At 43.8% G+C, this 111252-nt stretch overlaps 3 protein-coding genes and 1 pseudogene across 8 annotated transcripts in view; 1 reads left to right on the forward strand and 3 right to left on the reverse strand.

The window, feature by feature from the left end:
* The window catches only part of LOC143435925 (bromodomain-containing protein 4-like), a 28046-nt pseudogene extending 25417 nt beyond the window's left edge, over nucleotides 1-2629 (reverse strand). Inside the window, exon 1 of the transcript XR_013106231.1 lies at nucleotides 2487-2629. The product of XR_013106231.1 is annotated as a bromodomain-containing protein 4-like (transcript). The remainder of the gene's footprint in view (nucleotides 1-2486) is intronic.
* Nucleotides 2630-40175: 37546 nt separating this feature from the next.
* Nucleotides 40176-57510, forward strand: LOC143435924 (uncharacterized). The gene is made up of 4 exons (XM_076919642.1): nucleotides 40176-40843; nucleotides 49408-49441; nucleotides 53577-53653; nucleotides 57421-57510. Exon 1 carries the CDS (start codon nucleotides 40437-40439, stop codon nucleotides 40821-40823), a length of 387 nt encoding a protein of 128 aa, XP_076775757.1. The 5' UTR covers nucleotides 40176-40436; the 3' UTR covers nucleotides 40824-40843; nucleotides 49408-49441; nucleotides 53577-53653; nucleotides 57421-57510.
* A 2647-nt stretch (nucleotides 57511-60157) lies between these two features.
* Akap8 (A-kinase anchoring protein 8) lies at nucleotides 60158-77357 on the reverse strand. 2 transcript variants are annotated; one of them, XM_076919643.1, is made up of 14 exons: nucleotides 77209-77357; nucleotides 75330-75368; nucleotides 74306-74338; nucleotides 73548-73827; nucleotides 72679-73162; nucleotides 72144-72273; nucleotides 71904-71950; nucleotides 70468-70501; nucleotides 68602-68689; nucleotides 67209-67350; nucleotides 66838-66931; nucleotides 65451-65581; nucleotides 62743-62838; nucleotides 60158-62006 (listed from the first exon to the last, which is right to left on the reverse strand). In XM_076919643.1, exons 1-14 carry the CDS (start codon nucleotides 77225-77227, stop codon nucleotides 61545-61547), a joined length of 2079 nt encoding a protein of 692 aa, XP_076775758.1. In that variant the 5' UTR covers nucleotides 77228-77357; the 3' UTR covers nucleotides 60158-61544. The 2 variants fall into 2 exon arrangements, with proteins under 2 accessions (XP_076775758.1, XP_076775759.1); XM_076919644.1 differs by lacking the exons at nucleotides 73548-73827; nucleotides 74306-74338 and having other exon boundaries at nucleotides 77209-77342.
* Nucleotides 77358-77568: 211 nt separating this feature from the next.
* On the reverse strand, nucleotides 77569-108589 carry Akap8l (A-kinase anchoring protein 8 like). Of its 4 annotated transcripts, XM_076919646.1 has the most exons (15): nucleotides 108469-108589; nucleotides 105041-105115; nucleotides 98440-98472; nucleotides 98113-98170; nucleotides 97927-98010; nucleotides 96161-96614; nucleotides 95983-96079; nucleotides 95817-95887; nucleotides 95424-95487; nucleotides 94445-94553; nucleotides 92865-93006; nucleotides 92673-92778; nucleotides 92356-92486; nucleotides 78040-78135; nucleotides 77569-77930 (listed from the first exon to the last, which is right to left on the reverse strand). In XM_076919646.1, the coding sequence occupies exons 1-15, from the start codon at nucleotides 108479-108481 to the stop codon at nucleotides 77637-77639; spliced, it is 1827 nt and encodes a 608-aa protein (XP_076775761.1). In that variant the 5' UTR covers nucleotides 108482-108589; the 3' UTR covers nucleotides 77569-77636. The 4 variants fall into 4 exon arrangements, with proteins under 4 accessions (XP_076775761.1, XP_076775762.1, XP_076775760.1 ...); XM_076919647.1 differs by lacking the exon at nucleotides 97927-98010; XM_076919645.1 differs by having other exon boundaries at nucleotides 97927-98170.
* Nucleotides 108590-111252: the final 2663 nt, after the last annotated feature.

The following is a 111252-nucleotide window of genomic DNA, read 5'->3' on the forward strand; positions in this document are numbered from 1 at the left end:
AATTGCCCATTATAACCACTGCCAAGAAGTTTTTAGTAGGTTGAGAGCAGCCACATTTTGCTACAGATCAGGTTCCATTAGTCCCCACAAGCCCAGTGACTCCTCAATTCTGCCCTGTCTCTTCAGACTTACATCTTTCTTGATATTACAACACATAGGCAGCAAAATGCCAGAGAGGTAAGGAACAGTTATGAATGTTGGTTAGCTAGTTAACGTAATTGGCCCTAGAGCCTAGAAAAACTCTTCACTTCTAGGGTTGATGATACTTTATGTTCTACATTATAGACTTGACCTATTATTAGCTTAATTAACCCTCACAGCAACCTCATAGGTCAGACAGTGGCATCATCATCTTCACCATGATACCCATTACAACACAAAAGTCAACTAGTGGTCACGTGGAGTAGCACATACTTGGTGTGCTCTGATCCAGAGTAGCTTCATCAAGCACAGGAGCAATGACCATTAGCTTCTTCTGCCTTGGCTGACAGCACAGTAATACTTCATATCCCTCAACAGGCCTGCTCTCAGTACAGATGTAACCAAGTATCACATGGCTCATGAGCTAGGGCTCCAGCCAGATTTCTAGTAGTGCTATCTCCAAATATTTTCATTCCCAATAAATCAGAACTGAGACACTTTGTGGTAATTGGCCATCTGTTTACAAGGAGACTTGGACATCATTATAGGCAAAATCTGAAGCACAATTCCCGGTTGAAGCTTGGTATGTGAGAAGAGACCTGAACAAACATAGCTTAAACTTGTTTCCTTCTGGCCAATGTGGCTAGCCCCAGGCCCATAAGGAAAAATATATTCAAATTTACATATATCCTTAAGACATGGAAGTCAGGGAGAGGGGGAAAAAAAGACACAGAATAACACCTCTCTATAAGTACAAGGATTTGAATAAAGCAGTTGAAGTAGTGACACAGTCTACTCAAGAACAAAAAGAAAGAGGTAAGGGACACTGATAATTGGAAAAATAAATTCAGAAAAATGAAAACAAAGACTTTATAGGTAAATGAACGGAACTGCAAAAGATCATGCTGAGTGGGGTAACCCAGATCCAGAAAGACAAACGTCTTATCTTCTGTCTCACTGGAGGATAAGGGACCATTACCAGGGTAACGGTTTGAGGAAACAGAGTGGTGAGTAACAAGGTATAAGTGATCTGATCTGGGTTGTGTGTGTGTGGTAGGGAGGGTAACTTAGGGAGGCTGGGTGGAGAAAAATACAGAAGAGTATGACAACAGTAAGAATGTCTGAAAAAGTCATAAGAATCACACTACTAACTTACTCAGTTTTTTAAAAACCTATTAATAATATACATAAATGAAATGTTCTCATCCCTCCTAGAGACAAAGACCATCTAACAAAGACTCCAACATCATGCAACTTTTTAGTTGTTCAGGAGGCTCCCAAACATGCATGCATGTTATTGCTATGCCTTGGTTATTGCTATTGGTTGCTTTAGAGGTGGATGGTAAATCCCTATTTCTGAAGACATCAAGCACTTCAGATACAGGGTCCAGAGGCCTCTGAACTGGAACTGACTTGAATGCCTCCTTACTGAGAACTAGCTTTTCACAGTACCAGAAGGCACCATGCAAGCTTCCAAAGGAGGGAAGCAATCAACAGTCCTATCCAGCTAGGATTCTATGAAACACATCAATGACTGGCAGGCACAGCACACATATCTTCGTAGTTCAACAGGAGGAAAATTATGCTTGGCATTAGAAAACTAGCCAACTACCCAGGGCTACATGAAGTCATAGATTTGGGAGAAGCTGACTAAAACAGCCTAATCCCTAACTACATTCTAAACATTTTTTAACCCTACAGATGAGTGCAGTCCTCACTCCTCGTCAAGGAAACTTTTCTATGCAACACAGACCACTTCAAAAAAAAAAAAATAACACGCAACTGAAATGCAGACTTACGGAGCCCACTCCAACTGGATATATCTACAAAACACCCCTGCACTTAAAGCTCATGGAACATTGTGGAAGAGGTGGCAAAAAGCTTCTCAGAGCTAGAGGACCAGGGGGCTTTCTGGTAATGTCAGAAACAATACCTATAAAGTCTCACCAACATGACAACCTAAACATGAGCTGAACAAGAACAAAAGACATGCTAACAGGGATGGGGAGAGGAGGACATGAAGCCTCAATCCTACACAAAGTAACTACAGGCAACTAAGAAATGCTTAGAGTGGAAGAAATCCAATACCAAAATGGTCAACCCTGACAACATAAAAGTGACTTTATACATATTAAGTAGAGTATATATAAATATATATTAAACATATGCATCTAAACAATCAACTCTTAAAAGGTCATTATTGTAAAAGAGAGCAAGGAGAGGCCCATGGGAGGAACTAGAGAAAGAAAGGCAAAGGAGAAATGATGTAATCACATTACAATATCAAAAAGAAAAGAAAAAATTAAACATATAATTTCTCAGTAAAATCAAATTGCAGCTCTTACCCTGTCCTAGGAACATCTCTGCTGAAATACTGGTTATACAACAAGAGTATGAGAAGGCCCATTCCTCTCCTGGTCCTAGAGCAGTGGCTACTTCACATTCATGACGACAGCACTGTTTAACTGTGCAATCTGTGTCAGTGGGGAAGCACAAATGGGATTACTTTTCCATCTGACTGGCTCTTGCAGCTGGTGAGAACAGTGCTTATAATATGAGCCAGACTGCACTGCCTGGAGCCAGGCCAGTGGCTGTGATCCAAGGCAGCTCTTAGAAGCCTTAAGCCTTTACTGCTCAGTTTGTACATAACCTGCCCCCTCCCACACACACGATAAGTTCTCGGCCCCATTACCTCAGACTCTGCAGTACTGCAGGCTCTGTATCTTCCCTAGAACTAGATGAGTGAAGGTGGAGATAAATAAGCCAGCCTTCTTTCTAAGGGAATGTGAGATATATTCAAGTTCTGTTTCCCCCCACTGGAGGGAACATGGGCCAACAGAGATCTTGCAGCCAGGAAGAGCAGAAGCCAGCTGGGTCTGGCTACAACTTCATCAACTAGAGTTCCAGTGCTTTTCCTTCAGAAAGCAACAGGCAGGCCAGCTACACTGGGAGTATGAGAAAGCTAAACTGTTTCCCTCTTCTCTGTAAAGGATGCCAGCAAGCTAGAGGAACAAGCAAGTGTGCAAATAAAAAAGATGTTCAGGTTACATCATGACTGCTAAATCTGGGTAAAGGATTCATAAATTTAAAATGTTTAAGTAACATACAGTGAAAATCAAATCAAACCAAATACTAGTATGGACACGATCAGGACTGCTGGGGTAACTTTTCCTGTAAAAGACCACAAATAATCTCTCAAAATAATTCATTCTTCTGTTGTTACCACTATGTGAAAGCAACCAGGTAAGCCCAGCCACAATGGAATAGAACTCCAATTATCCTGAGGGCCAGTTTGGAGGCCATGTTCCACAGATTTCTAGACTTTCTGAATAGAAGGGGAAAGGAAAATATTGTGTATTTAAAATTCGATTTTTTTTTTTTAAAGACAGGGTTTCTCTGTGTAGCCCTAGCTATCCTGGAATTCACTCAGTTGACCAGGCTGTCCTTGAATTCAGAGATCCACCAGCCTCTCTCCTGAGGGCTTACTATGTAGACTTGGCTAACCTCAAACTCAGAGATAGGCTTGCCTCTGCCTTATAAGTGCTGTGAGTAAAGGCAGTGTGAAGCTGAATTTTAGAACATGCTATATGGGTTGACTTCTAGGCTCTTAAAAAAATATTTTGTGTATATAAATGTTTTTGTCTGCTTCTAGGTATGTGTATCACATGTGCCTTCAAAACCCCAAAGAGGACATCAGATCCTCTGAACTAGAACTATGACTGAATCACAACCTGGGTGCTGGGAAGTCCTGTACCTTCACAGATGCTTTTGAAGTCAATGAAGCTCCTAAGTATACAGGTCAAGGGGATTTTTGGCTTCCATACATCACTTACCTAAAGAAGCTACCCAGTCAAGCATCGTCATGTACTATCAGGGAATCCTCAGCCAATGCTCAATTTTTACTGTGCAGACAATCTTTTTTTTTTTTTTCTTTTTGAGACAGGATCTGTGTAGCCCTGGCTGTCCTGGAACTCACTCTATAGACCAGGCTGGCCTCGAATCGGAAATCTGCCTGCCTCTGCCTCCCAAGTGCCGGGTTTAAAGACGTTCGCCACCACTGCCGGCCTGTGCAGACAATCTGACCAAGTCAGTTGGAGGAGGGTGTTTAGACTTAAACTGATGCCTTCTCGGTAACTTCCGGCATGAGTAGGGGTTGAAATAAACCCTATATCATTTAAATGACAGTTAAAAGCAGAAAACAACAAACAAAACAAACAAACAAACAAACAAAAAAAATCACTTGACTAAGAGATATGACTTTGTGAGAAATAATGTTACTACTTGACACTACCTACCGTCCACAAAGTAACCTACAAAAATCAAGTACCCCAATTTAACACTAGTAAGAGAGAGGATGGGAGTGGTGCAGGAAAAAAAATAAAGTTAAGGTAAACCATATCTCCTTCCCTCTTGGGGCTTTCCTAATCATCCTCCTTCCTCTTGTCTCTGTGAGAGGGCAATGATAACCAGCCCCTCCCTGGTGCATTTAGGTATCCAGAGGAACCTCAGGAGCACCTTGGTTGGTCTCTTAGAGTCTGTAATGAAGCCTTAGTGTACTCCACTACAGACTGTTTGTCTTCTGGGTCTAATTAAGAATTAAGAGTTAGGCTAGGGACATAGCTCAGGTGGCAGAGTCACACCATCTGGACATGGTAGCACATGCCTCTCTCTACCTATAACCTCAAGACAGTAGTGGGTAGAATCAAGAATATCAAAGTTCAAAGTCATCACACAATTTAAAGACTACTTAGGATACACTAACTACTACTCTAAAACCCCAAACAAAACAAAACACTAAGAGGAAACTAACATTCATTGATAGGGAGCTTTCAGACCAAAGCAAACCAAAATCTAGATACAGAGATACATGTACCACACCCCAGATGAATCCTCCATGGAACTTCTTGTTGCTTCTGTGCTGAACACTTGGGAGTGGGGGGGGGGGGAGAGCAAAGAATGGAAATAAATGTTCATAAAGGGCTAAGAAAGTGAAGGGAAACTGACTGGAACTAAATCTAACAAAGCTAGAAGAACATAAGCTAGGAGACTGGAGCACCACTTTTACCTGGGACTCGACAGAGGGCAACCTCACAAGGTAACACAGGAATAAGAGTCAAGAAAAGCTTCCTGAGGCAGTAGGTAAAAGTTAAGTAGTCACATTTTCAATCACAAAAAGGATATACAATAGTCAATAGTAAAAATTTGTGCTAGCCAGGCCTAAAGACATGCCTTTAATCCCTGTACTCTAGAGGCAGAGGCAGGAGAATCTCTGTGTGTTCCAGGCCAGTGAGGTTATACAGTTAATGAAAAAAATAATTAATTTTAAAAATTTGTACTAGATAAGCTCAATTCTCTCCAAAAAGCAGCACTGACTTATAACAAAATTTTAGATGTGTCTTCAACTAAACCTGTTATCAAGCTACACACAAAAATAGAGTCTGCTCCCTTGGAGTTCACTAGTTGCCATAGAAATGGCATCAAAATGCATTAGACTTTCAGGTGAAGAAAGATACTATGGGTGCTGAAAAAGGAAAACCTTTTTAAATCCAGTATACACTTACACCCTTTAAATGATAAAAAGTGGTGCAAGAACAACCCAAAACATCCCCCAAATCACTGCCGTAGGCCTGAGAGAGGACTTTGCATCATTTAACACAGAACACCAACCCATGGAAGAGTCTAGGCAAAGTGGACTGCCCTCTCCTCCAGGGCCAGGCCACCATATTCTGTGCCTCCAGGTTCTAGTTCTATCTAGAGAGCCTGAATTCACAGAACCCACACATCTCCTTCCCTCTCCAATACAACCCTTTTCATGTTTCTCTTGTTCCTTTTTTATTTTAAGACTTGTTTTTTGAAATGTAATACCCAACACCCCACACACAGTTCCCCCCTGGAGTAGGCTTATTTTCTTTACTGGGTATTGTTATGAGATACATCTAATAAAGACTTGATTTCAAGTCAAAGACCAATGTGAGGCTTTAAAAAGTGTTCTTGGGCCAGGTGATGGTGGTGTGTGCACCTTTAATCCCAGCACTCAAGAGGCGACTTCTGAGTTTGAGGGTTTTACTCCCAGTACCCACAAAAGAAGAGAGGGACTCTGGAGTTACAGAGGTAAAAGAGTGTGTGCCGACTCTAGCAGAACCTGGACACAATGAGTATCTCAAAGCCCTGTCCTGTCATCCACTGCTTACAGCTACCTGCTCACACACAAGTATTTATAAGGATTGCTTCTGAGTTTTGATTGCCTCTCTCTTACCCACCCACCCCCCCCCCCAAGGTTGTTTCACGGGTAAAGAACAGACTGCAAATTAACTCTTGTTAAGGCTGGTCACGAAGCTACAGTCAGCCTGAGGATGACTTCAGTCACCTCATTCTGTCATTTGAAATGTCTATTACTGGATTTTTCACTTACCCACTCAACAAATAATTTAAATTACATATTTTGTTGCTTTACAAGGCTTTGAAGATCTGATTCTAAAAATCAGATTTTTCGTCCTCATGGCCTCAGACAGACAGACCATTAGGAATAAAGTAGAGCTTAAGAGGAAAAGGAGAAGGAGCAAAGAAATGAGAGAGCCAGATGAGGTGAAATGGGACTTTCAGAGGCGAGGCTTCGTGGTTCCTATTCTCATTCCCTCCATAGAATACAATAAATGGAAATGACACAACACAGTCCACCAAAGGGAAGAAGCTTCCACCACTAGAACATCCCATTCATGTGCTAAAGGCTCATTTAAACCTCTAAAGCTAAAGAAAAAGTAGTCAATCTATTACTTTGCATAAGATAATTCATTAAGCCAAACCTACACTACCACTTTGGTGGTTGGTTGTACATGCTTTGCTATTTTACCTACTGATTTCTATGCAAAGAATGAAGTGTGACCCTGAATCCCAACCTCTCAAGCAGGTTACAGTTACTAAACCCAGAGGCTTATACTGCTACATTTTTAGATATATGCAATTCCTTCTGGGGGAGAGGAGTATCCTAAACACTTCAATTAAGCACTGCTGAGAGGTACTAAACTACCAGTCAGAATTTTTATCCACCAGCATGTTCTATCTTTAATTAGAAAGCTAGCTAGCCAAAAACCGGAACTTATCTCATTAATATGTTCTATCTTTAATTAGGAAGGCAAGACAAGGGGCTGGTGAGATGGCTCAGTGGTTAAGAGCACTGACTGCTCTTCCAGAGGTCATGAGTTCAAATCCCAGCAACCACATGGTGGCTCACAACCATCCATAATGAGATCTGATGCCCTTATATGGGTGTCTGAAGACAGCTATAGTGTACTTACATAAAATAAAAAAAAAAAAAAAAAGGAAGGCAAGACAAAAAAGAAAGAAAGAAAGAAAGAAGCCACTATGCATAAATTAATCTCACCCAGTTTACTCTCATGTTTTCACCCCAAAGCTTGATCTTTTTTTTTGGAGCCAATAACAAGCCCAGGCACACACTGAACAGTAGAGACTAATCCTCAGCCAACAACAAAAGGAAGAAATTCACCTCCAAATCATTCTCAACCTCAAGGGATGGGAGGTTACAGATTAGAGCAGTAAAATGAGGTGGGGAGGCTAATAGAGGAAAAAGAATATTCACATCTTTTGGAAATTTTTTTATAAGAATTCAGGTGCTATCACTTTCCTCCATCTCAACAGAGGCCATGGTATTCATCAACTGTCATGCTACTTGGGGTAGGGTCTAATTCTACGCAGATGGAATTGTAAGGAAACCATTCCTTAAAATCTGGCAGTTAAACTGGGCAGTGGTGGCACACGCCTTCAATCACAGCACTTGGGAGGCAGAGGCAGGTGGATTTCTGAGTTTGAGGCCAGCCTGGTCTACAGAGTGAGTTCTCAGACAGCCAGGGCTACACAGAGAAACCCTGTCTTGAAAAACGAAAAGCAAAAAAAAAAAAAAGAAACAGAAAAGGAAAGAAAAGAAAAAAAGACCTGGCAGTTATTCTCAGAGCCATTTTAATTACTTTATTTTATGTATATTGATCTTTTGTCTGTGTATGTGTCTGGTGAGGGTACTGGATCTCCTGGAACTGGAATTACAGTTTTGAGCTGTCTGTCACGTGGGGTGTCCTCTGGAAGAGCAGTCCGTGATCTTAACCAATGAACTATCTCTCCAGCCGCACTGAAAGTCATTTCCAAGTTGAGTTTCAGCTAGAACCTACTAAAGATTTCTAAACTATAGACATCCTGTCCCACAAAGATTAAAGAAGGTGAAGGCCAGTGTTTCTCAACCTTGATAATGCTGCAGCCTTTTAATACAGTCTCTCATGTTGTAATGACCCCCAATTATTTTGTTGCTGGTTCATAACTGTAATTTTACTACTTTTATGAATCGTGTGAAAATTTCTGATAGATATGAGACCCCTTTGAAAAGGTCATTCTCTCCCTACCACAGTCTAAACCCACAGGTCTCACAAACCAAACAGATCAAGATAGGATAAAAATTCAGCTAGATCACCTAGGCAGAACTCAAGGAAACAACATCTAGAAACAAAATCAAGAGTTTCAAGGCTGGAGAGATGGCTCAGCTGTTAAGAGCACTGACTGCTCTCCCAGAGGTCCTGAGTTCAATTAACAGCAACCACATGGTGGCTCACAACCATCTGTTATGGAGATCTGATTCCCTCTTCTGGTGTGTCTGAAGACAACAACAGTGTACTCACATGAAATAAATAAATAAATCTTAAAAAACAAACAAACAAAAAAAGATTTATATAAAAAAAAAACCCAAGAGTTTCATTTCACAACCAATTGGGGCTCAGATGAGTTATCTATACTCTGAAAGATCTCTTTCTTGCTGGAAATGGTGAACTAAGAAAGCAGTTGTTATTTAAACTATTTTGTGTACTACAGAGAAAATAGGTTGTTCACGGAAGACACTATGAGCAAATAAAACAAAACATTTCTCCAGATATGAATGAATGCATTGCATGCCACAATTTCAGGAAGACAACTCTGCTCATGGCTATGAACCCCTTCAAACAGCCTTGAAATGGTGGATCTGACCAAGACCATATTGCTGCATGAACACCTAAAAACCTGAGATCAATAGCTGTCCATAGCTAATGCCAGCAATTCAAGGAGGCTACTGGCAGCACTGCCCAAAGTAATGACGAATGCAACCAAAAAGGCAAGTTGTTTATAGTGATTGTGTCTGCAGTCCCTAATACTTGGGAACCTACCCTTCTCCTGCTCCTTGGGAAGTCTCTAAGATCATTCTGGACCTGACCCCACCACCCCCCCCCCAAAAAAAAAAAAAAACAACCTTTATCTCAAAACAAAGTTTAGGTACCCATGGAAGAGCAAGCAAGCCCTATAAAGCAGACCCGAGGCTGGGCAGTGGTGGCGCACACCTTTAATCCCAGCACTTGGGGGGTGAGGAGCAGAGGTAGGTAGATCTATATGAGTTCAAGGCCAGCCTAGTCTACAGAGCAAGTTCCAGGACAGCCAAGGCTACACAGAGATACCCTGTCTCAAAAAAACAAAAAAACAGGCCTGAAAAAACACAGTTCAACACCAGAGTGGGTGTAATTCCTAAATCAGGAATTCCTGATCAATTATATTTCACAAGACTGCCCAAAATAAGAAGCCACAAGAAGGTGGTATTTGGTAAAAAATACTACAATGGAACAAAGAAGGCACACTTATCTCAGTTCCCAGAACACCTGAGTATAAACACAACCAATAATAGTGGAGAACAATCAAAGATATGGTAATTATAAGCAACAAATCAATACCAGCTATGCTGTTTCACAAAACAAAAATTCAGCCAAAACTAACTGACAGGACAGTACAAAGCCTATAATCCTTGATAGATACAGTCACTGACCAATTCAGAACACCACACATCTTCCATAGAAGCACTAAGGAGACAGAGGCAGGCAGGCAGGTCTGGGCCAGCCTGGGCTATATACACTGAGAGCATATGACACAGTAGGGCTACATACATTTACACTGCTATGCCGTCATCATTCATTCAGATCCTTCTTCAATACTTGCCCATCATCTAACACAAAGTCTGCTCACAGAATATTAACTCCTCTCTCCTGTCCCTGGAAACCACTGCTCTGTTTTTTGTCTATATGATTGCACAAATGTCTTCTCTGGGTGGAAAAACATCATTATTTGTCTACTTGTACATGGATGTTTCCATTTGGTATAATATTAGTGCTCAGGATCCATCATGTTACAACATGTGACAGTTTTCCTTTTATGCCTGAAGGATACTTCACTGTATGAGGATAACTACATTTTGCACATTTCTTCACCTTTCCTAAAGATGGACAGTTACAGTTTTCTACTGTTTTATTCTGTTAACAGGCTCTCACTGTGAAGCCCAAGCTAGCTAACTTTTGAACCTCCAGGACTGTTGTGAATAGTACTATCATAGTAGTAAAGGTACATCCACTTTTACTCAATGTAAAAAAAAATTAATTCACTCATTGAAAACTTTCCATATCAAATGGCCAATAGAAATAGCTTCAACATTGAAAACAGTGAGAATTTGATTTCACAGATCTCATCAGCCAAAGCAGTCAACTGGACCATAAGAAATCAAACCAAGCTACTAACTATCATTATCTCTACCTTTCAAAGTATCAAAGTGATGCTCAACAGGAGAAATCTAGCAGCAGGTATTAAAAAAAAAAAAAAAAAAAAAAAAAAAAGTCAAGCAAATCAGTTCCTGACAGAGCATAGGAGCAGAAAGCAGCAGTGTGCAGAACTACAGAGTCAGCAACATCTGGGACACCTCTGTAGCTTTTGATGCTTGGGCTCCTCTCTACAGATTCCAAAAGGGGTCCCTAAGTAAGTACCAAGCCTTATTTCGAAATCTTCGCTGATGACTCTAACCTTCAAGCCATAGTCTGAATCACTGCACAATCAAAAACAATGAAGAAACAGAGCCATGCCAGACACACTGAAAATCTGTTGAGTATTTACAATGTAATTTGGCACCAATGTCCTCATAACCTAAAACTAAACATAAGTGGATATGACTAAGTATATAATGTTCTTTTTCCTCACATTTCTGAAGCTGTAATAAAGACTTGGATAGACAGTTCATTGGAAAAAGAAAGGATCAAGTCTCTAGACTGGAGAACTAAAGCTATCTTTTGCTTCTTTGTAGGTTCTTCTTTCTTCCAACCATTTTCTTCAACCTAACACTACGATGAGAGAGAAAAAAGGATAGATCCCCGAATGATGTCAGGGGTTGTTGGAAAGGGGGCCACTGCCAAATATCTAATTTTGTTTTCTTCTTTGCATGTAACTACTTAGGCAAATCTTGACCAATAATGACCAACCAACAACAAATCAGCCACCACGTCTCTTGGGGGCCCTAGCATTTATATACCCTCTGAAAAGTCCAAAATTCCAAAAGTCACACAACCGCAGAAACGATCTGCAGCTGGCAAAATCACATCCCTACTAAAGCAGGTGACAAATCATAGTCAACTAATGTGGACAATCTGAAGCAGCCCCATATCCCATACCTAGGATTAAAACAAAAACATACTCTTACAATTTTTCTGTTTTTATTTTTTAATTCCAGAACTCTCACTCACTACGGAGAACCCAATGTGATTCAGTGGACACACACTGGTGAGCTGATTTTCTTAGACCCACTGCTGTGTCTGTCCATGGGAATGAGAAGAGAGGAAGACTTCTTCACTATAGTTTTGACCAAAACTGGAACATAGCTATCTTGTTGGCTAGAAAACAAGGAGAATTGAAGAGGGGGCAGAATGACAGAAAGAACTGGCCTGGAAATCTAGTGATAATCACCCCACCCCCTCTCTTTCTACTTTTCAGAAGCCTTCTCAATATATCAGAGACAACTAACAACCTAGAGCAGGTTTGTGTTTTCAAGGGCAGATTGAGCCAATTTTTGAGGTTTCTCTACCAGGTTCCCAGGGGAAAACACTATAAATGGTGACTGGATGCCAGGACTAATTCAAAAACAAAAACAAAACCACTGATTGCCTCAGAGCCCAGGGTTCTAGGTATCGGCTGGCATCCAAGCTCCTTGGTAGGCTGAGGCACTGTGGGACTGTGGGATCCTCAGCACAGGTGAAGTGGCATGGCAGTCAAGGACAGAGAAAAGTGAACGAGCAGGTTCCATGCCAGAAAGGCCATTCAGAAAACAAACTAGCATATCTAACTCCAAAAATATTCAACATCATACTTTTACTTCTGTTGTTCATATTTCTTACTCTAGTAATAATTAGAAGTTCCAAGAAAGGCTTGGGCAACAGTCAAGGAACAAATCATACAGTTAAATCATACTGTCATGGCAGGCATGGTGGTACACACCTTTAATTCCAGAATTCGGGAAGCAGACACATGAGTGCCTGGTCTACAAAACCAGTTCTAAGACAGCTAGGGCTACATAGAGAAAAAACCTGTCTAGGAAAAAAAAATCATACGTGTCAACCTCAGAGAACCAACTTGCTAAAAAAAAAGCTGTACAACATTCTACTGCAGTATAGGGGTACCAGCTAAGTTCAGTGTCTGCAGACCATATGCCTAACACCTAAGACCATATGCCTAATATCCAGTATATTGTAGGACCCAGGGATCTTCCAAAATGTTCTGAAGTATATATAGACTATTGTATGGCAGTCACAAATGTCCTCTAACTTGTATTGAAGTCCTAACTAATCTAATAACAAAAGAAACAAGAGAGAGACATAATTGAGAGGGAATAACTGAAAACCTTTCTTTGCAGATGCTATGATTACCTCCCCTAGAAAATACCAAAGAATCAACAGAAAGTTCTACAGTAGAAGCAAGGATGCAGATATAAAAACATGAAATTTGCTGGGTGGTGGTGGCACACGCCTTTAATCCCAGCACTTGGGAGGCAGAGGCAGGCAGATTTCTGAGTTCCAGGCCAGCCTGGTCTTCAGAGTGAGTTCTAGGACAGCCAGGACTACACAGAGAAACCCTGTCTCGAAAAACAAAACAAAACAAAAAACAAAACAAAAAAACAAAAAACAGAAAGAAAGAAAGAAAGAAAGAAAGAAAGAAAGAAAGAAAGAAAGAAAGAAGTTAGTTTAACTGCTTTCTTATATACCACAACAAACTAAACTTTGAAATTGCAAGCAGTATCGTGGTAAGTGAGGGCTGGCAGGTCGGAAGGTCCCAATGTATTTGAAGCTTAAATTAATCACAAAATTATAACATACATGTTGGAATAGGATATCCAGAGACAAGCCAACGTGTTTTTAAGAAAGCAAAAACAGTGGGCTGGAGACGTGGCTCAGCAGTTAAGAACACTGCTCTTCCAAAGGTTCTGAGTTCAATTCCCAGCAACCACATGGTGGCTCACAACCATCTGTAATAGGATCTGATGCCCTCTTCTGGTGTGTCTGAGGACAGCACTAGTGTACTCATACATTAGATGGATAAATAAATAAATATTTTAAAAAAGAGAAAGCAATAACAGCATGCACAGTTAATGCAAGTGAAGCCCTAAGAGAAACAAAGCAGGGGCGTGTAAAAGCACCTAATGTACAATCTCCCTTACCTCCAACTCAGTTTCTAGAGCACCTTCCATCTGACCATGAGTTTAGTAGGGCATAACATTTTCTCTAATTCTGAAAAGCTAATGACAAGAGATAGCTCCATTCTAAGAGCCACCTGTTTCTCTGGTTGACTAGTGAATAACCGTATTTTTACCTGTGTACTCTTGACAGAGACTGCCCTTCACAAAATTCTTCTAAACCAGCAAGACCTTCCTATAGACCAGGACCTTTTGTGGTCCTGAACATACTCACTCTGTAGACCAGGCTGTCCTGAAACTCAGAAATCTGCCTGCCTCTGCCTCCCAAGTGCTGGGATTAAAGGCGGGCACCACCACTGCCTGGCCTTAAAAAAATTTATATGTGTGCTTTGTTTTCGAGCATGAACAGACATATGTATCTGATGCCTATGGAGGGGTCCAAAGAGGACATCAGATCCCCTGGAATTAGAGTCACTGGTGGTTGTGAGGTAACATTTGAGTGCTCAGAACTGAACGCACATCCTTTGCGTACTCCTAACCATTCAGCCACCTCCTCAGACCCATTAACCTTAATATAAGAATTAAACAAATAAACATTGTTAAACTATCCAGTATAGTTACATAAAACTGTTATCACAAAGTTTTCTTCTTTCCCTCTCTCATATACATATATATGTAATTCTGCAATTGTGAAATGTCCAAGAGCCCTCAACTTACATTTTTACCATTTTGATAAGAAAACAGCATGGTATGGTCTCCTAGTTTGGTCTCCTTTATTACAACCTCAAATGCCAAGAAGAAAGTAGAGAGATGGTTAAGTGGAGAAAAGCTCTAGCTGAGTGAAGAAGCACAGGACTGAATTTCATCCTTTCTTTCAGATGGTGAGGGAAAGAAAATATATAACTATGAACTTAAACAGTTTCTCTAACAACTTAACTAAACCAACGTCATAGTATACACCCTATTACTAGGAAATCAGCTCCACAGGAAAAATGACAATCATTTATCCATTGAAAATAACCCCAACAGCCACCTGAGGCCCAAAGAAAGGAAATAGCCCAGAGGTGGTAGCCAGTTATCTTTAATCCCAGAGTTTGGGAGGCAGAGGTAGGTGGATATCTATGAGTTCAAGACCAGCCTGGTCAACATACTGAGTTCCAGGACAGTCAGGCACGCACGTGTGTGTGTGTGTGTGTGTGTGTGTGTGTGTGTGTGTGTGTGTGTACACACATGAGAAACCGTCTCAAAAAACCACATCACACTCCCCAAAAAACTCAACACACACACACAAATAGAGATGGGGTTGGTAATGTAGCTGTGATCTCAGCACTAGTGATATGGAGGCAGGAAAATAAGGAATTAGTTGAGGCTAAACTGGGCTGCATAAGATAATGTGTTCTCGTGTTCGTGTTCTCTCTCTCTCTCTCTCTCTCTCTCTCTCTCTCTCTCTCACACACACACACACACACACACACACACACACACACACACACACACACACCCCAAAAGCCAACAAACAGCAAGCAAGCAAATATAACATGAAGAGATCACCATGTAACACAGATGGGCTCAAGATGGCTCAGAGGTTAAGAACACTGGCAGTTCTTCCAGAAGAAGCATCTACATGACAGCTCATATCTCTAACTGCTGTTTAACAGGATCCAGCATTCTCTTACCTCTGCAGGCACCAGGTTCACACACACATACATGAGGTACAAAGACATATACATGGACGCAAAATATTCCTACTTAAGAAAAAAAAAATAGGGCTGGGCGGTGGTGGCGCACACCTTTAATCCCAGCACTTGGGAGGCAGAGGCAGGCGGATTTCTGAGTTCGAGGCCAGCCTGGTCTACAAAGTTCCAGGACAGCCAGGGCTACACAGAGAAACCCTGTCTCGAAAAAAAAACCAAAAAAAGAAAGAAAAAAGAAAGAAAAAAAAAATAGGTCTTTATAAAAAAAATTGTTCCAGTATTCTGTTTGTACTTTCTGTTGAGTCCTTTCCCAGTTACAGAAATGCCATGGTACTTGCAGAAATGAACACCTGAGGAACAAACACATTTGATATGCTGACTTGTTAGCCTTAATGTCAGATACCCACTTCATACAGATAGGTATGGCCCTCCCATTTTAGGCAGGAGAGACCCCTTCTGAACAAGTATTATTTGTGGCTAATCATTTGTCTTTAGAAAGCCCTATATCGTTCTATTAGTAAGATGATCACTATACAATGAACATATACAGCAGCATCCTCTCCACATTTTAAAAAGAATTTTCTAATTCAGCCTAATACTCACTAAAGTTCTAGTACTTCTTCTAATCTTTTATTTTATGAGTGTTCTGCCTGCATGTATATATGAGTACCATGTGTGTGCCTGGTAACAATGAAGATCAAAAGAGGGGTCAGTCAGACCCTTGGGCCATTAGTCACAGATGGTTACAATCTTGCAAGTGCTGGGAACCAAACCTGGGTCCTGTGCAAAAGCAGCAAGCATCCTTAACCACTTTAGCCTAACTTCTGCCACTTCTATAAAAAGTCAACAATCTTTTCATTTTAATTTTATTTTTACTTTATGTGGGTGAGTGACTTGCTATGTCTATGCATCACCTTATGCCTGGTGCCTGTGTAGGTCAGAAGAGAGCATTGGTCTCCTGAAACTGGAATAATAGAAAGTTTTAAGCTGCCATGTACATTCTGGAAATTAAACATGGATCATGAGAAACGAATGCTCTCATCACCTGAGCCATTTCAACTCTCAAGTTCTGCCATATCTACAAAAGTCACCCAATTCATTTTTGGTGCTAAAGGTCCTTAGTCAGAATAGTAATCAAGTGCAGTTTCTTGACAAGAACTCAGGATGAAAGGGCATATGGGCAAGACCTTGGGTATCCAATGTCAGCTACTACTCCCACCTGGAGCTCATTCATACAATTACAATTTATTTTATAATTCTCCAACCTCAGGCAAAACTGTCCAATAAGAACTCATGTTGAGAGATGAATGGAACAGTGACTTATTTCCATGGGTTTTGGGTATCAGCATGAGTAGATTCTGGGACATAATGTGCATGCTTCCTCCTTCCCATGTAAGAGCTGGAGTAGTCTATCCCCATCACTCAGGGGAGCATAAAATAGCATTGTAGTGTTCGCCTACAGAAAGTGGCCACCTGCTTCTGTATCGTCCTCACCTAAGTATGTACGTTCTAGAGAGATGACTCAGCACTTAAGAGTACTCAATAGTGTGGTGCCCGTCTTTAATCTCAGCACGCATAGGCAAAGGCAGGAGAATCTCTGAGTTTGAGGACAGCCAGGGCTACACAGAGAAACTCTATGAGGGTGGGGTGGGCGGGGGTGCTGGTGCATGCTGTTCTTTCAGAGGAACCAAGTTTGGTTCCCAGTACCAACATCAGGTAGCTTACAACTGGCCAACTTCACAGTCAGGGGACCTGGTCTCTTCTGGTTGCCAAGGGCACTGTATTCACACTGTATACTCATATCCACACATAGAGGCATAATTTAAGAAATAAATCTTTAAAAAAAAAAGTAAAAATGTAACTGAAAATATTGGTGTTCTGGTAAAAACTCTTGCAAAGTGGTGCCTCTAGGTTCAATGAACTACTTGGAAGATTATTTTTAAAACCCATGTGTCGGAGCTGAAGAGATGTCTCTGGTTAGGAGAACTGGCTGCTTTTCCAGATAACCTGTACTTGAGTCTCAGCACACACATGGTGCTCAACTGTTTATAATTCTAGTCTCAGGGTATCTGAACTCTCTTCTGACCTCCTAAGATTCTGCATAATCACTGTGTAGACATACATGCAGATAAAACACCTATATACATGAAAATAAAATTTAAAGTGGGGAATTCTGGGAATGGCAGCATGCACCTTTAATCCTAGCACTGACACAGAGCAGGCATATTTTTTCTGAGTTCCAGGCCAGCATGGTCTCTATTGTGAGTCCCAGAACAACTGGGGTTACATACATAACAGAGAGAATCTGTCTCAAAAAAAAAAAAAAAAAAAAAAAGTTAGAGGTGGAGAGATGGCTCAGTAGTGAAGAGTACTGGTTGTTCTTCCAGAGGACCTGAGTTCAATTCCTAGCATTCATGTCACACAGCTCCAGTTCCTGGGGATCCAAAGACCGCTTCTGGCTTCCACTGGCATCAGGCATACATAAAACACATACAAACATGAAGGCAAAACCTTCATACACAGAAAAATAGAAATAAATTAGTATTTTAGAAAATGTGTGGGACTAGCAATTGAGCTCAGTGGATAGAGAACTTGTCTAACACAAACATAACCTCACTTTCCTACACATATACACCCTGGGTGTGACAAAATTTCAGTACATAGGCCCAGATCATCTTCTACTACATACTAAGATTGAGGCCAGCCTAGAATACCTAAGACCCTGTCTCAAACACACACCCAAATGTGGGAAAGAGCAGTTAATCACCTGTAGACTAAAAGATGCACACATGAGGACTGAAGAGATGGTTACAGAGGATCTGAGCTCAGTTACCAATACTGATATGGTGGCTCCAACAGGCTATATGACATCTCAAAGGGTCCAGGGCCCATTTCTGATTTAAGGGTACCAGCCATTTACATATATACATGTGTAGGAACAAGAATGCCTGTGCTTAGCATTCATATACATAAATATTTTTAAAAGATGCACATTCAGAAACTGAAATTTTTCAAGCTTACAACTTATATAATGTATCACATGTTCAATCACAGAGACTAAAAGAACGTCAATAAAAACCATCCTCCAAACTAGACTTGTTTACTCAGCCCAGGCTAGAATTTTCTCTAAAACAAAGGTGAAAGATGGCTTGAGAAAGCAGAATTAACACGAGAATACAAAAAGCATCCAGCCAACCCACAACACACAAGTATCTTTGCTAGAGATTTAATGAACACTTTTAAAATTGGGTCAAGGTCTTTCATTAAGTATTCAAACCTTCTCCCCATTTTAACTGGTTGATAAGGCCTGTGATTGGGCAGTGGAGGGCAAGGTGGGGCTGGAGGTTTGAAAGTGGGGGCAGGTAGAAAGGAGAAGAGAACGAGAGGGGAAGGAGGGCCAGGACCACGTGGCCTGGAGAAACAGCAAACAATAAAGGGTCTTATAGCTGGGGAATAAGTTAGTATAGTGTTAAGATCTGCCCAATCAATATATATAGCTTATAATTGTAATAACTGGATCATGTGGTTTTTTTTTTAATATGGGCTTATTGGGGTTGAAAATTCCAACAACACTTGCATCTTCAGGAATAGGAAAATTATGAAAATTCCTAGGCAGAGGCAGAGGAAGAGGCCCCTACAGAACATCTTCATGGTCAGAGGAAAAAGCAGCACTAAAAAGGACAAATCTGTCTCTGGGACTACATACAACTGTCATGACAATAAAGTGAAAAAGCTAATGAAAAGCCTGCTTGGCATATAGCACCTATTTCTATATGTCCAAGGTAAGCCATAGTAGTATTTAGATTCAAAACTGTATCCATGCCAGGTGGTGGTGGCGGCCCATGCCTTTAATCCCAGCACTGAGGAGAAACATGGTGATCTCAGTTCTAGGCCAGTCTGATCTACAGAGTGAGTTCTAGGACAGCCAGAGCTCTTACAGAGAGAAACCCTATCTCTGGAGGAAGGGAGTAAGTGGGCTAACAACTGTACCCACCCACACATAGGTAAAACTGTCACCTTTAACTATGGTGTGAACAAATAGCTGCTTTCCCATTACAATAGGCCAGTCTCACTTAACTACGCTCCAAGTGGATGTTTCCAGTTTTCCAAGTATTGTCATTAGAGTGAAGAAAGGGATCAATAAGCATCTGATGGCTAATTATTATACTCCCTGTGAAAGACACAGGACAAAGCCCCTGATCAACATGCAAAAAGGCCAGGCATAGTGGCAGGTACCTATAGTTCACTATTCAGAGGGCTGAACAGACTTATCATTTTCTGGCCAACCTGGGCAATGTAACAGGACTCTGTCCCCCAAAACAATCTATCAAACACTACCTGCACAAGAGACCCCATTAGCAAGCCAGGCAGAGAGAATGTCTTATGCCCTCATTCTGAAATCTGACTACTTAAGAGTACAACGTAAAAAGAAATTATCAACTGGCCAGGCAGTGATGGTGCATTCCTTTAATACCAACACTGGGGAGACAGAGGCAGGTGGATCACTATGACCTCAAGGCCAGTCTAGTCTACAAATCAAATTCCAAGGCAGCCAGGGCTGTTATACAGAGAAACCGTGTCTTGAACCCCCCCCCCCCAGGGTTGGGGGGGAATCCCCTACCTTCCTCCAGAGAAACACTTAAAGCTGTTCTCACTGCCTACATCTTTAAACCTACCACATAATTCCAAACCATTCTCTCTCTTCACAAATCATTCAGAGAAGACATGTGGCACAAATGCCAAAAGCCAGCAGATCTCCTGCTGTCTGTTTGCCCACAGGAACACATAGTGTGTTTGGGCACATGTGGTCCTCGACTGTCTCTAAACAATTTTTGCACTAAAAGGTTCAGCTCAATGCTGCCTGGCTTACTGTCACAGTTATAAGTGGGGAATAAGTAGACCTTGAACACAGCTTTGTGACCCCAGCAGGGATACAGGAAACGGTAACCATATTCTCATTATTCTCATCACATATTCTCCCCACCACACGTGTGTGTGTGTGTGTGTGTGTGTGTGTGTGTGTGTGTGTGTGTGTGTGTGTTTTGCATGGTGGCTAGAGGACAACTTTCATGTGTTTCTTTGGGATCAACCCACCCTGTGTGGTTGGGCTTTTTTGACATGTTCTCTCACTAGCCTCGGGCTTGCCAAATGGGCTAAGCTGGCTGGCCAGCAAATTCCAGAGAATCCCAGAGAATCCATCTGTCACCACCTCCCCAATACTAAAACTACTTGTAAATGCCACCTCATCTATACTTTTTTTTTTTAATTTACATGGGTTCTCGGTTTCCACAATTGCAAATCAAGCACTTCAGTGATTTATCTCCCTAGCTTCCCGGAAGGCAGTGTTATGCTTTCACTTCTAGACTGCATAGCTATGACATAAACTATAAGACTGGGGATTTAAGCCCTTGTACCTGCAAGCCAACAGTGCTCAACAAGATTTACTGAGCAGAGTTGTGGTAACTGTTTATTGGCAAGCAATGCACTAGTAGCAATTTTCTCAGTTAAATGCCAACTTTCACTTGCTGAAAGAATGAAGAACCCACATGCTGTAAGAATGAAGCTGTGCCCAGACCAAAAAGCAATTACTGACAGCCCTAAGACTTAGCGCTCACAGTTGAATTCCAACCTCATGAGGATCTTGAACACAAAAAGAGTACAGGACCTTGGGTTTATAACCAAACAAGCTCATTAGCTGCTGCTGCTACAACAACAAGTTTATTTAGAATCTGCGTGACTTCTTTACCTATACCTCAAATTTGCACAAATTGAAAAAGGCAAAACTTAAAATTTTTGAAAAAGAACTTCAAGTATTCAATAAGACTATTTGGTAAGGGGATACATGTGCTGCATACCTGTAGAGGTCAGAGGACAACTTTGTGTGTGTCAATTCTCTCCTACTAAGTGGGTCCTAGAATCAAACTCAGAATCAGGCTTGATGGTAAAAGAACCTTTATAATTTGCCCTGTATAACTTTTTCAACAGAGAATATAGCTAGCATCAGAGCACTGCTCTTGCCAAACACAAAGAAGAAGTTAACAAATTCACATATATTAAAATTAAGATCCTCTGACAAGATACTCTAAGTGAGCCACAGAAGGGCCAAACTTTACCTACAAAGATGTAGTGATCAAGATCACTGTAATGAAAGTCACTAGGACATTTTACAGCCATTAAAATTAAATCTACTTATCTATTGATAGAGAAAATGTAAATAAACATTTTAAAGCTTGGCAAGTCAAACTGCTAACAACTGTTTTGAAAATACCTGCTGACCCATGCTGAGAAACTTGTACATCTTACTTGTAAAATGCTAATGACAATACTACTCTCTTAATGTGCCTGTTCTTTATCCTCAATAAAAACAATTCTGATGACACAAATGTTTACAAAATTTTTTTTACAAAAAAATATGCACAAAAAATAAAAGGAAAACCAGCAAAAGCACACAGAAAATAAAATATAAAGTTCAACATCTATCTTGACCACATCGTGCATTCAGGCATGCACACAAGGCCACCCTACATCAACTAATGGCATATGACAAGACTGAGATAGTATCCACAACCAACACAACTACTAGCTGGGGGTGATGATACAAACCACTAATTCTAGCATCCAGAAAACCATAGTAGGATAGTGAATTTGAGACTAGCCTGAGTTATATAGGAGTTCAAAGCCAGTCTTGACTACATTTTTGGACAACTGTGGGTTCCCTGGAAACTACTTAAACACCAGTACTTTAAACACAAACACACACACACACACACACACACACACACACACACACACACACCATGGTCCTATCCTTACATGTATACATCCAAAAAAAAAAAGAAGCACATTTATACAGAACACCTCATGTATGAAAATTAACAGCATTACTCAGACAGAAAAGTAAAACAATCCAAGCATCCATCAACTGATTAAAAGATAATCTTTATTATAATGATTATCAGAAGGGGGGCACTTCTGAGGGAATACATTGTACAATGTAGCCCTCAATCCCAAGGCTCGATAGTGGCTTTCTGAGGACTAAAATTTAGTTAGAACCCAAGAATCAATGAACATTGCAGATGCTTTTCCCTGTTACAACTGCCAAAGTGATAGAAACCTCAGACTTTAGAAACATCTTTAAAAAAAAATTAAAAATTGGGCTTCTCTGGCCACACTCAACACAAAGAAGTATTACCTTTATTTAGCGAGTTTTCTCAGAATGAGATCTGCTGAACCAAGATGTATCTCAAAACTATTCAGGTATATTCTTGCATGTTGTACAAAGCATGTCAGAGTGACAATACTGAAGTTCCAGATTAACTGATAGGATGAGACCTTAGGAAAGTGAAGTCTAATCCATTTAACCAGTTGACTTTTATTTTGTGAGTTGAGACCCAAGGCCTTAAGCATGCCAGGACAAACCCTATTCTACTGATCCCACTACCCAGCCCTTGACTTTGTTTTTTAGAAATGGTTTCACTATGAACCTTAGGCTAGCCTCAAATTTGAGATCCTCCTGCCTCAGCCTCAACTGTTGGGATTAAAGGATGCCATCATATCTGATGCTGGTTGCTGATTTTAAGTCTGTTGTGAAAGATACCTGACTGTAAACTATTTACTTGGCCCTTGAGTATACATTTACCTTAGCTACCCAATAGCATATCCCAACTGTAAGGCACTGTTAACGTGCAGGGAGGGTACAAGAATTGTAGCTATGAGTTGCCTTCTACAGTAAAGAGCCTGTGTTCAGAAAGTAGGCGGGTGGCAACGTGTGGAGGCATACATCTTTGATCCTAGCATTCAAGGAAAACAAACAAACAAACAAACAAACAAAACAGGTGGCTCAGTCTGTGAGTTTAAGGTCAACTGGCCCATATAGTGCGTTCCAGGCCAGCAAGTATTAGAGCTAGAGAGATGACTTAGCAGCTAAGAGCACTGGCTGCTCTTCCAGAAGACTCAGGTTCAATTCTCAGCACCCATGATGGGTCCCAACCATCTGCAACTCCAATTTCAGAGGACTCAAGCCCCTCTTCTGGCCTCTGAAGGTACCAGGCATACAAGTGATACAGAAGACATATACATGCAGACAAAACACACATACAAATAAAATAAACTTTTCTTTAAAAATAAAATCGCTGGGCGGTGGTGGCGCACGCCTTTAATCCCAGCACTTGGGAGGCAGAGGCAGGCGGATTTCTGAGTTTGAGGCCAGCCTGGTCTACAGAGTGAGTTCCAGGACAGCCAGGACTACACAGAGAAACCCTGTCTCGAAAAACAAAAAAATAAAATAAAATAAAATAAAATTAAAATAAAAATAAAATCAAAGTGTCCTAGGCACATGGTGGGACATTTTAATCAATGAGATATTATTAATCTATTACATGGATACATGGATAAGCTAGTTACAAAACAAAAAACCACTAATACTGTTCATATAATATTATGGCTTAAATTCATAGAAACAGTAAGTAAAAGTATAATTGGCATGATGTGGTAATAGGACATTCTAGAAGAGCCACCAGTATGACTCAGCAGGTAAAGGCATTTTGCTGCTAGGCCTGCTGACAATCCCAGGAACCCATATGGTAGAGAAGAAGCTATTCCCCTCAACGCTGTCCTCTTACCTTCCACAGGCACTGTGGTACTCACGCACGCAAATAAATAAAACAGAAAACAAAAGTAAAGATCTTCACACAATGATAAGCATATAACTTTCATGGTTCTATTCCTAGAAGCTGGTGATGAATTTTATGTATTTTTAATGACCCCCCTCTGCAAAAAAATAAAATAAAAATAAAAATAAAAATGGCTTTACTCTACACTCCTAAACTATAAGATTGGAGAAACCACCACTACCTCCATCAACCACTACTACCACCACCAGGCTAAGTTTAAAACAGACACTACACAAACCTTCAGGGCTAAAGACCTAAACAAAATAACTGTTCAAATAAACAAACTAGTAAAATTTTTGAGTACCATTACTTGGAAATAAACTATTGTTTCATAAACACATGCTCAAAGGCAGAACATATGGTAATATGTTCTTCATCTCACTAGCACATGAGCTCTGTGGGTAGCCATGCTTTGTCTGTATCTACTGCTCAGTTCTGACATCCGGCACCTGGATGGTTCCTGGTGCTTGGGACAGAAAAGTGTCCAATGAGCATACATTTAAACACCAGAAAACTGCCCCCAAGAGTGCACAGGGTTCAATTCTACAACTTGGGAGCCATCCTGCATGAACTATCAGGTCAATCTCCTCATCATGACTTCCATTAACTCCAAGGAGAACTTGTAGCAGCATTTCTTGGTAGCATAGTTCAATTTTAGTCCAGACTTGACCACTGTTCACATTCTCTCCATATACAAATCAATGTGCCAAAATGAGTAGCCCTGCTCAAAACACCACTCACAAAATGGGGTTCAGGGTGAGATGGGTGAGAACACTCTATTCTGAAAACTAAAGAAATACATAGCTAAGTACTAAATAACTTGAATGATAACAGAATAGATGGGGTGAGGGCAAAAAAGCCCTCCCAATGAAGCTCAATCTCCCACCAGTGTTCTCATCCCAATCTGGATGAGTCTGGCTTTCTCAAACTAGGTTCAGTTTTAACTTTAGAGGAAAGAAAAGAGATGCAACCACGCTCATTATTATTATCTGGCCTTCTCTCTCCCCAGAACCCTGGCATCTCTCACTAACTCTACAGGCAATATTGAATGATAACAGGTCTAGCTTAGATCTTAGATCTAAGGTCTAGCTTAGATACTGCATTAGCAGTATGCATCTCCTCCTGCCTTTGGGGCCATGTCCAAAAAAAAAAAAAAAAAAAAAAAGTCATGCCGGGCAGTGGTGGCGCACGCCTTTAATCCCAGCACTTGGGAGGCAGAGGCAGGCAGATTTCTGAGTTTCAGGACAGCCTGGTCTACAGAGTGAGTTCCAGGACAGCCAGGGCTACACAGAGAAATCCTGTCTCGAAAAACCAAAGTCACAAGACTATAAGCAAAGCCATTTTTTCTAAAGCCTGTCAAAGTAGTTCACAACAACAACACTGATTGAGTTTTCCAGACTATTTATTTCAAAGGCTCACTTATGCATAGGGTAGTATCTATCAGACTAGATAACCCACTGAATACTGGACAGAACTGTTCTAGAAACTTGGAGAGTTGCCAGATGTGGTGACACACACCTGTAATTTCAGCACTCCTAAATCAGAGGGGAAAAACAAACAAAAAAAAAAACAACAAAAAAAAAACAACAACAACAAAAAAAACAAAAACAAAAACAAAAACAAAACCACAGCAGGCCAAGGACAAGTTGGTCTATAGAGGAAGTTTCACACCAGCCAAGGATAAAATCTTCCCTATTTCACAATACAATAAACACAAAGTGAGAAAAGGCTGGAGAAATGAATGAATGATTTACTGAATAAGTGATCTGAATAAGTGCACTGTGGAGTCTACTGGCCTAGGAAGAATGGGGCATATGGCTTGAGGAAGTGAGACATCACAGAAATGAAGCGTGACAGTAGCCTGCCACAGAAACCAGGATCCACTAAGAAGGGAGCGTGACTTTGGAGGCAGAGAAATAACTATGTAATAATATTCTGATCGTGAGTTAGTTTAAAAGCAAGTTTTGCATGGAGCTTACTTAACCACTTCTACCATTTTCTCTGAACTAGGTTTGTTTCTTTGTTTGTTTGTTTGACATACTCTGGAGCCAAATTCTTACTAGAATAGATTACAGCTGTCATTTTTTACAGTCGGATAAGTTTTTTAAAGTAAAATGAGAAAAAGCAGGAGTGATGGTTCAGCAGGTAAGAGCACTTGTTCTTTGTAGAGGACCTAAAGTTGATTTCCAGCACCTACATAGGGCTCATAACCATCTGCATCTCTAATTCCAGGGGGTCTGATACTCTCACCTGGCTTTCATGGGCACAAGGTATATTCATGACACACAAAAGAGCCTCTCTAGCTCTGGCTGACAAGGAACTCACTATAAACTAGGAAGTAAAGCCAAATAAAGGATATCTGCTTCCCTCTACTTCCCAAGTGCTAGGAATAAAGGTCTGCACTGCCACACTTGACTACAAAATAAGGGGAAAAAAACAAAAACAAGAAAAAAGTACAATGAAAATTGCTCTATCTCCATACAGCATGCATATCTGCCTATCACAAGCAAAGTCCTGGACTCAATCTCCAACAGCAGCAAAGGGGGATGGAAACTGAGCTGGGGGTTGGGGAGTGGGCACTTAGCATCTAATCATTAAGAAACTATACTGGGGGACTGAAGAGCTGGCTCAGTGGCTAAGAGCACTGAATGCTCTGCCAGAGGTCCTGAGTTCAATTCCCAGCAACCACATGGTAGTTCACAACCATCTATAATGGGATCCGATGCCCTCTGCTGGTTTGTCTGAAGACAGCTACAGTGTACTGATAAAAGTCTAGACTGAGAGTGAGAGTGAGTCTAGAGTGAGAGTGAGAGAGAGAGAGAGAATATGAGAGAATATACTGCTTTTATGGGGGACAAAAGTTCAATTCACCACATCTGGCACCCCACTGCCACCTGTCCTGTATCTTCAGCTCCAGATGACAAGGCTCTAGTATCTCTGGGTACCTGCACTTACAAGCACATATTCCCATGTAGACACATATATGCACATAACTAAAAATAAAACTTCAAAAATTACCCTGTAGGACATACTTGCAAAAAATCAGCACATCTGTCTCTGTGTCTCTAAAGAGGCTAGAAATCCCCGAATATCTATCTGCTTCAGTTCTTCTCCTGGTCTTTTTCTCTTGAAATAGTCTCATGCAGTCAATGCTAGCCTTGAACTCATGATCTTCCAGCCTGTTTCCTGAATATTGGGATTACTGGCATACACTACTATCAGCTTCTACAATACAGACATGGAAAGCACCCTTGCTCACCCTCAAATTCTTGCTACATGTGCAGCATACAGCACAATAGCTAACTACCTACTAAAACCAGCATACGCATTGAATAGGGATCCTCAAAGAGGAAAGTTCCTTTGAATAATGTTGGAGGCAGGAAATCATCTACAAACTAAAACTTAGTTTGTACCACCAAAAGCAGTGTTAAAAGACTGCAGGCTCACCTTATTCTTAACCATCTAGTTCATACAAGTGATTTGACACGGCTCGGCAAGTGAACTAAAGCTCTATTCTTGCTCCAGTTTAATTGACTTATCCCTACTCCCAAAATTCCTTCATTTTACTGGCACATGCCTTTAATCCCAGCAGGAAGCAAAGAAAGGCAAATGTGAGTTTGAGGCCAGCCTCATCTACAAATCTAGATCCAAGACAACTAGGACTACACAAAGAAACCCTGTCCCAAAAAGCAAAAGTCCCCTTCATCTCTCTAATCGACCTACTAGACTATCAAAAGAAAACATGGACTATCAAGTCAAGGCAGCTGGTGCTCTAGTGGGAACCTGTCTCAAGATGAAGTTAAAGTATTCCGAGTCACTCTTCAGCATGTTGGCACTGCTTTTACTTGACCACACAAATGAAAGAATTAAAAAAAAAAAAAAAAAAAAAAATGTGCTGTACAAAGTTTCCCATCCCTCTTCTGACTGCCCATCCTACTGAAGGGTCCACTAAAGACCTTGTGTCTTTCCCCCTGATCACGATCTTTCTTCTTTTCCAAGATCCTTCCTGGAGTCCACTTTGTACAACATAGTATATTGTGTACTATCCAAACCAACTGAGCTCCGGTAAAAGCAAAGCTGCCTGGGGTGGATTCCCTCTTCCCACAAAGCAGAACAGCAGATTTCAGAGTGTGAGCTCTGGAGCTAGGTACTGCCAACTAACAGGCTCTATGACCTTCAAACCTACCTAAGTGACTGAGCTCTCCATGCATCATAGCCTTATCACAAAGTAGGGATGATACTATTAAATACTTAGTTCTTAAGATTATTTTCTGAGGACATGAATACACAACAATTTCCAAATACACTGTGAAAGCACAGGTTAGACAAATATTCACTAGAATGGAGTAACCAGCAGTGCTGTGCTCAAGCTAAGAGCCTGGGGAGGTGCCTGTGTGATGAAGGAGCAGCTCTCAAACTTACAAAGGGAAGACATTAGTGGCTAGAGCAAACAGACCAAAAGGCAGAAGTCCTATGAGATAACACCAAAGAGATACAAGCCACAAGCAATATGTGACATAATTCAAAAGGGCCCAAGGGAGAACACTGGTAATTCAAACTTCATTCCTGGGATTACAAGAAAAATAAATGTTAAGTTATAATCTTGAAATATATCAACTCCAAGATACTATTTCCAGGCAGCCAACTGTTGACTCAATGATTTCCCAATGTCAGAAAAGAAACAAATGAGTCACCAACAGGTTCAGACACACATCCTTCACTTAGATATTATGTATCATTTTATAAATGAAAGTACTTCAGAATCAAGTAATTTTATGAGGATTATAAATGAATGCACCCTACATAAGGATAGCACTTAAAAAAGAGTGTATGGGTGTTTTACCTACATGTGTCTGTGCACCATATGCATATGCCTCTGCCCAAGGAGGTCAGAAAAGGTAATCAGAGCCTCCGGAATTGGAGTTACAGACCATTTTTGAGTAGCCACCACTTGGCCACTCACAACGTGAGTAAGTGAAACAGGTCCTCTGGAAGAGCAATAGATGCTCTTAGCAACTGAGTCATCTCTCCAATCCCATGCACTCACTTCAAGAAAACAAAAACAAAACCCCTGTAGGTAATCTTATTTCCCTTTCAGAATAGAAAAGAAAACCTGCTTAAGCTAATAAAGTTCTGCCTTTACACTAAGTGGAGTCAAGCTAAGAGATGTGAGTAATTAAAAGCTAGCAATAGTAGATAAAGGTAGGAAAACAGCCACTCGTGTATATACGTAGTTTCAAAGTTTGGATATTAGGGAAGGGTGAAGGAATTTATTTATAATAGACACTATATATACTGTTCTTAGTAGTAATGAGTTCTTTTCCATTGTGACCCAATTCTGCCCCAATTACAGAAGTATGAATTATTTAAGTTTATGGCATTGTATTTCTTATTTCTTCCACTAGGCAATGATGTGGGGAAGGAGAGCAGAGTGATATCCCAAACCGTCTAGTACAGTGTGTCTATGTACCTCATGTGCTGTGCTTTCCCACAAAGTCTCCTTTTTAAGTTCAAGTATATGGCTTAACTCTGTAACTTAGAGCAGGAACTAAGCCACATAAGAGAACATAGGCATACATATCTTCTAAACCTACCTCTAACCAACACCACCAAATAAGTCAACAGATTTGCTAAGACCCTGGGTTACCTCCTACAACAAAGGTTCCATGACAATCCCAAGTCAGGACAGAGTTCTGGAAAAGATCTTTCCTCATCTATAGATTACATTACTCTACCCTGAAATTACCCATTCCCATTAAAGAACACAGGTAATAAAGTGAGGAAGGGAGCATGAGGCACACAGCAGCAGCGATGCAACACTGCGGACACAGAGGTAACTCTAGAAGCCCTCCCGTGGATGGTGAAAAGGACAACTACTAACTACTGAGTGCTCAGAATGATTTAGGGTCGAAAGTCTGTGGATCTCTACAAGAGGATGGATGTACAAGTCTCCAAACAGTATCTTAACATCAAAGAATCTATCACTGCAGAAGTAAATGCAATAAACTCATCCAGAAATGGGTCTCTCTCTGTCTTCAAAGACTATGTATGTGCAATTTTTTTTTTTTGAGCCAGAACATTCTTCGAATTCTAAAGAGCTCTCCAACCCTGCCTAGAGCTAAAAGCTTTAGCAAAAACTATGACTGGTCTAATTCTTGGCCAATGGTCTTTTAATTTTGACAAATGTTTCAACAGCAAGAACCATAGGCTAATTCGAGTGTAGCTTATTTTGATTAGGAAATCTGATACTAGAAGAATGGTAAGCAGAAGACTTTACAAAATCTTGGTTATAGAAAAGTTTAGCCAATCAAGAAACTACAGTTGCTTCTACAAGCATGGAAGACAAAGAATTAAAACATCTTTCAACACAATGTCATTACTGTATGTAAGTCTACTGAAACTTACTTATCTGGCTTCTCAACAAAAACTTCCTTCCGTAACAGTATAAGCCTCTCATCCTTGTTTCCTGGGGGTTATTTCCAGCCAAACTGAGAACCCTATATACAAGCAGCCCGAATCCTCTTGTCCGCTTTTTTTTCCTCTCCTAGAGCATAGTCCCCAGAGCAGCTACCTCTGTACCTGACATAAAGTAAGCACAAACCATGTCTTTTACTTCTGCTACTAACAAATTTTTCTCTGATTAAAAAAAAAAATTCTATTATCATCTTCACTTTAAATCTTTTTTGGTTGTTCTGGCTTGGGGGTAGAGGGTAGAGGGTAGAGGGTAGAGGGTAGAGGGTAGAGGGTAGAGGGTAGAGGGTAGAGGGTAGAGGGTGTGGAGTGGCAGGCAACTTGCTACTTAGCTGACATATGCAGGGATTACATGTTCATTACCATATCTAGCTTCACTTTTACACTTTTCAGAAGCAACTCAGTCTACATAGATTTCAACTACTTCTGCCTTGTGACCTATGTAAGAAAATAACCTTTCCTTTTGTTTAGACATGCAAAAACCTATGTTATTAGTACATTCTCCATCCAATTTAGGAGTCTGTTCAACAACTATCCAACCCAGTTTGTCTTACTCAGATAGCCTAAGGCACTGCTAAGCATTGCTACTTGGGATGCCAGCGGACAGAAACAGCTAAAGGTACCTAGGGTAAGGTAGTTTAAGCATTTCCCTTTGTACCTGACAAATGGACAACGATCCCACCCAGAGTCTTCTGCTATCAAAGAGGGTTCTCTACTGGAAGAAATTACTTCAGAATATCAGAATAGCAAAACAAGCTCTGAAGTCATCATTTGAACCTTTGGTCTCACACCAAATAGCATCTTTTTTTTTTATTTTTGCTTTTATGGAGAGTGCTTCATTATGTAGCTCAGGATGAACTTTATAATCCCCCTGCCTCAGCCTCTCTAGTATGGACATGGAAATATGGACATGCACTGCCAAATCTGGCTAATGAGTAACAAATTTTCTTTTGCTGCAACTAGTTATTTTCGTATGTTTTTATGATATTGGGGTCTGAAACGTGGGTCTCACCCATGTCTTATCAGTTTCCTACCACTGAACTGTAAATGTAAGCCCATTCCAAGTTACTTATATCCCAAAGAAACCTAACAAAAGACTTTCTTTTTCTTTCTGTTTGTTTGGTTTTGGTTTTTCAGGACAGGGTCTCTCTGTGTTTAGAGTCCTTGCTGCTGTCCTGGATTCACTTTATAGACGAAGCTAGCCTCGAACTCAAGAGATCTGTCTGCCTCTGCCTCCCAAGTACGCCACCACAACTGGCCAAGACTTTAACAGAAGTTACCTTAACAGAAGATATGACTGGATATAATGGCTCAGCAGTTAAAAGGAGGGTTTGATTCCCAGTCTGTAATTACAATACTCTCTTCTGAATTCCAAGGACTAGTGTACATATGTGGTACACTAACATGCCCAGGAGCACATATATACAAACAATATAACTATAACTATATATGTGTGTGTATGTGTGTATATATACACATATATGAATGATATGAGGAAAGTACTGAAAATAGAAGACAAGCAGCTTCCCACACAGCACAACCCAGCACATACAGAACACATAAATGACAGTCGATAATCCTTGTTTCCAAACACTCAGCAGGATCTTCACTACCTGCCTTCTCAACCCTTACCATACAGACGTCTACCAAGCACTAAGGACAAAGAACAGAAACTGCATTTCTCCTGCTACTAACAACATACTTACTCAAAGTCACACTTGATAAGTTTGAAAACAAAAACAACAACAACACTAAGCAGCAAAAACTCATCAAAAAATAAAAAACAAAAAAGCCGGTGGTGATACCACACACCTTTAATCTCAGCACTCTGGAAGAAGAAGCAGGTGGATATCAACTTGGAGGCCAATCTGGTTTACAGAGTGAGTTCCAGGCCAGCCAAGACTGCATAGAGAATCCTGTCTCGAAAAACAACACAGTCCCTGTCTAAAAAGAAGAGGGGAGAGGAGATAAAAAAGACATTTCCACAAATAAACTCAGGCAAAGGTTTTATGAACTAGCCTTGAAATGTAGGATATTCTTTGATGTATGTTAAACCCACTAATTCATTTTATGACCTACTGTTTGAAAAAAGATAAAGAATTACTGTTGGGTGAGGCGACTCAACATTTGTCTCTGCACTCAGAAAGCTATTGAAGCCTCAAACAAACAGCAACCTTCTTTCCCTCAATCTCCAGACTCTACAAACTAAACCTTTTACCCTATTTTATAAGCAAAAAAAAACTGAGTCCTGGGAGATCAGAGTAGCCCAAGGGCAGCTGCCTTGTTTGACCCCCCCCCCACACACACACACTCAAACTCACTGGTAGATATTCCATGTGGCTCTCATTTTAACCACGCAATAATGCTCAGCTCCCCTAAAATACACTCTTCCTCAAAGTGAATGCCAACTATTTCAGATATAGAGTCCTCAAATTTAAGTCCCCCTTTAACTAGTCCTTTTCCTGTTTTTTTTTTTTTTAAACACCTGTAGTCATATATGTCTTATTGCCTGAGGAAGGACAACTGGAGATATTAACCATACTCAAGGACACAGGAATTACTAATTAGTATTTCTGGAAATTGCATAATACCAAGCCCAACAATATCTCTCCCCTGGCACTATTTTCACAAGGTGCACAAGTCTCTTGATGTAACAGTGGCTAGAAACAAATAAGCAATTTCAACCTTGAATGGAAACCAAGAAAAGTAGAGTGGCCACTGCAAAGTAGAAAATACCTGGACAAATAGTCCCAGTCCTTTCCAAAACAGATAGCAGTACAGCATAGTAATACGGTAAGACGCACTCCCAAACTCAGCCACACATAAGAGTGCCACCCTTTTCCACATCAAGGCTTAAGAATATTGATCCTGCCGGGCGGTGGTGGTGTACATCTGTAATCCCAGCACTTGGGAGGCAGAGGCAGGTGGATTTCTGAGTTTGAAGCCAGCCTGGTCTCCAGAGTGAGTTCCAGGACAGCCAGGGCTACACAGAGAAACCCTGTCTCGGGAAAAAAAAAAAAAAAATATTGATCCTATTGTCTAAGTCAGAACTGTGGCTTACAGAGAGAATATAATTTGGACAGGCATAGATCTGACCCTGACAGCTATCTCTTTCTAGTATACAGTGTTACCCAATCAAGACCACTTCTCCCTGCACCATTTGTGCACCAGAGGGCTAACATTATTTTCTCTATTGAAGGGGGAAGGGGAAAACACCATTTAGATAGATAGTATGTACATCATTAACTCCAGCACTCAAGAGATGCAAACTAACTCAATTTCTCTTACTTGGGCAGCTGTTGTGTTTTTGTTTTTGTTTTGAGACACAGTCTCAACTATGTAGCCTTGATTAGCCTGTAGACCAAGAAGGCCTTTACCTAAAGAAATGTGTGTCTCTGCCACTTCATGGATTAAAGGTGTGCACCATTACCCAGCAATTTCTCTTAATTTGGGGTTAATGTTCAAATTATCTGACCTATTTTGTATTTAAAAAAAAAAAAAGAATTACACATTTCATTTTTGGAATTTCCTCAGGAACTGGATCTTGTGGTCAAGACACAGAATCCAAAAGCAAGACCCCAGCATAACATTCAGGAACTACATATACCTACTTAGCCCATCCAACTGCCAGCTTCATCCTACCAGTCCCTTCTTAGGGACCAGAATACTCCCAACAATATCTGGGATCCATACAATTTAAATGAGAGCCAAGATGCAGTGACGGTCTGGAGAAATGATGTGCCTGCTGTGCCTTCACTCCAGCAGCATTTTCTGGTTCTTTCACAAAGTTACATCACCAGGCCTGCTTCTGCTGGATGGATCATTTCCCTAAACTGCAACAAGTATCTCAAAACAGATACCTTTACAACTAGTACATTTCAATTAACCCCAATATCCTGCTCTTAATATCTCATTACTGGGTAAGATGGACAACTCCCACCTTTATATCATCTCCTACATTAGTGTCTAAAGAAATTTGCTAGGAGGGAGACATAACACCCTTGGAAAGCACCTGGTGGATAATGGTATCTATCATCTCATGACTTGCCTAGAGAACCAAGTCCTGCTCATCAAAGTTCTTATTCCTATCTATGGACATACCCCATGCCTGGTATCTTCTTCCCACCTTTATCCTACATAATGCAAGCAGACAGTAAATACCTTAAGAGGGTACTGGAAGGCTGGAGAGACAGTTCAGCAGTTAAGAGCACTGACTGCTCTTCCAGAGGTCCTCAGTTCAATTCCCAGTAACCACATGGTGGCTCACAACTATCTGTAATGGCATCTGATGCCCTCTTCTGTTATCTGAAGACACAGTGTACGCATTTAAAGTAAATAAATTTACCAGAAAGAAAGAAAGAAAGAAAGAAAGAAAGAAAGAAAGAAAGAAAAGAGGGCACTGGATTGGTGACAAGATCTGTGCCATGCAAGACACTTATTTTAATGCAAAATAGGCAGATACATGCTTCTTGAAGGGCAAGGACAAATGAGAAACTGAAAGTCTGGCAGTAGCACCAGAATCAAGATGACATGCTCCAAAGTCTTAGGAGTAGAACAGCAAAACTGAGCAGTGACTGAATGCCCAGAGGCTGCTCAAATTCCTAGAATCACCATTCTTAAAGCATTCTGATAGCAGGGGCTCTGATCTCAGGACTAGGAGATTGAACTGGGGGGAGGGGGTGAGGGGGGCTTACTTCAGGCGTGGGGGACCAAGTACCAAAAACATTTTCTCAACAGCCCTGAGAACACATCTAAGAAAAAACATTTTGTATTAACACAACTGTCATTTATGAAAAGAAAATGTTAAAACTTTACTTGTATTAATAAGACAGTGCTAAATTCAGACCAAAAAAATGGAAATATATGTAATCTTTCTAGAAAAGTAACTTACAGAAAAATTTCAAATACACATTTTTTGATCTAGTGGTCTTATTACTAGAGATGAAAGAGAAAATCTGAAAACCACATCCAAAAATAGAAATTACGGTAGACTTACATGGTACTTTAAGTACTTTTTGCAATGTTCACCTGTGTAGTAATTTGGTTAAACAAAAGAAAGTAGCCAGGCTTTGCTGGTGCACAGCAGTAATCCCAATAATTGGGAGGCAAAATCGGGGGCTGACTGACCATGGATTTCAAGAACATCTAAGGTTATTGAGGGCATTGATCTCAAAAACAAAAACTCAACCAGAGTAAGTGCTCAGCAGATCAGTGATCTTCAGACCAGACAAGAGACTGCCAGAACCTACATAAAGGAAAATGAAGAACCAAGTCTAAAAAGTTGTCTTCTGATTTCCACTTGTGTACCAACACTCACATATTCTCTCACAATTATAAACACAAATTTGAGTGAGGGATATAGGTCAGTGGCAGAGTACCTGTCTAGTATCTGCAAGGTTCTAGAAACCCACTCCCTTTTTTTTTTTTTTTTTTTTTTTTTTTTTTTGGCGGCGGCGGGGGGTGGGGGTGGGGGTGGGGTGGGTGTTCAAGACAGGGTTTCTCTCTGTAGCCCTGGCTGTCCTGGAACTCACTCTGGTATCAAACTCAGAAATCCTCCCGCCTCTGCCTCCCAGGTGCTGGGATTGAAGGCATGCACCACCACTGCCCAGCTTAGAAACCCACTGCTAATTGAAAGTCCAATTCAATTTTTTTATGAAAGTATAGAGAAAAACTGAAAAGAAATAAAGATAGAATTAAAAGATAATTTAGGAGGGGGAAGTGGCTTTAGTTTGTTGTTGTTGTTGTTGTTGTTTTGAAAACAGCATGTAGCCCCGACTGCCGATCTGCCTACATCTGCCTCCCAAGTACTAGGACTAAAGCCTTGAGTGCACTACCACTGCCCAGCAAAAGAACTTTCAACTTTAAAAACATCCAAACTTAACCTTCCAAATTCTTTAAATGACCACATATTACTATTGTTCAGATAAAATAAAATTTGACGTGTAGTAGTGCACACCTTTAATTATAACACTTACAAGACAGAGGCAAGCAGATCGATGTTAAAAGCCTAGCGGGGTCTACACAGTGAGACAAATGTGACAAAAAGTGAAATGAAGGATAAGTCAAAGCTGTAGCAGTAGTAGCCCAGGAGTTAATAAGCACCTGCCTAGCTTCCATAAAGCCCCGAGTTCCATATTCCCTTGGGCCTGTGGGAGTTGAAGAGAGGTATATCTACACTGTTCTAAACCTGACACTAGACACTCTTTCAACAATTTATTCAGAGTAAGACACATTTTGTAATTTACCCTAGGAGATGTACATACAGTTTTTATTAAGATTAGCATGCTGTTTAGACCGAGAAAAAAAAGTATCTTCAAAAATAAAAGCTGTCAGGCATGGTGGCAAACATCTTTAATCCCAGCATTCAGGAAGCAGAGGCAGGACTTCAAAGCTAGCCTGATCTACAAAGGGAGTCCAAAACAGCCAGGGCTACACAGAGAAACCTGTCTCAGAATGAATGAATGAATGAATGAATGAATGAATGAATGAATGAATAGCTGGGCAGTGGTGACACAGGCATTATCCCAGCTGAGGCAGGAAGAGTTCTGTGAGTTTGAGGCCAGCCTGGTCTTTGGAGTTATTCCAGGACAACCAGGCCTATACAGAGAAATCCTGTCTTGAAAATCCAAAACAGCAAAAACAAACAAACAAACAAAAAAACAAAACCAACAACACCACCTTACCTTTACAAGAAAAGCAAGAGGGCCTAGAGAAAGCCAGCTCAGCAGTTAAACACACTTGCTGAGAGGCTTAGGTTTGGTTCCCAGCACCCACACAGCCATCCTTATTTAACTCCAGGCCTGAATGCAGTACAGATACATACAAGTAAAACATGCATACACATAAAATAAGTTTTTTTTTAAAGTATACTCTGTATATACTTCACACACGCAGACACTCACATATGCCCAATTAAAATTTAAAAAAAATACAAAATTTAGGGCTGGAAGTGATGGTGCTCAACTTTAATCCTAGCACTCAAAAGCAGAGGCAGGCAGATCTGTGACTTGAGGCCACCCTGGTCTAAATGCAGAGTTCCAGGACAACCAGATCTACCTAGTCTGAAAAAAAAAAAAAAAAAAAAAAACTAAAAAAGGTAAATTTTGGCTACTTCTTCCAGACTTTCATCTATACACTTGTATCAAACTGATCTACAAGCATTTTCTTGGACTGTCAAATGTTCTTTTGTTTTGATATTATGGTAATAAGCACAAGAAAGGGAATGCAGTTGGTTTCTGCAGAGCTGGGAGCTCAACTCAGATGGTATGGTGCTTGCCTAACATGCGCCAAGCCTGGTATATATGACCCTCAGCCACTCTAGAAATTATTGTGGTGCACACTTCTAATTCCAACAGGACATTCATTCATTGTAAGCCACCACTGAAGGTCCTCTGCAAGAGCAGCTGAGCCATCTTTCCAAACTCTAAACATCAAAATGCTTTATAACCACACAAACCATGACAGTGGGTTGTCAGAAACAGACTGCCCAAAATGGCTTTTCTTTAAAAACAACTCCAAGCAGGACATTGTGGCTCCCAGCACTTGGGAGGCTGAGACAGGACTGCCAAGTTTGAGGACAGCCTGGAATCAACCTTGTCTCAAAACTGTCTCCAGTGCCTAGAGGAGGCGCGTCTGTAACTGCTGTTGTTGCTGAGGATCCTGGTTCTGGTCCCAGCATTCTCATGGCTACTCACAACCATCTGTAACTCTACTGCAGGGGAATCTGAGGCCCTCTTCTGGTCTCCAAGGGCAGAATGTATGTGGTGCACAAATATTAATAAAAATAATCTCCAATCTACAGAATTTCTAACTCTCAAGTCATTCAACAGCCTGAATTGTGTAACTTGAAAATACTGCCACCTTCTATATCTCCAAAAACGAAAGTATAATTTGGTACAAAGATCACAAAAACTGGCTCAAAAAGATTATCTTTTGGAAACAAAGTCTAAATTCCTTTAAACAATTCAATAATTTAGTGGAAATTGTAGTAAGCAGTCTAAGATTCTCCAGCCATCCTTCGATAATGCGCCCCCCCCCCCCCGTGAAGCCCAGCCCTCCAAACTAGATACACAGACATCCAGAACATCCAACCTGTCCCAGCCACCTCTGCATCCTAGCTTTCAACTGTAGGCAAAATCCCTTATCTTTAGCACTTTGCATGTCCAGAATGCTAGCAAGATAAAAGAGGTTTACTTCCAGTTAAGACCAACTAATACCACTTAAAAAGACATAGACTTGAGTCCTTAAATATTTTATCATCTACCAAAGATATGATGGACAACTTTCAACAATATATTTTCTAATAGATTCGGGGCTTTTCCTTCTGGACTTGATCAATTCAATTCAAAGTCCTTGACAGCGTTACCTTCTCCAACCTTTGAAGTTGAAGCTTTGGGGAGGAAGAGTTACTGATAAATGCCTTCCATGGAAAGATCCTTCCAAATTAAAGGGGGGGGGGGGGGAGATGTCCTTGTAAATTACTGCAAAGCCCATAAAACAAGAGTGCCAGCTAAAGACTTCTTGAAATTGAAAACACACTCACAATTCCTTTTAATTTCTTTTTAATTTCCGTGCATGACATTCTTTACAACTTCCAAGGTCTACCAGTTCCAGGACTAACAATTTAGGAAAGTTGACATATCCATTCATAAAAAATTTTCAACTTTTATTATAGCACTGAGGGCACATTGGCTTAGAAGTACACTGCGAGTTGGATTTTAGTAACCAAGAACTATTAATACCACCTTTGATGGTAAGTAAAGACAATTCAATTCTCAAGAGGGCTGCTGCAAAAGATCACTGACATCCAACATATACACACAGAGGAGATAATCTCACCAGATTTCGAAAAGCATATACAAGTAAACAAGCAGGCTAAAACACTTAAAAAAAAAAAAAAAAAAACTTGTCTTGAGTAACAGGGAGGTCAGCCACTCAGCAGAAGCACATGACTCATGCACCGGCCTGAGCAAAAGTATTCACACCGTCCACTACACTAACGTGGGATCTCCCATCTCCAACCCAACTCCAGCTCGCCCTTGGGGGCTTCTCGTTTAAGTGTTATTTCCGTGTTTGTGTGTATGGGGGGGGGTCGTTTTGCTGAATCACAACTCCCCAACATCCCCACCCAAAACCGACATACTCCTGCCAGTAAGAAGCCATTGCAAGGTAAGCCACCAAGCAGAGACCCATCAAAACAAAGCACCCAAGGAGTGGGCTTCCAGGTTGGGATTGGGTGGGTCGAGAGGGGCTCCTGGTCCTTCCTCACCTTCCTGTCCCCTGGGTCCCGCCTGGAGCAGGCGTGCGATGGAAGCCCTCTCTCTGTGGACAAAATCTTATATACCTCTTTCTTTGCAGAGCTCCGGGCCCGGGGACAGCCGGAAAGGTGAGACTATGTTAGCGGGAACTCGCTATCCCAGAACTGGCAGGAGTACCCAGCTGACGGAAGGAGAGCGCGCCGGGGCACCACGTACAGGAGCGGCCCGCCCCAAGGGGGAACCGCAACCAGAGAGACCAGCGGCACCCAAGGCCGGCATCCCGGGCCGGGACTTACACCGGCCGGGCGCGCACCGCAGATCCCGCGGCAGCCGCTTCCTCCTCCTCCTCCTCCTCCTCCTCACTTGACAAAATGGCGGCGGCAGGAAGTGCCGGGAGCTTGGCCCGCCCCCCGCCCGCCCCCGGCCGCCCGTCCCGCCGCCCAGCGCGCCCGCGCCCCCGGTCCCGTTCCCTGCCGCCGCCCGCGCTAAGGGGGACAGCGGCGGCCGCAACTGCCCCGGCACGAAGTCCGCGAGCCCACCCGGCAGCCACCACACCAACGGCGCGGGCGGCCGCGGCAGAGCGCGAGCAGCACTAGGCTCCGGGCCCACGAAAATGCGGCCTCCCCACCCCCGCGCCGCGCCGATGGCGTAGGTGGTGGCGCACCGGCCCCATTACGCAATGCAGGTTACGCGGGCCGTGCCGTGGGGCCCCGGCAGCCCGCCTCGCGGCCGCGAAGGACACCGGTCCTCACCTGAGACGCTAGGCCGCACGCCGCCGCACGCTATCCGGGACGCCTGCGCCAAGCCGGGGCCCGTCCGACGCGCCCGCTGCGCCGCTGCGCTCACAGGCCCCGCTCGCCCGCGGGCACCGCCGGCAGCCGCCGCCGCAGCCGCAGCCGCCGCCACTGCTTCGGTTCCTCGGCTGCGGGAGAGCAGAACAAACAGCCCTGCCGCCGCCGCCAGCGCACTGATGTCACCACGCACGCTGCGCGCGCGGCCCCGCGTCATCGCCGCCTCCCGGCGTGCGCGTCCTGCGGGTCCTCCCAAGTCCGGAGAGCTTCGTTAGAGCCGGAGGCAGTTGTAGAGGTGAGGGCTGGAGACTGGCTCCCCCGACCGGGGGCGGGGGCGGGGAGTGGGGAGCCCTTGAAACACAATCGAGGGTCTCTGCGGACTGAGGGATGAGGCTGTGTACCCCACAAACTGAGAGAAGATTAAGAGAAGAGGTCCCTCGAAAGAGGAGTCTTCAGAGCCACAAGAAAACAGCTTTTCGGAGGAATCCAACACGGAGACCCAGGAAAGGAGCCTTGCAGAGGAGTGGGGATCGTCACATGAAAAAAACGACAAAAAAAAAGATTTTAAGCCTAAAGCAGACATCCAAAAATTTAAGTGATCGGATGACACTCAGAAGATGGTGAAGAGAGACATCAAAGACAGGTGATAGAGGAACATTAAGGCCAGAGGCCTGTGGTTAGTAGTGCCGAAATGTGAACTGACAATTGCTGAAAATACAGACCTGTTTCACTATATTCCCTACATTCAACTTACGGAATCGGAATCAACTAAGTTGAAGATATTCCTTATATCATTGTATCACTATATCTGAGATAAGGGAATAAGCCAGCAGGGATTTTTTTTTTTTTCCAGAGCAGGATATTAAGAATTCTTGGCCTTCTTGCCTCAGCCTTCCAAGTAATGAGATTACATGTGATCATCACCACACCCAGTCCTTGGCTGGCCACTGTGGAAGGTCTGAAGATTGATCAGTACTGATCTCTAAGCCTAGGGCACTCTCCTTCTTGTCCTCCGGATTAACTTTAATTCTTGAAGACGTAAACTAGCTCCCAGCATACTCTGAACTAGGTATATGACCCCTTGAGAGGTTGCAAAACATCCCAGCCTGGAATGTTTCTCTGTATAACCCTGGCTGTCCTAAAACTGACTCTGTAGACCAGGCTGACCTTGAACTCAAAGATTATCTTTCTCTGCTTCTTGAGTACTCGGATTAAAGGTCTACACTACAACCACACAGCAAAAAAAAAAAAAAAAAAAAAAAAAAAAAAAAAAAAAAAAATAGAATTTTTAAGGTTCTCCTTACAAAAAAAAAAAATGTGTGTTTGTGTGTGTCTATTCCAGCACTAAGAAGGCTGATGGGAGAAAAAAAAAGTAGGCTGAGGCAGAAGACTCATAGATTGAAAGGCAGACCACCCCACATAGTGAAACTGTCAAAAAATCAAATGGTCAAACAGTCCAGTGAGATGGCTCCAGTGTATCCACTGGTACTTGCTGCCATTTCTGACCACCTGAGTTCAATCCCTGGGACTGGCCCTCTGACCTTGAAACATAAAGTCTTATTTAAAAAGCAGAACAAGAAAAAAACTGGTCTACAGAGTGAGTTTCAGGACAGCCAGGACTACACAGAGAAACCCTGTCTGGAAAAACCAAAAAAAAAAAAGAAAAGAAAGAAAGAAAGAACAAAAGTATTCCCTGCCATTTGCCATTTTGTTTTCCTCAAGATTAATCAAAGATAAATCATTGGTAAATTCTGAGCCAAGTAAAAATTAAGTTCTACTTTTGACTATGATGAGATGTGATTAATTACAAGAAGTAAAGAAATTGTAACATTTGTTACAACTTTGGGTTGCAGACATTGAAACATTCCAATATTGAAATCAAAAAATAGTCTGGCCTTTAATCCCAGCATTTGGGAGGCAAAAACATCCAGATCTTTGAGTTCGAGGGCATCCCAATCTACTTGGGAGTATCTGCCAGTCAGGGCTACTTATATATGAGACCTTTTTCTAAAGACTGGTGCTTTTGTTTGTATTTGTTTGGTTGTCTGGGTCTCACTATGTAGCCCTTACTGTCCTGGAACTCACTATGTAGACCAGCTGGCCTCAGAGATCCACCTGCCTCTACCTCCCCAGTTCTGGGGTAAAAGGGCCTCCCCCCCTACACACACACACAAGGCACAGGGCTAGGCTTAGTATGTTGTGGTTAAAAAAAACAAATTTGTATCACCTTTAAGCTGAACTGCCCCCACTCCCACTTCTCTTGTGTTACTAATTTAATTTACTAGTGTTACAGGCAACAAATGCTTTTGAAAATAATTTGGAGCTACCAGTTTGCAAGGTATAATAAAATCTGGCTTGCTGCCCTTCCTGCCCCCCCCCAGGGTAAATAAAATAGAATGCCACTGAGACATACAAAAATGGCAATTTATACCCTGGTGGGGGCGGTGCCTGCCTTTGATCCCAATACTCTGGAAGCAAAGGCAGACAGATCTTTATGTTCAAGGCCAGCCTGGTCTACAGAGAAAATAAATGCCAGGGCAGCCAGGGCTATGCAGAAAAACCCTGTCTGGAAAAAGAAAAAAAAAATTATAAAGTAAAGGAGTGTAGCAAGTCCTAGGATGAAATGCTATGCAGAAAGAAGTTTTTCATTTGTTTTGTTTTTTTTTTTTTTTTTTTTTTTTTGGAGACCAGGTTTCCCTGTATGGCCCTGGCTGTCTCTGTAGACCCCAGGCTAGGTTCCAACTCAGAGATCACCTGCCTCTGCCTTCAAGTTTCATTTTATTAGTCATACGTCATCTTAGAAATTCAATCCAGCCAGGAGACACTGTAGCTCTTGAGGCAGTATCTCAAAACTCCTTTGGCAAACAATGTCCCATTCCTTCTGTTTTCTGCAATATTACTAAACATAAATTTTTGGGCTTTCTTTTCTTCTTTTTTTTTTGGGGGGGGGGGGGGGCGCGACAGATTTACCAGTTAAGAGCACTGACTGCTCTTCCAGATGTCCTCAGTTCGATTCCCAGCAACCACATGGTGGCTCACAGCCATCTGTAATGGGATCCCGCTCCCTTTTTCTGGTGTGTCTGAAGACAGCTACAGTGTGCTCATATACATGAAATAGTGTTTTTTCTTTTGTAAGTATGTATATGTATGTGTACTGGAGTCCATGTATATAGGCTTCCAAAACCAGAAGACAACTAATAGGATGAGTCTGTTCCCTCACCCATGAGCTTATTGACTGAGCTATCTCAAACTCCTTATACTGTTGACTGAGCTATCTCAGACTCCTTATACTACTCACTTAATTCTGAAGTACTAGTGAATTGAACCCAAGGTCTTGAACAAGTCAGGCAAATGTTCTACCACTGAAATACACTCCCCAACCACACAATTTTTAAAGTTTTATTTATTTTTGGTTATTCATATACATGTATATTCATATACAATGTATACATATATACATTGGTTTGATGTATATCCCAGACTGCTCTCAATATACTAACAACAGTCCTGCCTCAGCCTCTGGAGTACTGGGATTACAGGTGTGCCATCATCTTTGTACCTTTTCCTGTTACTGTTGTGTTTACAATACTAAAGCCCACACCAGATCATTGAAAATATTAAATAACAGGCAGCAGTGGTATACACCTTTAATCCCAGCATTCAGGAAGATCTCTTGTAAGTTTCAGGCCAGCCTGGTCTACAGAGTGAGTTCCAGGACAGCCAAGGCTACACAGAGAAACCCTGTCTCGAAAAACAAAAAGCTTATGTAGGATAATTGACGGAGAATTTCAATCCTACTGACCTAGATGTACTTGTTACTCTTCTTTCACCTGTTTTAAATTTTACAATTAAACTTAGCCATCTCTAAAAACCAAAAAGATAATGTTAGGAATAAAACATGAAGTACATTAAGGCCCAGACTAGCCTTAAACTTGAACTATAGGTAAAGATGACCTTGAACGTCTTATCTTCCTGCCTGTCAGTTCTACTAGTTCTGTGATTAAAAGTGTGCCAACATGCCTGGTGATCTGCAGTGCCGGGCATCAAATAGAGGGCTTCATAAATACAAGGCAAGCATTCTGTGAACTAAGCCTGACACAAATAATTCTAATGACTGATTTTAAATATGGTACTCGTTTTTAATAAATATAATAAAACCAGATAGCTATGAGACAGCACGTAGGTGCTAGGAATCAAACCCAGGTCCTCTATACGAGGACCCAGTGCTCTTAACCACCGAACATTATATTTCAGCCCCTAACATTACTACATTGATATTTACTTTGTGTCCTATGCTATAGCTAAGGCTAGTAATCCCATGTACCAATCGAATGCTTAAAATGAAGCTGCCCTGAATTAAGAATTGTAAACATAAACTGCATACTTGTTTTAAAGCATTTTAGGTGATGGCTAGAGAGATGGCTTAGTAGTTAACAGCTCTCGTTGCTCTTGCAGAGGACCTGGAGTTCAGTTCCTAGCTCTTCTTACATTGTAGTTCATAATTATTAGTAAATAGCTCTGTTCCAGAGAATCCAATACATTCTGACTTCCATCAACTCCAGTCACACACATATGGTACACATATATACATATAGGCAAAACATAAATATTGATGATTTTTAAATTAATTTTAAAATTAATGTTTTAATTTCATGTGTAAAAATGTAACACGCTTACTTTTATATTGATTACATGTTGAGATAATTTTGATATATAATGGGCTATACAAAATGCAATATTTAAGGGACTGTGAGATTGCTCAGCTGGTCAAGGTACTTTCTACTGAGCTTGGTCTGATCTTTGACAGTATGAGACATGAACAATATGCACTCATCTCAGATAGGAACCAATGAGGAACCAAGATAATGCTGTTACCAAAGTCTAACTGGGTAAACCAATGAGTTTTATCAGGGTTACTTACAAGAGCAGAAACGACTCAGACAGGTGCCTCAACAAAACCCCACCCCAGCATGAGTGACAGCTCACAAAGAGCTAGAAAAAAGAGTTTGTATATGACTTGTAGGTAGATTAACAGGCCAGAGAGCAGAGTAGAATCACTGGTCTACTTTGGTCTGAGAATGTCTTTAGTAGTCCTCACTGCATCTCTTCAGTTTCAGGGACTTCCTGAAACCTTTTGGTTGTTGATTTCCTCATTGGGCCACTCTTTAAAATACCCTGATTTTTTTTTTTTCCTTAGATTTTGTTTTGTCCTGTTCTGTCAGAATAACTCTAGTTGTTCTGGAACTCACTATGTAGACCAGGCTGCCCTCCAACTCACAGAGATCTGCTTTCTTTTGCTTCCAAAATCCTGGGATTAAAAGTGTTAACTAGCCGGGCGATGGTGGCGCACACCTTTAATCCCAGCACTTGGGAGGCGGAGGCAGGTGGATTTCTGAGTTCGAGGCCAGCCTGGTCTACAGAGTGAGTTCCAGAACAGCCAGGGCTACACAGAGAAACCCTGTCTCGAAAATAAATAAATAAATAAAAGTGTTAACTACTATGGTGTCTTGGAGCATTTCCCTGAAGGCCAGAATGTATTTATTCTTGGGGAAATTGTAACATAACACCAGATTTAAATTCTAGGCATTTAACAAAGTAAACGGAGCAAAGAACTCCTGTAAGCTATACAGTAATGTCTGTACTTCATTTATACACTAAATAAATGTAAAAAATATTGTACTTAATTTTATGTCTTGTTTAATATGAGTACAATTGATCACATATTTCTTTTCCCAAGGACCTCACACATTACCGCTAAGCTTACCTTCACGCCCTTACATTTCTTTCCACTGAACAGGGCTAGTCTAGGTAAGAGAGAGGCAGAGAGACCTGTGTGTAAATATGCAGCTATGCTAGTTGATGATCTTTCTCAACTGCTCTCTACATTAAAACAAGCCCTTTACCCACCGAGACGTCCCTCCAGGCCTAGGCTGGTTTGTTTTTGTTTGAGGGGTGGCATGGTTGGGTTTGGGTTTTGGTTTTCCAGAGATGAGTTTCTCTGTGTAGCCTGGGCTGTTCCTGGAACTTACTCTGTAGACCAGACTGACTTTGAACTCAGAGATCTACCTGCCATTGTCTCCTGAATGAGTGTGATTAAAGGTGAAAGACACCACCTCCTATCCAGGCCTAGGGTTTTATTATTTGTCTTTGTATGTTGTGTGCATATGAATGCAGGTGCTCAAATAAGCTCCAAATGGGTCGCAGACCCCACCCACCCCTACCCCCGGAGCTGGAGTTAACAAGTGGTGGTGAGATCTGCTATAAGGGTTCTGGGACCTAAGTGCCGGTTCTCTGCAAGAGCAGTTTGGGAGTTAGCAGATGTGGGAATTGGGAATTGAACCCTGCCTTCTGGAAGAGTAGCAAGAGCTCTTAAATGCTGACCTATCTCTCCAGTGCCCCTCCTCCACCAACATAGCATTTTCAATTTTCCTTTTGTTGTTGTTGTTTTATATGCATTGTTGTTTTGCCTGCAAGTTTGTTTGTATGAGGGTGTCAGGCCTTGGAGCTACAGACAGGTGTGAGCTGGGAACTGGGTGCTGGGAATTGAACCCAGGTTCTCTGAAAGAGCAGTCAGTGTGCTCTTAACTGCTGAGCCAACTCTCCAGTCCCTTCAGTTTTCTTTTAAGCCGAGGTCTTTCTATATAACTGTCCTGGAACTTACTCTGTAGACCAAGGTGGCCTCAAATTCACAGAGATCTGCCTGCCTCTGCCTCCTGAGTGCTGGATAAAGGTATGCACCCTGAATTTCTGATCCTCCTGCTGTGCTAGAGTTATGGGCATGCTGGAGATGGAAGCCAACCAGAGCTTTGTTTTTGTTTGTTTTGTTTTTTTGGAATGAGTTTTCTTTGCGTAGCTCTGGCTGTCCTGGACTTGCTCTGTAGACCAGATTGGCCTGGAACTCAGATCCAGATCCGTCTGCCTCTACCTCCTAAATGCTGAGATTAAAAATGTGTGCCAACCATTGCCTACCTCCATCCAAAACTGTGCTCACTCAGATCATAGGCATGAGATGCTGGGGACGGAAGCCAGGGCTTTGTGCATGCTAGACAAACACTCTCCCAGTCATGGTCTTCATACATTTTCAAGTAGCTTCTTGCTTTTGAGCTGCAGTGGGAGGAATGGTTTGTTTGTTTGTTTGTTTGTTTGTTTGTTTTTACCTATAGCCCAGCTGGCCTCCAACAACCTGTGTAACTGAGGCTGATCTGAAACTAGTGATCTTCCTGTCTCTAATGGCCAAATGCTAAGATTACAGGTTTATGCTACCACACTGGCTTTCAAGTATTTGTCACACACCTTTAATCTCAGTATTTGAGAGACAGAGGCAGGGGGATCTCTGTGAGTTCAGGATTAGCATGGTCTACATAGTAAGCATCAGGACCACCGGAGATGTGTAGAGAGTTCCTGCCTCAACCTGCCTAACCTTCCAAACAACTCATACACATTTTCCTTTTCAATGATCAGACTGTAGGTCTAACTCAGCAATAGAGGACTTGGCTAGCATACACCAGGCCGCCCTGTGTTTGAGCGTGGAAACACAGGTACACACCTTTAATTCCAATATTTGGGAGGCGGAGGCAGGCAGATCTCTGTGCATTTGAGGCTAGCCTGGTCTTTAGAGTGAGTACCAGGTCAGCTATGTAGAAAGACCGTGACTCAGCAAAACAACAATAAACCATTCCTCCCACTGCAGCTCAAAAGCAAGAAGCTACTTGAAAATGTATGAAGACCATGACTGGGAGAGTGTTTGTCTAGCATGCACAAAGCCCTGGCTTCCGTCCCCAGCATCTCATGCCTATGATCTGAGTGAGCACAAAGCCCTGGCTGGAGTTGGGCCATGGTGACACAGAATCTTAATCCCAGTTCTTGGGAGGGAGGGAGGGAAAGAGAGAGAGAGAAAGAGAGAGAGAGAGAGAGAGAGAGAGAGAGAGAGAGAGAGAGAGAGAGGACATGTAACATTTGGTAATGATTTCTTGAAGTCAAGGATATATGCACACATACAATTTGAGCGCTTTTGAACAAAACAAAACAAAAAACCTAAATGTTTTTGTCTTGTATTGATTCTATGTCAGTTTTCAATTAGAACCTGTCCTCAGTGTTATTACACTAGAACTTTCACACACAGTTTAGAAAGCCATATCTCCTGATTCCTTAAAGACTGGTAGAGTGCCGGGGATGACAAAAAACAAGTCACCAAGATCATTTTAGGCTTGGTAGATAAATTACTTTCTTTTCTCTTTGCTGTGACTAAAAAAACAAATAAACAAACAAAAAACAACCTGGGAAGAACAAAATGAACTCATTTTGGCTCCCAGTTTGAGTTTCATAGCCTTTTCCTGGGAGATGTAAATAAACACCTCACCCCAGCCGGGTGGCGGTGGCGCACACCTTTAATCACAGCACTCGGGCGGCAGAGGCAGGCAGATTTCTGAGTTTGAGGCCAGCCTGGTCTACAGAGTGAGTTCCAGGACAGCCAGGGCTACACAGAGAAACCCTGTCTCGAAAAAACAAAACAAAAAACTAAAACAAACAAACAAAACCTCACCCCAGATAGGGGGCCAATGACAGAACAAGCTAATAATCTCACCAAAGTCCAGGTTAGCACACCACTGAGTTTGTTGGACTCACTTACAGAACTCGGCTGAGCCCAAAGAAGCTGTGTCATTGAAGTCTCTCCCCAGGAGGATGGTGGCTGTCCCATAGACAGAGTCCATTACTGAGCCTTCCACGTTCCATATAAAACTAGGGAGAATGACAGCTGAAGGTGTGTAGAAAGCAGTGTCAGGGGGATCGTGGTATAAAGTGATATAATATATATATATATATCCTATCATGACAGCTTCCTTCTCTCTTTTTCTCTAGCTCAAGTCCCTCTCCATTTGCAACCCCAAGCCAGGTAACTGAAAACCCACCTACCTCTATTCCTTCCAGTAGTTGGCTGTAGTCAGTTTAGTCAACCAATAGTTTTAAGTTAAGGAGTAAGGTTTGTGCAACAAAAGCTGGTTATGTGTGACAATTCTCTAGATGGCATCCCATCTTGACCTTGATACAGAGTTTAGCATTACAATGCATAACAACAGACCATGGGATGCCACGGGACTACAGTTATACAAGGTTGTAATCTACCCTATGGGTAATTGAACTCAAGACCTCTGGAAGAGCTGGGGAGCACACATCTTTAATCCCAGCACTCAACTGGCAAAGGCAAGCAGATCTCTGTGAGTTCAAGGCCAGCCTGGTCTACAGAGTGAGTTTCAGGACAGCCAGGGCTACACAAGAGAAACCCTGTCTCGAAAAACCAAAAAAAAAAAGAAAAGAGAAATGAAATCAAACCTGACCAAACTAAAAAAACCTTCTGGAAGAGCAGCCAGTGATCTTAATCTTAACTGCTGAACTATCTCTCCAGTCCATAAATAAAAAAAAGAAATGGTATTTTATTATATTTACTTATATATTACATTATGTATTTATATATTCTTACATATATATATATGTATATATATATACATACATACATATATATATATATATATATATGTATATATATGAGCTTCCAGAGGTCCTGAGTTCAATTCCCAGCAACCACATGGTGGCCCACAACCACCTGTAATGGGATCAGATGCCCTCTTCTGGTGTGTCTGAAGACAGCTACAATGCATATACACAAAATAAATATCAAAAAAAAGACAGGATATGGACCATGAGCATATGGCCAGAAGAAACAGCAAGTATTTGAGGTATACCTCTGGAGATGTAGCCAATCCAGCAGTTAGAAAAGTAGATTAGAGGTTACCCCCAATCAGTAATTGTCAAAGCCAAATAAAATAACCACAGTCTGAGTCTCATTCACTTTGTAAGACAGGAGAAGTTTAAACTGATTCAACTACATTTTCTCATATAATATATCCTGATTATAGTCCATGGAGTCCAGAAGAGGGTTTTGGATTTCTTGACACTGAAGTTAGTGCTGGGACATGGACCCCAGTCCTCTGCAAAAGCAGCAAGCGCTCTTAAACACTGAGCCCTTCTTCCAGCTTCAAGTTGTTTCCCCCTTCCCTTCTCCCTCTCACTCCAGCCCCTCTCACCCAGCTCCGATTTTTAAATGGTGCTGAGTACATGCATGTGCATACAGTGCCTGGCGCTGAGTACATGCATGTGCGTACAGTGCCTGGCACTGAGTACATGCATGTGTGTACGGTGCCTGGTACTGAGTACATGCATGTGCATACGGTGCCTGGCGCTGAGTACATGCATGTGAGTACGGTGCCTGGTGCTGAGTACATGCATGTGCATACAATGCTTGGCGCTGAGTACATGCATGTGCATACAGTGCCTGGCGCTGAGTACATGCATGTGCATTCGGTACCTGGCGCTGAGTACATGCATGTGCGTATGGTGCCTGGAGCTGAGTACATCATGCATGTGCATACAATGCTTGGCGCTGAGTACATGCATGTGCGTATGGTGCCTGGCGCTGAGTACATCATGCATGTGCATACAATGCTTGGCGCTGAGTACATGCATGTGAGTATGGTGCCTGGCGCTGAGTACATGCATGTGCGCATGGTGCCTGGCGCTGAGTACATGCATGTGCGTACAATGCTTGGCGCTGAGTACATGCATGTGCATACAATGCTTGGCCCTGAGTACATGCATGTGCGTTCGGTGCCTGGCACTGAGTACATGCATGTGTGTACGGTGCCTGGCGCTGAGTACATGCATGTGCGTACGGTGCTTGGCGCTGAGTACATGCATGTGCGTACAATGCTTGGCGCTGAGTACATGCATGTGCGTTCGGTGCCTGGCGCTGAGTACATGCATGTGCATACAATGCCTGGAGGCCAGCAGTGTGAGAACCGTCTGTGTCTGGAATTACAGGCAGTTGTAAGCCTCTTCACATGGATACTGGAAACTGAACTTGGTCCTCTTCATGAGCAGCAAGTGCTCTTAGCCCCTGAGCCTTTGATGATCCAGCCTCCAGCCCCTCCCTTTTTCTATGGAAGAACTTCAGTGCCCTGATCTTGAGGATCTTTTGCAAGTAGGCACAGCGGCTCTGATGACAACAGCACTGGCCACTGTCATAGGTCAGTGTTCTGTAATAATTTTGAGAAAACCAAGCCAAATGCTAGTGCTCATTACATTAAAAAAAACAAAACTTACCTATTATGTATTTGGGTGCTCTACCTGCAATGCCACCATGTGGGTGCTGGGAACTGAACTCAGGACCTCTGGAAGAGCAGCCAGTGCTCTCAACCACTGAGCCATCTCTCCAGCCCCCTGATCTTGCATTTTTCTTTCTTAGTCTACACCTGACTTGAAACTATGGGGATGGTGCTACTCAGCTCAGGGTGTTTTCCCTCTTCAACCAGACCTTTCTGGATGCAACTCACAGACATATCTAGAGACTGTTTCCACAGTTATAGTCCAGTGACAAGTCAACACTGCAGTGGGCTGTAAGATCTCTAAAATACTGCCAACCCTTACAACCAACTTTAGCATAAAGACAGCCTTACATAACACCTAGACAAATAAGTGTGACTCTGTTCTAATGAAGTTTTATAGACAGGTAAATTAGGATTCCAGGCCCAGTCATGGTGGCACTTAATAGGCAAAGGTGGGAAGATTTTTGTGAGTTTGGGTCCAGTCTAGTCTGTGTGGCAAGTTACAGGCCAGTCAGGGCTACAAAGTGAGATTCTGTCTCAAAAAAATAAAAGGAAATAAAATTGACGGACATAGTGGCACATACTTTGAATCCCAGCACTCAGAAAGCAAAGGCATGAAGGTTAATGTGAGTTTGAAGGCAGCCTGGTCTTTATATTGACAATTCTAGGACAGACAGTCAGAATTACATAGGAAAAAACTTGTCTTACCTCCCCAATAAAATAATAATAACTAATAAAATCATGAGTCAGGAAATAATTTTATTCTTTTTAGCTTGTTTTGTATGTGCATGTATGTACATGTTTGTGTGTGTGTAGACGTACTTGTGTTGGGATTTAGAGGTGCTCATGCCCATGTGTACATGTGGAGGACAGAGAACACTTGAGGGCCACTATGCCCAGCCTTTCATTCAGTTTCTGGGGATTGAGTTCAGAACCCCACGATTATAGAACAAGCAGTTTCCTGACTGAGCTATATCTCTCAGCCCCTCAACAGGGTTTGTTTGTTTGTTTGTTTATTTTGGGGTTTTTTGTCTTCTTTTGAGATAGGATCTCACTGTGTAGACCAAGCTGTCCTTGGGAGTCAGTTTTCCCATTCCACCACATAGGCTGGTCCTTGGGGATCAGACTCAGTCAGGCTTAGTTACAAGCTCCTTTACCCACTGAGCCATCTGACCTGAGACTTTTGAGGTTGTTGTTGTTGTTGTGAGCTCGTGCACGCTTGCATGTGTGCACGTGTGCTGTTTTGGTGGTGGTGCTAGAGAACAAATGACTGGAGCCTTGCACCAGTCTGGGCGAGCACTCCAGTATTCCTAGCGTTTCAGTGCTGGAGAGACATTTCATGGTCCACAGCATTTACTGTTCTTGCAGAGGACCTGAGTTCAGTTCTTAGCTCCCATGCCTGGTGGGTCTCAGCGACCTGAATCTTTAGATTCAGGCTATATCACCTGTAACTCTAGCTGCAGGGGATTCAACGCCTATTGCTTCTGAGCTTCTGAGACTTCCACTCACATGCACATTGCACCCCCCCCACACACATAATTAAGCATACTTTATTTTATTTTATTTTTTTGAGACTGAGTTTCTCTGTGCAATCTTGACTGTCCTGAAACTCACTCTGTAGACCAGGCAGGCCTTGAACATGCAGAGATCCTTGCTTCCTGAATGCTGGGATTAAATGTGTGTGCCACCACTACCTGGCCCTTAAAAATACATTTAGCAAATAGTTGTGTGAAAAATATTTTTGTGTAAAGGTATATCTTATATGTTAACACAAAACAGTTTTCACCCCAAACAGAGTGAGTCATAGTTGGTCCAGGAATAGATTCAGGTTGCCTCAAATGATGGTTATATGAATTTTTTTTTTTATAGTCACATGACAGAATAAAGTCGTCTGCCAGGCATGGAGGCATGTGTCTGGAATCCCAGCATTTGAGAGAAGAAGGCAGGTGAGTTTGAAGTCATTTTCTGGCCTATATAAAGAATAAAACAACAACAACAAAAAAGATTTACCTGTGGTGGGTAAAATAAATAAAATAAATAAATCTATTTAAAATGAAAATATTTGAGTCTGGGAAGATGGCTTAGCAGTTCAGAGCATTGACCTCTCTTCTAGAGGACCCTGGTTCAATTCCCAGCACCCAAATAGCAGCTCACAAACTGTAACTCCAGTTCCAGGGCATCTGACACCCTCACACAGACATACATGATATGCACACAGACATCCATGAAAAACACCAATGCATGCATATTAAATAACTAAGGTATTTTAAATAATATTTTTGGTCCTCAGCAAGCATGTCAGGTGGCTTATGACTGTTTGTACCTTCAATTCCAGAGTATCTGAGGCTTCTGGCCTCCACAGGCACCAGCATACATAAGGCACATAAATACACATACATAAAAGAGGGGCTGGAGAGATGGCTCAGTGGTTAAGAGCAGTGTCTGTTCTTCCGACTGTCCTGAGTTCTATTCCCAGCACCCACATGGTGGCTCACAACCATCTGTAACCATAATTTCATGGGATCCAGTGCCCTCTTCTGGTATGAAAATGTACATGCAGGCGTATGGTGTATACATGAATAAATAAATCTAAAAAAAAAAAAAAAAGAAAGAAAGAAAGAAAGAAAGAAAAGAACACTTTGGAAGAAGCCAGAGGGTCAAAGGACAAAGGGCCAGAAGACATTATCATACATGGCTATTTATCTATTGCAACCACTTTATTTAAAAGAAAAAGGGAAAAATAAAAAGCTAGCTTTACCCTGATGACATTGAGATTCTATGGCCCTGGAATTCCTATTGCCCAGCTTGCTGGGACACTTAAGGTTTGAACAAAGTTCACACTAGTGGTGGTCATGAAAGCCTACCCTGGAATCAGCCCCAGTGTCGGCAGCGGTTTCTTATGTGGTGCTGAACAGCCACATAAACACGAGCAGCTCTCATCGAGCCAAAGCAAGGAGGCCCATGTGCTCATCTCTTTTTTGTGTGTATGTCTGAAGCAGACAAGGTAGATGGACTTTCTTAGAGCAGTGCTGGGCATGCTGGTGCCCACGGCAGTCCCTGACCACGGCAGGCAGAGGCAGGACTCAGGAGTCCACAGGTAGTGTTGGTTACGTAGTGAATTTGAGGGCACCCCAAAACACCAAATCGACTGGAGCTGTGAGTCAGCACTTGTTGCTCTTTCACAGGACCCAGGTTTGGTTCCCAGCACCCACATGGCAGCTTAAAAGCACTGGTATTTCCGACTCAAAGGGACCTAATGGCCTCTTCTGACTTCTCTGGGCACCAGGCACACTTGTGGTTAGTAAACACAAGCAAACACTATACAAATACTATAAAATATATAAAATATTATATATTATAATTGTTGTGGTTGACCCAAACACGTCTGGTCAAGGAAAACACAACTCAATATTTATGATTATAAACTCCTTGGATTGGGCAGATTTACCACTGTACTACTCTATTCCCCAGCTATGAGATCCCTTAAAACCTGTGGTTTTCTTTTTTTTTTTTGGTTTTTTGAGACAGGGTTTCTCTGTGTAGCCCTGGCTGTCCTGGAACTCACTCTGTAGACCAGGCTGGCCTCGAACTCAGAAATCCACCTGCCTCTGCCTCCCAAGTGCTGGGATTAAAGGCGTGCGCCACCACCGCCCGACAAACCTGTGGTTTTCTAAGCCACGTTCTTCTCCTCCTCCTTGTCCTTCCACCAAGGGCTCCAACGGCTCCTCTAGCTCTTCTGGCTCTCTGTTTTCTCTGTCTCTGTCTCTCTCTCTCTCTCTCTCTCTCTCTCTCTCTCTCTCTCTCTCTCTCCTCTCTCTCTCTCTCTCTCCTCTCTCCTCTCCCCCCCTCCCCCCAACTCCTCTTCTCCCTCCTCCTCTTCCGACTCCTCCCCTAAGCCTTTTTCTCCACCTCCCCTTCTACTGCCCAATCACTGGCTCTATCCTTTATTTTACAAATTCAATTGGACAGAAGGTTCACAAGATTCACGCCTCCTCTGCAGCCCCTCCTAGGAGTGGAAATACCATGAAAACAGAAGGCTGGGGCTATCCACAACACTTAATAATTTTTTTAAAAAAGATTTTATTTTATTTATGAGTACATTGTAGCTGTCTTCAGACACACCAGAAGAGGGCATCAGATCCCGTCACAGATGGTTGTGAGCCACCATGTGGTTGCTGGGAATTGAACTCAGGACCTTCAGAAGAGCAGTCAGTGCTCTTAACCACTGAGCCATCTCTCTAGCCCATAAAACTTAAAAAAAAAAAATTAAAGAACAACAAAACAATAGAAGGAGCTGAAGAATTCTGGGATTAAAGGCTTGTGTCACCAAACCTGGCACACATCTTTATTCCCAGCACTAAGGAGACAGAGGTCAGCTGATCCTATAGTTCCAGGTCAGCTTGGTCTATAGAGAGACAGTCTGGGCTACACAGGGATATCCTGCTCAAAACACCAAAATCCAAAACTGAAAATAACCAAATCAAACCAAAACAACAAAAGGAAACCTGCAGGGCTTTTCTCTAGTTGTTTTCTTTTGGTAGATGCAGGTTCTTACTGTATAGCTCTGAAGGGCTTCCATCCCACCCTGTTGCCTCACCATGCCAAGTGCTGGGGATATGGTATAGGCATGTGCTACCTCATCTGGCCTATGCTGAGCTGTTGATTTTAAAAGAAGGAAAAGAAACTAAACATTGGTGTACCTCTGAAACCATCCATGCTGATCCATTTATCCTTTTCATCTTGATAACTTAACTGGTGGTAATTACTCAGTGTATGCTATTGTTACCTTTTACATTTTTGTCTTTTTCTATTTATTTATTTTTGAGGTAAGTTCTCACTATGTAGCCCTCACAAACCTGGAACTTGCTATGTACTAGATGGGCTTGGAGTTTACAGAGCTCCTCCTGCCTCTGCCTCCCGCATAATGGGATTAAAGGTGTGTGTCACTGTGGCTGGTGATTTTTTTTTTCTTTGTAGGGATTTAATTTTATTGGTGTGTGTGAGTAACTATATGTGCATGCTTGTGTGTGAGTGCCCATGGAGACCAGAAGACTTCAAAGCCATTGGCTGGAGTTACAGGTATTTGTGAGCCATTCAACGTGGGTCCTGGGAACCCATCTCCAGTTCTCATTTTAGAGCAACCAGTGCTCTCAACCGCTCCAGCCCTGGTCTGGGGCTTGCCTTTAGGCCATCAGCCCTTCTTCTTGACTTTATTTGCTGATTTTATCTACTTTCATTTTATGTGTTATGAATGTCTCTCTGGATTGCTTTATTCACCACATGCATGCGGTGCCCACAATGGCCAGGAGAAGGCATCAGATTTCCGTCTCCCCTAAACTGGAATTGCAGATTGCTGTGAGTCGATGTGTGAGTGCTGGGAATTGAACTTTGCAGGGATCTTTCTACACTTACTCCTGAGGTCTGCCTGTCTCCTGTGTCCCCCATTGTTGCCCAGGTTAGCCTAGGGATGTACTACCATGTCTAGTGCATTTCTTTTCCTTTTAAAAAATTACCTTGCGGGGCGGTGGTGGCGCACACCTTTAATCCCAGCACTTGGGAGGCAGAGGCAGGTGGATTTCTGAGTTCAAGGCTAGCCTGGTCTATAGAGTGAGTTCCAGGACAGCCCGAGCTACACAGAGAAACCCTGTCTCAAAAAAAAAAAAAAACCAAAAAAAAAAAAAAAATACCTTTTGTCTATTTTTGTGTGTTTCAGGGTGAGAGATGCACGTGCAGTCAAAAAGCCAACTTTCAGGTGTCCGTTCTCTTCTTCTCCCACATGTCTCTCAGGGATAGAGGAGTGGCTGTAAGCAAATGGCAGTTTATAAAAGGAAAAAGAAACTGTTACAATGAGTTGGTTTAATTTTGATTTAACATGTTAATTACAACAATCAAAAGAGGGGTTTTGATTGCTGGACTTCAATGCTTTGATAGCTGGATCTTTGTGGTCAGCCCCAGGGAGAGAAGTGCCCAAATAAGGGAATAGACCCTGGTGACTAGAGCTCCTTCAAGTGTACTAGATCCTCTGGAACTAGTCACACAGCTGTGGGCAGGCACTTGGGTAGGAACAGAGCAGTATCAAGGGCTTTTACTTGTTTAGTCATCTCACTGGGTTCTGTGTTTTTTGTTTGGTTTTTGAGACAGGTTCTCATGCTGAAACCTAAGGTAGCCTTATTAAACTCACGAAAATCTAACACGCCTCAGCCTAAGTGCTGGAATTTCTGATGTTAGCCACCATGCCAGGATGGGATTTGTTGTTTTTGGGTCAGGTTCTCAGTGTGGCCCTGTTTGGATTTGGTTATGTAGACCAGGCTGGCCCCACGTTTATAGAGATCTGCCTGCTTCTGCTTGCTGAGTGATGGGATCAAAGGCATACACTGCCACACCTGGCATCAGGCTTATTTTTGGAGACTGCTCCCCTTTGTAGTCCAGGCTGAAATCCTACTGGGTCAGCCTGAGTTCAGGGCTGGGCCTCCACACCAAGGCAGGAGTCAATGTTAATGAGAATGAAGACTTTAAGGATGAACATATCTTGGAGGCCATGGCCCACTTTAAAAGTTACTAGGCCGAGGGTGATAGTGCATGCTTGGGATCTCAACACTTTGAAAGAGCATGTCTAGCTTGAACTACAAAGCAAGATTTAAAACCCCAAGTTTGACCCCAGCACCCCAAAAAGCCTAGTCAGTTGTAGCGCAAGCTATATAGTGTTAAGATGCCAACCAAGGGATGTGAGATCTTATCTCATTAAAAAAAAAAAATGACATCTAAGCAGGGAGTAAGGCACCCTACTAAATATGCACTCTGATATCCAGCTGCAATCCCAGAGCCACGAGCCATTCTTTCAACAGTGCCAAAGGGCTCAGTAATAAGAAACTGAGGGTAGATTTTCTTTACTGTATGCACTCAATGTAGTTTATTTTTTAGCCAAGAATCTTATGCAGCTAAACTTGGCCTTGGAATCCCTACGATGACTGATGACCTGAACTCCGAGTGCTGGTGTTAAGCATGCCTTAAATTGGCTAACAGTGTTGTGACAAGAGGAAGTGATGTGATTATATGAATCTGAGTGTGGGAAACCAATTACTCTTGTACAAGTTGCCCAGCACTTTTCTCTTTAGCCCTGCTGGGGAGTAAACCCCGGACTTCACATGCTAGGCAAGCTTGCTTTCTTTTTTTTTTTTTTTTTTTTTTCTTTTTTTTTTGTTTTGTTTTTTTGAGACAGTTTCTCTGCGTAGTACTCAGAAATCCACCTGCCTCTACCTCCCAAGTGCTGGGATTAAAGGTGTGCGCCACCACTGGCCGGCCAGGCAAGTTTTCTAACAAAGCTATTTATCTTTTAAATTTCGAGATACAGTCAAATTAAGTTGACTAGGCAGACTTCAACCTCTGAAGTAGCTGGGATTACATGTCAGGCTTTAAAATCTGTTTTTAGAGCTGGGCAAGGTAGCCCACATCTTCCTTACTGGAGTGGCAGAGGCTGGCAGACAGATCTCTTTAAGGTCAGCTGGAATTACAGTGAGACCCATAATAAAGACCTACTTTTAAAATGAATGTGCCCTATGGGAAAGTTCATGTTTATCAGTAAGACTCATACCCAAGTAATTTTTCCTCATCTTGGTGAGTTTACTTAACACTATGTATAATAAAACAACCCAACCCGGGTGGTGGTGGCGCACGCCTTTAATCCCAGCACTTGGGAGGCAGAGGCAAGCAGATTTCTGAGTTTGAGGCCAGTCTAGTCTACAGAGTGAGTACACAGAGAAACCCTGTCTCGAAAAGCCAAAAAAAAAAAAAAAAAAAAAAAACAAACCCAAAAACCAAACCCATATATATTAATATTAAATGGGGGGAAACACACACACTTAAAATGAGATGTTTATCAATGGCAGGCCTACTTAAAAAATTCTTAATCTCAAGCCAGGAAAGGTAGAGGCAGGTGATCTCTTGAGTTTGAGGCCAGCCTGCCTGGTCTACAGAGCTAGTTTCAGAGCGGCCAGGCTACAGAGAAACTGTCTTTAAAAACAAAACTTTTTTTTTCTTTTTTTTTTGAGACAGGGTTTCTCTGTGTAGCCCTGGCTGTCCTGGAGCTCACTCTGTAGACCAGGCTGGCCTCAAAGTTAGAAATCCGCCTGCCTCTGCCTCCCAAGTGCTGGGATTAAAGGCGTGCACCACCACTGCCCGGCCAAAACAAAATTTAAGTCTCTTTTTCACACTGCTGTTTCTTTTTTGGAGACTGTCAAAAATAAAGTTGGAAAGATCTCACCAGGTAGGGTGTTGGCTGCAAAACCTCCTGATGACAGGGGTTGGATCCCTGGGATCCATAAGTTGTCTTCTGGGTGGCATATTCATGTGCACACACTAAATAAGTAAATATGAGTTGCTTGCCAGGAGGCCTTGAGTTTCATTCTCAGATCAGAAACACGCACACACACACAAAATCTAAACACCAGTAATTAATGAACAGAAATGTCTCCGTGGCATCAATTTATTGCTTGTTTTGACATTGATATTCCCATAGTTCATCTCATACCCCCTAGTACTGCTCCTTGACAGACATGCTGATGAAATTGCTGCATATTTTATTGCCTTTCTTAATAAAATTCCTCACTGGCTGATCTTTCCAAGATTTGAGCTGTGTACAGTCAATGATGGACACAGCACTGTAATTTCAAAAGGAGGCAAAACCCCCATCATTCTGAGCCTATAAACTTAGTACATGCTAAGCCTCCCTTTCTCAGATTCAGAACTGCCAAAGAGATATTATTTGCTTAAAATGAAACACCTTTACTTAACTGCATGAGCCTTTTATAGATAGATCTCATCTATGGGAAGTTTACATTTGTTTTTCATCAATGGAGTAATTTCATGTTTTTTCCCCCTACGTGTTTTTAGGTGGAAATAACAAAATTAAGAAAAAACAAAAACCACATAATCCTGCACTAATAGAGGTGGAACACAAGCATCCAACTGATTAGCAAGCCCCGAACAGTGAATCAATGCCTTCAAAGGGTCTTCATGCTAGAGGCTCAGGTGAGTAGGCTTCCTGTGGAGCAGACAGTGATAATCTCATACATAGGCCAAGGCCACTGCCATATCATGCCAACTGTCTAAAGTTAACAGGATGCTGCCACATCTGGTAAGAAGCACAGAACACAATGTATTATAAAACCAAAGCCCAGATGAGCATGGCTGTACACACATGGCTCCAGTACTCCAGAGGCTAAGACAGGAGGATTGCATTCAAAGGCTTGGGCCAAGCAAGATGCTATTTCAATGCCAAAGCTGAAATAAAGGCCTTAAAAAATGGTCTGATGTTTATTGAAACAGGCAGGACTTTATTAGTGTGTGTGTGGCCACTATTTTAGCTCTTGCACACATGGATGGTTGAATTGTGTATGTCCCACATCAACCATGCATAGGTGAATAAGGGAATTTCCCCTAAATAATTAAAAATTTTTTTTCTCAAGCAAGTTATATTTGTATCAGATTGCTTCTCAAGAGAAAAAGCAAAATAAAATGAAACAAAGACCAAACAAAAACACAACACAAAACAAATCCTCACATTCTGTCCACTCTAGGACTTAACAAGTATCAGGAAGATCTAACTTTATTATTCTAACTGCAGTGCACAGATGGCCATCAAAGGCCACTTGGGAAATCGGTTTACCTCTTTTTGTATTCTAACAGAGGTGGGAAACCATCCTACTGTATAGCATCAATCCTTGAGGTACATTGGGAAGGAAATGGCCCAGTCTTTCCACCAAATAACACACACCCGAGTACAGCTTATAAAACAAAAAGGAACACATGATATACACATCCCTTGAAACAGGGAAAAGATCATTCTCTGGGAATATCTTTGGACTCTGCATCAGTTTGTTCCAGCTCATCTTCCAAGATTCCTGGGATAGCTACGACAGGTAACGTGCTTCCTGTGTCTGCTGCTGGCATGGCTGCTTCATTTCTGGCCTCAGCAGCCTCACCTCTGGTCTTGTCTTTGATGTTGCTGGTTTCAGATGCGGTTTCAGATGCTGTTTCACAGGTCTGCTCTTCTAGTAGTTTTTCAGTGTGGGGGTCACTACTGGCCTCTGCTGTGTGCACAGGCCCTTCCATCTCAGCCAGGACTTCGCTGTGCTCTGCAGCCGGTTCTCCGTCCCCCTCTACAGCCCTCACTGCGGCTGTGATCACCTCCGCTAAGACTTCTGCAGCCACCTCCTCTGCGGTCTCCTCCTTCTCCTCTGCTACATTTTCATCTCCTTCTGTCTCAAGATCAGCAGTTTCATTGACAAAAGGATCCTCGCCCTGGACAAAGAGGAGATACAAATCAGTGCCACAGCCAGGCAGAGACCCAGTCTATGAGCTTGTTTTTAGGAACAAAGTCAGCTAAGCAGCACACTACACCGGCAGACTGCAGCCTTCCAAGCTTCTGGTTTCAGCTGGGTAAATTTGTTTAGAACCTCACGTGTGAGAGTGAGCATTCTACTTATGATATTTACCCTGCCCTCTCCTTGCTTCACCTCTTCCCACAGTCCCCTTCATCCTTTTAAAAACCCACAGCTTCTTAACTAACACACCAGAAGAGGGCATAAGATCCCATTATGTCCCTGGGAATTGGGACTTCTGGAATAGTCAGTGCTCTTAACCTCTGAGCCATCTCCCCAGCCCTATTTCACTGTTTGTTACAAGACCAGGAATTGATAACATGGTTATCCATGCTAACCTCAGTTTCCTGGGCTGAACTGATTCTCCCATGGCTCCAGAGTAGCTGGGACTACAGGCATGTCACTACACTCAGCTTGGATGCTTCTAATAAGCATATCACCAACATTTGCTCAGTACTTTACAGCTAAACAATTATGTTTGTAGGGGATGTGTATTGAATATGAGTAGCATAATGCAGTGATCCAAACAACACCCCCACCCAAGGTCACAGCTAAGTACCAAGACTCTAGTCTCAACACTGCACTCTGGCTACACACATCATACAACTCCTTCACCCCCAAGGCTCTTCTGGTCCATGAGATCCGGAAATACAGACCTTGAGGTATTTTTCCAGCATCTTCACTATATGTTTGTTGTTCAGAACACTCTTAGCCACATGGAGACTTGTCTTCTTGAACTGCTCAGCAGCCAACTGCAAAGGCACCGAAAGCAGGCTTTTAAAGTAGCCACAAGAAACTAGGAAACTAGCCAGGGTGTATGATGGCTAGTTTAAGTGTCAACCTGCCACAACCCAACCACCCAGAAGTCTCAATGCTGTACTGTCTAGATCAGGCTATCCTGAATCAGTGGAGTGGCATCAATCCCTGGACTATGTAAGAGGAGAGAAAACCAGCTAAACACTAAGCATGCATGCATTCATTCTCTCTGCTCTTGACTGTGGATGTGACAGTTGCTCCAGGTTTCAGCCTTCCTCAAAATGATGTGGTGCATAGCCTGAAATTATTGAAGTAAACCTTTTCTCTACTAAGTTGCTTTTGGTCGGGGTATGTTGTCACACACAGTAAGAAAGAAAACTAGGATACTGACAAGCTTTCGTGACACGCAACTGCCGTCTTTATTTTGGAGGAAAATCTCAAAATGCCAAATAGAAAAGTACCAGAGAGCCCTTGAAATAAAAGCAGTACAATTAGGTGGAAAGGTTGTTCTATTATAGGAAAAAACTAGCTATGACTCCTAAGACCATGTAGCATGTGCACAGGCAAGGTTAAATAGTGAGCACTTAGAGGCGTGCTGGTCTCACCTTTAACTCTGAGTTCAAGGCCAGTCTGGGATAGATGGCCAGTTTCACACTAGCCAAAGCTACTTAGTGAGACCGTATCTCAACACACACACACACACACACACACACACACACACACACACACACACACACACACACACCAAAATAAGTTGTGTAGACTAAACAGGAAAAAAGGACAACCTTTTTAGTTTGGGGGGGCTATATTGCTCTCATAGTAAATCCCAGCAGCATCAACCAAAACTTTAGATTATGCAAGCATGGTGGTGCAAGCCTTTCAGCCCAACCTCTATAGGGTGAGATCCTGTCTCAAAAAAGTAGTTCATGAGCTACTTGACTGCTTTGAGGCTTATCTTTCCATATACCAACTCCTGGCTTGTAGACTGCTATTCTGCAGATCTCTGAAGGTCCTAGAGGAACTGAAGAAATGATGGTTCAGTGGCTAAAAAGACTTTTTACTCTTGTAGAGGATTCAGGACTTATTCCTAGCATCCATATGGCAGCTCCCAAATAGAACCTCTAACTCCACTTAAAGGGTATCTGGGACTTTTCTGACATCCATAAGCATCAGACAATCACGTGGTACACAGGTATACGAACAGGCAAAACAATCATACATATCAAATAAAAACAACAACAACAACAACAACAACAAAAAGCAAGCACTAAAAGATGAGATGTAGCCAGGTGGTGGTGCATGCCTGTAATTCCAGCACTACTCAGGAAGCAGAGACAGGTGAATCCCTAAGTTCCAGGACAACCAGGACCACACAGAGAAACCCTGCCTCAAAAAATACAAAATAAATAAATACGAAGAGATGGATTGCTAGCCAGTGTCATTCTATCTTGAAATGAGCCAGCAATGCAGCCACGTTACTCTCTATCATCCACGGCTGCTTCTGCAGATCTACAACACCTGCACCATACAATGCAGAGCAGATGCTCTTGGCCCACAGAGCCATCCCAACTGCAGGGAGCTGACTTCATGGTCCTTTCAGATAAAGTCCAAGGACATTCAAGTCTCCTATAAAACAGACTGGTGTTTGCACAGGGCCTAGGCATATTCCCCTACGTTTTACATGACTTACAAGCCTAAGAAAACTAGTTGTGCAAACAGCTATGATAAGGTATTGGTTAGGGAACACTAGAAAGAGCAGTGCATTCAGTACAGTTGCAATTCTTATACCACAAGTTAGTTAGTTTTTGTTTGCTTTTTGTTTTTCGAGACAGGGTTTCTCTGTGTAGCCCTGGCTATCCTGGAACTCACTCTGTAGACCAGGCTGGCCTTGAACTCAGAAATCCGCCTGCCTCTGCCTCCCAAGTGCTGGGATTAAAGGCGTGCACCACCACTGCCTGGCTATACCACAAGTTTCTAAGCTCCAGTTGGTTCAATCTGTGATTGTAGGATCACAAATAAAGATATAATTATATCTAAGATCAGACTCCCACAAACCCAGCAACAAAGCCCTGTTAATCCCCAGGTTAAATCTTTAGCCTCAGCCTCATCAATGGAAGACCAAACCAGGTCAGTTCTCCTGGTCTCACCTCACTGACATCCAATTTTTCAGCAACTGGAAACTTAACTCTGACTTGTAGAAAACAGTTTCAATTCAGAATTTCAACTAATATAATAGCCAATCTATGCGCCAAATTTCTGTGTTTTCCTTCCCGTCTCTTTTTGAGAGAGGCTGAGGCAGCCTGTCAGGGCATACACCTTCAGTACTTGGGAGGCAGAGTGAGAGGCCAGCTAGAGCTACACAGTGAGAGCCTGTTTGAAACAAAAGAGGAGAGGATGCAAACCTGCCTCTCAACTCAGCCCCCAGGTAGGTGGGAATGAGAGGTGCATTCCACCAAGCGCACCTGCATTCGCTACGGACTGTGGAGTGAAGGTTACAGTAAGATGACAGGTTTACTGCAAGACCTGACGGCACGCAGCCGTCTGATGTCACCCAAATGGCAGCAGAGGAATGGTCACCCCAGGAGCCAGCCAGCATCAAAAGACTTACCCTTCGATTATGGTTATGGTCCACAGAATGCAGATGCCGCTGGAGGAGCTGGTGCTGTGCAGGAATAAGCATGTCACAGGCTAGGCAATGTGCGGCTTCTATCTTTTTGAAGAAATGCTCCTGGCCAATCCCTGGAATGGAACCCAAACAAACAGCTTTCTTCCTCCTCTCCAGCAAGGTCCACATTGTCTCCATTCTACCCTTTAGGATACTTTTAGGACAGAACGTGAGACCTGCCCCACTGTAAGGAATGTTTTGTCCACATCTCATCCTTCCAGTTGTGTCTGCACCAGGAGAGAACCATTTGGCGCTCCACATCCCTCTGATGGGTTGTCAACGCAGCTGTGTTCTCATTTCACTGCACTCAGGGCTTCTCTCCACTAAGTGCCCTTCCAGAGCACGTGGCTTCACATTTTAGGCAGCCCTTGACTACCAAACTGCACTGTTTTTGTTTAGTTTTTGAGACAGGGTCTCAATATGTAGCCCTGGGTATCCAGAGACTTGCTCTGTAGAGTTGTCCTTGAACTCAGAGATTCACCTGCCTCTCCTTCCCAAGTGCTGGATTAAAGGTGTAGGCTACCACCATTTGGTTGGTTAATTTATATTTTTTTCTCCCTTCTCTTCTCCCTCTTGCTCTGGTCCCCGCTGGCTCAGGCCAGCTCACTCTGTACACTGTAGCTGTCTTAAGACACTCATACAAGGGAATCAGATCTCATTACAGATAGCTGTGAGCTACCACATGGTGCTGGGATTTGAACTCATGACTTACCGAAGAGCAGTCAGTGCTCTTAACCGCTGAGCCATCTCACCAGCCCCCATAATTTTAAAATAAAAAAACAAAAACAAAAACAAAAAACAACCTTGTATGTATAAGCAGCTTGCTTGCATATGTCTGCTCACCACATGTGCCTGGTACCCAAGGAGGCTCCCTGGAGGCCAGAAGAGAGCATCGTATCCCCTAAATCTGGGGTTAGAGACAGTTGTGAGCTGCTATGTTGAGCTGGGAATCAAATTCAAAAACTGTAGGAGACCAGCCAGTGCTCCCAAGTGCTGAGGCACTTCTTTAGTCCCTGGGCTATTTTTTTATGGTGTGGGGATTAAACAAATGCTGGCCTCATACATGCTAGCTAAGTAGCATAACAGATAAAACTATATAAACGTTTGCATTCTGTCTTCTTCAATCTATTTATTTTACGTGCTGATATTTTGTCTGTCCTCATACAGAGGGTATTGGATGTCCTGGGACTGGAGCCCTGAATGACTGTGAGCTGCCGTGTGTGGTAATAGCAACCACACTGAGTCCTCTGGAAGAGTAACCAGCCTACACGAGTCATGTTCTCCACCTTAAGAGCATCTTAACAACGTGGACACTGGGATCACAACTTACCTTTGAATGGATCTGGTTTGGGTTTAGGGCTTTCCTTCTCCAACAACTCCTGACGCCGTTTCTCAATTTTCTTATTCCTGTTTATGATGTACTCCTAGAAGGATTGGGAGATGCCACCAACACACCACTAAATGACAACACACTACTATGGGCATTTCTCAACTGTAGAGTGTGACAGGTGCTACTGTGGCAGCTCCATGGGTAAAACCTGCTGTGGTCAGAGCTATTATTACTCTGTGACACAGCAACATGTACAGTAGTTTCAATTTGGGAAAAGAAATTGTATCATGCTTAGGACTCTCATTCTTCTTAACCCCTCAAAGGGTCCTTACACTTTCAAGGGTGTCTACAAACACCACAGCATACTCTACCTGGAGAAATTCCACTGTCTTGTCGGGCAGTTTGGTGCTTATAAATCGCAAGGTCTCTTTGTGAAATTTACTTTGCAGATGCTTTTGAATTTCTTCATCTTCAAAGCTACGAAACTTGCATACAGAACAGGCAAACTGAATCCTAGAGAGAACACAGAAAGAAGTGGTAATACAAAGATCACCAGCTCATCTCTGGGTAGAGAAATCAAAAAAACCCACCAGAATTCCTCTTGTCCTTAAAAGAGTTAAGGAGAGCCTCCTCCAGTTTCAGTCTTTCAGGTGTTGAGCCACTAAGCCCAGCTAGGAAACAGCATCAGATGGTAGCACCCGAGCCTCAAGAGCAGGAGTTATAGTCTGAAAAAACTGCTCAGCAACTGACATAAAGCTTAAAGACCTGCACCAATCTGCAGGTGGAAAAGAGGACAAAGTCCTTCAAACTGTGTTTTGACCTTCATAAGCATCTGTGGTAGATGTGCACTCATACACATAAAAAGGGGACCTCTGACCGGGCAGTGGGATACACGCCTTTAATTCCAGCACTCAAGAGGCAAAGGCAGGCAGGATCTATGAGTTCGAGGCCAACCTGGTCTACAGAGTGAGTTCCAGGACAGCCAGGGCTACACAGAGAAACCCTGTCTATAAAACAAACAAACAAACAAAAAAAGGGGGGGATACTCTGGGTAAACAATGTCCCACCCCTCGACAATGGGAAATTTAAAGTCATTTGGTCCTAGGAGATAACTCTATAGGTAAGAGGACTTTTATGTAAGGACAGTGACAAAGAGCAACAGATTCTCATATAGCCATTAGCTGCTTAATCATGAGGGAGAGTCCCACGATGGAGCCAGACAGACACTGTACAAGCCTGGCATTTTAGCATTCTTGTTTGATACAAAATCTGGTCAGCAGAACCACATACACAGGTATTCTCAGTCTGCTGAATCCCAAGATTGTCTAGATTTGAACAGGGAATCAAGACACTGTCCTACCAGTTCTATAATGAAGTTCACTTTCTGGGAAGGGACTGTCAAGTCAGGAGACAGGACTGGACATTCCTTGGACCTGCCGAAGAGTTACGAGAACTCTCACAGTTCTCACAGTTCGAGCATCGGGCTCGAATTCCAAAGGTGAGGAAAGATGGTAGTCTCAGAAGTTGGATTCTCCAAGCAAGACCAAAGTTAACTAACTACATCCATCTTTCACACACTTCTCTAAGTTGTATCTTCCATTAACCTGGATAAGATTTCTTGACAGCTGGAGTTATAAAACCAAACTCCTGTGCATTACAGAGGGAGGACATGTGACTTGGAGAGCCTGACAGTGCCCAGATCCAATTGCCTTCGGTGGGGGATCTTTACCTGGCCCTGATGGCCTCACTTCACTAGCCCCTCACCTGTCAGCTGCTCGGTCCCGCATCCTGTCTCTTCTCCTTTGTTTCTCCCGTCTCTTCTTCACATCCTCGTCCTCATCCTCCTTTTCTCCTGTAACAGAAAGTCCCCTCAAGACACTGAGGAGCCTGCAGGAGAGGTCAGCTCCAGAGCCAAGTTGGATGCTGCAGCTTGGCAGCCACCACACCTTGTGCCCAGCTTCCATTACTTTTGTGGCAGGGCTAGGATACCCCAAGGCATCGAGGAGCTGTTAGAGGTTCCTGATGTACCAGGACCTTTGATGAGAACCCAGAGGAGTTGCCTCACTCCTCCCATGGCCTGATGGGCAGAGGCCCATCCCACTCATGGCCACCTACTCTGTTCTGTCCCAGGCTGCTTGTCCAATATAGCACTTTGTTGTTGGCTCTTCTCCCACATCACTCAAAGAGCTGCACACATCCCCACAGAGGCAGCAGCTGGAAAGCCTCGGGAAGTAGAGCAAGCTGCACTGCCACCCTCCGTCCACCTCTAGGTGGGCTATGGTGACTGTCCTGTTGGCTTCACCTCAACTAGGGACTCAGCAGGTCTGACAGTCCTTGCTGGCCCAATCTCTAGCTTCCACTCACAAAACCAACCTTGGACTTTCCCAAGGCCAAGTGGGAAACAATCCTAAAAACAAAAATGGGAAGAGACCAATTGGTCCTCCCATCCATTCCCTGGGGCTGGCATAGCTCCCAGGAAAGCCCTGTGGCCAGCATCTCAGCAGGAGACCACGCCAGAGCCCCAGGCTCAGGGCTGGATGCTGAAAAAAGGTTGGATAAGCATCTGAACTGTAACCCCTACCCCTGATGCCAGTCCCGATACTGTCCCACGAAGATGGCGACCGGCGTGCGCTGCTCAGAAGCCTCTCAAAAGGACGTGTGGGACTTTTGGCAAGAGGTCACTGCCTGAAACTATGACTGCTGTTTAATAGCAAAGTCATCCCGGTTGGGTAGCAGGACCTGTGCGCAACAAACATGTCACCTTTGCTTTAGCATTTACCCGGCTGCATGAACTGCTGAATGCTGGGGCGATCCCGCGCTGTGGACAAAACTTTAATGTGTAGGATGGGGACATCTAAGGGTTTGCTAACCTGAGAACCTTAAAGGAGCCAAAGGCCTTCTGATTGTAAGGGATAAGGACAGGTCCACACAACAGGGAGAAAGACAAGTGGCTGCTGGGTGAGCCTAAGGCCTCGCTGCTCAGGCTGATTCTCGCCCTTGTGGTATAACCTTTGTTGGGCTCTTAGGTCTCCTGTCCTAGAACTAACAAAACCCGTTCAGTGATAACTGCCTTTAGATACGGGCCTGAGTACATCTTACAGGCCATCCTCCCATGACCTCAGATCAACCACAGCAGGTATTTGCTCTCTGTCCACAGGTACTGAAGCTGCCAGTATTTCTTGCAGAGGCAAGGGTGCAAACTGAGGCTCACAACTGAGAAAAAAAAAAAAAAAAGAAAAAAGAAAAAACAAAGAACAAACCAACCCCTGGTGGGAATGAAGACGGGCCAGAAGATGAGAATAGAAAAGGGCCTCTTTCTCTTCAGATTTCTGAAGCCCCTCCCTTTTCTAACATGGGCATCACAGATACCCAGAGATGGCTTTCCTACCTCCTACAACTTGTATCTATCGAGGCAAAGGAACTCCTTTCAAGCAAATCTTGCTCCAAACACTGGAACCAATCTTTGGGGGCTAGTCCCCACAGTGTGGGCCCACTGCACAGCCGCAGCTCCTCTGCCATAAACCATGGAGTTCTCCATGAAGTCTGTTTTGCTCAGAAGCTGGCTGGGAGCTGGGCAAGGAGTGTGTGTCAGATAAAGAAAGATTACAAAAGATACTAGGCGACACCTACCTCTCTGCTTCCTGGAGTCACAGAATTCATCCTCCTGAAAAAGGGCACATACAATGTCAGGCAGTGAGGTGGAAGTTCCAGAATTCACTCTAACCAGCCCCTGCAGGCCCTCATACCTAGTATTTGGTCTGACCATAGACCTTGGCCTGGTATGGTGCTGGGAAAGGAAGCAGTACCAAGAAACCTCAAGCCATAGAGTAGAGCTCAAGTGTCATGATATAATTCATTGCTATTAGAAGACCATAAAGGTATTTTTTTTTCTACAGTGACCAACTCGGTTCTCTCCAAAGTGACAGAACCTGCCCAGGAGCAAAGGCATGCCACACAGTTCTGTACCACAGAAAAAGAGCTTATCCACTGGCAGGAAACCAGCTCCAAGCTGTGGCATTCTACTTCTAGTACTGATGGGAAACAGGTTTTCCTAAACCTCAAAGTATGTGTTTAGCATCCTAACAAATTAGTATAAATACAGATCCTAGGATTATCTAGGCAGAGCCAATGCCTCGGGGAGGTAAGTCTGAGATCTATCTACGAGAGACTTCTAGCCTCAAGAGCCATGTCAACTGAATGGGGAGCAAGAAATATTCTTAGAAAAGCTTCAGAGTTGGTGGTGGTAGGTGGGTGGAGCATTTGGAGAACATGGTTGAAACCTTGGATTCTACCACCTGCAGCCCAAAAGAACACAGCTATTCAAGATCCTGTCAGCCTACCCTCACCTGGCTCTCCACCTGAACATTACAAGTACCCAGAGGAAACCTTCTGACACCTTGTGCATTCCTCAGGACTAGCTTTTACCGACACTCCCCAGTGATTGGGTACCAGGACAAGAGGCTAGACAGGGTCAGCAGCACTCTGCAGAGCCCCACCATTAGACTAGAAGGCTGATGGCTAGATTCACTGTAAGGCAAGGGAAATGGTTTGGGAGCTTTAAGAAAGAGAACAGTGGCCGGGCGGTGGTGGTGCACGCCTTTAATCCCAGCACTTGGGAGGCAGAGGCAGGCGGATTTCTGAGCTCGAGGCTAGCCTGGTCTACCGAGTGAGTTCCAGGACAGCCAGGGCTACACAGAGAAACCCTGTCTCGAAAAACAAACAAACAAACAAACAAACAAACAAACAAAAAAAAAAAAAAAAAAAAAAAAAAGAAAGAGAACAGTGAATGATATATATCCCTGGGAGACCGCCTTTCAGAAGGGAAGAGGAAGAATAGATCTGGGGAAGAGGAGGAGTCTGGGGGGACTGAGAAAGAAGAGAAGCTTTTTTTGGGATGCAATGTATGAAGAAAGAATTAAAAACAAGCAAACACAAGAACAAAACAGTTATGGAATACACACAAAAGGTATGTGGTTGATTCAAACAAAATAGCTACTTTCACCTCTGTGAGGGAAAAAAAAAAAGCAAGCAAGCCCAGAGACAAACAGAATCTGTGTAGAACTTACCCCCCTGAATTCTTCATCTCCTGACCGTAAGTCACCAGCTCCATCATCTGCCAGATACAAGACAGTGTCAGCCCCTAGGTGGACGGCTCCCAGAGCACTTCCACATCCCCAAGCTCAGTGACCAGACTGACAACGGAGCCTCTTCAGCTACGGCAGTGTTAGCCAAACACTGCCACCTCAGTCCAGAGCAGGCAGCTGACTCACATGACACCACCTGGCTCAGTGATACCCAGAGCATACCGTTTTCAGACACATCTCCTTCACTGTCAGCACGGGCCAGTTTAGCATCAGGTTCTTCATACAACGGGAACTGTTTCCGCTTCCTGCCCATGTTCTCTGGTCCAAAGCGTTCAAAGCCTCTCCTCCTGGGCTACAGACACAAACACACGTCATGTACCGCTAGCCTGGGCCTGTCAATGCCCCACAAATAAAGATCAGCATTGTAAGGACAGACAACAAAGGCAGGAAAAAGCCATCAAAAAAGCAAGAGAGACTATAACAGGAGTCCAAAAGCCCATGTCATGCTTGAGGGAGCCAGACAAAGCCACATGCGTGACTTCACTGCTGTGAAATATCTACAACAGGTCAACCCAGGGCTAGAGAACAGATGAGCTGATGCAAACATCTAAAACAAAGTGGTGTAAACTTACTGAGAGTGGAACTGTACACTGGGAAATAAGGGCATCTTACAGTATACAAAGGTACACAACTTTTACCTCAACAAAGCTGTTAGGAAGAAAAGGCAACAAGGCCTGACAGAAACTGGCGAACTTACCCAATCCCGCATCCGAGTCTGGGACCGGCCGCATCCATAAGGCATGGTGCTACCAAAACCGCCCACCCCCTGCATGCCCACCATGCTGTAGTCAGGGGCAATGGACTGGGAAAAGAGGGAAGGAGGTGGCCTGTTGGTGGAGGGCCCACCTAGACCACGTCCACCCATGTAGTTCAGCTCATTCCAGGTGGTGGATAAGGGCTCCGAGGGGGCTGAGGGTGGCATGAAGGGGTCACTACGTATGAAGGTGGTTGAGTTGCTCCGGTCCTGGAAGCGGCCTTGGCCGCGGCCCCTCAAGAAGCCATCAAGAGAGCCCCGCTCTGGGGTTGGGTCCCGACAGTCGTTGAATGTCCCACCAAAGCTACCATTGCGGTCAGTTCCCAAGTCAAAGTCATAATCATAACTGTAGCTGGGACGGTAGGGATTGTGCTCAGGTAGACAGGGCCTGGAGTCGTAGGACTCGTATGGCTGGAAGCGGAAGGAGCTGCAAAGGAAGCATACAATCCATCAGGAGCAGCCTAAGCCATCCAGGTTACCCAATAATCTGCCCTCAGCCCAACTAAGGTGACCCCCTTACATTCAGAACAAGAAACCAACCCACCCAGCATCCATGTAAATGCCCTGAAGGCAAATTAGCCTCAGAACACTCATTCAGACATTGCTAACAAGGAGCATGAAGCCCGTGCCAGAAGAATCTTTGGTTAACTTACTTGGCCAACAGTTTAGGAAACCTTCAATGAACCCCCCCCCACAGGGCCCAACTCCTGTCTAATACAGGAACAGGAAAGAGGGCTTTCCAAAAGAGGTGGTACCCATTCCCATGACTCCAGAAAGGGATTCCACCAGGGAAGGATGGAGGCCATAATCACCTGTCTCGGTCCTGCATGCCCTCCCCACCGCTGCTGACCCCACCCCTTCCTCCTTCCTTGGACAACATGTCCAGACGTTGATTGATCTTGGCAATGAGCGAGTCAGAGTTGTCAGTACATGGCTCTGGGACAAAAGAGGCCACATGCACGGCAGAGCTCCCAGCTGCCAGGCCACCATCATTGGTCTTGGTGGCCTCCCACGAGGCTGGGCCGTAACTATAGGGTGTTCCTGCAGGGACACTGGTGTTCTGAGCGTTGTAGTAGTTGTAGTTTTCATAACCTATCAGAAGAAAGAAGAACCATGTTTGGCCTCAGCACATGAGGCTAGCCATGAAATTCTTGTCTGTACACCCACTCCGCCTACCCCACCAAGAAGGAAAAAATTATGGGACCAAGCATCCCCGACATCATACCACAATACACATGTGATCGAGACCAGAGACAAGTGACCACAGGCTGTAGTAGCAAAGCCAGAGGTGGCTAAGAACCTCAGAATAGCAATTCCAGGTACTGACAAAAAAACATTTGAAAACTGTTCCTGCACTGTATCCACAATCCCTCTCGAACAAGTTCAAATTCCCTTTCAGGTTAGTCTAGCTCTGGCACGGCTCAGGGCCCAGCTGCCTTTATTCTCTGTGCTATCAACAGAGCTGTGTACACAGCCAAGATGGGAAAATGGGGACCTGTACCTCAGCCCCTCCAGGTGGCTGTTTAAAGACTCACTTGCCCACCTCAAAATTCCTTTCAGAAGATCTTACCTTGCCAGCTGGCCACACCACCTCCATATGTACCTTAGGAAAAACAAAAATACATAAGCACTGCAATGCCAGAGTTACCTAAGGACAGCTGTCACCTCACTGCACCAGAAGACAGGGTGTGACTGGCAGTGGTCCTTAGCCCGCTCATGTTTTACAGAATGGGTACAAAGCACCATTGATACTGCTCTCCCTGGCAAGCTTGATTTCTCCCATGTAATCCCCAAGACGGTCAACACAACAACGTCAACTGAGAGAACAGTCTGGCCTGGACCTTTGAAAGATCCTCCTACGTAAGCTCATCTTGCACCAGGAGCCCACACCTAGTCATTCCCAATCACACTAAGGCATGGGGTGTGAGTGTGTGTGATACTCTCAACTGAACAAGAGCATATCATGTAGCAGAGCTGTCTTGGAAACCTCCTCATGGGACACACAGCGGCACACAAGCAAGTGGCGTGCCTGCCTCGGTGCTAAGGATTTGGCCTGGGACTGACTGGAAAACAAGGGAAGCCTTTGTCCCTTGGAACGGGCTGAGTGGGGGGCAGGTTCCAGACTCAGAAAATAAGGGTGAGCAAAAACCTAGGCCACACCAGTCTACTGTCTGCTTCTGCTTATTTCTTGAGTTAAAAATAGGTTTTTATCTCTCTAAATGGTCACAAGAAAAGTACCTCAAAAATATGTTCCACAGTATGCTAAACATAAGAATGAACAATTTGTACACATAGACTAACAAGGGGTGGATGGGTGCTGTTGAGTCCTGGGGGCCCTTGCATGCCAAACATACAATTACTGAGTTCCTCTCAGATTTTAAAAGAAACTGTGGTAGTATGGTAGGGGGCGACACAGGGAGCATTCTACTTCCTTATTAGCCTCTGCTCCCTGTAAGTACTCAATAAACTATTTAAAAAAAAAAAAAAAAAAAAAAAAAAAAAAAAAAAAAAAAAAAAAAAAGGCATAATGTACCGTGGTGAGGTACGTAGTGGCGGAAAGCTATGATTCAACCCATTAAGCAGGAACTACTTACCCTGGGTGTTGGCAGGTCCAGCACTCCATGCCCCATAGCCTGTGAAAAGATTATGTGTCAAGATTCTATCCTACCATCAAGAAAATGAGGGTTCTGATATAATATCCAAAAAGTCTACAGGGATTTCTCTTTTCAGAAGTGTCAACTAACAATGAGGGAATGTAGATGAAATCTAGCAACTCTCCATCCCTCACGAGCTGCCCCCAACCCTAAAGGCACACAAACCACACTTTACCTGGCTGAGCTGACATCAAAGCAAAAAAATAGGGGAAGGAAACCAAGTTTGGAGGACACAGGACACAGCATTAGGTCACAGTGCCCATTCTATTGGCCCTGCCACCACATAAGCGGGAAAACTCAGACTGCTGCCAGACATACCACAAAACCAGAAAATAAGCTGGGAAATTTGGCGCCATAAACGTTAGGGTTTGTTTCCATGTAAGTAAACACTCAATGCCCTAGGCTTTCAAACCTCCATCTGAGCTACGAAGCCATCCCTCCAACAGCCGTTTGGACAGAGGGGGATTTCATTCTCTTCATTTGTGTTCCTGGAGCCTAGCACATAGCATGGCACAGTGGCACAGTCCCAGGCTGTCATTTTGACAGTATGAATGGTTATCTCCCTTTCCAGAATTTCCCAAACCCACCTAACACAGTCCCTTAAATGTGTTGACAGGCACCCAGCAAGTACCCCCATACCTAATTGCTACTTAGAACCCAGGGAGGCTGCAAATACTCTACAACCGCATCTGTAAAGTTTTTGGCAGTGAGAAGCACCATGAAGTTCTCTAACCCAAGGAAGTAAAGCAGGATTGTGACAGATGTCTGGTGGAAAGGCAAAGAATGGAAGACATAGATCTAGGATCCCAAAAGGCAAAGAGCACTAGACTGTACCTTAAAATACCCAAGCACACGTGTTCATCACACCTCAGGCCTCTCTGTCAAGTCCTGTTCTAGGGATCTTGTTACTCTGCTGCCTCTCAAGACCACTTCCTTAGCTGCCAGAAGCCACTAACCGCTCCCTGTGCCCACTTTCAACCCCATTCCACATGTTCCAACTATCTCCTGTAGAGAATTTCCGTACAGAGTCAAGGCATCCCAGGAGATTAAAAGCAAATAGCTCGAGAAACAAAGCTTAACTGCAAAAAGATGCTGAAATTTAGGTTAGGAAAGGCAACGTTCCCGCTTCCGCAGACTCCTTGGTCCCTCCAGGCCACCATAATGTTACAGTCAAGAATCCCAGCCCCTCGGGCAGCACACCTCCCTTGGGCACCACACGCCCCGGACATTGCAGAGACCCAGCCAAGTTATCCCGAGGAGCTGCACCGGGTGTTGCCGGCAGTGCACAGCTGGGCTGATCGCGAGCTGCCCGAAAGTCTTCAGAAAAGCGAGCCCAGTGGACACAAGCTCTCAAGGACGACCTGCTGATGAGCTCTGACACTCTCCTCGCGACGGCCGTCGCGGATCCAGCCGGACCTCACCCCCTCGCCTTCCCCCAGCGCTCGCCTTAGCCCCGCCCCTGGGGCCGCCATTTTGTGGCGTCTTCGGAAGAGAAGGCGGGACTGAGACCGCCAGGGTCGTCGGGTCCGGGCGTCGAGGAAAGCCACTCGGCTTGCACGGTGAGAGCGGCCCAGGGCACATCCAGAAACCCTCTACAGCGCTGGCCTCCGCGCCTCATCTGCACCCCCCGCCCCGAGTCCTACCGGCCAATCCACACGCGGCGCCTCGGGAACGATTGTGCAGAGGCCCAATAAGGGAAGCGCGCGTGTCCGCGCCGACTCTACACAACCGGGCTGCGGCAAGTGCGTTCCGGCTGCAGGCTAAGCCCGAAGACCACATGCGGCGGCGTCTCCCGTGGTGCAGAATAGCCCATACTAACCTCCGTAGCCTTGCTCCATGTCTTCGACGCGACCCGCCAGCAGATCCTTTTCTTAGCTTCCCTCAGAACGCATGCGTTCAACGTGCAGTCTGCTACTGGAAGATGAAGAGCGTACGTCTCTCCTTCTGGGCGCTACCATTGGTTGCTCTAGTGGGCCCGCCCCCGCCGACCCGCCTAGCCTTCCGGGTTGCAAATCTACAGCATCTCGGGAATTGTGCCTCAAGGGTAAGCTAGTGCGCAAGAGCGTTCAGGTCCGCGCACGCGTGAGCTGTTCTAGCGCGTTTACCCGCACGCAGGCGTACTTAGTATCTGGACACTTCCAGGAGCCCGCCCTCACCATTCACTAGACAAACGAAGATATAGGGTGGGAAAGCACTTTATTAGGCTGGACTTGCAGCCTCAGCTACGTGAGCCCTGCCCGGTAAGGGTTATGGACCCCCACCGCCCTCCTCGTCATCTTCCACGTCGAGGCCCGGGATCCCGCGGATCTGGCACTGCAGCGCCCCGCCCAGCAAGGGTACTGGGCTCTCCTCCTCTTCTGGTGGTGGCGGAGGTGGCGGCGTTGCAGTCCCTGGGGCGGGCTCCAGGGGTACCGGCGGCTGTGCCGGCACGCCCTCTGTGAGCCCTGTCGCTTCACCTGGTGCCCCTTCATCCAGAGCGCCAGCCTCCACCTCGTCTTGTTCCTTCTCCTCCTCCGGGTTGTCAGTGAAAGGATTCTCGCCCTGTAGAGAGTGATAAGAGACCTTAATGGGAAGGAAGAATCACAAGGACAGTATGGGGACCAGGCTCACAGAGGTCAGAACTAGGACAGCGCTTTCGCCTTTGCCTCACCTTCAGATACCGCTCCAGCTTCTTGCTAATGAGCTTGTTGTTGAGAATACTGCGGGCCACCATAAGAGAGGACTTCTTGGACTGCTCCATCATGAGCTATGGGTAGGGCAAACAGGGCTGGTGAGGCTGCTCTAGAAATCCAACAAACCCAGCTGAGGTTCAGATTCACCAATAACTAGACCTAGTGTCTGTAAGTGCACCTTGGGCATAATGTGTCCAGTCACTCTGGACGAGCATGCAAAGAACTAGGATGTGATCTGACCATCCATACCATATTTGCTGTTTGAAACCTGATTTGCTTACATAGAAACTATAGTAAGTGCTGGACTTTCTATAGTTACACAGACTGTAATTCCAGGGCATTCAAATGGAAGGCCTACCTGGACTACAGAGTTTAAAGGCAACCTGGACAACTTTGATTATGTCTCAGAAAATAAAAGATGGCTGGGGCTAGAGAGATGATCGCTCAGTGTGAAAGTACTTGTTAGTATTTCAAAGACTCAGGTTCAATTTCCGCCACCCAGAAGGTGGCTGACAATTTCTAATTCCAGGGAATATGAGGCCTTCTGGTTACCACAGGCACCAGGCACACGCATGGTGAGCAGACATACATGCAGGCAAAACATATGAAAAATAAAAAATAAAACATAAAAAGGGGAAGGGGGCCATCTGGAGATAATATAATAGTTTGATGATAGAGTGCTTTCTTAGTATTATTCTTAAAGCCCTAGGTTCAATCCCCAGATACACACACACCACCCAGTATAGTAAAACCTATTAAAAGTAAAATGTAGGGCCAGGACTGGTGGCACACACCTTTAATCTCAGCACTCAGGAGGCTGAGGCAGGTGGGCGGATCTTCCTGAGTTCAAGGCCAGCTTGGTCTACAGAGCAAGTTCCAGGACAGCCAGGGCACAGAAAAACCTTGCCAGCCCCCTCCCCCCCCCAAAAAAAAAACCCCAGCAACAACAAAAAACTGTAAAATGTAAAAACAATAAAGGGTCTGGCAAGATGACTCAGTGGGTTAAAGCACTTCTTACCAAGCTTGGCAAATTGAACCCAATTCTGAGGTTACATATGATGGAGAGAACCAAGTCCTCAAGTTGTTCTTTGACTTCTACACACATGCTACCACACACACATGTAGGCACCTAGGAGTAAATTGCCCTAGCACACAGGAGATTGTTTAGAACCATAAGGAGAGTATAAAATCAGCCCTAGCAATGCACACCTGTAAGCCCAACACTTAAGAGGAAGAGAGGACCATTGCAAATTCAAGGCCACTCTGACCTATAGAGTGAATTCCAGGACAGCTTGAACTACATAAGACTGCCAAAACAAAACGAGAATACAAATGAAACTATATTTAAATGTTGTGCATCCTTCTAACTCACATGATTTGAACATGAAGAAATATATAATGGTAAGGTTGAAAAGAGACACTTCTCTACTGCTGAAGCAGTTGGTTACAGACTCAAAAAGCTGTTTGATGGAATACACCAGAAATACAAATTTGCCTCAGTAATAACTAGAAATAAACCAGGGCCTGCTGGCAGAGTACAGAAGACATGAGATGCGGTGTGAATCCTGGGCCTTCTGTTGAGACTGCTATGGTAGTGTAGGGTGTTCTGAGACTTGTTTGGTTGTTTGGAATTATTTTTTGTTTGAGATATTTTGTAGGCCAGGCTGGCCTGAGCTCAGTATGTCGTCCATGCTGGTCTCTCAAATTTGTAGCAATTTTCCTGCTTCAGCCTTCCAAGTGTCGGGATTCCAAGAACATTAGACTATGCCTGGCTTATAAACTGGCTCTGAACTCTGATCCTCTTGATCTCCTAATGCTGGAATTGTAGACCTGTACTATCATATCTGAGTCATTCTGTCTGGAAGATTGCATCAGCGTGCTGCATCATTTCTTCAGTCATAGGAGTACAGACATGATTATGAAACCAAAGAAAGAATGAAAGGGAGTTGGGTCTCTCTCTCCAGCACCAGTGGCCCAGGGCTGCCAGGGTTGGCAACAAGTACTGTTACCCACTGAGCACCTCACTAGACCTGACGGTTTTCTTTATACATTTAATCTATTAATAGACTGAATATTCTCAAGTAACAGATTAAGGTAAAGAATTAGAAACTACTACAGTTTCTCAGTAATTTTCACTGGCCAACACACTGTCCCTTTTTACCCCTCTGTGTGTCCAGAAGTTGAACATAAACAGCTGCTTCCAGACTTTGGTCACAATGGCCAAACATGAGAAATACTTAAAAACAACAACAAAAAAAACCCAACATATATACTTTCAGGTTGGTGCTTTTAATTCTAACCAAGTGAGTATCCCAAATGATAGTGCTTAATTATCCAGTGCTTGCTTGACCTTGCTCCAATAGTGACTTACACTTACTGTGCCAGCATTAAAACAACCAACTATACAGCACCCAGGTAGAAAATAGCCTGATCTGGTCAGTTAGAACACATCTATAGTAATAGCTACTATAGCAGAAGCAGAGACAGAAAGATCAGGTGAACCCAAAGCTCTAAGGTCGGGACAGGCAGAACAGATTCCTCTTACCTGCCTCTTCTCAGCATTGGTTGTTATATTTTTGCTGTGAGATAAAAAGAATGTTTGCTCTTCTGGTGCCATTGCCCTGGATGTCGGCAACCCTGAGTACTCTGATGTGCACACTGGAAATAGCTGCCCAGAATTTCTGTAAGCCAAGCCCCTTGCCTGGCCTGCTCAGGAAGACTTCTTTGAACACTCAAGGTAAACAAATGATCTAATTTTCTTCCTAGTTTTCTAATTATTTATTTTTTATATTTAAAATTCCTAGAGTTTAGTACATGATATGTAGCAAATTTATAAAATGTGCCAGTATTTTCCGACTAAACTAAAATATAGGGCTATAATCCGATTTTGTTGTTGTTGTTGTTGTTTTGGTTTGGTTTTGGTTTTTAGAGACAAAGTTTCTCTGCATAAGCACTGGTTGTTCTAGAACTCCCTCTGCAGACCAGGCTGGTCTCAAACTCAAGAGATCTGCCTGCCTCTCTTTTCTGAGTATTGGGATTAAAGGCTTGTGCCATCATTGCCTAGCAATCCTTTATCTTATTTTTTAAAATACATTTAAGATAAAATCCAGGACTGAAGATGTAACTTGGTAGAATAATGGCATAGCATATGCAAGACCCTAGGCTTGATCTCAGTACATACTCATACCTCCATAAGAACTCTAGAGATCAAGTTTTCTTCTCAGTCATTTGGTGGCTAAATGTAAGCCAAGATTAGGTTTTTATTCCACCTTTATTTATCCTTGACGAATTATTCAGTATTAAACTATAAGGTACTTTCTCAGATCCCAATGGAGGTTAGTATAATATCCAATTGGCTTTCTGAAACCCAAACCTCCTGGCCCTACCTATACTATCACTAAGTTAAACAAATGATTTCAAGGATACACTGGGATCTTGCTAGACTCTCTGGTTGCACTGGCTTTTTGTTTGTGTGTTTTAGTTTTTGGTTTTTCAAGACAAGGTTTCTCTATAGCTCTGGCTGTCCTGGAACTCACTCTGTAGACCAGGCTGACTTTGAACTCAAAGATCAACCTGCTTCTGCTTCCCTAGTGATGGGATTAAAGGCATGGGCCACCACCACCAGGCTTGGTTGTTCTGTTTTATCACTGGCCAACATCAGGGGTTTTTTTTGTATTAAATTGTATTGGCTTTGCAGTAAGTTTTAAATATCTGCTAAGCAAGTTCCTGAACTGGAAACTGCCCTTTGTACAGTATTTTGGCCACTGTTAGACATGCCATTTTTTGGGGTATCTTAACTCCTATCTCCCTTACTACATTCACTAACTTTGAGATCATTTTGCTATAATCATTCAGCTTCTCTAAGAATGTTACTACAGATCTGGCAAGATGGCTTCAATGGGTAAAGGTACTTACTACCTGCCAAATCTAGGGACCTGAGTTCTATCTCATGATGGAGGGAGAAAGCCTAACTCCCAAGAAAGTTATCCTCAGACTTCCACATGTATGGAACAAATGTGCATGCACACCAGCACATATACATAAACAAAATAAATGTAATTTTAAAAATATTGTCACTTTCCCTCCCGATATTTTATGCTAAGAATGCTGCTAGATTCTTGAGTCATCCTTGCAGACCAGATACAAGACTAATTATAATTTAGTGTTTATAAATTACTAATAAGTTTATTTTTATCTTTTCTTTTCACACCTTCCTATTTTTATAATAATCTGATCGATAACTTCATCTTGGAATTATCTTTTTCTGATCTTTGGAATTAAAGTTTAAAAGGCTTCGTAGGTGGTGTAATAGGCAGATGCCTATAATCCCAGCAGTTGGAAAGTAGAGGCAGGGGCACTGAGACTTGAAGGCCAGCCTAGGCTACATTGTGAGATTCTATCTTAACCAAAACCAAACCAAACAGACAAGCAGTGGCTAGGAGATGGCTCAGTCAGTAAGTGCTGGCTATGTGAGCATGGGAACCTGAGTCCAACCTTTAGATACCATATAAAACAGTGGCTGTGGTGGTGTGTGTTTATACCACCACAGGGAAGTAGAGGCAGGCTGATCCCTGGGGTTTGTGGGCCCTCTAACTTAGACTACTTGGTGGGTTCCAGATCAGTTAAGCAAAGGTCAAAAGAAGGGAGAGAGGGTTCATAGTGACATAGTGAGAAACAACATCCTATGGCTGTCTTCTAGCCTCCAAAGCACATGGACTATATGTGCAAACTTCCATATCTATACAACCCTCCCTAACACACACACACACACACACACACACAGAGAGAGAGAGAGAGAGAGAGAGAGAGAGAGAGAGAGAGAGAGAGCGCAAGAGCAAGCAAACTGGAAGCCTAAATTTTACTTAGAGTGGACAGACTTCCAGCGTGGCAGTCTGAGGGGTTCTGGGGTTCCATTCTCTAATGAGACTGATAAGACTTAAAGACAAAACCTACCATTTGAAGTACCTGGAACTGTTCCAAACGACAAACAGTAGATGAAGAACTGCTTAATACAGAAAAGATACTTTGACCCAGTGACACCAACAAATGCATTTCTCTTCCTGCCTCTGCTACTGGTTGCTGAGGCTCAGTTCTAGATGCAGAGGTAATAGCTTAGTTGCCATACAAGAGCCCAGGTTTGCCTTAGGACACAGCATGCTAAGAATACAGGGACCCACATATTCTTGTTCATAAAGGGCCTAGATATGAGAGAGAGAGAGAGAGAGAGAGAGAGAGAGAGAGAGAGAGACAGAGAGAGAGAGAGAGACAGAGAGAGAGATAGACAGACAGACACCAAGAGAATGAGACTCCAGCCAGTTCACATCCACTCATCTCCTTCCTTGGCTCAAACTGTTTGTCTTGGGATGGCTGAACCTTAGAACAGTGAACTCTCAGTATCTTCCCCCAAAGGAATACACTTCATACTCAAGAATGAAGATCAAGATGAAGGTCTCTCTCAAACTAATGGAGAATGTGGAGAAAAGCTGGAGGAAACTGAACTAAAGACTGGCTATATTGCCACCAAACAAAACAAACAGGCAAATCAACCAACCAGAACAAGAGCTAAGCAGCTTCTCTGGATTGAAGTAAATCTCAAACAATAATCTCAGAAACTATCCCTTTAAGAAGTCCCATCTGAGGTAAGCGGGTACTGAGGCTACACTCAAGGTGTCGGTACATGCTAGAGAAACATTCTACCACTAGGCCACAGCTCAGGCCAAGAACCAGGATTTAACCAAATCCGATAGAGTGTAAGTTAAATTCTAGGACACTGCTAGAACAAAAGAACAATAGGCAAGAAATTAATATAGTGCATTAGTTGGTGTGGCTAGGAAAGATAGGAGGTGAATTAAAACCACCCCAGGTGATTCATAGTGTCTCAGGGTAGCAGTAATATGCCAGTAGGCTCCTACCTCAAAGGACAACATCAGACTCTCACTACAGGGATGAAAGGGACTTCACTAGTGGATATATCTCTAAAGAATTTGGCTCATCCTAGGAATGTAGCTTAGTGGTGGAGCGCTTGTCTAGAATGCACAAGGCTTGGAGTCTAACTCCCAACACTCATAGAAAGGAGGAAAACAACAGAATATGGCTAGTCATGAGATCACACGAGTGAGCAAGTGTGTGGAGGGTCAGTCATTATGTGATTTCTAAGACATCTAGATTTTAAGATAGTCAAAGGAAATGGACCCATATTAAAGATAACACAACAAAATTAAAAACAGTAGTGACTGGATGTCAGTTTCTTCACCATGTAGCTCTGGCTAGCCCAGAACTCACTCTATAGACCACGCTGGCCTTGAACTCGGAGACTCACTGACCTCTGCCTCCAAAATGCTGGGATTAAAAAGGCGTTTGCCACCATTGCCCTAAGCAGCTCTTCTTACAGTTATTTGATACAGTTGTTTTTCTTACTGTAACTGAATGATAATTTGAATACTCATTCACCAAAATGGGTATCACCACCACCTAGCAGTGTCATCATAAGTCAAAGTGGTAATTAAAAACACATTTAGTCTGGGCTTGGAGGTAAAGGTAGGTAGTTCTCGGTGAGCTTGAGGCAGCTTAGTTTATAATAACAAATTCCAGAGCAGCCAAAGCTACACGTGAGACAACGTAAACCAAACCAAACCAAACCAAACCAAAAAGCAAACAAAGCCACCACATTTAAAGAACATGGACTATCGACAGAGATGTAATAATATCTTTTTATAAAAGTACAACTAAATCTCAGAAAAAAAGAGAACTGTAACAGAAACAAAACATTCAGCAGAGGTGTTCAACAGTAGATGTAAACTGAACAAGCCTGTAGGTCATGAGTATCACAGTTCAGGGTTCTACTTTCATCTCTCCTTCACTGAAATGGACTAAAGGCTTGACAGTGTGGATCTGAATTAAGATGTGTTTGTTTGTTTGTTTGTTTGTTTGGTGGAGATCAGAGGACAAATTCCATGAGTGGCTTCTTCCCTTCCACCATGTGAGTCCCAGGTATCAAATTCAGCAACTGCCTTTCTTTACCCGCCAAACCATCTTGCTGGCTCAACAGCGAGGATTTAAGAAGGCAGATATTGACCCAGTAACTTCCACTTTGTTCTTTCCTCTTGTTCTAGTTCTTTCCTTCTGAATTAGCCTGGAGTCTTTCTTCCCTACAGTTATTGGATTATAGTTAAGACAATGAACCAAAACTGCCCCTAAACAAGACATCTTTTTGGGACCAACATGGTAGATCCTAAGGTAATGGCTGGTCATGGTCGGATCAACATGATGATATGGACTAATGAAGTTCCTAGTGCTTGCTTTTGTTCATCTTTCCTGTTAGAAACTAAGACCACTGTAAGCACTGTCCACAGCAGGGTAATCAAATCAGTCTGCCAATAAAACTCCCTTTCTGCTTTCTGCACTGTTTATCTCTTTGATTGGCTTTCTAGGATAAGGCTGAGCCTAGTCCATTGGGATTCCCTGTGCTTGGGACTTTTGTTCTAACTCAGGCAACAATTATACCATCTAAAGAACAGAGAGAAAAAACAGTGAAGAAAAAATTAATTATTTCAGATAGCATTAAGTCACTCAATATAGCCGGGCGGTGGTGGCGCACGCCTTTAATCCCAGCACTTGGGAGGCAGAGGCAGGCGGATTTCTGAGTTCGAGGACAGCCTGGTCTACAGAGTGAGTTCCAGGACAGCCAGGGATACACAGAGAAACCCTGTCTCGAAAAACAAAAACAAAACAAACAAAAACAAAAACAAAAAAAAGTTACTCAATATAATGTGTAGTGACAGAGTAAGAAGGAATAGAAAAAAAAAGTCTAAAAGCTTCCCAAGACTGATGAAAGCTTTAATCTACACAATGCAGAAGCCCTGTGAACTCCAAGAAGAGTAAACACAGATACCTAAAAAGGATGAATCATAACTCAGCACCAAAAGCCCAAGAAATGAAAAAAACTTGGAAGCAAATAAAACCTCACTTGCAAACAGATGTCTCATCAGACAGTTGAAGCCAAAAGACAGTAAGAACAACACAACAGAAATACTTTAAAGAAAACAATTGTTAACTTGGTCCAGAGGAGGATTAGTCTGGAAGTCACTCTGTAGACCAAGCTGGCTTTAAACTCACAGAGCTCTACCTGCCTGTGCCTCCCAAGGGCATGCTTCCATACCAGGCATAAACCATGTTCTCAAGAATACCGGTGAAAGGAAAGATTAAAAACAAACAAAAACCCCCAAATAAAAGAAAAAGACTCATAACCATCAATTAGAAGACAGTACTGCAAGACTAACACTCTATCCATTGCACGAAGAAGCAATAAACACAATATTGATAATAGGACTTCCCCAAATCATCTAAAAACACAGCATAATTTTATCACAACACCAGCTTGGTTTTTCAGAGAAAATGACAAGTTAACACTAAAACCAAACAGCACACAGTGACAGAACCAATAATGAAAGCAGTGTTGGGCACTACACATTCTGAATTTAAATTTAATCATGAGGCTACAGTACAAAGACAGAATAAATTCTAAAACATAGGCAGAGACACAAAGAATAATTCAAATTCAAGGCTAGCCCAAGTTATAGAGTGAGAACTCTCAACAACAAATAAATAGGTAAGTCCCTTCTTGTATCCACTCCCCAAAAAATAACCAAACACAATGGAATGGAATTTAGAATCCAGAAATAAACCCATATAGTTATGGTCAACTGACTTTCTACAAAGGGCAGAGATCATTTACTGGGGATAAGAACTGTGTCTTTCCATTCATCCTAAAGCCAGGCTCAGAAATAAATGTTTTAGTTAGGATAGACGACAGAGGTGCTGGTTAGTCAACAAAATGATGGACTGGGTATTAGGACTATCTTGTACCTCACTGGTACAAATTGGCATAATTATGCTCTAATTGTATTTTGAGAGAAAAGTTTCATTTTAACAGGAAGAGTGATTGTAGGAGGAGCTAAGGTGTGAGGAGTACTGAGAGGAAGAGAAGGAGTAAGAAGAGGAGGAAAAGAAGGAGAGGAGAAGCTAGATGATGAAAGAGAGAAAGAGGGGGAGACAGGGAGGCAGATGTTCATGTATCTCCACCAGTCAAAGATAGTTGATATATCTAGGTTGGGTAGTGGGTTACACCTCTGATTGAACAATTCCAAACTTATAAAACCTATGATTAACATTTTTTAAAAAAATGTATAAATGCAAAAAGGAAAGGGGGGCATGGGATAGGGGTTTTCTAAGGGAGGGGGAATGGGGAAAGGGGATGGCATCTAAAGTGTAAATAAAATATCTAAAAAAAAAAAAAAAAAAAGAACTGTGTCTTTCAAGTAGTACTGGGAAGATTGGGAAGACTGGATGTTCTATGCAAAAGAATGAAATTAGGTCCCAACCTCATATGGTAAAACAATTAAATGGATTAAGGCCTAATTGTAAAAGCTGAAACCAGGAAATTCAAGGACTAGGCACAGTGGCTCACACCTGGAATATCAGCACTCAAGAGGCAGAGGCAGGAAGACTGCCATAAGTTCAAAGGCTCTCTACACAGCAAGTTCTAGGCCAAGCAGACACACATACATAGTGAGACACCATCTCAAAAAGGAGGAGTGGGAAGTGGTAGAGTTCCTTCATGACCTTTGTTTAATGCATTTTCAGATAATACACCCTACGCATAAATAATAAAAGGTAAAACAGAGTGTATTTCATCAAAATTAAACTTTTGGCTGGCTATGACAGCGCATGCCTATAGTCCAAATACTCAGGTGGCGGAAGCACTAAGATCTTCAGTTCCAGGCCACTTAGGGGCAGCCAAACAAATTCAGGCCAGCCTGATCCACACTGTGAGATCATGCCTCATAACAAAGCAGCTGAGAATGTTGCTCAGCAGTTAAATGCTTGCCTATATGTATAAGGTTGTAGGTTTGTCTCAATTCCAGTACTGCAAAATACAAGACAAAACAAACAAACAAAAAAGCATTTGTGAGGGGCTGGAGAGGTGGCTCATGAGTTAAGGCAGGCAGTTTTTCAGAGGACCTGATCCTACTATTCATATCAAGTAGTTCACAACTACCTGTAGCTCTAGTGCCAAGGGATCTGATGCCATCTTCTGGCAATCACAAAAACCTGCATTCACATGTACATGATACATCAAGAAAGTGAAAAAAAGCTGGGCGTCGTGGTGCATGCCTTTAAATCTCGTACTTGGTAACATGAGGCAGGTGGATCTGAGGCCAGACTTGTCTACATGGCAAATTCAAGAGCAGCCAGAGCTATATAATGAGAACCTGTCTGAAAAAAATGAAGTGGAAAACCCCACAGAATGGGAAAAATACTTGCAAATCTTATAAGTGACATGTGTCTCAAATATAAAAGAATTGTAAGATGGGAGATATAGCTTAATAGGGTGCTAGCTTAGCATGGACAAGGTCCTAAGTTCAATCCTCAGCAATGTAAATGAACAAAAAAGCATTAAAAGCCACACCAAAAACCTCTAAGAATTGAAGACAATACAATTTTTAAATACTCCAGGAATCTGAGTAGACTTTCTCCTAAGAATAGCACTTTTTACTCAGTAGGATGGCTAGACTGTTAGGTAGTTAAACAAAGATAAAGGGCTGGGGACAGAGCTAGGTTGGCAGACTGCTTGCATAAAGCCTTGGTTCTGTCTACATAGACTGGGCATGGGGGCAGATGAGTATCATTCTAGTCAGGAGGAGCGGGGGTTTAGCTGCACAGAAGTCATCAGTCTGGGCCTGGAGAAATGGCTCAACCGTTAAAGGCTAGGCTTACAACCAAAAAATTTAAGAGGTCAATGTGGGCTACATGAGACCCTGTCTCAAACAAACACTGGTGAAAATATACAGAATCTTGGACATTCCTATACTGCCTCTGAGTATATAAAATGGTATAGCCACTTTGGAAAACAATTTTATAGCTACTCAAAACAATTAAGAGTCATACTTTAATGTAGACATTCTATTTCTAGGCATATACCCAAGAGAAATAAAAATAAGCCCATATATTAACTTGTAACAAATGTTCCTAAGAGTGTTATTATTATAGCCAAAAGGTGAAAACAACGCAAAGGCCTAAGAGCAGCTGTTCTCAATCTGTGGGTCGAGACCCCTGGGAGGGGGGCATTGAATGACCCTTTCACAGGGGTTGCATATCGAATATTCTGCATATCATATATTTACATCACGACTCGTAACAATATGAAGAAGAAGCGATGAACTGTGTTAAAGAGTTGCATTCGGAAGGTTGAGAACCACATGTGAGAGGATTAGTGGATTTAGAAAAACCAAAACCAAACCAAATTAAAAAAAACAAAGTATATTTAAACAATGGATATATTAATCCATTCGAATGAAGTTGATACATGCTAGGATGTAGAGGTCCCTGAAAATGCCACGCTCACAGTGAAAGAGGCATTCATAGACCATGTAGTGTGTGACCGGAAATAGTCAGATACACAGTAAGCTGGAAGCCCTGTAGGACCAGGGTTGGATGAGAAGTTAAGGGTTGGTGCCAGCTAACATTTTCTATAGTTAACTATGATATGACTGCAGAACTCTGAGGTCAGTGGGGTCGACTCAGAACCATTGAACTCTAATTTCAAAAAAAGAAAAAAAAAAAAGAAATTGTGCGTGTCTGTTGTAACTATATAGTATGTGTAATGTGCATATGTTTGTATACTTGTTCATGCATGTGCACATACGTGTAAGAGCTAGAGATTTTGGGTATCTGTCCTCATCATTCTCCACCTATTTTTTTGATCCAGGATCTCTCACTGAATGGCTGATCAAAGAGCTTTAGGAATCTCCCTGTCTCTGTGTCTCTGAGACCTGAGATGATTATAGGTGTAAGAAGCCAAGACTGGCTGTTTCCATAGTGTTATGCAATGTGACTAGCTGTCTCAAACTCTTACCACCATGGCTTCCTCACCAGGATGGACTGTACCTTTGAACTGTAACCTAAAATACACTCTCTTCTTTAAGTTGCTTGAGTGATCAGGTATTTTGTCATGGCAATGGAAAAAGTATCTAACTAATTACCTAGATAGTTCCTAAATCCAGTGACAAGTGTTCTTATAATAGCTATGTAGAGGAATCATATCGAAAAGAAAGCTTTGTAAATGCCCAGAAGACATGTCCTCAAGGCAAGTAAGCCAAGGAATGTCTACAGAGAATGATCTGAACACAGGTCTGCATCCTCGAACATCAGGCAGTTTATCAGCTGAGCTAACTTTGCCTTCCCAGTCCCCCTCCCTTCCCTCCTTCCTTCTTTTCTTCTTTCCTCAGCACTAGGATCACAGGCATGTACCAACAACTTAGATAAACTGTACTTTTGTTACAGTTGTTGTCACTACGCAGCCCTCAGTAGCCTTGAACTCACAGAGCTCCAACTGTTTCTGCCTCCCAAGTGCTGAGATGAAAGACATGTGCCACCAGCTTGGCTAAAGTGTACATTGTAAAATGGATATATTATGATACTATTGTTGTTATTGATATACGTCAATTACAACTTAGTAATCAGTTACCAAAATAATAATAATATATGGAAGCTTTCTAGTTCTCTAATCGGAAACATACTTTTTTGGTTATGGTTTTGAAATAGAGCTTTACTCTGTAGCCCAGGTGGGCCTGGAGTTAACAGCAATCCTTTGTCTCAGCTTCCCAAGTGCTGGAGTTACAGGTGTGAGCCACCATCATGTCTGACTCATTTGGAACTTTCAAATGTGTTAAACTGCATTCAAATTGCCTCATTTATAATTTCAAAGGTAAACTAGGTCACTTCCAACTTTATATTTTCTCAGCTAGAGCTAATTTTTCCTACATTTTATTGATGTCATATAATATCCATCTTCCACCATCTTTTCTCCCTAACTGGACTGAAAGCCTATTCATCAAGAGGGAAATCATGCCTGGTACTAGAAACTTAGCCAGCAACCCAGGGCTGGTGAAGTCACAGACAGTCTTGGAGGAGAACCTGCAGCCACCACTTTGCTAAAGCAGCATACTTCTGAGCTCCACTCTTAAGTATCCGTCCTTATCCCCACCAATATGTGCAGTCCTCACTCCTTAACAAGGAAACTTTTTCTAAGTCAGAAACCATTACAGACAACCACAACCAACCAAAATGCAGAGTTGTGGAGCCCAGTTCCCACTGATACAAACACACTGATATAATACAACTCTTTAGTCTAAGGCTCAGTAATCACTGAGAAAAAAGGAGTGAAAGGATGACAAGAGCCAGAGGAACAGGGAGTTTGCTTGTGAGATTTACCTTCTAGAAACACGAGCAGCTACATCCATGAAGTCTCATAACATGGCTGCCTAAACATTAATTAAACAAGGATGGGATGAAACCAATAGACATGCTAAGGCAAAAAGGGAAACTGAGGCGGCTCTAACCTTATCAAAGAACTCCCAGCAACCAAAGAATGCTGAGATTGGGAAAAATAGTCTTCCCCAGGGAAGAGGACAATCAGTTATCCAATTTTAGATCAGCCCCGAAAACATAAACATGAAGCAACATTATACAGACTGAGCAAGTTGCATTTATCTGTTTAGGAATACATAGACATATACATTCTCATATATAACAACAAATAAAGAAAAAGAGGCCATGAATTTGGAAGAGAGCAAAGTAGGGGAGGCACATGGAGGATTTGCAAAGAGAAAACAAAAGGGAAAATGATGTCATTGCATTATAAGCTCAAAAAATACCCAAACAACTACATATACTTTGATCTCAGATAGGCCTGGAAACACACTAGAAAACAAGAAAGTGTAGTAATTTTCTTACCAAATATGCTCCCCTTCCACCCTGCATCTGTCCACTGTCTACTCAGTTTCTAGGAATGAGAGTCACTGGAGGCTCCTGGTCCCTCCCACAGGCCAATGTCCTGTTCCTATATCTCACCAGCATTCCTCTTCTTTATTCCCAAGACCATTCTTATCCACATGGCCTGAGACCAAGCTCCCTATATTCTTCATGGCAAATGTCTCTAGTTCATCTGATTAACTCTAATACTTTTACCCGACCACTTGAATACTGCCAACGACAGAAGCAAGTCTGAAGTCTAATTCCCCTCTCTCTTCCAGCCATACTAGTACTGTTTGTTGGCCTCTGATTTCTGAAACTAATTTAGCAGTTGATTCTTAAAAGTCCAGCTCAATTTCATCTCTGTCAAACACTTTGCATATATCTCCTTGGCCTTCCTTCTTGCCCCTACCCTCCTCACAGTCCCTCATGGACTAGCAGAGGCTACACCTCTAGGACAGAACACCTGGGCCCCAACTCACCCTGCGGTTTCGGTTGTGATCCATAGTCTTGAGATGCTTTTGGATGATTCCAAACTGCATGGGGATGAAAAGGTCACAGGCTGCACAATGGGCCGCCTCCACCTTCTTCACAAAATGCTCCATAGCAATCTCTGTTGGGGGCAGAAGAAAGCAGTCATCACTGGTCTCAGGTGCCAAAGAAAAAAGTTTCTTAAACTTTCCCTGCCACTTCTACATGAGCCTGAGACTGGGTGAACAGTGGAACATCAAGAAGCAGAGAAGGGCAGGCTAGGGGCCTACCTGCTGGCAGCCATCCTGGTGGGATGGAACCTCCTCACCTTGGGTCAGATCTTGGTCTCTGTAGATTTGCTGGATCAGACCATCAAGGTCCTCCACAGTTTTTCGAAGCTCCTCAGTCTTCTTGGTCTTGTTGGTCACATATTCCTATCGGAGACACAGACGTTTGTGTCAGCTGCCTGGCGGTCCCAGACTAGAGAAATCGATAGCAGATGTGCTGCTCAGAAGCCTACCTGCAGGAAGTCAGCAGTCTGTTTGGGCAGCTTGGTGCCTACATACTTGAAGTGTTCCTTGTGGAACTTGCTGTCAAGGTGGCTACCCATCTCATCCTCATAGAAGGTCCGGTATTTGCAAAGAGAACACACAAACTGGATCCTGCCACAGGAGGGAAACAAGAGGCTGAGGCTGCAAGGGTCCCAGGAAATGTCATTGCTACCCCAACCCAGGTGCAGGCCTTGAAACAGGCCTTGCTCTGAAGTGCAGTCCCAGCTGAGGGGTAGGCTGGGACTGGTAGGGTCGGGAGCAGAAAGGGATAGTCTGTAGGCTGCAGTTACAGCAACGTAAGGGTTAGGGGCAGAACTCTTCCTTCCCACAGGCAGAAGACTGAGACCCGAGGCAGCTACTGCTGCAACAGGCAAAGAGTCGCTGGAAGGTTGTCGGAAGGCCTCTCTACCAAGGCTAGGCAGGAGCTTGTGCATTTGGCCCAGCTGGGGGCCGGAAGGAAGGATGCCCTGGCGAGAGCCAGGTGGGCTGAGGTGCAGAGTGGAGTACGCAGTCCCGAGGCAGTGCCTGAAAAGGCGCTGCATCTTCCTTCTCAGGTCTGGGGGACTCAATGGCCCAGCCCATCCTCTGCTCAGAATGCCTGGGGGGTGGTTTCAGGAGGGATGGGAGGCAGCAGGCCTGGGCACCTGCTGCCTCATCTTCCTCTTCCAAGAAGAGACCAGTCTGAGCTGGAAGGAGGGTGCCCTCCTGGCCTGCCAGAGGGCAGCCTGGAATCACTGGGCGAGGTGCTCTCTGTCTAGGCCTCGTGTCCACAGCAGAAGCCTGGGGTCTAGGGCCTGGGCTGGAACAGGCCTCCGTGGCAAGGGGCGGAGGAGGCCAGCCGCCACCGAGGCCTCGGGGCGGGTCCCTACCTCTGCCGGACGTCCTTATCTGGGCCACGGGGTCAGCTTTGTCTGAAGAGCCCAGGGGCCGGGCGCCGGCGAGGCTGAGTGGAAGGTCCAGCAAGAGCAAGAGTCTGAGGCGAGTAGGCAAGCGCCAGTGCGGGAGCCCTGAGGGCAGACAGACCCGACCAAGGGGCGTGAAGGGCTCAGCCACAAACAGGCCCGGCCTGAGAGGGCCGGTGGGCAGGGCCACCAGCAGACCCAGAGGCTGCCATAGCCCACAGGTGCTGTCATCTCTCCTGGGCACGGTGGCGGCCTCTTGGCAGCTAGCTGGGGTGGCACAGGCGCCTTGGACCTTGAGTCTCTGATGAGCTGGCCCCCTCCCTCAGGGGCATCGGGCCCCCTGCGCACCTCAGGGCTTGTGCGCTGAGTGACCTAGTGCTGGAACTTCTGGGCAATGGTGCTGAGCAGTGCCAGGTCTCAGGCCACAGATGGCAGCGGTCGCCAGGTGGCCACAGAGGGGCAGGGGATGAGTCAGGAGTTGGGAGCTGGGCCTGGCAGGAAGCAGGGTCCATGCACAGCAGAGCAGGTGGTGGCTCCCAAGGGAGGTCAGAGGGCGGCGAGATGGCAGAGCTATGACCTTGCTCTCCTGGTGGTAGCCCCAGAGCAGGACAGAGGCAGAGGCATAGGGATGGAGGGAAGACAGTTACCTTTCCACCATACGGTCTCGCTGTCGTTTTTTCTGTTTGTCTTGGCTCTTCTTGCTTGCCTGCAACTTGCGCTTGGCCTGGCTGTTCTCATCCTGGGCGGTCAGGGCCCCTGTGGTAACAGAAAAGCAGAGTTACCAGGAGGACTCTAATAAAATAGACCCTGTGGCCTGTGGCTGAGTCACCCGCTGTCCACTCCAGAGGGTCCATCTGAGAGCAGCTGTATACATAAAGCCTCAGGCCATGAGCAGGGCTGGCTGCCCTGAGCTGAGCAGGAAGTAGATTTGGCTTAGGCACCAGGAGAGGGGAACACGTGCTGACCCCTCTATTTTCTGGAACACCCTCACTCCCTGCAGAGTGGGTGCAGAGAAGCTGGAAGGCAAAGACAGGCTGTCTTGGTGGGAACACAAGTGTGTTCAGAGGGACTGGGTGGCAGGATGCAGGGAGGCCGTTCACATGGCCCTGCCCACCCCCCCACCGGGCACCGCGGCAACAGTGGGCTGAGGCTGGATTTACTGTTAGGTACCTGCTGGCGCTCATCACTCAGGTGGGGGGACACGGACTCCCAACAAGGGCTGGAGAGGCGCTAAGGGAGAGGACACGCAAACCAGAGCCGTAAAAACTGCACCAAGGGTCCCGGCTTGGACACCAGCCACTGAGGACTCGGAACTGTGTGTTACTGAGGGACTAAGGGTGTGTGTGTGTGCCTGGGGCTCCCCACACTTTTGCTTGCTGCCCCCACCTGAAGGCAAAACCAAAGTGCTAGACTGGAGGCCACACCATCCATAACCTCCGCCTAGGAAAAACAGAGGCAGGCTGGGAGGGCACAGAGTCAGAAGAGGTCCTGCTAACATATACCCAGTCCCATAAGGAAGGCCCCAGGCAGCCATCTCTCTGCTACAACCCTGCCCTCAGCTGGTTTCCTCCCACTACAAGCACCTGGACGAGCTTCCCAGTACCTAGGCACCCCTGGAAGACTTACCTTTCTCCGAATCTTCTCTGCCTTCTTCTCTCCCATCCTCTTTTCCCTCATCGTCCTCTCCTTCCTAATATACAATTTTTAAAATTCAATTTTAAAAAGGTACAGCTACTTACACTGGCTCTAAAGGATTAAGGGAGTATCAGACCTTCCCACTACCTGGTGCACAGAGGTCTGTATGCCCCCATTTCTCCCAAGGAAACACATTGTTAGTGAAGTGGTCTGTACTTTTCCCTAGATACCCAGCCTCCTTGTGCTAACCACTCACCACCCATGCAGGTATCACCACATTGCCTGTGACCCTTGTAGCAAGGCTGTGTTTGTTTCTTTAAGTCAGCTCTGTACTCCTAGGCCACACTTGCAGAGAGTAAGAGCCTGAGGTCTAGGGTTACTTACTGCTCGGGAGCCTTTCTCCATAGCCTCAGCGCTTTCAGTACCCTCTGCAGCTTCTCCCTCAGTGCCTTCATCTGCAAGGAGAGAATAGTCAAGCTCAATCCAGGAGTACCATGGGGGCAGGGAGCAGGACGGGGCAGGAAGCAGGACACCACATTCCCCAATTTACCATTGTCTGAGTCACTATTGTCTGAGCAGTCTGTTCTGGTAGCTTTGCTGTCTGGCTCATCAGGACTGCCACCCTGCTTTCTCTTCTTCTTTTTGGTCTGGAAGAGAAAGACGGAGTGAACTCAGAGATGGTAGCTATATTCCAGCATGGGATAGGAGGGGTAGGTCAGCTTATTCACCCGGAAGTCAGCTGTGGTCCAGGTCTTCCAGGTCCGCCTCATCTGCTTCATGCCATTGCCAAATCCGAAGCCAAATCGGGAGCCACCAGAGAAGGCACCCCCACCACGCATGCCCTGGAACATGCCATACTCGGGTATGATGTTCTGGGAGAAGAGGGAGGGCAGCCGGGAGGCACCAGGCATGCACTGGCCCCGGGCCCCCATGGGGTCTTCCCACATGCGCCCATAGCCCGAGGCCATTGGCCGTCCACTCCGGGCATCCCGGGCCCAGCCCTGAGCCCTTGGACCAAATGTATCTCCTCCACGCATTCGAAACTGGTCACGGTAGGCATCATATTGGCCCTCATAGGCCATTTCCATCTCAGGGTCAAGCTCGCCATAGTCATAGCTCGACCGGTAGAGGTCTCGTTCACTCAGGATGGCCCTTGAGTCACAGGCCTCATAGGAGTCATATCTGTAGAGACACATGGCAAGCATCAGGCAGAGCCCTTTGGAGTCCCTTGACTCCAGCTTGCCTAGCCTACTGCTCCTGCCCTACTATGCTGTCACTCCTGGTCTCACAGAAAATTTAACAGAATACCTAGGAAGGAGGTCAGACCACCTGGCTCAGACAGAGACATGTTTGGGCTTACTTCTCCCATACTTCACAAATACAGGGCCCTCCCTCTCTGTACTTCCCTTTCCAACCTCACTGGGAAGCATCAACAGATGCAAAAGAAATAGCACCTGCTATTCACCCAGGCATTGCTTCCAAGGTTCCATGCTATAGCAAATTGCCCTGCAGCAGTGTGAGCCAAGTTTCTTGTTCTTCCCCAGGATCCCGGGGGCTTTACTTGATCCTCCCAGTTACCAGAGCAGCTCCTCCCTCCTCACTGACTGTTCTCTACCGCCTATCAGTGGAAGCTATCCGGCTCCCTTATCTTATGCTAGAAATATATGTGCCCTTCTTACTATGGTGCAAGAACTCTTGAAACAAACCAAAAGCAATGCAGCCAATGAGGACACTCTTGGGTGACCCTCGACAGCAGGACAGGTTTGGGTGAGGCTCCGCACAGCCAGCCTGTCATTCACTTACGCTCAGGCTTCAGCAGCCCTATCTCTGAAGCCAGGACCAAAGTCCCCCACAAGCACACATTTACAAGACACCAGCAAGTGGCCATTAAGTACTCTTACTTTTTTTTCAAGGTGCATTGGTGTTTTGCCTGCATGTATGTTTATGTGAAGTTGTCAGATCTTGCAGTTACAGTTGTGAGCCACCATGTGGGTGCTAGGATTTGAACCTAGGTCCTCTGGAAAAGCTGACAGTGCTTTTAACTGCTGAGCCATCTCTCTAGCCCCAAGTACTCTTATTTGCCGAAACACTTGGATGGAGATGACCTGGCTCCCAGTGGTTTAGTCCCGAAGAATTACCCCATACTCCTCACCAAACCCAATCTGCTCTGCCTTGGCACTCTGCAGGATGCAATTCTAGACTGAATACCTAGTTGTCATGAAGGGAGGAGACAGACACTACTCCTGAGAAGCCAGTCTGTGGATACAGTCAAAACAGCACAACAGGAGCCTGCTCTTTCCTTGCACACAGGGGGAGTTGGCTATCGGGGGTCAGCAAGGAGGGTGATAGGTTAACAAAGGAAAGCACAATGACCTCGTTAGGCGCACAGTATTGGGAAGCACACAGCAAGGAGAGAGGAAGTAGTTACTAAAAAACATACAGTAAAGAGTCTCGCAGACAGGAGCCTAAGACCCTAGGCAGCACCCCAACTTACCTTTCTCCACCACCTGAGCCGTACACACCTCCTTGTATCATGTCGGTCTCCAAGTGAGGCATCATATCTAAGCGCTGGTTAACTCTGGATAAAACGGAATCGGCACTGGCACTACCCGAGGCACTAGGGTTTGCATTTGAGTCAGAGCTAGCCATTTCCCAAGAGTGTGAAGTGGCCATACCATACCCATAGCTGGTGGTGTTATCCTGGCCATAGCCATAGCCATAACCATAGTTCTCGTAGCCTGCAGTTAGGGGGACAGAGGGATAGAAATAGAGGGGTGGGGAGAAGGGAGCAGGGAGCAGACAGAGACAAACATAGAAAAAAAAGGTGTTTTGGTCAAAAATAAGCTGGGGGAACTCTTAGCTACTTGAGGCTGGGTAGGCCCTTCTCATTCTGAGGAGGACATTTTGTGCCAGCCCCAGAAACACCCACCTAAGTCCTGCTTGGCCACATAGGCAACTAGAAAACATAACTAGAACAGTCCTAAGAAGAGTATGGCTAAGTACTTGCCTCTATTTGTCCCAGAGTTCCAAGTTCCATATCCTACAGAAAGCAAAAAGGGCAATTATTATTTCTGCAGTAACTTCTAGTACAACATGAACTTAAGCGCACTACAGTTTAATTCAAAAGTACAGGTTTTCTCAGTACCTGACTCAACTTTCCAAGGTGTTATACAATGAACTCCACACAAGCACCTGCTACCCTCTCCCCAACTGTTACTCAGCTGTCTGAGACTCTGGGTTCATAGTATTTAAGAAGCCTCCTGTTTCTAACACTCATAGTTAATAAACTTGGCTCCTACACTCCTTCACTACAGAAACTAGAAGATGACCTTCCCTCTCCTGGATAAGAGATTGCAGGCTACAGTGTCTGCTTAGCATGTGTAAGGCCCTGAGAAGCCTTGTATAGAAACATACAAACACAGCTATTGTGTTTTAGCAATGAGGTCTAGGGATAAAACTCTGAGATAGAGTTTTATCCTGTACTACAAAATAACAACTGACTGACTGACGGACTGACTGACTGAAGGAATGAAGAATACACAAACTGCTATACAAATAACACATACTCACACTGAAATCATCACTCTGCTGTGGAACTCTGTTCTCTGTATGGCCACTGCTGTCTTAAAATCAGATTAGGTGTTGCTACCCTTATGATATCTTTTTTTTTTTTTTTTTTGGTTTTTCGAGACAGGGTTTCTCTGTGTAGCCCTGGCTGTCCTGGAACTCACTCGGTAGACCAGGCTAGCCTCGAACTCAGAAATCCGCCTGCCTCTGCCTCCCAAGTGCTGGGATTAAAGGCGTGCGCCACCACCGCCCGGCCCCTTATGATATCTTGACAAGACTGAGTCTACCTGAATTTCCTTATGAAATGGGCGAATAGCACACAAGGCTCCTTCCCTACCAAGGACATATAAACAGTGAATAGTTTAAGGAATTACTTGAGGATGATCTTTCTTCTGTGATGTAGATACTTATAAGCTGTATGTGTTCCTAGAAATAATCCTCCACCCATGCTCCTGTACGTAAGCCCAATTAAACTAAGGCTCATCAAACTAGAGTGGATTGGATTTTGTGTTTTGGTGCCATACCTAGGGTACAGAACAGACATTTGCCCGTAGTGCCCCAGGAAAAGCCATGCAACATACCCTATCACCCAACTGGAGCAGAGAAACACATGGTCCAGAAACCCTGCCTTAACAGAGAGGGCTAAAAAGTCCTTGATGCATCATCTAAGAGCACAATGCATTCGGGAGGGAGAATAAGCATCTCCCAGAATCAAACATGGTGATGTACATCTGAAATTCTAACACTTTAGAGGTGGAGGCAGAAGGACCTGTAAAATTCAAGACAAGTATGGGCTACATATTAAGTTCCAGACCACCCGGGGATGCAGAGTGAGACCTTACTTTAAAAAGCCCAGGGGGTAGAGGCAGGCAGAACTTTGTGAGTTCAAGGCCATAATGGTTGACACAGTAAGTTCCAGGCTAAAAGACTGTTTCAGATTTTTGAGGCTGTCTGAAAAACAGAACAAATAACAACAAACACTTTTTTTGGAAAAAAAAAAGTCTCTGAAAGAACAATTTAGATCATAAACTAAATGTACTCTAGGTCTGGTTACATGTAGTAAAAATTCATTCCTTCAGAGAGTAAAGTCCAAAAGTGCAAAAACCACATGAGAATCAAGAGTTAATGGGATTCCCCAGAGGGACACACAGAACAGATGCCTACTTTGTTAGCACCTCCTAGTATGACCCCAGTCACCTTCTAGTGCATGCATAGTATCTCTGCTCTACTGACAGACAAACCATACTCATCCTTGGGCAGGAAACCAAACCACAGTGAGAAGACAGCATAATGAATGGCAGAGAAACAAGGGAACTACATAAACTGAACAGATACCATCTGCATTTGGGCTGTATACAACAAAATGGGAAGATGATGGAAACCACCTAAGAAATTCTAGAAGACTGCTACGTTTAATAAACTGTGGCATGAGAGCTTACAAAGCAAACATCGTCTCAGGATGGGGAAACCCAAACCATGAGTCTATGTAACAAGTCTCTCAGATAAAATGAACTAGACATTGTTCATGCTGGGATGCTGCTTGCTGTTTCAAGAAGATGTGACAGAGAAAGATCTTATAAAGGAACAGTGATATAGCAGCCGTTTCCACAAGTCAGAAAGAAGGTCAACAAAGTCACAAGGAGAATCAAGAAGCTGTCCCTGTCCAGAAGGTCGGTTGCTAGCATCATAAAGAGTCCACACAGACAGGACTGGGAAGCAAGCACAAACATGCTAGGACTCTGCTTGTGGGGCAGGCTTTAAGTGTCATCCAGGCTTTTGGTACCAAGGAGTTACCAGAACCAAGTAAGAAGAACAAGGGGAGGAGGTGGGAGTGAGCCAGTGGACAACTTTACATTTCACAGACTGCAAACGGCCTCCAGTGACAGGACCGGATCGCCACCATCTGTTAAGCATAGGCCTGAATCCCATTTACCTGGAAGGATCACAAGTTCAATGCCTTCCTGGGCTACAGGAGTCTCTTTGGACAAGCACTCACTATATGGTACTTGCTAGACCTGGAATGACTGAGACTCTGATGGACTCTCAGGAGGTAGGGATGGGGGGGGGGGCCAGCTGTCCCTTCAGAAGAAAGCTATACCTAGAATGTGTGTCCATGAGACTTGACTCTGTCCACAGAGGGAATGAGTTCATAGTTGGCAAAGGAAATTTTATTTTCTTTTTCTCCTCCTTCCCTCCTGTAGCTCTAGCTACCCTGCTTTGTAGACTAGGCTGACTTCAAACCTCACAAACAACTTCCTGCTGCTCCTCCTCGAGTGCTGACTCAAGGCTTGTGCCGCTATACCTGGCTAACAGTGAAAACTGTAAAAGAAGAGAAGATGAGTATGGGCCTCTATTCCTATAATCCCAGCACCCAGGAAGGAAAGTCAAGAAGACTGGCAAAAGTTCCAGGCCATCCAGTGATACATAGCAAGAACCTGTCTCAAAAAGAGAAGGAGATGACCACACTAAGCAACACCGACAGACCAACTGAACGTGTTCTAATAGTTCAATATTAAGAATTGTAATCAGGGCTGGAGAGTTGGCTCAGCAATTAAGAGCACTATGGTGGCTCATGACTATATATGATAGGATCTTCTGGCATTAACTAACTAACTAACTAACTAAGTTTAGGCTGCAGAGATAGTGGTTAAGACTGCTTTTCTAGAGGTCCTGAGTTCATTTCCCGACAACTACATGGTGGCTCACAACCATCTGTAATGGAATCTGATGCCTTCTTCTGGTGTGTCTGAAGACAGCTACAGAGTACTCACATAAAATAAATAAATCTTTACAAAAAGAAAGAAAAAAAGACAGGGAAAGAAAGAGGGGGGGAGGGAGGGAGGGAGGGAGGGAGGGAGGGAGGGAGGGAGGGAGGGAGGGAGAGAGAATGAGAATTAAAATCTACATGCTGAGTGAGACACCAGGTTGTGATGGTAAATGTTGGTTGTCATCTGGACTTGACATCTGGAATCAATTAAAACTTCTTGACAGAATCACTTGAGATCAGAACCCATCCTAAATCTGAGCCACATCTTGTGTTGTCAACCCACATGAAAGGTCATGGGAGAAGGAAGCTTTTGCTTTTTGCCTGCTTGCCCTCACTCTCGCTGGCGAGCTCATCTGTCTTATGGCTGAGGCATCTCTTCTTTGGTCTGAGCACCTTCTTCTTCACGATTGCTAGGCAGACTGAAGACAGCCTAAAGCAGTTCTCTAGGAATCCTTCAGGCCTCATGCATCAGATTAGGACAGCTGAGACACCCAGTCTGTGGACACTACCAGATTCTTGGCCTTTCTGTCTGAAGAAAGTCACTGTTGGACTACCTGGACCATAGCGTATAAACCACTCTAATAAAGTTGATTTTAATATGTTCACACACAGACACAGATGCTCATGCATGCACTCATGTGTGCTCACATACTGAGTCAGTTTCAGTTAGTCCTGCTCCATTAGAGAACCCTGACTAATACACAGAATTTAAGATGTAACTCCAGTACTAAGAGAGTCAATGTCCTCTCCTGGCTTCTGAGGGTACAAGGCACATACACAATGCACAGACATACATGTACGCAAAACGTTCATATAAATGAAATTTTTAAAATGAAAAAAAAAATCAATCTATGGCTAAACATGGTGATATAAAATGCTTTTAATCTTACCAGGCAGAAGCAGGCAAATCTGTGAGTTTAAAGCCAACCTAGTGTACATAGCAAGTTCCAAGCCAGATAGGGTTACATAAGTGAGACCTTGTCTCAAAACAAAACAAAAATCTCTTCAGGATTTATTTTAATTAAAAAAACAAAATGCACTGGTTTAAAATTATATGTGCAAAAGCAAGCAAATTATAAACAAGGCAACACTTTCTTTTTCTTTTTTAAAGACAGGGTATCTTTGTGTTGCCTTGGCTGTCCTGAAACTTACCATATAGATCTTGAACTCACAGAGATTCAACTATTTTTGCCTCTTGAATTCTAGGATTAAAGGCAGTGTGCTAACATTGCCCAGCTGCTGCAAGACAACATTTTTAAAAAAGAGTAAAAAAAAAAAAAAAAAAAAAAAAGACAGGTATGGTAGCATATACCTTTAAATCCAGCACCTGGGAGGCAAAGGCAGGTGGTGGATCTCTGTGAATTGAGGCCAGCCTGATCTAATAGTGAGTTTCAGGACAGCCAGAGTTACAAAGGGAAACCTTGTCTTGAAAAAACTCTAAAACAAAACAAAACAAACAAATAAAAAAGATGCATGGTGGCACATACCTTTGATCCTAGCACTCAGGAGGCAGAGGGAGGCAGATCTCTATGAGTTCCACCACAGCCAGGGCTACATGGTGAGACATTTCCAACTCCCGCAGAGAGAGAGGGGCCGGGGGGAGAGGGAGGGAGGGAAGGAGGGAAGGAAAGAGAGAGAAAGAGAGAGAGAGACACAGAGAGAGAGACAGAGACACACACACAGAGAGAGAGAGAGAGAGAGAGAGAGAGAGAGAGAGACAGACAGACAGACAGACAGAAACAGACAGAGAGAAAAGAATAAATTCAGGGGCTGACCCTTGCATAACCCTTGCATATGGCCATCTCAGCACCCATATGATAACTAATAACTATCTGTCCATTTCTACAGGATCCAATGTCTTCCTTCCATGGGCACTGCACACACATGGTGCATAGAGACACATGTAAGCAAAATACCCATACACATAAAATAAACACAAATAAATTTGAAAAAGAAAACTGGCCGGGCGGTGGTGGCGCACGCCTTTAATCCCAGCACTTGGGAGGCAGAGGCAGGCGGATTTCTGAGTTCGAGGCCAGCCTGATCTACAGAGTGAGTTCCAGGACAGCCAGGACTACACAGAAAAACCCTGTCTCGGAAAACCAAAAAAAAAAAAAAAAAAAAAAAAAAAAAAAAAAAAAGAAAACTGGCCAAAAGTTAAAATAAGCGGGAGGTAGTGGTGGTACACGCCTTTAATTCCAACACTTGGAAATCAGAGGCAGGTGGATATCTGTGAGTTCAAGGCCAGCCTGGTCTACAGAGCGAGTTCCAAGACAGCTAAGGCTACAGAGAGAAACCATGTCTGGAAAAACAAAAACAAAATGTAAAAAGATCAAATCCACTGAAAGAGAACAAAGACTTCAGAAATAGTAACAGATAACTGATTTTCAAAAGATACAATGGCAATTAAATAGCCTGACCCTTGAGTTTCATTCTGGAAGCCACATAAAGGTAACAGGAGGGTCTATCCAGTAAGTTGTCTCCTCTGACATCCACATGTACACACTGACAAACATCCATCCATACATACAGACATGGAAAGAAAGGTGAGAGGGAGGGAAGGAAACAGACCAGTGAGTTCTCTCTGTAGGACCAAGTGGTGAACAAAGAGGACCAACTGGGGCAAGGAATACTGAGATACCTTTCTCAGACTGGGTAGCACTGAAAACAGACTGGTGGCCCTTGTGGATCTCTCTCATCAGGTGTCGACTTCTGTTTCTTACAATTGACTTTATCAACTGGAAATTTCCTTCAATGTGTGTTCACTGGCTTGAGACAGCCTAGCTTCGAAATCTAAAATCCAGCTAGATAGTGTGACCCTTCAGGATCTTCTGCTGCAGGCTACTTGTCAAGACCCTGGGGGTGCTGAATTAATAGTTTGGTCTCACCTGGCTCAATCTTTTCCAGTTACATTCTATTGTATTGCTCTCTAAAGAAAACTCTGACAACCACAATGTCGTCTGTTCCAATGTCAAAAGGTTGGACGTGACTGGCAGACTTCAACTCCTTTCCCAGATGCTCAGGAGAAATTTGTTGAAGCTGTATCTTTGATCAAGAACCATGTTATTCCCATAAACTGTGAAAAGGTCAAAGGCCTCAACGTTTTATAGCCCAGCTTGCTCAGTAACACAAAGAAGTGCAAGCCAGTCAAACAGGCCACAATACCATATATCAGTCTGGGTTTAATTAGGCAAGATAGGGTGACAGGAAAGCTAAAAGCAACCAAGCAGAAAAAAGGCAGAACACCCTGGTTGCCACTAGGAGCCACACTTACCATAATCACAGGTGGGCTGGGCACTGGTGTCACAGTATGTAGACTGCAAAGTGGTTTCGGATCCTTGGACAAAACCTAAACGTGTGCACAAGGTGGTTAATTCCCCGAAGCAGCCATAAGAAAGTGGGCGACTAAGACAGCAGTTTAGCAGGCAGGTCTCCCTTCAGTCCAGAAACCTCTAAAACATGTGATTCCATACTTTAATTAGACCTCTGAACACATAAACAGTACAAAGACAGGTCATGCTTAACTTGTTACAAGGATTATGTAAAAATGTATACTCATTTAAGCTACTAGTCTATTTTGGTGCATGAATATCCAAATTATCATTACATAAAGAATCAACTCATTATAAGAAAAGCTACTTCTGACCAGGAAGTAGTGATACACCTTGGGAGGCAGAGACAGATTTCTGTGAATTAGAGGCTAGCCTGATCTACAGAGAAAGCATTGAATCCCTAGACTCAAAAATTAATGACAGCATTTCCAACAAAAATAACAGTTACAAGAAAAACATATATAAAAAACCACCCATGGGGGTATCGATTCCTATACAGCTCTTCAGCCAATATTCCAGCACTCATGAGTCTGAGGCAGAAGTACTGCCATTGGTTCAAGGTGCTGAAACAGAGTGAGACCCCCCCCCCCCGAAAACCAACACACACACACACACAACTATAGCAACAACAGTCAACACTGAACACTGAATAAATGTTTCCCTGTTGGGTACTTTAGCTGCATCTTATTGCTTCCTCATCAAGGCCAGTATGGCAAGGCCCTGCTCCCTGTCCAAAGTTCTTTAAAAGTCAATACTTTTCTTTACAATTTTTAAATTATTTTATTCATATGAGTACACTGTGGCTGTCTTCAGACACACCAGAAAAGGGCATCGGATCCCACTACAGATGGTTGTGAGCCATCATGTGATTACTGGGAACCGAACTCAGGGAAGTCTGGAAGAGCAGTCAGTGCTCTTATCTACTGAACCATCTCTCCAGCCCAAAAACACTCTACAATCAAGAACTGGGGATGAGGCTGGATAGCTCAAGGCTTCCAACCATAGCACTTCATGAGCAGAACAAGTACCCTCTGCAAATGGGAACAAGTTTACACTGAGGCCAAAGGGACCTGGAAGAACGAATACTGTTTATGAATGTGGCGCAAAATTAATATGGTTTTTGTTTTGTGGTCCTTGAGCTGATCTCAACCCCCTGGCAAGTTAGGCCAACAATACATCACTAAGCTGTCCTCTAGCCCCTAGTGTATTTAGTTACAGGGTACCACCTTAGCCCCAGGTGAAGAGACCATACTTCTTCAGAGTACAATTCCAAATACATCCAGCTACAAGGGTTCTGAAAAAGAAAGCTGTGGACTCAACTTCAGCTTTACTATCCAACGGAAGAAACAGAGCCTTGGTCTTGGGGAAGGAGAAAACAAATACAGAGATGGAGGTTTTGCTATCCTCCCTAAAGAGGTTATGTTCAATTAGAGTTTTCCCACCCCTGGGGGTCCAGAACCTTCCCAAGATACTTAAATTTCAAGTACTAATGATTAATAGTTGTTTATAGAAAACACTGAGGTAAGGGGTAAAACTGGAGAGAAGGTTCAGTGGTTGAGAGTACTGCTCTTCCAGAGGACCAGGATTCAACCCCAGAACCCAGGGGGTGGCTCACAATCATCTCTAACTCTAGTTTTATGGAGTCACAGGCACTCACATGGCAGTACACAGACATACACATTCAGGCAAAACACACATAGAAAAAAAATTAAATAAACTAATTCACTAAAAAACAAACACTGAAGGGCTGGACAGATGCTGCTCATGAGGACTAGAGTCAGACCGCAGAACCCACATCAGGCAGCTCACTCACAACCATCTGTTTGTTAACTCCAGTTAACAAACTGGCCCCCAAGGGCACCTTCATTCGTGGCTGACACACTTACACAAACACATACATGTAGATGCATAGAGATACATGTAAATAAAGTAAAATGTCAAGTTGTGGTGGAAGTCATCCTATGCACTTCAAGCTGCAGAGTTGCAGCCCTACTCTTTCTCCACTAGATGTCAGTAGCACTGCATTATCAGTCCCTCTCACCCCCCACTCCCCCTCCCACCCATACACACATTATAGATAAGACAAAACAGGGCTCCAGATATTGCCAAATGTACCCTCGGGAGGTGTGAGGCAGGCAAAATCACCCTGATTGAGAACCACTGGCCTGGGGGATGGTTGTAGAAATCCCAAGGTTCTTGGCAAGCATTTGACCCAGGGGCTTAGGAGGACTGGCATAAGGCTCAGGTTCCACCGAAAGCATTAAACATTCCAAACAGAATGTAGGTTACCCAGCAACCACTTAAATTCAAGCCTGAAATACCTCCAGTAAAGTGGGAGGCACTGTCTATGGCGCTGACTGATAACTTACATTGGCCACTGCCAAGGCAAACCCAGGCAGTCTTGGCAACTCACTCAGGAATGATTTTACAGTCACTCAAGCATATTCCACACCCCCTCACCATGCTCATCACCCACCTTCCTCTTTGCTCAAATATCACTGATCTAAGTAGGTAGGCGGTTCCAGCCCAGGATGTTTTACAGCAACAGCTATCTTTACTCTCCTATTTTGCTTACATCTCTTCTTAAACCTCACCCTTCCCAGAGGCTTCAAAGCTCTCCATGTAATGGCTGAATCCCTTCAGGATACCCAGAGCCCCAAATACAATATACATTCATTTACTGTCCTAGTAAGGTCTGTCCTCGCCTATAAGCTGCTGAAGAAATTCTTGTCAGCATTCACAGTGCCTATTCAGCACCTGATTCGGTAAGTTGAGTGAATTAATGGAAAGTAGTCATTCTTCACCAAGGTTCTAGCTCGGTCCCTAAAGCTCCCTGCAACGGTTCAGAGCCGTCATATATATTTACTGGTTCCCACCGCCCCCTGCGGAGTGAGGTAGGGTAGGCTGGCGCTTTTCCCAGCTTTAAACCAGATGAAGAGGGGGGGAGTGCCATGAGTAAGGATCTGCGACGTTTTGCACCAAAACTGTTCAGGGGAGGCATGGCGACAACGAACTGATCTCGGAAGCTCAGGCCTGAGAAGCGAGGTCTTGGACGTGGATGTCCGTGGGGCACTAGCCAGGGACGGACTGAGGTGGTGGAAGTCTGGACCTAACGTTGAGGCCCGAGACCTACGGTCACAGAAGACACAAGGAAGGCCTCAAGCAGCCAAGAGAGTCCAAGATGCCCGGCTGAGGTCACTGAGAGTCGAAGCTTGAGGGATGCGACCCCGAAGGGAAGAGCCTAAGACGCCATTTTGTGACCACAGAGGGCAATGACCAGGACACCATGGGAGGCGTGGGCGATCCTGGCATGCCTCAGCCCGTCTTGTAGCCCCGGCCCGGAGCGCGCCCTTCACCCTGTTGGGCCTACCTGTGTAGCTCATGGCCGCAGAGAACACCCGAGCCGTGGACACAGACCGCTACTCTGCGCGTCTGACGCCACAACAATCCCTGGGGTCCTTCCACACACGCCTCAGCCCCGCCTCCTTATCTCATTGGCTTGTGCAAACCTCGGACTTCACGCCTATTGGTTTAGCTACCTGTCTATTTCTACTCCTCTTCGCGACAGTGGTTGGAGATACTGCCAACCCCCGATGACCCCGCCTTACCCTCCGCCTCCTGTTTACAAAAACCTGCGCCGATAGGCCAAGGGGAGATGGATAGGTGGAATTCGAAGTGGTGGAGCTGCGAGCAACACAGAGGTCCCAGCTTGGCTATCGCCAGCTGTCTCGGTGCGAGACATTTGCCAGCGGGAGCAAAGGTGACCGTCTTGCGGCCCGCCACTGAAATGCTAGTCATACCCATTTATGTATTCCTTTGGGCTTCGGCTCCAAAACGAGAATGGTAAAGCCATGTTGAAGGAGAATATTAGTATCTGCTGACAAACGTTATGTGAGATAACGTTAAAACAAATGAGGCAGGCCATGTGTTAGCTGACTTCAGTAACCCCAGAATACGGGAGCCTGAGGCAGAATTATGCTATATGAATTCTAAGCCATTCTGGGTTTCAGTGAGTCCCTGTCTCAAGGAGGGGGAAAAGAATTGGGGCCGGTTTCACAAAGTAGTAAATATTATTTTCTTATTAATCATTACATAACAATAGTGTTTGTTTGTTTGTTTGTTTTTTCGAGACAGGGTTTCTCTGTGTAGTCCTGGTGTCCTGGAACTCTGTAGACCAGGCTGGCCTCGAACTCAGAAATCCGCCTGCCTCTGCCTCCCAAGTGCTGGGATTAAAGGCGTGCGCCACCACCGCCCAGCCAACAATAGTATTTGTAAGGGTTGAGGATATAGCTGGGTGAAAAAACACTTTATCCTAGTATGTACAGAAGGCCTGTGTGAGCTCTCCAACACTGCCAACATAAAGATGCATTTTTAAATAGGCAAAATCGGGCCATGGTTGGCTTGCACCTGTAATCTCAGCACTCAGAGGACAGTCTGGAAGAACACTGAGTATAAAACCTTGTCTCAAAATAAATAGTTGGGTTTGGTTGCATGTGCCTTTAATCCTAGCACTATCAGGAAAGCAGATATTTGTGAGTTTACATGGTAAATTTGTGGATAGCCAGGGTTACTTTGGTCTCAAAAACTTTGGTTTAAGATTTATTTTTATTTTATGTGTATTAGTATTTTCCTTGCACATGTGTCTGTGTGAGGATGTCAGATCACCAGAACTGGAGTTTCAGATAGTTGTGAGCTGCCATGAAGGTGCTGGGAATTGAACCTGGGTCCTCTGGAAAAGTAGCTAGTGCTCCTAACTGCTGAACCATCTCTCCTGACCTTCAAAAACCGCTTTTAAAATAAATGTTTATGTGTATGGTATTTGTTATACAAGCAATATATCTAAATGTATCATGTATTACTGCAAATGCTTCACACATGAGAACCTGTGTTCAGTGCTCAGCTCCACAAAATGAAAAATGCAACCCAGTACCAGCCTTGTTCTAAGCACTATGCCTGGCTCCTGGCTGTGGAAAGTCACCATGGGGCATATCCTTGGAGGGACACTATAAATAAAACAATTGAGAAACTGCATCAAGTTTCTCCTTGATTCATATACCTTCTTGTGGTTTGGGGAAATTTTAAAGTAAGTGTTGTTTTGGTATTAAGAAATGCTTGTCAGGTTTTGTTTTTTGTTTTTTGTTTATGTATATATTTTGCTTGAATGTGTATCTATGCAACTGCATGTATCTCCAGTGCCTGAGGTGGTCAGAAGAGCGTGCTGGATACCCTGGACTAGAGTTCTGTGAGCTGCCATGTGGGTGCTGGGAACCAAATCCAAGTCTTCTGTAAGAACAGTATGCGTCCTTTGGCATTGAGCCATCTCACAGTTCTTGTTAGCAGTTTCTTTATGGATAATAGTAATGGCATTCTTTCAAAGTATAGATCCTTCAAAGAGACCTAATGAAACAGCTGATAGATAGCCATAACTTAGATGGGGCAGGGGAGGTAGAGAAGGACAGATTAGGTTGTTGCTGTGATTAGAAGAGCTTGTTTTTACTATTTGTCCAGGATAAAATGTCCTGATAACAATTCCTCCCCAAACACTTTTGTAGACCTCGTTGCCCCATGGAAGAAAACCAGTTCCAAAGCACTGCATGCATGTGAACAGCGAACATGCAGCAGAGGTCTGTTTTATGTGTACTACCTCTTTGGGCATCCTCAGTAAGATCCAGCCGCAGGGTGTCTCTGGATCCTGTAGTTTCCTTTGTAGCATTTGGTGTGATTTCACCCAAGGCCTTGTTTAATTTCTGATGTCTTCACAGGCTGAGCTTAGGCCATGGGGTGGTTTAAGCAAAGACTTAAGCTATGCTCAGGAGTCTTAGGAAAAGGCCTGTTGTAAGAATGGTACATGATCCTTGCAAAAATGCACAGCAGCTATCAGTGTAGAGTAACACATTACTGTGTGCAAAGACACAGCCGTCAGTGTACGTAGCAGGCAGGAAGGTCTTCCATGTTACTGCTTCTGTTACTGGAGCTTTCAAAATCTACTCTGTTGCTTTTATATTTAAAAATGGATTTTGTATTTAAAAAAGCTATGAAGAAACATGTTTGGATTAGTTCTTACCATAAGAAATCCTACTTCTTTTCCTGTTTTGGGTATGACCAATGACAGTGGAGGATGAGAAGAGCCACCATATAAAAGAACACATTCCTG

This window comes from Arvicanthis niloticus, chromosome 22 (assembly GCF_011762505.2).
Source record: "Arvicanthis niloticus isolate mArvNil1 chromosome 22, mArvNil1.pat.X, whole genome shotgun sequence".
NCBI classification, from domain to species: domain Eukaryota; kingdom Metazoa; phylum Chordata; class Mammalia; order Rodentia; family Muridae; genus Arvicanthis; species Arvicanthis niloticus.

Excerpts from the sequence above, each read along its gene's own strand:
- Akap8 (XM_076919643.1), bottom strand. Across the intron at positions 74,339-75,329 it reads TGGACCTGCCAACACCCAGG|GTACATATGGAGGTGGTGTG; the intron begins GTAAGTAGTTCC and ends GTTTTTCCTAAG. Across the intron at positions 66,932-67,208 it reads AGACAGTGGAATTTCTCCAG|GAGTACATCATAAACAGGAA; the intron begins GTAGAGTATGCT and ends CAATCCTTCTAG.
- Akap8l (XM_076919645.1), bottom strand. Across the intron at positions 95,888-95,982 it reads CAATAGTGACTCAGACAATG|ATGAAGGCACTGAGGGAGAA; the intron begins GTAAATTGGGGA and ends CTCTCCTTGCAG. Across the intron at positions 92,779-92,864 it reads AGACTGCTGACTTCCTGCAG|GAATATGTGACCAACAAGAC; the intron begins GTAGGCTTCTGA and ends TGTCTCCGATAG.
- LOC143435924 (XM_076919642.1), top strand. The coding sequence starts at position 40,437 with ATGCAGGTTACGCGGGCCGTGCCGTGGGGCCCCGGCAGCCCGCCTCGC.